Source organism: Hesperophylax consimilis, chromosome 12 (genome assembly GCF_061612785.1).
Source record: "Hesperophylax consimilis isolate HC1 chromosome 12, BYU_Hcon_1.0, whole genome shotgun sequence".
Taxonomy (NCBI): domain Eukaryota; kingdom Metazoa; phylum Arthropoda; class Insecta; order Trichoptera; family Limnephilidae; genus Hesperophylax; species Hesperophylax consimilis.
In genome coordinates, this window is record NC_142847.1 from 348959 (window position 1) to 451797 (window position 102839).

The 102839-nt window shown below is 36.2% G+C and overlaps 6 protein-coding genes across 9 annotated transcripts; 2 read left to right on the top strand and 4 right to left on the bottom strand.

The window, feature by feature from the left end:
* Positions 1–350: 350 nt before the first annotated feature.
* On the bottom strand, positions 351–34571 carry GATAd (GATA zinc finger-domain containing protein GATAd). 2 transcript variants are annotated; one of them, XM_089637981.1, is made up of 10 exons: positions 34280–34571; positions 26572–26724; positions 13435–14214; positions 11176–11278; positions 10664–10782; positions 8370–8516; positions 4211–4364; positions 3953–4081; positions 2829–2989; positions 351–2497 (listed from the first exon to the last, which is right to left on the bottom strand). In XM_089637981.1, exons 1-10 carry the CDS (start codon positions 34430–34432, stop codon positions 2402–2404), a joined length of 1995 nt encoding a protein of 664 aa, XP_089494107.1. In that variant the 5' UTR covers positions 34433–34571; the 3' UTR covers positions 351–2401. The 2 variants fall into 2 exon arrangements, with proteins under 2 accessions (XP_089494107.1, XP_089494106.1); XM_089637980.1 differs by having other exon boundaries at positions 10664–10791.
* Positions 15872–24747, top strand: LOC149418952 (podocan-like). Its single transcript, XM_089637982.1, has 8 exons — positions 15872–15888; positions 16384–16588; positions 18255–18437; positions 18969–19192; positions 20097–20295; positions 22857–23035; positions 23800–23969; positions 24214–24747. Exons 1-8 carry the CDS (start codon positions 15880–15882, stop codon positions 24491–24493), a joined length of 1449 nt encoding a protein of 482 aa, XP_089494108.1. The 5' UTR covers positions 15872–15879; the 3' UTR covers positions 24494–24747.
* Positions 34572–36877: 2306 nt separating the features above from the next.
* Positions 36878–72158, bottom strand: ClC-b (chloride channel protein 7). Of its 2 annotated transcripts, none has more exons than XM_089637615.1 (16): positions 72104–72158; positions 70520–70751; positions 68567–68680; positions 68019–68217; positions 66896–67005; positions 65186–65329; positions 56890–57067; positions 56649–56798; positions 56326–56467; positions 54839–54977; positions 53686–53949; positions 50359–50538; positions 49960–50169; positions 41379–41549; positions 39421–39582; positions 36878–38244 (listed from the first exon to the last, which is right to left on the bottom strand). In XM_089637615.1, exons 2-16 carry the CDS (start codon positions 70649–70651, stop codon positions 38143–38145), a joined length of 2397 nt encoding a protein of 798 aa, XP_089493741.1. In that variant the 5' UTR covers positions 70652–70751; positions 72104–72158; the 3' UTR covers positions 36878–38142. The 2 variants fall into 2 exon arrangements, with proteins under 2 accessions (XP_089493741.1, XP_089493740.1); XM_089637614.1 differs by lacking the exon at positions 72104–72158 and adding an exon at positions 70883–70955.
* On the bottom strand, positions 45855–48125 carry LOC149418954 (uncharacterized). Its single transcript, XM_089637611.1, has 3 exons — positions 47995–48125; positions 47450–47646; positions 45855–46834 (listed from the first exon to the last, which is right to left on the bottom strand). Exons 1-3 carry the CDS (start codon positions 48123–48125, stop codon positions 45855–45857), a joined length of 1308 nt encoding a protein of 435 aa, XP_089493737.1.
* A 6791-nt stretch (positions 72159–78949) lies between the features above and the next one.
* Mys45A (SDA1 domain containing protein Mys45A) lies at positions 78950–81332 on the bottom strand. Its single transcript, XM_089637616.1, has one exon. It carries the CDS (start codon positions 81161–81163, stop codon positions 79019–79021), a length of 2145 nt encoding a protein of 714 aa, XP_089493742.1. The 5' UTR covers positions 81164–81332; the 3' UTR covers positions 78950–79018.
* A 128-nt stretch (positions 81333–81460) lies between these two features.
* On the top strand, positions 81461–102037 carry LOC149418956 (guanine nucleotide-binding protein G(o) subunit alpha-like). 2 transcript variants are annotated; one of them, XM_089637617.1, is made up of 8 exons: positions 81461–81559; positions 87789–87950; positions 88451–88635; positions 89994–90154; positions 91421–91549; positions 96433–96547; positions 98100–98274; positions 98825–102037. In XM_089637617.1, the coding sequence occupies exons 2-8, from the start codon at positions 87818–87820 to the stop codon at positions 99013–99015; spliced, it is 1089 nt and encodes a 362-aa protein (XP_089493743.1). In that variant the 5' UTR covers positions 81461–81559; positions 87789–87817; the 3' UTR covers positions 99016–102037. The 2 variants fall into 2 exon arrangements, with proteins under 2 accessions (XP_089493743.1, XP_089493744.1); XM_089637618.1 differs by lacking the exon at positions 98100–98274.
* Positions 102038–102839: the final 802 nt, after the last annotated feature.

The window sequence follows — 102839 nt, forward strand, 5'->3', positions numbered from 1 at the left end:
ATAGCTTTTCCTCTCATTATTTATATTCAATTAAAAGGTCCCTTTATTACTCCCAAAATATAACAATACTTTGTCATGAATTTATTCCTTTCTATTCTTGTTTATATATGAAATGAATTCTAATTCTGAAATCTTTGGATAAAATAATGCAGCTTTAAATAAATAATATTAACGCTAGGTAGGTACAGAATATTTAGTTAATGTAGTTTTGTATTTGCACTGAGAAGAAAGAAACAGAATAGAATAGAATCAGATCAATGAACGGGTTGCGTTACAGACAAATCCAAACAGATTGTTATAAATCATATTTACTATTATTAAACTGGTACATATTGTTTTACAGCTGAGATTTCTCTACTGATTGGACTTTTTGTTGCATTTTTCCTTATTCTAATACTGAAAATTAATAGCAAAAATGTTTGTGAAACGACCCAGTGTTAGGTTTTTATATATAATAGAGAGAAAAAAATAGTTTTCAAAATATTTTTGGTTTATACTATTAAATACCTATAAAAATACTACTAAGAGTTACAACAAATACGTGGCCTTTGTGAAAAAAAATTGTTAAATAATATTATAAACAAAATACTATGTTATTTAAGCTTATATTTAGCAAACGAAGCACTCACTCCCTTCCGTGCTTACTTTGTAATACACGTTTACTTCAAATTTCCTGTCCGCCACCCGGAACTCACCGTACATGCGTACATGCGTACATACATACATACACACACAATACAATTCAACTTACGCTAATGTTTTATTGCTCTCGAATATTAAGGAAATACTAAATTGCTTTTTGTTCTTGACAGAAATTTCAATGTATAAAGAAAAAAACATGAAACACAACCATAAGGTAACACACTACCTATTATATAATATAACTCTATATTATTATTTCCATTCAGGATTATATAAAGTCTAAAATCTGAATAATGCCTTTTCCAGTCTCTTTTCCACAATATTTCATTAGATTACTGTTCTGTCAAAACATATAACAAAATCACAATAAAAAGCAACAAAACTAATAATTATATTTTAATATCATTGTGTAAAGGCAAGATATAAAACCGTCCGTGTTCATGAATATCTGTTTATTTTTGTCGAGCCCTAAATGCCAAATATTATGCTAATGTGTTTTTTAACACCACAATGCAAAAATGATATTTTCAAATAAATAGGCCACTTATTACAAATTGTAAAACATTATAAAATCTACTTTTAAGTGCCTACAATATTTTTGCATTTAGAACCCAATAGAATGATGCATGGGGCAATAAAAAACATATTGTTAAATACTATGGTTAATAATTGGTGTCAAATTGAATAGTCAATAAATATAATGGTTAAATTATAAAATACAATGATATAATTAGGGGACATATACCTTTACGTATGTAATGCTTATGCTTCTCTATTAAATATAATGTACTGACACAGAAAAGATGGTTATTATTTGATCTTTAATTATCACCACCTAATACTACTCACTTTCTACCGCCTTAAACATAGCCTTTACGGAATAATAATAATGCTTTTATATTTTTTTACTGAATTCTCCTTCAAAAATAATTAGATATATTCGGAACAGAGTAGATTTTACAACCACAAACAAAAAATGCACAAAGATTAAAAAAATTATCAACGAAATCTACAATACTTTTCTCCAATACTTAAAAATTTGCTCACAACAATACACAAATTAGACTCGCATATTAATTTAGTACTTTTTGAAAATACTGTTCATCAACAAAGAGCAACACTTTTTGTATTGGTCCCAAATAGTTATTGCAAGATGTTTCAATCAATTTGCTTACATAATAAATACAACCTCCTTTGTTTTTATGCAAGCCCCGGGGTACTCCGATAACAAACAAACTCAGAACTAACCTCAAAAAAGGAATTACTTGTCTGAATTGTTGCAAACAAATCTTACAAACATTAACAGGTTATTTAGGTTAAAAACGCAAATAATAATCATTAGTGTTGTCATTTTGTAAAAATACTTAAAACATATATTTTATGTTCAATGCTGAATGCGCGTCAACAAATGAAATAATACTTATAATTTAAATACATGGTTCAAAGGTACATGGGGTTTTTCATTAGTGGATAATAAGTAGATCCACCTTAAGTGAAATATATATATAATATCAATAAACGAGGGTGACTCCTAACGTAACGTTAGCACTGGCCGCAGTAGACGCGATAGGGAGCGTGATTAATTAACTGAATGAGTATTGACCAATGAGTATTAACAGAGCTGGTATGACACTGGGAATAAACTTACATAAATAGTGCTTTTGACCAAATACAGTGGAGAATATTATGATGATGATGATGGATGACATCCTGAGTATGAGATTGGTATTGCCGTACAAAAATATATATTGTGGTGGATTCAGCGAGTCTCCTCGGCGGCCGTCAGGTGCGACGCCACCAGGTTCAGAGGCCCGTCCTCGCAATCCACCCCCTCCATCTGTAGGACCGGGGACATCTAAACACAAACAAGCCGGGTCAGACAAATTGCTTCCACCACAAAACAGAACATCAAACTTTTTCTTTAGTACTGTGCTCGCATCTGCGCACAGCGGCGTCTTGCCTTTCTCTTTAGTACTGTGCTCGCATCTGCGCACAGCGGCGTCTTGCCTTTCTCTTTAGTACTGTGCTCGCATCTGCGCACAGCGGCGTCTTGCCCTTTTTTTCTACCTACACACCAAATGCATAACTTTCATTGGCTCTGCCGCTCTGAGTTTACATTCGATCCTCTCAGCATTGATATTGACAGAATTGGTCATGGTGATAATATGTGTTATAAGATGACTTACAGTGAGAGCGTTGGACCTCTGGTGCGCCTGCAGCGCCATGAAGAGGTGCGGCTGGATGGTGCGACGGAGGGCAGCCAGCATGTCCGTGGTGGCCCCCACCGCTCCCCCCACCGCCCCACCTCCTCCCCCACCCTCCTCTCGACAGCGCCCTCCCTTGGATTCTACAAAATTATGGTAATAAGGCGTAAAAAACACTAAATTCAACCCATAGCCCAATTTTGGGAGATATTTCTCCTAGCCTGATAAGGACTCCTAAAATTCATGTTATCTCATTTTATATTACGGTGAGATATATGATTTAAACAGTTTTAGAAAGGGAGAACTCCACGCTTTCAGTTTGCACACAAAAGTTTATATTACGGTGAGATATGTATATGATTTAAACAGTTCTAGAAAGGGAGAACTCCACGCTTTCAGTTTGCACACAAAAGTTTATATTACGGTGAGATATGTATATGATTTAAACAGTTCTAGAAAGGGAGAACTCCACGCTTCCAGTTTGCACACAAAAGTTAATATTACGGTGAGATATGTATATGATTTTAACAGTTCTAGAAAGGGAGAACTCCGCGCTTTCAGTTTGCATACAAAAGTTCATATTACAGTGAGATATATGATTTAAACAGTGTTAGAAAGGGAGAACTCCACGCTTTTAGTTTTCATACAAAAGTTTACCATAGACGATCCTGAAAAAAAATGAAATAATTCTGTGAAACAAAAATATGAAAAGCGTTCTAAAACAGCTTAATTTATCTGGAATCTTTCTTTTTTCTTGTTCTTAAAAAGAAAGACAAACATTCCCAATTTACGATTAATCTCACAATATTTGAAAATTTCTAACTACCATCACAGTAAGCGGAAAATGTTGCTTGTTTTGTGATAGAGGACTTAGCCAGCCAAGGAATTGAACACACTACGCCTGGGTGGGACCAAACGCGATGTCAACTTAGCCACCGACCCGGTCGAACAAATGTGATGTGAAAATTATTTCTGCACAATATGCATCACTGAACACTCTTTATATTGCCAAACCATTTTGTTGCAAGATAATTGTGATGGCTATCAGAATCTCACAATGCCAGTGGTTGTGATAGAAGCCCTGGTAAGCAGCAGACGGTACTTACTTCGGCCAGGTTTAAGGGAGTCGCGGGGCCTCCGCCTGCGCGTGTGAATGGTGTCCCTCCGCATGGCCGTGGGGCGCGCCACTCCATGCAGTTTGAAGTAGAGACCGCAGGCGTTGCACACCATGTCGCCTGCAATCCACACAATCAATTAGAGTACTCTCTATGTAGTAGTATACAATACATAAGAGTTGGTACACCCATTCTTAACAATTTTATACCTTCTCCTGTAACAAATGGACTTTCTAAACAATGTGTTACCGTTAGCATCCCTCCGCCAGATGGTGGTAGTGCGCGTGCCGCAGTTGTTGCAGGCCAGGTCCACGCGCAGCTTGTGGCCGGGGGGCAGCGCTGCGGGCGGCAGAGCACCCGGAGGGGAGGGGGGGCCAGGACCCATCACAGACTCTATGCACTGCTGAAGACCACAAACAAAACATCAGCACATGTTACATTGATGAAAAATTATAATTTTTGCAATTCTAATATCGTCCCTTAGCTAACAACACCGCATAAGTCATTTTTACCAACTTTACAGGAGACGAAAAAAACTGTTTATTTTAAAAAATCGGTGGATTTTTTCTGTTATTACTTAATAAATACCCTAGTTAGAGGTTAAGAAATAATTATTTATACTTACTTTGACAATTTACTTTATTTTAACTTTTATTTTATGACTTGAGCTGTGTTGACTGATATTTTATTAGATTTAGGCGGTGTTGCTTGCGGAAATGTTAGGGAATAAGGTATTAAAAGATGATTTACAAAGAAAAGTTTTTATCAAGAAATATTTCAAAAATAATTAACAATCGTTATAAATAGGTATTTATAACCTAAATCTTAAGAATAACATTGTTGAGATAAGATCAATTGCTCAATTGCAAGTTATTTGGTGACACATGAACGTTTACAGCGTACCTAAGTGCAATTATTATTATTATTTTTTATTTTAACAGGAAAATATTTAAAACATAGTCTTTAATAAACTCCAACTAAACAAGATATAATAGTTATAAAATTATAAAAATAAAAAAAATATACTCGAAATCTCCAGTCTTTAGCGATTGCTGTGCGGAAGGTCATCATAAAAAGAGTGGCAACTAGATGGTAATACAATTTTTAGGTCTTGCAAATCTTTATACTTCCGATTTGTAATTGGTATTCTAGCTGCATACAATTTCCGCAGGTGATTTATTTTTTTAATGCTGTTAATTGGCGTGGGACGATGTGGTAACGGCTGAAGCTCGTCATCAAAACCATTTTTATACTAAATTGTGCCATTTGGTCTGTATTCTAGCATACGTACATCTGTGACGGCTGGGTCACCTGCTTTTTTACCAGGCCGTATAGATTTATAAATTAATTCTTTCGAAAAGTCGGTAAAAAGGTATAGTCCAAATAACGAGCTTCGTAAGGCATAGGATCACTCCTAGCGGTTTTAGTAATAGCCATGTATTGTTGTGGAAGGTAAATTTCTTTACCTTTTAATTTACACTCTATTGCACTGTGTACGGAATCACATTCCATGTGGGTATGGCCTTTTACCAGGTACTTTTGAGTAATTACAATATTTTTTTCAATCGCTAAACGTAATAAAGCATTGCTTAAGGTAACATAGCGATTTTGAGCACAACAGCCATCGGAATATAAAATCACAGGCAATAATTTCTGGCTCATAACTTTCTCTAGATAGTCTACTAAGCATGAAGCAAAAACAAAGGCTTCAAGTGTGCTATTTGATTCATCGAACCAATAACACATTACTTCTTTAGTTGCTAAATTGTATAATTTAAAATTATGGATGCATAATTTAGTTTTATAATAAATTGCATTAGCTTGAAGATACGGAGCCAATTTTACCGATTCAACATCCTGTGTGAATACATGACAAGCTCCGGACTGTGCAATATCTTTGTCAGTATCTTTCTCTCTCCTGGCTCGATCTTTCTTCAAAACATGTTGTGCGTATTCTTAATCCGTAATGTTTCCAGTTTTATGACTGCAACAATCGTTACATTGATCTTTCTTCGGGTAGAATAGGCTCAGATTGAGTTTCAAATAATAAATTGTCAAATAATTTACGACCAAGGCATTCTCTACCCTCTAACTCACAATTCTCTTGATATGTGTGATAGAGCTGTGTCATGTTCGAGAAAATTGGTTCTTAGTATTCTCGTGATGTTTTAGCACGACAGTAATGCGATGGCATCTTTGGAAGACCTGCTAAAAACTTTTCAACATATTTGTGGTCTTCAATTTTCTCTGGATTTCTGCGGTTACTGGTTGAAGTAGACAAATCTGGAGGCATGGCACAGTCTGTTTTTGTCAGCCAATATCTTATAAACGAATCTTTAATGGCAAGAGTGGCCAAGAACATTTTTTTACAGACTTGGTGATGTACATTATCAATCGTGAAAACGTAAGTTCGACTATCAGTTCTTTTGGATGATTTCTGGATTTTTTGTAATTTTCTTTGGTACTTTATTAACATGAGAAGTTATAAATGATCTTTGCTGCTGCCAGTTCATGTTCTTCCAGAAATTTTCAAATAAATATTGCCGCTTTTGTTCGTTATGTTGTCACATGATCTGAGTTTAGATTTCTTGCAAAACACCATCATCACCTGAACTCCATGAATCAATTTCTTCTCCATCCATAGTGTATTTCAATTATTGAGCTTCCTCAAAGAAATAAAATACATTTTGAAACACCGCCCAAGTTAAAAAAGCTGGTTAGTAAACACCGCTTAAGTAAATGAAGATATTAAATAATGATTTCTTTCTATATGAATATTATGTGATAATCAATAAACATTACTGTATTATATAGCTAACCTCTTAATCTTCTATTAAAACATCTTGCAAAGACCTTTCAGCGATAAAACTCACATAAAAATATAATAATCACGGAGCGCGAAGTACTTTTACGAGAAATGTATGACAGACTAACGACTTGAGCGGTGTTGAGAGGCTAACCGACTTGCGCGCTGTTACTACTTTTAGAATTAAGGCTTCTAATTGACTGAAATCTATATCATGTGACCAATGGTTAGACGCGCAATGAGCAGCTCTATCTATCGGCATTAAAATGTGAAAACCGCCAATTTTCGACTTGAGCGGTGTTGTAAGCTAAGGGACGATATGTGTAAGCATAAAACATACTAACTTCCGATGTTGGTGCATGGGTAAGATGGTAAGTAATGTGAAATATTCCTGTGTAACTGCCAATCCATATCAGACAAGCGACAACTAAGGTACCAAAATTATTTTATGGATTCGGTAATATGTATATATCTTTCAAAATGTTTGACAGATTCTTAGATGTATTAATAGAGTGAAGATACGTACTGAGACAGCGAGTGTGGTTTCAGCCACATACTTAATGTATTAATAGAGTGAAGATACGTACTGAGACAGCGAGTGTGGTTTCAGCCACATACTTAATGTATTAATAGAGTGAAGATACATACTGAGACAGCGAGTGTGGTTTCAGCCACACACTTAATGTATTAATAGAGTGAAGATACGTACTGAGACAGCGAGTGTGGTTTCAGCCACATACTTAATGTATTAATAGAGTGAAGATACGTACTGAGACAGCGAGTGTGGTTTCAGCCACATACTTAATGTATTAATAGAGTGAAGATACGTACTGAGACAGCGAGTGTGGTTTCAGCCACACACTTAATGTATTAATAGAGTGAAGATACGTACTGAGACAGCGAGTGTGGTTTCAGCCACACACTTAATGTATTAATAGAGTGAAGATACGTACTGAGACAGCGAGTGTGGTTTCAGCCACATACTTAATGTATTAATAGAGTGAAGATACGTACTGAGACAGCGAGTGTGGTTTCAGCCACATACTTAATGTATTAATAGAGTGAAGATACGTACTGAGACAGCGAGTGTGGTTTCAGCCACATACTTAATGTATTAATAGAGTGAAGATACGTTACTGAGACAACGAGCGTAGTTTCAGCCACATACTTTAGCGGACCGTTCATAGACATTTTTTGAATGGCTATCTTTTCATAAGCGATACTATATTTAACGTGTCTTGTGTTTTTTAAATGTCATTGGACAGATGTTGTAATTTTTCAAGTTTACTAACATTAGAAGGTTAAAATGATAAAATCACGAAGGGTAAAGGATGAAATGATCCTGAGGCAAATATTTGTTTTATAAATACTTTCAGTTTTACAATCCTACAATTATAATATCCCGTGATTTATCATGGGTTTGCGCTAGTTATTAATATTAAATTCAAAGTTCTCATACCTATTGAATTGAACGACGTAATAATATGAGTATCTGGCTTAGTAAAAAACAAATAAATAATACACTTATATAATATGTTATTTAATAATTATCTCTTTGCATAAAGGAGTTATCATCATTTTCCGGTTTATTCAATAACTCACCTGATCAGTGGCAGGATAGCGCTGTCTCCAGGACTGCAGCTCTCGCTCTGATGGGGCCGAGTGGGGCCCGGCAGCGCGCGAGGGGAAGCTCTGCTTCCTGCGCCCCGCCTTGCCCCCCGAGCGCCCCACGCTCTCCACGGAGCCCACCTGCAAATGTAACGAGATATTAAATTAATAGTTGTGGAAAATCGAATACGGCATTGAGTTGAAATAAATTACAAAAGAGATCTTTGTAAAAATACTCGATTGTTTAAATTTATCCTTTTCACCGCGTTCCTATATATCTCGGCACTTTTTGTGATGATAATTATGAAAATGAAAACATGCATGTATGAATGTAGCGGTATATTGGTTAAGATACTAGTGCGGAGTGCAACGTAACAAATGTAAATGAAATCATGCATGTATGAATGTAAATGTCGGTATATTGGTTAAGATACTAGTGCGGAGTGCCACGTAAGAAATGTAAATGAAATCATGCATATATGAATGTAAATGTCGGTATATTGGTTACATTACTAGTGCGGAGTGCAACGTAAGAAATGTAAATGAAATCATGCATGTATGAATGTAAATGTCGGTATATTGGTTACATTACTAGTGCGGAGTGCCACGTAAGAAATGTAAATGAAATCATGCATGTATGAATGTAAATGTCGGTATATTGGTTACATTACTAGTGCGGAGTGCAACGTAAGAAATGTAAATGAAATCATGCATCTATGAATGTAAATGTCGGTATATTGGTTACATTACTAGTGCGGAGTGCCACGTAATAGACATTTACAAGACATTGATACATTGAATCGCATAATAGGCAACTGCCTGTTTCATGGTGGCCAATATGTATTGGTCATGTATAATAATAATATTTGGATGATTTGTATAGCACTGTTTTTGTGCAAAATCACCTCAAGAGCGCTGTACAATTATATAATACATTTCTACAATGATCTATGTTATTACTAACTATAGACTAGTCAAACTGTTATTAATTGTTGTATCCACCGGTTCGTCGATCACTAATACAAAGCTATATGTACAATGCATTTGATTATTATTTTGGCGACATCATTTGTAAAAAGGATGAAGAGAAGTGGACCCAAAACGGATCCCTGAAGAAAGTGTTGCGAAGTTAGACAGCGATTGGATAGATAGGATGCCAGATTTAGTCAGATATAGGATGACGATTTGCGAATAATTTATTTGAATTTAAGTGACTGGTTATTTGTGCAGCAGCAATTTTCTCCAGGATTTTTGAAAAGAAAGATAAGTTTGAAACGGGATGATAATTATCGGCGTCTAGTTGTGACTTTTTCAGTATTGGTGTAACTACAGCTGACTTGAGTGGTTCGGGAAAGTCACCAGTGCTGAGTGATTTATTAAAAATGTGAACTAGGAATGGAGCTAAAACAATTAGCTGCAATCCTTGTCGGCTATTATCGCGACACCCCCGTGATTCACGTGAAAATATTGTTTGACGGTTCCTCCGCACTAGATCGGGCTTCTTCGAACACCACATACCCTAAAGCTCGGATTATCTTAATTGAGTACGAATCACTGTTCTCGTGCCAAGTTTTGGTGACGGTAAGGATGTGGAGTTTTTGGACACATTGTCCACCACCTCTAATTTGAGATCGCGCATTTCAGCAACTAATCGCAAGCTGTGTGTCACGTAAGTGACCAATACATGTGAATGATACATATAAAAGTAATATTAAAGCAAGAGTTATTACAAAAGAAGGGTACAAGAAATTTGAACGCCAGTCTAACCACTAAGCTATCGCAGCAACATTGAAACCTGCAACATTCCAATCAATGTGCCGTTTGCTTCACGTGTACTTTTAGCACTCTTCCATGTGGCTGTTAGATTTAAATAAGGGGAATTATATTCTCACTTGGTTGAAGACTGTCGTTTTGCCTGATTTTCACCTACGACTATCACACCATAATACCTCACAGACCTGGGGCCTGAAGAATGTCCCATTTACTCTACCAAAACCATATCAGGCTTTGACAATATTCTCTGTGTTGTATCTGGGAAGGAAAAAGGAATGAATGGTGGGTAGGAATCTGGGGGTGACGGACCAATGGATCTAGAGAGAGAGAGAGAGTGGGAAGACGCATCCGCCGCCAAAACCACGCCAAGTCACCTAACCTAGCCAACCACTCTGCACTACTCGGACGGTCTGGCAGAGGTTAGGTTGGAGTTATCCGGGCAGCAACACACCTGTACAGTACAGCTGTGCATTACAATTCTAGACCTATCAGTTGGACAAGTCCTGATAACTTACAGGTGAAGAGCACCCATTGACATTGGTCCGGTTGTGTAGGGCTCCCTGCGCCACGGGAGACACTGTCATGCCGAGCCTCTTGCAGTTGATGAGCCGTCGGAGCAGTTGGGTCGCCTCGCCTGCCATGCCTGAAAAAAAGGCTTATCATCAATAATGCTTACTTTCTAGTGTATTTTTTGAGCCACTATACACGGTGTCCAGAAACTCATAGTAAAAGTGGGAAACTGGTGAATCTACATCACATTTGGAGTAGATTATTAACTAGCTGACATGTACCCGGCGTTGTGAAGTAGATTCACCAGTTTCTCATCGACAAAATTATTATTGCAATTGAAATAAACTCTAAGACAGTGTAATTCCGAACAGGCAGAGAGACATTTAGGATAAGCCGTAGTAGTAACTTATATAATATTATTTTCTGCTTAAAATACCTATCCATGTGTATATAATAATTTGTATTGAGGGGTGGGCCCAAAACTTCCCATTTGCCTTTAACTGGAAAATATAATCACCATTTTGTTGATGGAGCGCTTGCCAGATGGAGTCCCTCTCGGCATCTTCTTCCTGAGGAGACGCCGGGGCTGACATGGTGTTCTCATCATTGTCATCCTCCAACTGAAACGTTATTTAATTATATTATCAGTCACATTCAATTATATCTACATGACACAAATGTACCACCCGGCCTCCGCTCGGCTATCCGGGGGCGCTGATTCGTTAGGACTTGGAACAAGTGCTCTGTGGACGAGAACGATAACAGCCGGTATAGTGGCAACTTATATATCATCAGTCGCAATGAGAAAAAATTACATATTAGAAATGGTACTATGGCAATATGGGAAGAAACATTGCAACCCAAAACTAACAAAGTTATTGTCTATTAACAATCATTGTCTTTTATCTAGGTGTTATGGTTATAATAAATAATACTATACTAAAGTGTATAAGTAGTCTCATGTTTGAGCTTAACAAGGAACTACAAGGCAGATAGTGTAGATTCCTATATTCAACCTCGTTCTCACAGGAATGCTCGATTTCAACACCTTAGAAGCACTAATCTAATCACTGGAACTACGAGGGGGCGTAATTAAGTTCGCGTAATGGGTAGGTAGGTGATAAGTGGGGGTGTTGCTGAATTAGGTACTAATTGAGCAACTCATTATTAGTATAAATACCGGGTTTTATCGAAATTAGGTCATTAGTCTTTGAGCTATCGTCGACCAAACAAGTCAATCAAGGGGACAATTGTGAATATGGAGAAAATCGAGTTCTGCGCTGTTATAAAATTCCTTACCAAGCAAGGAAAATCAGTTCAGATCATACTGGAAGAGATGTTATCCGTTTACGGGGACTCTTGTCCAAGTAAAACTATGGTTTACAAGTGGCATACCCTCTTTAAAGAAGGCAGGGAGTCGCTTGAAGACGACCCACGGCTAGGAAGGCCTATCGAGGTGACCACTCCGGAAATTATTCAAAAAGTCGAAATATTAATAATAGAAGATGCCCGACTAAAGAAGAAACAGCTTGCAGAAATGGTTGGAGTATCAGATACAAACCATTTTCAAAATTCTTCACGACCATCTTGGCATGACTAAAGTCAGGGCAAGATGGGTGCTGAGAATGCTTACGCCGCCTCCACAACAGCACGTGGAGTGATCTCGTGCATTTTTAGACCTCTGTAGGGAATACAAAGATGGAGTGTTGGCTCAAATTGTTACTGGTGATGAAACTTGGGTTCATCATTATGAACCTGAGTCTAAACAGAACTCTATGCAGTGGCACAAGAAAGCACCACCACCCAAGAAGTTTAAGGTGTCACAATCGGCTGGAAAAAGCATGGCGACAGTCTTTTGGGACTCAGAAGGAATCCTGTTGATCTATTACAAAGATAAAGGTGTTTTCATAACCGGAGTTTACTACGCTTCAATTCTAGAGCCATTAGGAAGCCATCAAGGAGAAGAGAAGGGGATAATTGACCAAAGGTGTCCTCCTTCTGCACGACAATGCGCCTGTTCACAAGAGCCGCATTGCGATGGCATTCCTGCAGAAGATGGTTGCCACATCCACCCTACAGTCCTGACCTGGCTCCCAGTGATTACCTTTTTCCACCCAGTGATTACCTTTTTCCAAACTTGAAAAGAGAACTTCGTGGGAAAAAGTGATGAAGAAGTGAAGACAAAGTTTTATTTTTTAGACAAAGACAAATCTTTTTTTTTTGAGGGTATACATAAGTTAATTAACAGATCCGAAAAATGTATTAGGGTAGCTGGTGAATATATTGAAAAGGAAAAATAAATTAGGATTTTTATTTCCACTCCTTACCCCCACTCCGCGAACTTAAAAACGTTCCCTGGTATACTTAATCCACTTATATTAAAAGAGGTTAACTTATATGTCCCACGTGATTAGTATACTCGTGCCTATCTGAAGTAGCCAATCAACAGCCACTCAAGTGCTTAACGATTCTGCATTGACCATCCACATCTCTAACGTCACTTACAGACGACAGTTCAGCAACTATCTTTTGGCACAAAATAGTAAAACTTTCCCTTGAAAAGATTGTTGATATAAATTTAATTGAAATTATAATCTATTGCTTGAAGGCCATCACATCTATACTAACTTCTCAGAGATATGATAAATCAGTGATTGGAAAGCAATCCAACTAAAAAGGTGGTCACATGACGTGGACAGAGAAATTGTTGGTAAAAGTGTGTAGAAATTTGGTAAAAGACATGAGATGTTACAATTGATTAGATTAATAAGTATACCTGGGCAATATCCATCTGAAGTCTTTCTGGATCAGAACCACTGCTGCTTTGGCTGACTTCATCGTAAGGTATTGACAAATCTCCGCACTCCGCCATCTTCTGACCGTCTTCCCTCTCGTTGGAGCGCACGGACAGGTCAATCTGCCGGCTGTTCCCGTTGTATCGTTCGCCCTCCGATTCGTCAGCCTCTTCCGCAGAATTGGACTCAAACGCCATGTCCAGTTTGATCTTTTTACTCGTGGATAGATCCATTTCTTTTTCGCTGTTTCTCTCAGCCTCGCTGTGTCTACTTAACAAATAAGTATTTGGTAGCTTGTTGGAATGGTTGGGATCATGTCTCACGGAGAGATCCAACTGTACGTCAGGTCTTACGTTATACTGATTTGTGTTGTAATAGTATTCATCGTTTTGCGATTTGGGCGAGGATTTAATGTGAGATTCTTCGCTGAGACGTTGGGAGACGGCTTTATCGAATAAGATGTCCAACATTGGATTGCGGTGGAGGTTTTCGGTGGCTCTTTCCATTAATACGCCACTGACGCTGTTGAATATGATTTGGGGTTCATTTTCGGATTTTATCACAGTGAATTTGCTGGGGTCGTGGTTCTTGATCTGCAGCAGGGTGGCCGCGGCCTGCCGGCTCTCCATGTTCTTCATTTCCTCGGTGGAGTCGGGCAGGTCGCAGTCTGTCATGGCCTCATACTTAATAATGCTTCTGGAACTGTCTGATATTGATGGGATCAGTTCTTCCAAGGTAGTGGTGGATTGCTGCAGTACATCCTAAAACAAAGCCAAAGAAGATTCTTTACAACTATTAGCAAGTATACATAAGTACAATAATATCTAACGAAATTCTCCATCACTTATAATTATGATACCTAGTAGGAGTTTTTTCTTTTATGATGCAGTCAGCTGCTAAATAACAACACAAGGAATTTGACAGTGTGCTTCAATGTTATTATACATTCCTTTTACAGGACTCAAGTGCCGTTATCTGGATTCGAGAATTCAGTTCAAATAGAATAGGATTATTATTAAAATATTCCGAGGAGAGGGCAATTAGAAGAAGAAAAGATTGACTAGTGCATCACATATATGTACAGGTGTTAAGGAACATACTTGACTTACTTTAACCAGTGATCCCTGACATTACTTGGAGTAAAAAATGTAATTGGAATTTTGGTCTCTAATTGGATGGTTGGGGTCGATGTGGGGGGTTGGGTGGTTATTCGGTTAAGTGACCAGTGTCAACATGTGGAAGAATTTTTTTTTTATTTAAAAAATTTGAAAATTATGAAAAAAACATCAAAAAAGTCACCGGAGATCAAAATTTCGTTTTCATTTTTAACTCAAAAAAATGTCAGGAATCACTGGTTAAATAAAGTAAGTCAAGTTGTGAAATTAAATCTAACTAAATTTACCATAAACCAAGTAGCGCCAGGAGGCGGCGTGAGCGTCCTCTTCTATGATTTGTCAATAAATTAATCTGTCAGTATACAGGCAACTCGCATTCTGCTTACGAATTACTAGTTCTTTTTACGATGGCGCGCAAATTGTAGGCTGCACAGAAAACATAATCCCCCAGGCCTCTGCCATATTCTGTCAGAAGGTGGAAGTGTTTCCGTCTTGCAGTACAATCCAAATAAATGAAATAATTCTGAAGGAATCCGAAAAATAAACTGTTTTGAAAGGTGATAAAATATGCTTTCAAATTTAATTATTAAAAATAAACATAATTTTTGAAATATTCAAATTTTGCATGCAAAAATAAAAAGTTTTTAAAATGGTTTTTCTCACATTTTAAGTAACTAAAACTACAGATAAGGAAGAATAAAAACACATACATACATTTTATCAGACTTTTTATATGTTAGAATTAGGTTATTGCCACCTCGCTTTTTTGTCTTTTCATATAAAAATAATTAATAAACATTTAAAAATTTCATAAATTCGAATAAATCGAAATAATATCAAGATTTCATGTTAAAGCAAATCTATCAATTTTCTACGAAATTTATCAACAAAATGGTTACTATTATATTAAGAAAAATAGGTAGAACTTGCAGACAAGCTGCAATGCGGCAGCTTTACTTATGTATCAATGTTTTATAATAAATAAATGTAATTTTAAAAAATCAATAAAGAAATATTATAAAGTAAAAGTAAAAAATAAATAAGAACTTAGAATTATAAATTTCCTATTTCATTAAAATCTTTAAAGTCACCTCTAATCAAGGGAACGACTTATTGGTAATAAATAATTGATAAACGGTGGATTTGACTGATAAACATGAGTTATCTTCAGCTTATCATACATTTGAGTACGTATCTCATGATAAATCAATATGTTTGTTTTATGCCATGATTCAGCCACTCTCCACAAGGAAGGTGGCTCTGTTAGTGATAATGTTTATTTTGTCTCTAGACTGGAGGTGAAATAGAAACATGGCAAAGGTGATTACAAAATAAGTTTAAATCTATTGTGATGAGTTTTGTGCGGGATAATCAATTCATTGTGATAGGTTTTGTGCGGGATATTTGATTACTGATAAGTTTCATGTAAAGAATTCAATTAGACGTGACAAGTCTCACCAGACAGTTTTAATCACTTTTTTTTATTGTATTTTATGCAGAACGTTTCATAAATTAAAAGCAAGAGATTTGGTCATTTGTGATGAGTTTTACACTTGTGATAAGATTCGTGCAGGAAATTCATAAATTTCCCCGGGGACATTCAATCGGTTGTGCTAAGTATTAAATGGGATATTTAATTATTGGTGATGTGCGAGATTTAATAAATTGTGATAAGTTTTATGGAGGGAAAAGATAAAAGCGTGGGGAAAGATAAACAAAAAAATTTAAAAATGAGACTGTCAATTAACAAAAAAAATTTATTAAAAAGAATTTCCTCAACACAAATTAACTGATGTAATATTTTGTGGATTTCAGTTGATAGAGGTGTTATTGCTGGGTTTGCTGGTAATACCAATAATCGCTGGCCAGGGAGATGAAACCAAAGTGAAGTGGACCAACTGGTGCAGCGAATGTAAATGTGCAAACAATGCGGACTCCATGACCATAGACTGCACTAAAACCTTCCCACCAGCTATACAAACGTGGCCAAAGGAGTTTGTGGAAGATGAACACGCAACAGGTATGGATTGATTTGTTTAACCCCTAACTAGCTGACCAGTACCCGGCTGTGCTGGGGGTTATCTTAGGAAATAAGCCTTTTTAAGATATACAATTCTGTAGTACATTATTTTGATGTATCTCTTAAAGTTTAGCCAGCGTTAGCAATGTAGTGCAAAATATTTTTAAAAAAGAATATGCAAATATTATATATATAAACCTTCCGAAAGACATTCTCTAAATGACAGTGAAAACCCTATCAATATCTGTTGTGTAGTTTAGAAGAACTAAGCGCACAAACAGACAGATGCAGATAGCGACTTTATTTTATATAATTTAGAGATTAAATATATGTTTTTAGTTTTGTGTTAAATGGTAATTACAGTTTACATGATAAAAACCATGGGTAAACGGCTTTAAAAACGGCCCCTAACATAACCCGCCTCTCAACACTTCCCAACCAGGTGGCTATATAGTTCATCTGTCTTTTCACTGTACAGACAGCGGAGCTCTTGTAAGGTCACATTAAAAACAAATAAAACATTTTAAAGTGGGAATATTTGATGACATCATTTTATTTTTTGGAGACCTGAGATTTGTTCCTGAAATGTTTCAGTCTCCTGTAAATATTCAAGCCATCTAAGTATTCTTTCCTTAACAGCTCATATGGTCTTGTGTCTCCTTTACTTTACTGTTGTGGTGAGAAATATGATCTAAACTCTAAACGGTGTTAGAAAGAAATAACCTAACGCTTTATATTCAAATAAAGAAGTTATCCACAGAAGAATTAAAATGTACACCTCCGACAGAGATCTGAAAAAAAATTATTAAACTTTGCGAATTTTGTATTAATTACTAGTTGTACCCCGCCACACATTGCTGTGGCTCAGTCTGTCTGTGCAGATAGAGAAACAATAGTGCTTGTTGCTTTTACCTCCAACTGATGGCGCTATTTTAAAAAAAAGCATGTTTTTACCTGTCACAGGTGACAGCAAATTTATTTGTTGTGTCAAAGTTTAAAAAGTAAACACTTTCGGAGATTTAATGGTACGTATACATTTGCGAACCGAGCCACGAATGACGGGAAAGGAACGAAGCTACCGCAAGCGGCGTTTCGCGCCATTTGCGGTTGCTTTGTTCCTTTCCCATAAATTGAGGTTCAGTTCGGCAGTTTGGCTCGCGTATGTATATGTAGCATAAGATTTTAAATAAACGAACATTTACATTTTTATTTATATAGATTTTCATTTATTACAGAACAACAAAAAAGAGGGTGACAATAATGTTTTGTCTAATAAAATGTGTTTTTCTTCCTTATCAGTAATTTTAATTCATACATTTTGCATTAAAAAATTTATCATTAACAAAATTTGAAAAGAGTATTTCATCGCCTTTCAAAAACAGTGTTTTAGTTTTGGAATACATTCAGAAATATTCTATGTGTTTGGATTTAATTGCGAAGCAACCTAACCCTATACCTTCTGACAGAATATGCCAGACCTGAAGGGGAAACACCTAGCAACCTGCAATCTCCTCTCAAATGGGATCTTATTCTTAATTTACATACACATCGCATTCTGAATAATTAACAAATATAAGAACACTCTCTGCCAGACTGAGAGCTGTTACTGTTCACGGAACCATGAGTTATTGAACGCTAAAACATAAAATGTTTTTTTTTTTCCTAGATAAATCTCTCATGGTTACTATACATTTTACCACCATGAAAAAGTTATTACCATTCCCAGAAATGAAATCCAAAAGGGTGACAATGTCCCTGCAGAATTGCCAGATAGAAGAAATTAGTTCGGCAGCTTTCAAGAACATCAAAAACATTTATTTCCTAAGCCTCGCGTACAACAAGCTCACAGGTAACAATTTACAGTCAAAAATCATCAAAAATCAACAAATGATATATTACCAAAAATGATACACCAAAAAAAATGTATCAAAAAGGATACATCAACAATGATACATCAAAAATGATAGGTACATTTATGCACAGCGCCCTAGGGGTGATTTTTAACAAAAACGGAGCTATACAAGTAATCCAATTATTATTTTTATTTTTATGACGTTATTTCAAAAATGATATAGGTATCGAAAAAGACAAGTAATGGTGATTGATTTTTTAGGTAATAAGTCGTTTTGAAATTTTTACTCCTTGAGTCAACTTTTTGGATGGACTTGGCCTGCGATGTAAAAGTAATAAAGACCTAGTTTGAAACATGCTGTATGCAAGCAATGCATCCGTGCAAATATTGTGTTTTCACCCACTTTGGCTGCGATCCTATACTTAAACTTAATAATCATGTAGAATCACATTTACGAAATAGAAGTAAATAAGATTGACAAGAGTTTGTGTTGTAGAATAATAACCTTTGCCCGTTTCTGTTGACCAGGTGACGCAATGCGTGCTGAGATATTCAAAGGACCGTACGACAATAACTTGTATGAACCAATTGATCTGGAGGTGCTTCATTTGGAATCCAATCTGATACACTCTCTGGACCGAAAATTATTTGAACACACTCCAAAACTGCGAAGATTATATTTGTTTAATAATCCCCTGGGAGTGTTGGATGGTGTCACCGTATTGGCTTTGGCTAGCCTTAAAAACCTTCAGGTAAGTTCTAACCTGTGAACATCACACCTCGAGTCCAAAATGTATGTTTCTAAATTTCACATTTAACAAATTGAAACCAAAATTTCCTCTGAAATCGTAACATTTGTAAGAAGGTCAAATATGATTTAAGATTTTCACGGCCAAGAGTATTTTTGTTATTTGTTTTTGGGGTGTTATGCCGTGTTGCGCTAACTCCTTCTTTAGCCAACGTTTCGGACAGCATTGCAGTGTCCATCATCAGGGCAGATGTGTGGCTGAAGAAGGAGTTAGCGCAACACGGCATAACACCCCAAAAACAAATAACAAAAATTTGTAAGAAGGTACTTAAATATCGACCTATTGAATTATAAACCCTATATTTTATGTCACATTTATTTGTTTCAAATAAGGAACTATACAAATTATCCTAAGAAACATCATGTCTCAAAGAAAATTCTTTTCAAACATTCTTCAGGCAGGTAATTGAAAAAAAATTCGAATAAGTAAAAATAATAATAATGACGATTTCACATTTGAAAAATAATCTTTACTAAAACATGGTCAAAGTCATCCAGTAAGAGTAATCCTCATCTCCTTCCCTTCCTCACCACTTTCAGCCTCACAAAATACCCGTATTGGGGATCCCGCAGATGGGACTCTTCAGAGGAATACACATAAATATATTTAGATTCTAATATGTATTGATATGGTTATATGGAATAATCCTTTAATCGAAGAGAACAACTAAAACAGTCAACGAAAAAAAAAGAAACTCAATGTAAAAACATTCCAATAAAAATTAGAACAAATATTTATACAGGTACCTTTTAAATGCATGAATTTAAGAACTAACTAGTACCTACCTAATTTCAGCTACAAAGTTTTTTTTTTAATTAATAAATTGTTGTGTTTTTTTTTTCCTCAGTTATTGGACCTATCCTACACCGGAATAAGTTATTTGCCCGATGACCTAATGAGGAATACGAAATCACTCCAGGATTTGAGGTTATCTGGGAACAAGTTCAAAACAGTCCCAGAAAGTCTGGGGTCGGTGGGCAGCTCTCTGCGGTGGCTGACCCTAAACAAAAATAACATTGAACAAATTGATGACAACAGTTTTCTGGGTAAGTTTTATACCCATATTGTGGAAGTCGTGAGGCAGTGTGGGAGATCTGAGTCAGATCTGACCACCGTATCCTCCTATTACTCTGAACATAATACATGTTGTAGGATTTAAGAGAATACTTTTAGGGGAAAAGCGTTGAAGTTATTTATGGATCGGAAATACCATATCAGTTATTAAGTACTAGCTAATGTGGGTTCGCCACGACTTCTAGGAAAAACCTTTCTAAACAGAATACCACGAATTTTTAGAGGAACATTACTCACACATACATCCTTGCCTAAAGGTATGATTTTTCTTTGGGTACCAAATAACTCATAATGTATTAACAACTAATAACAATGATTTTTTAATTACAAAAAATGCAGCAAATCTCCAAAAAGAAAATTCATGTTTTTTACAAATTTATCACATTAATTAGAGCATGCTGGGAACATAACTTTGTAAAATACAGAATAGAACCGAAGATATAAGTCATTAAAATGTTGATATTTGCGACAAGTCAAAAAGTTTGCGACATCACGGTACATGCGCGGCAGTACTGCCATTCCAATTGTGAATTGTACTGACGTCACAAGCACCATTGCATAAATAACTAGTTTGCGGGATTGTTATGCTTTTCGGCTGTAAAATTTTACTTGTCACAAACCAGTACTGCACAACCTGCAGCCCAATTCTTGCAGCTAGTCAATTCCATACGGCCCACTTGATCATAGAGAAAAATCAAAATGTTTGGGGTAATTCTTGAAAACCCTGGCAGAGAATTTTTTTAAGCGAGTCTTGGTTAATTTACACTGCATGTCCTAAATGGAACCAAATTTTTCCCGTCCAAGTGCGAAATGCCAACGGAAGTGGCGACATCTTGTGGCGAATCTTGGACGGGCCCAGGCCACAAACAAATAAGCACAAACTCGACAACCAAAATTTACACATCTTCGGATCTACCGGATCTGCCCTGATGATGGACACTGCAACGCTGTCCGAAACGTCGGCTAAAGAAGGAGTTAGCGCAACACGGCATAACACCCCAAAAACAAACAACAAAAATGCTTTTGGCCGTGAGAATCTAAAAACTTACCAGTATATTGTTTCGTACAATATGTATAAAAAAGTATAATAGGATGGGGTGGTGCACCTGATACATTTATTAAGCCCCTACAAATAATTCAAAAAACACATAATTAAAGTCATATATAACAAAAATAAAACATTCTCGACCGACCTATTATACAAAGAATCTAAATTATTTAACATTCGTAAATTATTTATATTACAAACTATGAAATATTTATTTAAAAACAAAAATAATTTCAAAATAAATGAAAACAGAATGAGCAAAAGAACAAATAATATATTTTACACCCCCCAAACAAATAATAAATTAATGCAGACACATAGCAGTTTCATTGGTCCTCATACATTTAACCTTCTACCACTACAAACTCAAATGATAAATAAAACAATAGAATATGTTAAGGAGGTAAAATTATGGATGAATGACGCAGATATTGAAACGATTTTTATATAAATTTATTGATCCTTTCTACAACTCACTTGCTGAAACTTTATAAACTATTGTACATAATGTTTTCTCTTTACTTTTATAATAACTATAAACAAACAAAAAAAACTTTTTCTACTTATATATATTATACTTAGGTACTTGAAATATAGTAATGGTTTTATATTACCCACACTCAGGCAGTGCCTTAGTGGGTTTTCATTTCTTGTGTATACAATTTGGTAATATATATTATGTTATTATTTACTGTCTATTAATATGTATAATATATGTAAAGAAATGAAAATAAATAAAGTAAAAAAAAAAAAAAAAAAAATCCTCTCTGCTGAAAAAGTTGTGCATCACTGTCATAAATTTACCCCGTGCAGGGATTTAAGTACACGTAACTAGGTACCTTCATAAGCATATTTATTGGTTTTTAAAACAAAATTGACGACGAGTTGTAATACAAAAGAAGACATAAAAAGGGAACAAATTTGCAAAGTCAAAATTTTGCATGACTTTTGCAGATTTAATGACAATTTTACATAGTGCCTGATGGATAGGAATTTTTTACATAGCTGACAATCTTACCCAGGTAGTGCCATAAAAATATGAATCCCCACCAACTACCGCTGAGCGCTGGGCAGCTCACCGTCGTGCTATGCAGCCCCTTTGTTACTACTTACTTCGTGATTAATTCCTAGTTATTCCTTTTTTTTCTTACCCAACAACCCATTCATGTATTCAGAAATAATGTTGACAAAATAATTTGCACGGTACATCAGTGAATCGACCTCAACAATTATATGAAGATAAGCCTAACCTAAATTATCGTTTTGTAATTGCTCACTATTGCCGTGATCGTTATAACCAAGTCTGCCTGTTTTATATTATTTGAACTACATGTCTTAAACATATACATATGTCCTCAATGCTAGGAGTTCACCTGTGTTATGGCGGACAAGTATACATGGTATAACACAGTTCAAAGACACAAAACCTACTATGTTTGTAACCACAATTATAGTTTAATATAAATGGTAAAAATAATTGTTTAGGACTTTGGCGGTTGGAACATCTGGAGATGGGTAACATGGATGAATTAAAAAGGGTAAAGGCCGGTACGTTTGCACAATTACGCAGCCTCACAATGCTACACATGGTCCACAACAAGAACTTGAGGGAGATAGATCATGACGCCTTCAGGGAATTGAAGAATAATTGGCCTATTCAGGAAGTAAGTACCTACTAACTCGGGTTACGAATAACCTGACAATATTTGAATTTCTTCTATAACATCATTGGTTGTGCAGCGATGGAGGACTAAGCTAGCATAGGAATTTAACCCACGACACAGAAGTGGTAACCCAACACACTTGTCCACTCAGCCACTAACCGATCATAATTAACATTGTGCTAACTAGTTATTTCCCGCAGGAGTAGGCAGAGAGGATGGGATACCACTCTCTGTCTTGACATAAACTCCTCGCTTCATTTACATTCAATATAATTTTTCATTATTTAGACTCTTGACATGACCCGATTCAGGTATTCAGAATTCATTGTGCCTTGTCTTTCTGGGGCGTCACAGATTTCCCCTTCCATCGGCTTCATCAGAAACATTCTTCTGATACTCATAATAATAATAATGATTGGATTATTTGAACAGCGCCGTTTTTGTGAAAAAATCACCTCAAGGGCGCTTAATAACTTAATTTATACATTTAATCTATTCCTATCACTTACGTTTAACTTTTCACTAGTGGCTTATAACTATGTTTGATATCTAGTGACTCTTAAACTAGTGGTTTATAATTAATTTTTACAACTATGTACATACTACTTTTGACTAGCGACTTAAAACTATACATATTTTTATGACCGAGTGGGTATTTACACAATACCGCTATAATACGACTTACAACTACGGCTTCAACTAGACTGATTGACTTTACAGCTATAGTTAGGGTGTTAGTAAATAAGTGGCTATGATGTTTTCAGCTGTATCTCCAGGACAATAGTCTGGAGACACTACCGGCAGACCTGGCCCCCTGGGACCAGCTGCACAGCGTCAACCTGGAGAACAACAACTGGATATGCGACTGCCGGATGGCCATCAACATCAAGACCAAGGGAATCTGGAGGAAGATCCCGCTTACCTCCAATGCCAGGTAAAAACTTAAATATATACCAACACACCAATGTATGATTTGAAATCAAAAGTAGGTAGCGCAACAGGTAGCGCAACTAGGTAACGCAACACGGCATAATACCCCACTATAGTATACACCAATGTTTATTTCTACTAGTCACACTTTTAGACACTCACATGAATCCCTCTTACCATTACAGGTTCAAGAAAGTGGGGGTGTTGGATAACTTCATGTAGTGATTTTATAAATTTTTAATTTCCAGATGTACAACACCGACTGAAATGGGCGGCGTAAAGCTCGTAGATCTGAATCCCGACACATTGTGTTCCGCTAATGAGAGGAACAATATAACCTTCGGCCCGCCCAGATATCCACTCCGTAGTATAACAAGGCGCTCGGGGAGTATTCTGGTAGCGCTGGGCTTTGTATGCACCGTTGTCGTCCTCGGGCTGACTCTCGGATGCTGCTTGAGCTACCTTCGGAATAAGCTCAAGAGAGTTACCTTTGTGGAGGAAGTTAGGTATTCTCATCTTATAACGTGACCCAATAACCTTGGAAATATATTCTATTCAAATTGTTTTCCATCTTTAACCCACATTTCGCCGCTACCAGTTCCCGTCATCAGATTTTTATGTAATTTTGATATGTGATACTAAAGTAGAATGTTATTAAAAAAATTGAGTGTTGCGTTCAATCAAAAAAATTATTTCATTTTTTAATTGTATTTATTACTTCAGCCATTTCTGTATTAAAAATGACTAAAAGTTATTAACATATTTTGCCGTAACTATGTCAACGATAATAATTATTCAAATACAGCCTCGGGGGTCGTTTGTCCAACTTCGACCCTTTTAGTGAGTACTAGAAGAAATAACGGCGATTCCTTATTAAATTCTTGGAATATGACCCGGCAAGCTGAGCGAGGTGTTTTCAAAGGAAGTAAGCCCAGCAACCCTGACGTATAGCGACGGAATGGAATAGGATGTATTTGGATCTTTTGATACTTGTCAGTTGATTGAATGTGACTGAGTATTGGATCATGATTAAGTATGATAAATTAACACCTTCTGATAAATTACTGTTCAATGAACATTTCCACTAGTTATTATCTTGAACTATGCAGTGAAGAGGAACGGCTGCGCTGATTTTTTCACAAAAAAATTAATTTTGGATTAGAATCCATCATATAGCAATCTAGTACTAATATGAGTTTTGTGTTTCAATTTATTAAATATAGGTTATTAAAGAAGTCGATTTTTCACAATATTAGAGGCAACTTTGGCAATTATTGTGAGCTATATAAAATAAAAATCATTAAAAAAAGCATTTTGAAAGCCTTCAATTTAACTTACAAATGAAAGACTTATGTTGGAACACAAATTTGATAAATAGAAATTTAAAATTTTGACCTAAAAAAATTCCTTTTTTTGAGATGTGTTAATTTTTTATTTTATATTTCATTATATTAACATAGTAAGTTGGTTGGTTAGGATTATTATTAACTCACAAAAAATTGACTCCAAATTCACAAAATATTGAATTCTTTAATGGCCTACATTTCATAATTTAAAACACAAATAAATAACATATCCATACTATATATTAACTAACAAAACCCTCGGCAACTAACAAAAAAACATTGACAAAAGCTCTTAAAAGATATTTCCTTAGCAGTTTCATTAATGACTAACACAATCTTTCTCTGGTACTCCATAATAACATCTGCGTTTATTTATTTTAATGTATTTTATTTATTTGCCTTGTCCTTTCTAATGTTGTCTTTCCCGAAATGAGTTTTATAAACTCATTGGGAATAATACATTATTACTTTGTTATCATTTTGTAATGTATTATCTTGTAATAAAATTAAATAAAATTAAAATATTGTAATACCTATTGATTAAAAAAAGTAATTTTTCAGTTTGGTAAAATATTTTGTCCTAAAATCCAAATTTAAGTATTGTATAAAAAAGGTGTTTGCACACAGCTGTTCCTCTTAAGCTACAGGCACCGCTGGTAGCTCCAGTATAAACCCTCTTTCTGTTACATGCTTTGTTTAGAGTTCAATGGTTTGACGATCATGTAGACTGGTAGTTGGTTGGCTCCAGTTGGCTCCAGTTGGCTCCAGTTGGCCCGGGGTCAAATGAAATAAACAACACCCGAATCAAAGGGGTTTGAATGAGTTCACCTAAATCCGGCCCTCTACAAATTGTTGTGCGCTCGTACTGATGGGCAATCGAGACAGACGGGCCGTAAATTTTTTTTTATTTTCGCATCAATCTGTTGACATTATTATGAAAGAGTGGAATAATGATTCAATACTATTATTTTTGATGCTTTATGAAGCTGTACCCAAAGCATAAACGGCATAAAAAGAAAGTATCCTTACACGATTCTTTGCGAACGAATTGCAGCCTTCATGAACAGGCCAGTAGAATAATTAAGAAAAAAAATAATCCAAATGCACTGATAAGACACACTGCTTCCTCAGCTATTACTTCGATGTCCTGAGTTAGACGATCGTGCTTATCACAATACCTCAGAATTCCACTTTGATCTCCACCATACGAAGAAGAAAAAACTTATCACAATTGCATTTGGCTACTGATGCGTTACAAACCTCGGGAGAGCCAGATATGGAGTTGGTGTAGGCCAAGAACTGCTCCAGCACCTTGGTGGACTTCTGCGACACATCTTTGAAGGTGAAGAAGGCCTCCAGCTTCTCCGCGCAGCTGGCGCACACCACGTGGGGCAGCAGATCCGTCGGTGAAACCTGCAAGTCAATACCATTATTAAAACACTTCAGACAAAGGATAAAGAGATTCATCTGGACCATTGCATGTGTTCCTAGCATTAATAATCTATATTATTTATGCAATGACATTAAAAACTATAGACATGTTGTAGAGATCTCAAAAATGGCACGCTAATTGTATTACTTTCGATTGAGCAGTTTTAGTACTGTAACTCTAACCTAAATTGCATAAAAAGTGCCAAAATGCCCATGTGTGTAAAGAGAAAGTGTAGCTATCGAAGATTTTCAGCGAATGTAGCAACACAAAGTATAAGGACATCCTACTGGCAGTTGGTGATCTCATACAACGTTCCGTATTCGTCTTATTGTAAGCAAGTAAGCGTTTCTTATTATCTCAGTCAGACCCGTGATGAAGAGTGTAGTATTTGCCGCAACTTTTAAGTATGTAAACGCTGCCCAGCTTTTTATCTGTGTTGTTCATACTCACATATTCTTTGAATGACTATCTTTGTCTTACTTGAACAACGTTTGAATTAAGAATTTACCTGAAACATAAGTGTTTCTTAGCGCGTCGTCCCACGGGTCGGTAAGTAATCGACATATACCCAAGTCACAGAGTGAACTGCTCTGCAGACCGTTACCTTATGTTAATTTTCTGCGCAGGGTGTTGCAGCATTCGGTTTATGTGGATTGCTTACCGACCTGTGGGATGACGGGCTTAGTTGCACATTTTGAGTCTGATTGACGCTGTTGAAACTAAAACGCCCGTGACGGCTCAAGGAGCCTTGTGGCGTTACAAGAAGCTTACGTTTTGTTTCAACAGCGTCAATCAGACTCATAATATATTCATTAAGGCTGTGATTTTATGCGATAACTTTACTTGTTCAACCATGTAACATGTAATTACTGAAATATAACTGTTTGTTTCCCCAATAAACTAAAATAAAAATAATATAGTACTTCACTTCTTCAATAGTTGTAAAATTACTTTGTGGCGTCATTCTGACTATATATAAATTTAACACTTTGTTTACACCACTTTTGATCAATAATAATCTACATGTTTCACAGCCAATGGCTTCTTCGTCAGGATAATGAAAATTAAATTAATTAATTAAATTAAACAAATTAAACTTAATTTGTCAGGTTAATGAAAATGTTAAAAATGAACAAATTTAATTTAATTTGTTAATTTTCATTATCCTGAAACATATAGATTATTAGTGATTAAAAATGGCATAAATATAGTATGTTATTTATGTATAATAATATAGTTAATTACAATTACTTTTTTATTTATTTTTAGTGTTAGAAAGAGATAACACCACACTTTGTATTTGCCCTTTGTCTACGATATATAAATCAGCCAAATATTGTTATGTATCTAAAATCTTTCCATTTACTAAATAACCAAATAATTGTAATATATTCTAACAATTCATGGACAGTCAAATTTTACATGTTTGCAAAAGATTCGTCAAAGTTTGTAAATTTTGTAATAAATTATTTTTTATATGAAAAGAAGAAAAGGTAAGTGACAATAACCTTTATAATACGTTTGCATAATTAAATATTTTTTTTTAGTTTCATATAAGGTGGCATTTCTACAGTTCACAAGAAAATATGGTAAGCGATAAAAACAATCATAAGAAAGTTCCTCTACTTTTGAGATCATATATTTTATCTTTTTAATTACATATGTCCATTTGTAAAATTAAAATCTGAAAGAGCCTCTTTAATTGCATGTGTACATTTGTAATCTTAAAATCTGAAAGCGTCTCTTTAATTGCACATGTCCATTTGTAATATTAAAATCTGAAAGAGCCTCTTTAATTGCAATGTCCATTTGTAATCTTAAAATCTGAAAGAGCCTCTTTAATTGCTTATGTCCATTTGTAATCTTAAAATCTGAAAGCGTCTCTTTAATTGCATATTTCCATTTGTAATATTAAAATCTGAAAGAGCCTCTTTAATTGCATATGTCCATTTGTAATCTTAAAATCTGAAAGCGTCTCTTTAATTGCATATGTCCATTTGTAATATTAAAATCTGAAAAAGCCTCTTTAATTGCAATGTCCATTTGTAATCTTAAAATCTGAAAGAGTCTCTTTAACTGCAATGTCCATTTGTAATATTAAAATCTTTGTATGTTGACCTATATGAATATAATTTTTCATCGGAATTCTCTATTGTCCGGAATCACTGGGACTATGGGTACGTACGTACGTATGAAGGGAGTGGAGAAAGAAAGGAAATGGACAAAATGAAGACTGGAAGTTACACAACTCTTCAGATCTGCTCACTTCTGGTCACTAACACGAATATTCTGATTTGATTCTGTGGTTTTTTACCGGGGCGATACTGAGATTATCTACCAGGCTGACAGAACCAAAGCAACATCTTCAGAAAACTGTAACCATAAATAGGCATTAATGAAGTTAAAACCTTTATTGGAGAGTTAGCATGCAGTAAAAAGCTTTTAAAAATTGTTTTACACCTAATGTGTACTGTGTACGGACAGCCTTGTCAATGAATGAGAAATCACAATTTTTTTATGTTTGCATAAACCAAAGTATAAAATGACTTCATTTAATAATATTATATTTAGGGATATTTAATATTATTTTACTGGGATTTTTCAATATTCACCTCCGATTAACTAACTAACCAACTAACCTTTACGCAGTTTCCCTGCCGCACAACACACACACTCCTTGCTTTATTCACATTTACATAGCGTCATTCATATATAAAAATTCTGCGTATGTTTTGACCGATATGACTGAAAATTTCAAATTTTGTACGTGTTTGTGCCAGGAGTGTCCTTCAATGATTAAAAATAATTGTTTCATGAAATGTAAACATTATATTACTATAGTAGGTATATTATATTACTATAAGTAGGTAGGTAGAAAAAAAAAAGATTTACACATGGTATTTATAGACTTGGAAAAAGCATTTGACAGGGTACCCCGAAGCCTGATATGGGCGGCATTGAGATCTCATAACGTACCAGAAGGATATGTGCTCTCCATACAAGATATGTATACAGACGTAGAAACACAAGTAAGATGCACATCAGGGATGTCACCAACATTTCCAATTAAAGTGGGGGTACACCAAGGATCTGTCCTCAGCCCATTGCTATTCATAATGGTCATGAATTACCTAACGAGTCAAGAAATGAACAGTATTCTCAAGACTATGCTTTTTGCAGATGATGTAGTACTGATAGAAGAAAATCATTGTGATCTACAAAATAGCCTGGAAAGGTGGAGAAAGATCCTGGAGGATAATTAGCAGGAAAAAGACGGAATATTTGTATTTACCATTTGAAGACCCAAATGCTGTAACTCCTTCGATGCAATTGGATGGAGTAACATTAGCCAACTGTGACTCATTTAAGTATCTGGGCTCACTCATCCACAGAGACGGAGGATGTGCAGCGGATGTCAACCATAGGATAGGAGTGGGATGGATGAAATTTAGATCCGTAACAGGAATTTTGTGCGACACGAAAATGCCAATAAAACTTAAAGGAAAGACATACCAGACTATTGTTAGACCCGCGATAATGTATGGCTCCGAATGCTGGACTATGTACAACTCCTACTCTAGGCAACTCGAATCAGCAGAAATGCGAATGCTTAGATGGACGGCAGGAGTATCATTAAAAGATAAAATTAAAAAATCACGCATTCGTGGTAGCCTGGGTGTCACTGACATAAACAGTAAGCTAGAGGAACGACAGTTAAGATGGTATGGGCACATAAGACGGAGACCACCAGACCACACAGTGAAGCAGGCAATGTCTATAGAGCTTCAAAGACAGTCATCCAGAGGTAGACCAAAGAACTCCTGGATGACCCAATGCTCCAAAATCCTACAAAGAAACGGCCTAGATGAAAGCGACACTCAGAACCGAAGAAGCTATAACCTGAGAACGAGAAGAGCCGACCCCAACAGCCTACCTAGGCAATGAGTTGGGATAGTGCTAGGAAGAAGAAGATATTACTATAAGTAGGTACTTTATCTTGTTTGGAAAGATTATTTTTATAATTTACTTGCCACATACATAAGAGTGATATTCTATCAGTCAATTTTATCAGTATGCAAAAACTGAATATGAACTTATTATCTTCTAACTTACCAGTAAATTTTTTTTTTTCGGTTTTGTCAGTTAACAGTGAGGTCATTCTTACACAAATCGGTATGAATTCAACAATTCGCAAAATAAATTAAAGAATTTAAAAAAAAACATAAATACTTTTGAAAGAATTTGTATACCGCAGTGGTAGTGATGTAGACCCGGGAATATTCCCCGGGAACAGGAATATTCCCGGGAATATTCCCCGACATGAAATAAATTCCCGAAAACGGGGAATTTATTTTATTTTTAATAAAATGGTTTCTACACTTCTCTTGGATGCTTTGTTGAGTGTTAGCAGTTATCTAAGACGACATCCCCTGATCTAGGGACTTCCCTACCACTTATCCTCTCTACTGTCACATGCCGAAGAGAAGCAAATACTGGAAAAGGCGGCGCTGCGCCAAGAATTTGCTATTGCTCCAAACATCTGGCTGCTACCCTACTAGATCCAGGTTCCCAAGGACATCTGCTAAGCCACGCACAGAAACTTGAAGCACTTGAATTCATTGACCAAGTAGCAAGTCATATGGAGACTGTTGATAGTGCAAATGTTCTTGTTGATTTAGTCAATTATAGGGCTAAAGAAGAATCATGGAGTAAGGCATTCCTATGGAAGTGTGTCGATAAAATCACGCCAGTGACCTGGTGGAAGGGGATGTGCGGATGTTCTGATTTGTCACAGGTTGCCATAAGAATATTGACTGCTCCCATTACTTCAGCAGCCACTGAGAGATCTTTTAGCACGTTTAGTCGCATTCATACAACACGGAGGAATCGTCTCACAACTCAAAGAGCAGGGAAAATAACATTTGTGGCACACAATTGGAAACTTCTTTCCTCTGAAACAGGCTCTCAAGTTGCTCCCAAGAAAACCCTTTCTTCCACAGATGAGCAGATTGCTTCGCATAGTAACGTTTCAAACCTATCTGGTACTCGCAAACGCAAACATCCAATTGACTGCTGAGGAAGAAGAAAACGTAGATAATCCTGAGTCAGCAACAACTTCGTCCGGGTCGGATGAAGAAGAAGAATATGAAGGTGAAAGTGGAAGCGAAGTTGATAGTGTCAGTGTCCAATCGGTATCATCAGATGAACAGTAACGATCTGTGAAGTTGTGTCATTTTTACAGTTTTATGATTGATTTTTTTATATGTACCGTTTACTAGCATAAAGTGTATATAGGCTACTAATACTGTACAGTATACAATTATACAGAGATACTACTTACTTTAAAATAATTTTTATCTATGTTTTTTTGTTATTTTTCTCTTGGATCCTATTCCTATATATATATGGGAATAGTTTTTATGGATCTATCCTGCTCTATATGTACCAAACGTGTGTATATTTTATTTTTTATTTAATAAATATTATTCTTTTTCAGGTATTATGTTGTTAAAATCAAAATTCCCAAAATTCCCTGTCCAGGGGAATATTCCCGGGAATATTCCCAGGAATATTCCCCAGAAATAAATTCCCGGGAATTTATACATCACTACGCAGTGGTGACCATGCGCAAGTAGACGCAGCGCGACATCACACAAAATTGCCTGCATTCTTAATTTTTTTAGGCCATTAATTTCAGTTAGTTTTTACTGGTTATTAATATTTTTTTATAAATTTTTGGTTATCATTTTGATTTGACAGTAAAAAAAATTTTGAAACTGTTCAATTTCAGAAAATCATTCTATTTTAATTTTGGTACATAAAATGTTGAACTTTAGAATAGTAATAGGTTAACTTTTTGAATTACTGTGAACTCAATATGAATATTTTGGAACTTTGACAAAAAATTGAACTTTAACCGGTCAGCAACGTAAGCAGATATACACGATAAAATAACGATAGCAGTCAAGTACAATAAGCGTGTTTACACGTCAACGCGTGTGTTTCCACAAAAATCGTCATAACTCCGTTATTCTTCTAGTGACATCCCTAAAACAAAAAGTAAAATATTTGTATTGAATGAAGCTTCACATCTCTATTCAAAGTTATCCATAGAAACCCGTAAAAAGACCTACTCAGTGGAAGCAAATTTTACCCGCCAAATCGTAAAACGACGCCAAGAAAGCCGTTTGACGTGCCGACCCGCCTCGCAAGTTTAATTATTTTTTTAAAAATATATTTTGTATGAAATGGTCAAAAAGTGAAGTGACAGAATTGTTTATTGTACATTTGTACGATGAAATAAGTGTTTTTTTTTTACATTATCCGTGAAATAGTATCGTTTTTACATAAAACATTACAGGTGAGTCATTTTTACAATTTTTTCATGTTTCCATTCTAAATTTAAATATTTACAAATGTTAATATTTATTTATGATACAACAATTTGAAAGCCTATTTTGTAACCTTTCTAAAACAGTTTTTACTATTCGGCTCCGTTCAGTAATGTTTCATTTATAGAGCTTTGATTGTGAGGCGGTAATAACACAACGTTTTCGTGAAATTGACATTTCGGTAAAGACATCTTAGCTTCAAGTTCGCGAAAAGTCGGAGGGGTTAAAGCAGTATTTTCCCTGACGTAAACAGTTATATTTTATTGTAATTAAGTTGAACACCAGGTCACATTAATTCAATTACTAACAAAATCTGGATGAGGACAATGGCTAAAAAAACTCCTTTCGTGAATATTGCACAGTTTTTCCTGGTATTTCATACGCATTTTAGAACCACCGTGTTGGAAAGTTTAATATTGTGCAAAAGTAAGAAATTGATTCACGGCAGATATTTTAAAGCAGTCTTTTTTTTAATAAATAATAATTCATGTCATAAATATAATATAAAATATATGGAACTCTATTATTTATAACATAGGCATAAACAAGATAAGAACAAAAATAAACAGAAAATGTTTTAAAAATAAGATTGTAAACAATGCAATATTTTCGTCTTTGACGTAAATAGTTTCGTGATATAAACATAAACAGTTTGAGAACTCTTTGTTATCCTTTTATCGAATCGAGAACAACCTTTCGTTCTAAGCCCAATCTTAGATATCATACATATTAGTCATTTTCTCCGCAAAGCTATAATTAAGTCGAAAATTACAATGTTTTGTTTGCTTTGGACAATCCTTTGTCTCAAAGTTCACAGAATGTGACAACTATGAACTAGCCTCTAGTAGTGGTACTGGCGTGATAGTGGGATAAATGTATTTATCACCGAATGACACAGAGTTAACCATAGTAAAAAATACCATTAGTCATCAAGAAGTGAATACGGTGAGGATATTGCGTAGGCCGTAATATGATATCACAAAGCGAAAATACCCAACAGGCGCGAGAAAGTTATAATGGCGCTTATCAGCATCCGTAATCTCAACAAGAATAGACCCCCTGCCAAAAACTTTCACACATGCGAGATTAATCTACTCCAATTCTATAATCTATATCACGTTAATTACAATAAAAACAAACGTACCGCGATAGATAGGCACGTCATTATCTTTTCGGGAAGATGTGATTCGTTCTTATCACCGTCAAAAATAGATAACTTGACATCACTGCATTTATCGCCACAAAATGATAAACAAAGGCGACACACGGAGTAAAACTTTGGTGGCACATTACACATATTTATAAATATTTTACGAAAGGTGGGACGTTTGTGTACAAACTTAAACTATTCATTTATAAAAGAATTAAATAAGCCCGCTGCCTCAAAACAAAAAAGTTTTTCCGAGAAAATGTGTAATGCAAGCAGCAACCATGCAGCGCGATACATCGCGATTGTCAGCTCCAAGCACTTGTAATCAGTGCCATCTGTATTTCATCACAAAAACAAGTTCGGACGCTCACTAATACAAACACTTTCGGCAGCCGTCAGTCACTAATAATTTATTATTTCATATTTTTTTAATTATTAGTATTTTTAACTATTTACAATGTAAAGTAATCTTTCTTCTTTTATAGACTAGCAGTTCTCTTTTTTACATTTGCTTAAGAAAGTATATCTGGTTTATTTATCGACCTGATAAAACAACGTTATACTAAATGTCAGCAATCCCAAATCGATTATAATCCTAGTTCTACGTGGTTTATGATAAACATGTCAATTTTATACGAAACGGCAAAATTAGAAATGATAACTAGTTACTTTTAATTTTGAAAGGAAAATATTTGTTATGCTTCAAAAATTCTCACACAAATGCTTCTTTCCCGATAGTGACCTAAAACAACCCACTGTCTTTAAATTCAATTTTATATACATAATGCAAAAAGATTTTTGCGCAATCTTAAATGAACGGTTACGGTGATGGTGTGTTAACAAGAGACGATCACTTTTATCATTAATTTATCGACTCTGGCGCTTAGGTTGTTGTGCGTTGAGCTAAGTGCTCAACTGTTGTGTATTATTTATATACAATATATTATTGGTTGTTATGATAAATTTTAATATCAAGAGGGGCGCCTCATCCAATACAAAAAAATGTTTAACAGGCTAGTTTTTCCCTTTTCAATTAAACCCATACAAAGAACATAACTTTACAAAAGAGCCTCTAAGTTTGGGAATTTTAAAAATAAAGGAAAAACCTAACATAAAATCCACTTTTCATATGTCGCATCGATAGAAAATGGGCGCAAAGTGAACACGAAGAATTCGTCAAATTTCAATGAAAATGCATTGTTTTGCTTCTTCGTGGACTTCAGTTATTCCTTATTGTTATTAAATTAAGTGTTTTTTTAAATAATTTTTGTATCGAAAGAGGCTTGCTTCTGGATATTTACGGTTATTATATTATAGGCAAATAAACATAAAAAGTCTAAATATCACAGTGTGTTACTCTTACTCCAAATCTCACAAATGACAATCTGATTTCTAAAAGCTAGCAACATTTTTATAAACGTCATTGGCCCGATCTCTCATCTTTGTGATTACTGTGATAAAGAAACTTAATTTTATCTAATAACGAATAAAGACGTAAAGTTTTCTTTATTTTTTCTGTATACATAATAACTTGATAATGACAGATTATTATTTTATTTTTAAAATGCCCAAATGACTAATGTCAATTGAAAAATAATATTATTGGCGGTGATTGGCGACTGAACACTAATAACAATAACTATTTAAAGGTTAATCAGTCTGGAATGGAGGATTTCTTATACTATTTCATGGTACTCTTGGTGGTTTTACCTGTATTCTTGTTCTTCAATTTGTGGGCCGGGTTGGGATGGGGCCTATTCAAAAACAATTGATGTTAGCTGCTAACCTAACCTTCAAATGAGTGATTAATTTGAATTAATAAATACTACATGAAAATGTGCACCTAAAATAATAAAGAAAATTGTGATTTCTTATTCGTTCATTATTTTCCTGTTGCTGTGAGTTACCTAGATCAGTTTTAAGTCTACCAAGCTTTGATTACACATTACACGTTAGAATGCAACATTATACAACAACTGATTGGAGATTCAATATCAAAAAACAACACAATGATATTTATTAAGCCAACAGCTTAACCTAATAAATTCCGTGTAGTTGAGTAGATTTACGAGGGTGGATGTAAAGCTATTAAGAACTCGGTTGAAACTGAAACCACAGGTTAGCCAGTTTACCGTTTGTTGTCAGTACTGCGGCGCTGCTATTCCAATTATGAATTGTGTCTCGTATGACAATTGTATAGATCTTACCCAAGTTCACTCCTAAAGCTTATGACTTCATCATTTTGGAGATATCATATAATATATAACTTTTTCATCAACAACAGAAAACCTCATTCAGAATTTTCATAGTAAAAACATAAATTCCCAAATTTATATTAGGTCGGGGAATATTCCCATTCCTGGATGCACATCCTATCTTCGGTGCCATTTCACGAGGGCCAGTGCAGCTTCCTGTATTTAGCTTACCTGATACATACAAGCTTTTACCTCGGAATTCAATAATATAGTTCTGTAATTTAACAGGTAGTTGTGAAAGTACCAAGTTTAGTACTCATATTTGCAGGGTTGATAATACACAAATAAAAAGAACGATTGGTTTTAAATCTGAAAATGTCTTTATCAAATTGAAGGTAAACAAAATTATCACAGAAATACTTAATTATATTTCTTTAAAATAGGTAACATTAGTAATAATATATATGCACATTACAAATATTCAATACAGTTTAACGATGGCAACGCGGGACGGCTGTCACTCTTAAAGATAAGTATGTATACGTAGCAAAACTACACTTCAAGTTTATAAGTAAACTAACATTTGATAAACTCTCTCACTCCAATCGGGTCGACATTATACGGCTGCCTTTACACACTCATCAGTTAAATTATTATTAATACATATGCATCCAACTTATGGTGGTTTAATTAATGCTCACTTTAGAACTCGGACACCATTACATCTCTAAGTTTATGTGCGGTAAGATGGCTCCTTGTCAACACAATTTGCTGCTTTTGTCAATAAAGGCGAAAGGGCCTAAATAAAGATTTGGAATAGAAGTTGACATGAGAGAAACAATTCTCCACGCGCTTTTGTTCTGTTAACGGTGGAATTCAACGAGTTTTTCATTTTATATGAATGACACCAATCGTGTTGTGCACAACCAACGTTGTGTTCGCAATTACTGTGACATTATCTCCGAAATATTCATGCAATTACATAGTGTAAAAATATACATACTATCTTTGTGAAAATGATATTTTACTTTTTCTATATCTAAACATATAAAAATGCCTTCTCTGTTACAAACATGTTACAATTCAATACTTAACCTATGCTATAAAAATAAGATTACTCACGCCCTGTTCCGATTGGGAATAAAAAGGCTTCCGAATTCATTTTCTATGCAAAGACAATCAATGGCAGAAAATGATTACAAATCGATTAGTATTGCACGCCAATTAATTAAATGTTCCTTGATTTGAGTAAAACAATACTATGCTATAAAAATAGGGTTACTTACTCTAAAGCTCCTTTATTTGAGGAAAACATTTAAATAAATAAAATAAGATAAACAGTGGGGTCGTTCCCAATATGAATGTGAGAGGTTACAGTGGAGCTATCAGTGGTATACTTGGACTTTAATACCTCTAACAATAAAATCACTAAAGCCATTTCAAGCTACGTTTCAATTCTGAATGGTTGTCTTTCATCAGGACAATACTGACTAATACTACCAATATACAACATACAATATACAATACTACCACTCGATATCTGAAACTAACGACATCACTTGCCCACATTATATGGATGTCATCAAATTGGATAATAGCTTTCACATTCATGTTGAGATTAGATACACTTAATTCTGCTAAGTAAATAATATAGTATTTGGTTTATATATCGCTGGATATCATCAGCTCCTCCAGCCCCATTCTGCCAACGTGTCTCCACACTCGGTAGCGGGCCAAGTCCTTACGTGTCACCATTCCAACAACCTTACAAAATAAACATTAACATTTAGATAATGAAGGAAGGTCTTCTTCTATAACAATAAATAAGAGATACGATAGGTACCGTAATATCTGTAATCCTTATTTTTTATTATAAGTAACTTGCAGCTAGTTATTTGAAGCACCACTTTAATTAGTCTCTAACCAATCTGATCACGTTTGGATTCGGCCGCACTTATTCCAAAAATAATACCTCCAAATATTTATATGGAAACATATAAACTGGTTCATGCAGAAGTAAATGAATCCACCTATATTTCACCGTTTTCAGATTTTTCCTGTGTTTTTCGATTTTCATAATTTTTTTAAGGACGGGTTGTTTCGGAGAATTTGAACAATTATTCGAATTTCAAAGTTAATTTTCAAGTTCTGTGTAAGATTTTTTCAAGTTCTGTTATTATTTCAGTTCTGTCAAGCAACTAGCCTATAATGATATAAAAACAGAACTTGAATAGGAATTTCACAGAGACTGAAAATAAACTTTGAAATTTGATGAATTGTTTGAATTCTGCGAAACAACCCAACCTTTTGTAAAATTTATAAAAGTTCGAATTCTGCATGTTAGTTTCGGAAATTGTCCTACCTTGTACTTATTTGAGGCAATTTGAATATTAATATTTCTGTATGTTGTTACTTTGGTCTGCTGGAAACGTCTATAGTAACAGACATCAAAAAGTGTCATTTTAACTCGTAAAAACAAATGTTCAATTTTTATAAAAACAATTTTAAATGGCGTTTTACACGCAGACTTCAAAACATTATTTAGAATACTCCATGAGAGGAACATTATTGACATCTTTCAGTATTCGATAGAAGCAATCAAGCTAGCGACTAAACACATATTAGTTGATTGTGAGATGTTCAAAATAATCTAATCTTAATTCATTCAAACCATCCAAATTTGGGCAGCTATCGATCAACTGCTTACATATATTTGTACGAATTTGGACAGCTATCGCTCGAGTGGTTACTTATATTTGTACAATTTTACAACTAATATCAATCTCAATAAAACTCTTCTCACCATTTTCTTGTTATTATAATTCTTTTAGAACAGTCTTACAATTTAACAGAAGGGGAACAGCGGGAAACAGTAACATTGCTTCTAGAATTACTAAAAAGCCTAATTTATTAAAATGTACAAGTACAACTTTTACAAACCTCATTAACATCGTTGACTATGGGCAAATGGCGCATGCCCAGAGCTCGGAATAGTCGGAACATCCTGGGCAAGGAGGCACTGTGGAGCAGCGTGTAAGGGGCGGGGTTCATGAAGGGGCGCAGGTCTATCGTATATGTCTTTTCCTCTTCAGAAATATGCACCTGAAAATTAATAAGGTATATAGGATTGCTCGAAAACTTGAAAAAGCTACAAATCTGTATGTGAATTGCTTTGTCCAGACTCCGAAAAGCATGCGACGAATGAGCTAGAAAAAATTGTTATGTTTGACTTTCATATCTGACAGGTTGACTGGACGGGTAAAAACACATTTTTAATTATGTATGGTAAGTTTGAGGTTATGGTCTTGGCATATTTGACATTTTCTTTATAATAATACTGATTGTATTTTAGAACTGGTTTCAGCATCGAGGGATTTTAATATGTATACACATTATTACAGTCATTGTTTATAATGCTCAGTGTATTGTAAATACCAGTATTTTGTTTAGACGTACAGATGCATTTTTTCGTAGTAATTGCAGGTTTGGAACACAGATAAATTGTTTAACAGATGTGGTCACGGATGTATTTTTGCACTTTATTACAAAACAATAACAGTAGTGATGAGATGCTGATAATTTCTTTTTACCATATTGGTGTAGCCATTTAAAAGCATAAAATGATTGTAACCGATGATATGTTGATATGTTTGTAATATGATTGTAACCGATGATATTTTTATTATTTTTTTTTAAAAAGAAAGACAAACATTCCCAGGTTACGAATAACCTGACAATATTTGAAAATCTCCTACTACCACCACAGTAAGCTGAAAATGTTGCTTGTGTTGTGGTGAAGGACTTAGCCAGCCGAGGAATTGAACACACTACGCCTGGGTGGGACTCAAACGCGATGTCAACTCGGCCACCGACCGGTCAACATCGCGATTTTTTTATGTTTGTAAAATGATTGTAACCGATGATATGTTGATATGTTTGTAATATGATTGACTGCAGCGCCCTCCTTTTTGTCTACTATTTGTTGACAGACTGTACTCATTTTGACAGTCCCATATTATACACTCGGCATCGCACATCTCCAAAAATAAGTATCAAGCGTAAGTTTCTCCGAGCCCCGAGCCAATACATCTAACACAAACAATATTGATATCCATTGAAAGTACATTAATTTATTTATTGAACGCCCCTAGTGCTTTTACAAACATAATACATACATACAAACTACATTTTGCACATCCACAGTCATTACTCTGCTTGGTTTCTAATGGTTTACATTTCACCAAATGAAACAGTTCTATTTGAAGTCGTAAAATGTATTAAAGCGAACTTATATTTGAATATTGTTGAGCTAAATATATCTACAACATCGGAGTAAATGTTTCCTAAATGTTGGATTCTGAAATGATGACTCTTATCAGACAATAGTTTCATTTCATAAACGTTACAAATTTTCCAAGTACGGGACGTTGCGCATATACTCTTTACAGGTGTCACAACTTGTGCCATCTTCCTGGGAAATAAAAGGAGCAGTTCAAGTCAAATGTAGGTCATTCATTATCCGAACGTTGAAGAGGACACACATGAATAATTAGCGCTAGAAAACAACCCCTTAAAATGGACACCACTGCTGACGAAGCCGCTCAAGTGGTGGCACTACTGCAACCAGGGATGCGACAGTGTGATGTTGCTCGGCAACTAAACTTTATCAGTTTTGCCATTCAACGGGTTTTCCAACGGTTTCAAGAGACTGGTGTCTTCATACGGAGGCGTGGATCAAGGCGACGACGCTGCACATCCCAAAGAGACAATCACTTTATTGTCTCATAAGATTTTGCAATAGGTGCGATTTTTGTGACGCCGAGTGTATTTTAAAGCAGATGCGAGGTATAGTTATGTAATAATATATTAGTGTGTACACAAGGTAGCTAATATTGTACCTGATCAATGGTGGGGAACCTGGGGTATTCGTGTCTAAACATGTCAATGTTGACATTCAAGTAGTCGCCCCAGGAACACGGCGCCTCGTTGAATATCTTCTGCTGCAGCAGCACTATCAGTTGGGATCGCAATATTAATCCTCGGAACCTCTTGTACGTTTTTATTTCCCTCTGAAATAAATAAATAATGTATATTATAAGGCACAATATCTCTAAATGCACAAATGTTGAGAAAATGTTCACATCTTCACACGAATAGAGTCAGATTACACAAAAACAGAAATTGTTTAGAGGAACAGACCTTATGGAAAATGTTCACATCTTAACATAAATAGAATCAGATTACACAAAAACAGAAATTGTTTAAAGCAAGGCTGCCCAACCTTTTTAACAGTTGGGCGAAATTGACGATTTTGAATCACTGGCGGGCCACTGAATACCTGACGGTTCCTATTTCCATGGGGGGGAGGGGTTGTTAGAGAATTTCTATAAAACATAATTCCCCACAAAAAAAATTCAAAATGAGTGCTCCCCACAAAATATTTGAAATCCATGGGGGGGGAGGGGTTGTTACGGAATTTCGCTGAGAAAAAATAGGGTCTTTTCACAGTTTTTTTTTATTCTCTAAAAAAAATAAGTAAAAAATTACGATAATAATGGAATTTTTATTTTATTTTTACGACGATGAATAAATTTTTTATAACACTTTAAAATGTGCTATTTTTAAAATGCCGCCGAAACGATCATTTCGCGCCGAATAGCTCTGTGACGTCAGCGCCGTCGATTCTGGCCCTAAGTGATAGGTGTTAGTTAGTAAATGGTCCGTAAGTTACAATAGGGTCTTTTTACAGTTTTTTTTATTGTCTAAAAAAATTAAGTAAAAAATTACGAAAGTAATGAAATTTTTATTTTATTTTTACGACGATGAATAAAATTTTTATAACACTTTAAAATGTGCTATTTTTAAAAAGCCGCCAAAGCGACGTTTTCGCTCCGAATAGCTCTATAAGGTCAGCTTTGTCGATTCCCGCCAGTGTTACCATGTGCATGGTTTTTACCATGTTTTCATGGTATTTTGGGTCATTTCTAACTCCATGGTTCTTTCAATAAAACAATGTCGAACAAGACACCAAAAACCTGTACTTTCGAATGAGATACGAATTTTCAGCATGGGTCGCGTGGGGAAAATCCCAAACTTTAGGAATGTAGTTCAAACTTCAGTAGGTACCTATGGGTTCACATGATAACAATGTATATTTATCTACTTATTGTCTTTGTCAATAAATAATATGAATACATATTAAAAGAAATATTATATATCATGACTTTATGTAGGTACCAAAACTAACTGGCAGTGGAGTGCAGTGAATTTTCAGTGAGCAGATTGCTAAGATTGAAAAATACGACATTAATGATGTTATTATAGCTGAAATTTTTTTTTAAAATTTTTTTTTTGCATGACGTTTTATTAACAAAGGTAGGCAATTTTTAATTATACTACTATGGCTAAAAAATCTTCACACAATAAATTGACATTTCGAAAACAAAAAAATCATTTTCAGCTACAACAACATCATTAATGTCGTATTTTTCAATCTTAGCACTCTAGCTCACAAAAAAATCACTGCACGCCACTGCTAACTAGGTACTGTAAAATGTAGGAAAAAAATTATTGGAGTTCTGGGAGAATTTTTTCTCCCTCGTCTCATGGACCTGAAAAAGTTATTTAATTTTCATTATCATTTAATAAAGTTCTACAAATTTTACTTGACAACAGCAAAAAATTAAATATAAACTTTTGTTATTGTCCCATTATTGAAAGGAGAAATATAAAATCCGTTACTGTTGTTTTCGTATTTAAATTCTCAATAAAAAAAGCTTTAAAAAAGGCATGTTTTTTTTTCTTCAAAATTTGGTAAAACATGGTTTTTTGTTTTTGGGACATGGTAACACTGATTCCCGCCATAGGTGATATCTGTCAGTTTGTAAATGATTCGTAAGTCACAGTTGGTGTTGTTTGTTGTCTTCCAGTTTGTTTGATTTATATCGTTATATTTTTTCCGATGTCTTCTCACTTGCGATACAAGTATTGTTTGGTTCCTATGTGTGGGAAATACTACAGTAAAAACGCCAAATAAGGTGTTTTTAAGCTTTCCCAAGAACGAGAAAATGAGGAAAAAATGGTGTAATGCAATGAAACGGGATCAAAGAAGAAATCCAAGTATTTCTTTGAAAAGTCATCTTCATTGTTGCGAAGACCATTTTAATGTAAGTTCCTATGGGTTGAAAATATTCTATATTTATTTATCATAATTTAAGATAAATTCAGTATAACAACGATATTCTAATTTTGCGAGCATAAGCATGTTTTTTTTTCAAATCTTACGATTGTTTTGCAAACTGCTGAATATCTCTGCTGTAGTCATTGAGGTTTATATAGGTACTTAATGGCATTTATAATGTACATACATCCATTTAATGTTAATTTATTTATATTTTAGCTTGAAGAAGACATTGAAAATTATATGAGATGCAGATTAATGGGTGGTATCATGCACTTGAAAAAGAATGTTATTCCACATGAATTCGAGTGCCAAAAAAAAAAAATAGCCACTTCTCGGCAGACGGGATTGAAGCGTTTGCACATGGAAGTTATCAAAAGCGCTCTACAAGCAACCAACAACCAACCAGAAGAGCCAGAGCCACAGCCTTCCACCTCGGCACTGCCAGAAGAGCAAGCTGTAGCTGAAGCAGGACCTCTTCATGTTGCTACCCAAACTTGGTCACTTGCAACACAGGACAAGGCTGTTCAAGCTAACGTCAAATGTCATGTTCGTAGTAAAGCAACATCCACATGAAGGCGACAAACCGATATAGCTTGCTCACCAATGAAGTTTGATGTCAGTTTGACGGCGGAGAGGATACGACCTACACGAGCTGGTGCGACACATGTTGAACCCATAAATAAACCACTGGAACCTCAGGAAACAGGCTCATCGGATTCAGATATCATACTGGAGGATATTACGTATCGTCCAACTTCACCAGACTTTGCAGGTGACGACTTTGAGAGTCTCAGATGCGCAAGTCAAGCCTGATGGCCCTTGAACGGTTATGCCTAGGAATCCCAAAAAACATGTACCATCTGATATCCATTTTGGCAAACAAAATACCCACACCGGTAACAAATATTTTAGTAAGTTTAAAGAAAATCCGCTTGGATGACTCATTTGCCATACTGTCTCTGCAGTTTGGAATTTCTATACCATCTGTAAGCCGGATTTTTATGAAAACGGTCTTGTTAATGGACAGATTTTTAAAAAGCCTTATTATATGGCCATCTGCAAGCAAAATAAGGTATAATTTACCCATAAGTTTTAGATCAAGATATTCCAAGGTACAATCTATTATTGACTGTTTGGAAATTCAAATTAACAAACCCAATAATCCAATACACCAATCACTAACCTGGTCAGAATACAAGAGTTGTAACACGCTTAAGTACCTCGTGTCTTGTACTCCGGACGGATTGGTGAATTACATTTCTTGTGGTTATGGTGGACGCGCTTCAGACGCTACCATAGTCGAGGATTGCGGATACCTGGATGCTCTGCGGCCAAGCATGTCCATAATGGCTGACAGGGGATTTAAGAATATAAGTAATCTTCTTCAAATTCGACAGTGCGAGCTAATACGTCCCCCTAGCGTATTTACTAATGTGCTCTGTACTGCGGAAGAAGTAAAGCAAGCAAAGAGGATAGCTGCATTAAGAATCCACGTAGAACGTGTCATCAGCAGGATACGGGAATTCGATATGTGCAAAATGCACGCTTCTACACACCACAATCATATCCCCATCATGGATCAGATCGTAAGAATAGTTTGCGCTCTAATTAATCTACAAGATGTGTTAATTAAAGTGTAGAAAGTATGTGTATTATAAATGTTGACCAGATAACTCAGACAAGTGGCATTTTAGACTCCCTTTTAAAAGTTATTAAAAATTAAAAGTGATGAAAAAAAACTAGCTTATATAGGTTAAGTTAGATTATGGTTTATTTATTTTTATTTTTCATCACTTTCAAAGGGTTTCTGAAATTTCACTTTTCCATGTTGCCATGGAACCATTATAATTATATTTGTGTCATAGTATGATAGGAATAAATGATGATTGTGGTGTTTGAACGCATAATATGCATATACATTATATTTTATAGTAAATAATTACTTTTAATTTATTATGTATCAACATTATGTGTAATAAACCTACGTTACTGTATTAAGTATTAAAATAATGTTTTCTACTGAAATATAGTTTTTCTTTTACTCACCTAAATAAAAGTACTTAGATTATTACTATACATATAGTATATCCACATACTATACGTTGAAAAATGTTCCACTATATTCAATTGAAAGGTTATATCAGTAATGAGAAGGAATCCAAGGAAGGTAATAAAAATACATATGTACATGTCACACATCTACCCATTTATATTTAAGTTTTTTAAATATAGCATTGGACCAAAATTGGGTACATTTAATAATAAGTTCTTTGCATAATGCTTCATCATACATCACATTAGACTGTATGACTTTCTTAGAAGTCTCAAAGTCATAGTTAGCAACACAATAAAGTGCAGCCGGCTTCCGGGCAAAATGCATTTGTAGTTGCATCTGTGCCATGACTTTGGGAGTAGGTTCCATGGAATCGGTTAGGTAGTTTTTCATTGTCGACTCCTTCGCTGGGCATTTCACTTCAACAATGAAATCTTCTCCCAAAGCATCTGGAGAAGCACCAAAAATTGGATACTCCTTACTCAAAATGAGACCACACTTTTTTAATTTTATTTTATTAGTAGCCTCAATTACTTTTAAGACTTGTTCTTCGAGGATTCTACCACGCTGAATAGCTTTAGTCTCAAAGACTTTAGCACCGAGAATGCTTTCAACTAGTGATCCGTCTAGTGTGCAGCAGTGAGCCGCTTCATAAAACTTTGATGCCGTCACCCTACCGTAACGTAAGTTATGCCATAGTATATTGTCAGACTGGCCGATGGTTTTATAGGCTGCCTTCTGACAGGCCTCAACAGTCATTGCCTGTTTACAATATTCAATAAAGTCCCCGGGTGTGGAGCCCATATTATTTCCAAAAAAATTACATTCCATGATGTGGATTGACAGATTTTCAAGAGGTGTTGGGTTTGCATAAAACTTAGTTAACTGTGTATTTATGTGAATGCTAGCATCTATCAGCTCTCTTGCGAAACTCCCATTATCCTCTGGCAAATCCATATGTCCTATGGTCCCCATGTCTTTTGCTTTTATAAACTTCAGGCTTGTACCTATTCCCGCCATCTTGGGGCGTTTCCAATAACATTGGATTGAAGTTTTTGGAGGTTCCTCACTCCGTCTGTGGAGCCATGATAAGAAGGCAAGTGCGTGCTTACAGCCACCTGGAACAATGAGAAGATGCAAAAATTAAGTTAGTTTTATTTTGAATGTATGCTTATTTGGCGCCATTGCAGATTGAGGATCAGACATTTTTAAACATTAACTGCATACTTGGATCCATGTTGTCGGAGGGAGGAAACATAGAAACCGGCAAATCATTCTTCAGCCGAGCTGTTGAACTTAAGAATGAGTTTTAGAAACGACCCCTTCTCTTGTGACAAATGTTAACCGTGTAAAAATGTGGGGCGCCTGTTTGGCATGTTTCTCGACTATGAACCAATGCCGAAGGGATCAGTAACACTAGGTCCATCGGACTATCTTTCATTAAAATAACAGTAGAACAAGGATAGCATTCCCACCTAACACATGTGCTCTAAAGATTGCAATCTAAGTACAGGGTCAGCAGTTGTGTACTATCTGCAGTATCTATGGGTCCTGTACCGTACGCACAGCTTCTGAGAGGCTAACTTGACTCTGTCTTCGATGGCGCCCCAGTACCTGGGCTGGTCACTTAGAGTTACACCGAGCATCAATGAAATAATATCATTGCTTCCATTGAAGGAGACTAGTAGATATTAAAATGAGAGTAGAATAGAATACACAAATTAGGAACTAACCTTGGGATGCAGGACAATCTTCACACTTGCATGAATCTACAACCTCCAGTACTTCATTGCAAATCAGTGTTACTGTGTAAGCCTTTGTTCTGATTTTGTGCTCCGGAGTGACTCGAGCTTTCACAGTGCAAATATTGTCAATTCGTTTCACTTGGACATATCCCACTGCACTGTCTCCATAATTTTCCCGTGCTGATCTGTAATATACATAATATTGTTTATCAAAACATTAATCTACCAAACCATAGCATTATCAGCAGGCAGGAGGGAATGTTTTTTTGCAGATTTGACATTTAACATTACAATGAGAACAAATTTATTAACTATTTATATTCATAATTTAAAGGTGGAAACAATTCTACAACCTTTGTATGCGGTTGTAATGTTCAATATTCTACAGAGCATCTTCTGTCACGGAGGTTAGGAGGCTTGCTGTCTTGTTTCAATTTCATAAAAAGGGGCCAAAATAAACACTATTTGTTAGCATGTTTTTGAAATATTGAAATACATATAGGATTAGTGTGTATACAATATGTTTTTCTTACCTTGTCGCTTTAAAACCTCTAAATTCAGCACTTAAAAAATCACTATTTCCAGCTATAAAAGATGCCATCATTATAGCGTCTATTTTAGGCAAATTGTCCGACTGAGCACGTAAAAAACCGCTGTCAGTCATTATAACTACACAATATTACTAAATTACTATAAGAAAATAACACAAGCGTCTTGAATAAATCAAATATAACCGGTAAAAACTACAAATAATGTTTTGCCTTCTGACAGCGACTCGGCGTTCATAGAAATGAATGATGTTGACAGTCGGCGGGCGTGACGTCATGATTCGGTCAACCAATCATGGTCCGTTCGGATTTGCCCAATTTTAGGCTGCTTTTAAAATCATTAATTATGAATGAAAATATTAAAATTGGACGTTTTTAGTACGATAATCATAATCAGAAAATTAAACTTTAAATCTTCCACATATTTTTAACGGTATCCCTAGTTTGTGAAAATACCCTATTCCGCGCACCCAAAAACATCATATGTGATTCCCCACAACAATTTCAATTCCATTTGAATTCCATGGGGGAGGGGGGTGGCTACAAAATTCCATATTAAAAATATTATATCAAAAAAAACCGGTGTATTTTTGTTTAAAAAGTAAGTTCAACAGGTTAAATTTTTTCGTCGCTGATTCTAGTTCTGAGTAGCCTAAATAGCGATAAATCGCCTTCGTTGGCAACACTGGTGACCGCGCGCAAGCTGCATTGTTTGTTTTACCGCGGGCCCGCCACATTTTTTCAAATTGGCGGGTTTTTTGAAAATGGTTCACGCGGGCCACTTATAATTCGCCACAATGTGGCCCGCGGGCCTGGGGTTGGGCAACCTTGGTTTAAAGGGACAGACCTTATAAAAATACGATCTTTAAAAACAAGTCTACCTATTTACCTGATTTCAAAGAACCATCATTAAAAAAATTTCAACTCAAAATCATACAGTAAAGTGGAAAATATGTGTTTTGCAGACGTAACAACTCTACTGCTAGTGTAAAGCTGTGAACTCTGTGTATAATCTCTAACTCTTTTTCTCGCAACCACTTTTCCATTAATATACAACTGTCAAAACAATATAAGATACATAACATTGTTACTATGTTACGTGTTTTTCTAATAAATTGCTAAATAATTGTAAAATAAATTAATATGGACCCAAGTAACATGAAGGGTACAGGGAGAGAAAGGGAAAAGTACCATCATTTTAATATGGACCTAAGTAACATGAAGGGTACAGGGAGAGAAGGGGAAAAGTCCCATCATTTTAATATGAACCTAAGTAACATGAAGGGTACAGGGAGAGAAGGGTAAAAGTCCCATCATTTTAATATGAACCTAAGTAACATGAAGGGTACAGGGAGAGAAGGGGAAAAGTCCCATCATTTTAATATGAACCTAAGTAACATGAAGGGTACAGGGAGAGAAGGGGAAAAGTCCCATCATTTTAATATGAACCTAAGTAACATGAATGGTACAGGGAGAGAAGGGGAAAAGTCCCATCATTTTAATATGGACCTAAGTAACATGAAGGGTACAGAGAGAGAAGGGGAAAAGTTCCATCATTTTGTCATAACAAACTAAATATGCCATTTTGTTCAGAATCCTGTCTTTTATTTGGTTAAATTTCGATACAGGCTATATATAATAAGAGTGGTTAAAATAAAAAATTAAAAAATTGTACTGGTTAAAAGATGATTAGAAGAAAATATTTACAGGGTCTGTAATTTTAGTCATTGTGTGTGCGGCCCATCACTTATCTGTTCAAGATATTACAGAAAGAAAGAAGAAAGAGGCGAGCGAGATTTGTGCAAATACACACTTTAACCAAGTTATTGCACCGCCAAACAATAAATTGTTTTAAATACTTAGGTCAAAAACCCTCCACAGCATCCCCAAAGATGACGTAGGCCTTTAGGGAAATTATTTTCCTTATTTAATGTATAAAAAAAAAATCACCTCATCAGCCAACGGAGGGTCCACCACAGGGAAGCCGTTGTACGAGACTAGTCTGAGGACCTCCACGATGTGGCCGACATTCTCAACAGTCTTGAAGGAGACGATGGGCTGGTTCATCACTTCCGAGGCGTAGATGTTGTGGGCCAGTGGTGGTGGCTCCCACGGCAGCAGGGGCACGCCAGCTAGTTGGATGTGTATATCGTAAATACCCTGAAATTTACAAATAAATTAGGTATACACTTTTCGATCCACGTATATCGTAAATACACTAAAATTAATAAGTCACTTTGGCGCCGCAGTGATTGTGCATTCGAGCTACATTTTAATTTAGATTATGGCTAAAGTGACCACCATAGATGATAAAAATATATTTAATATAAATAATGTCTGTAAGCTGACCTCGTTAAAGAAATCTCCCGTCCATTTAGCAGCCATGACAGTAACAATGATGGGGAATGCATTAGATATATTCCCGGTGGTTTCCAGTATGATAACTGTCAGCGATATGGTCATTCGGACTACTCCACCCAACTGAGCTGCCGCGCCGATAAGGGCATACTTCCCGGGGTGCATTGTCGGCTAGAATCAAAAATAAATAATATTAGTTATATGTATGCAAAAGAAGGCAATTTAAGGTGGCCTTTTGACGGTCTCCGAGGTCGAGGGGTAAAGCACTCAACTAGCAAGCTGGAGTTCACGGGTTCAAAATAATATGTAGTACATTTGCGGCACGTTCCAGAGTGGAAGATATTCTCAGTATCGCCCTGTTGTAAGACCACCATTCAGAATTGAAACGTTGCTTGAAATGGCTTTGGCCGTGTTTGGTGACAAGATCTGAATAGCCAGGTAATTCCCCATCTCCTTCCCTTCCCCCACAACATTCACAACATTCCCCGATTGGGGATACCATAGTCTCTCTAGCCCCAGACGGTTGGGAGCAGTTGAGACTCTTGTGCGGTTTCCACATAAAAAATATTTAAAATGCATGGTTTTCAAAATGTTAGAGCAAACTATCAATATTAGAGCAAATATAAGCTCAATAGAATGGTCAATAAATTAATATTGACAGATCATTCATCATGCCTGTCGGCTGTCCAGTGATAATCTGTAGACCTGTTTCTTTTCAAACAAAATGTAGATTATGCGCCTGATGGTCGATGTGCGGAAACCAATTTTGGTAGGAGACAGATAGGGGTCAACGGGAAAAAATCATTAATCTCTGGATTCCCAGAATGAGAATATTGCATGCAATTATTTATTTTGCAAACTATGAAATACATCTTTAAAAACAAAAATAAATTCGAAATAAATGAAAACAGAACCAACATTAGAAATAATAATGTATTTTATACCCCCCAAACGAACACGAAACAAATGCAAACACACTGCAGTTTCAATGGACCTCGTACTTTCAATCTTTTACCGAAAAATATTCAAATGATAGCTAAACTTCCTCAATATTTAAAAGAATTAAAATTATGGCTTTTCGATACAGCAGTTGAAACTTTTTTTATTCAATTTGTATCAATTTATGTTTCTCATAAAATATTCACCATATATTACACTAAACACTTATAACTTCACTATACACTATTATAAACACTTTTAATACAAACCGCTTAGACAAAATGTAATCTTGTAAGTTTTTAGATTCTCACGGCCAAAAGCATTTTTGTTGTTTGTTTTTGGGGTGCAAACACATCTTCGGATCTACCGGATCTGCCCTGATGATGGACACTGCAACGCTGTCCGAAACGTCGGCTAAAGAAGGAGTTAGCGCAACACGGCATAACACCCCAAAAACAAACAACAAAAATGTAATCTTGTTTTTATTATAATTATTGTTTATTTCTAGGTACAATAAAATAATAATTTAAATATATTACCCACGCACAGGCTGCGCCTTAGTGGGTTCCCATTATTCGTATTGATTTATATAATATTGTATGTAATTAATGTAAAAATTGGGAAAAATAAAGGAATTAAAAAAAAAAAAATTGAGCTAGCTCTTTTTGATGAGCCGTATTCGTATGACTCCCAGTAAACTGATGACAGCTCAATTGACCTGTTACACTTTTTTACTGGAGATATTTTAGAAAAATAGCACTATTAAAATTATCCAAGTATTAATTGCTAATACGTACTTAGAAATGTGAACAGCATCTGACAGTCCGACATCTGGACTTGGACTTACGTACCTACAGCTACTAACTACCTAGCATCTTATCTGGTACCAAGAGTCGTACGATTATGGGAGAACGCGTTTAATTGAGTCGACTTTTTGAGCCGTACGAAAATATCGAGCTGGTACCCTGGCTCCCGCTCTTAATAAAACGAGTCAAGATCCGTCGCTATTCCGCATAACTTTGGCAAAGATGTGCAGTTCACAAAGGGCCAAAAGCATTCTTTAGTTTGCCAAGCCCTTAGCCCTTCTGGGCGGAAGGAGAGAGGCTCCTCCGATTACCTCTCACCCCAGAAGATAGGTGGAAACTTGAGTGGCAAACGGCCAACGTGAGAAATGCCCACCTTATACAGGACCCCACCGAGAGACAGCCTGTGTTCTCATTGCCTCGCAAAACCTGGTCTGCCATCTATAAGTTAAGGTGCTCCCATAGCCGCTGTGCCCACATGATGCATAGATGGGGCCTTAAAGAGTCGGCGATGTGTGAATGTGGTGCGGTGCAGACCTCCGAACATGTGGTCAACGAATACCCGCTCCATTCATTGCCCGGCGGGATTGATGAGGTCCACATGGCGATGCCTGAGGCCCTAGACCTAGATGTCCCCCTCTGAACCCCCCACCATACGAAAGAAGAAGAAGAAGTTTGCCAAGGTCATAAAAATCTCAAACACTCAATTTCCGATGTTATTTTCCCAGGTACAAGCTACGCACTTATACGTTTGGTTGCAAAAAATAGTGGCCCCGGCTCCACAGGTTGTATTTTATATCGCCAGGGAATACCGCATAATATGGTTTTACATGAACCCTTCAGACCTCTGGCATTTGACCTTTATATTTCTTAAAGAAAGCTGTTTGAGAATTTTATATTTCTGCTTCTCAATATAATCCAAATAAATGAGATGTTTCTAAACGTATCGGAAAACTAAAAACTGTCTTTGAAAGGTGATGATTTCAAATTTTATTATTAAAAATAAACATATTATTATTTAAATATTAAAATTTTGAAATCAAACATAAAAAGATTTAAAAATTGGTCTTCGTCTAAATACTGAACTAAAATTACAAATATCGAAAAAAAAACACATTTTTTTAGTCAAATGTATTATACCACCTCGCTTTACAGTAATGTTAATTATGCCACCTCACTTGTAGGTAGTGTTAATTATACCACCTCACTTGCAGGTAATGTTAGTTATACCACCTCACTTGTAGGTAATGTTAATTATACCACCTCACTTGGCAGTAATGTTTATATAATACATTTGTCTTCCTCACTTTTTAGACATTTCATATAAAAATAATTAATAATAAACTCACTTTCGTTTCATTAGTTTTCTCTAATTGCAGTCGGAACCTAGAGAGAACCTATAGGGGCGTAATCTTATTTGGCAGTAATGTTTATATAATACATTTGTCTTCCTCACTTTTGACTGTAATAGTACAGGTAATAGCAAAATAACTGAGGAGTTAAAAGCAAACAGAAGCATGCACACAAAGAGGCCGACAGAAACTGAACATAAAAGCCCAACTATGTGTGATCTTACCATTGAAGGTAACATGTACTGCATTGCAATTGCGAACAAGCGCCCCCACGCCGCGCCCGTCAGCAAGTTGGGGATGAACAGCCCGCTGGACACGGACAGGCCAAACGTCCAGCATGACAGCATGAAGTAGCAGATCACGAACACGAGCAGCGAGGTCATGGTGTGCGAGCCGGGCGGGTCGTGGAGGAGGGAGCGGACAGAGGCTTCCGGCGTCTGGAACCAGATGGCCGCCACGGCGTTGTATTCGCCGTCTCCGCAGTACATCTGGAATAATATACAAATTAAATTATTGTCTATGATAGATGTTTGTTCTTATATGTATGTATTGTACTTATGGAAAAGAAACTATTTGACGCAAAGCATGGCTTTTATTTAATTGTACTAATTAGAGAAAGTAACTGTTTTGGGGCTGCAATCAAGTGACGGGGAGGTATCTTTAACGGATGTGTCTTTTAAAAGCCCGGCAGTAGATTAAAGAGGACCCTAAAAATGTATCTATACAGCTTAAGTAAAGTTCCCTCAAGGAGATTCTAAAGAGACATAATTCATTAATTTTGCAACATCGTATGTTACTATCTTACTTAGTTTTTATAAATTCTTTAATATTGGTATGGATTCATGAAAATCACAGGATAGTCTGAATCAGTTCCAATTTTGTAAATGACAGCTAAAATAATTTCCTGTTAAAAATATTAAATAATATGCTATCAATTCCAATTCTGAAAATGATACTTAAATTCAGAGCAAATACGAGTTCATTAAACCAGAGTTACGCAGGACACACAGACTGTAGAATTATGAGTATGTAATAAATGAGTATTTTTGACGATAATTTATGGGAGCTAACTAATGATAATATTACTCATTTTACTACTATGAGAAAAAAGCTCAGTAAAGCAACAGGATTGCGGAATGAGTACTTTATGAAAGGCATTTTCCTTTGTGTACACATCTGCCCTGATGATGGACACTATAATGCTGTAACACGGCATAATACCCCAAAAATAAATCACCATAAAAATGAAAATGTCGTGAAAATCTAAAATCATGTCGGATTTAATTATTATTTACACAAAACACATTCGCATACTCAGGGCATATTCGCTTATGTGAAATTTACGTCGGTCACTTCCAATAGATAATATTGAAGTACCTGCAGAGGATACTTGGTGGGATCCTGGCCGAGAGGTCGACAGTCATTGAGGATGTACATCATGAGGAATCCAGTTGTGGCGCTGGCCGCTGCCACCAGGCACGCCTCCAACACCTTCATCCAGCGGACCTGCAGGTGCCTGAAATATTATAACCTTTTCAATGCATCATTTATTTTTTCCAGAAGATTTATGTTTATATGGTGTGCCACTCTACACAAAACTAGATCAATGGGTACAGAGTAACTGGTACAGTACCAGGTACCAGTCGCACAGTATTATGCATGCGGGATAAATAAATCCAGTGTGCAAGCCAACAAGTTCAATTTTAGTTTGCAACTTTGACACAAATATCTTATTTTGTAAGCGAAAAACCACTTTATTTTAATTACATTACTCTACCGGTTTCAGATGTGCCCTTCCTTCACCAGGAGAATATCTATTTATTTATTTATATTATATGACATATATGCAATATATGCTTTTACAAACAAGTGATGTATATATAAATATAACTAAAATTTGTTCAAAAAATTATAAAATAGAACATCAACAATAATACATATTTATTTATTTTAATATCAACGGTATAAAATATACCATATACAGTAAATTATAAACAGTGACATCAGAAAATATACAATTAACAGAAACTCTAGATGGATATAAAAAGTTCGAGATACAAGTACATGCAAAACTTATAGGTAGACTAGGTTAGATTAGTATTGATTGAAATATGTGATAGTATAGATACATGATATAATATATTACAATAGCTAAAATGTATGCATTTATTTTCAGGTTTTGGTTAAAAGTAGGTAAGTGCCAATCAAGCTGTTGGTTCACCGTATTGACTATTACATATTATTAACCCAAGTTTCCTCAGTTGCCCCAGGTAGTTAATTTTATATACATATTTATTTGACTTTTTACGTACGTATGAGTAGACTTACATTTTATTGGTCATGATTTAAAAGATATGATATTAAAGCCTTTTTGTACCTAGCTTCTGTGCAGTTTAACAGATCTGCTACATCTGCGTACCTATTACTAATTGCATGTAATCTAGGTACAAGCGAGTGTTTGAAATGTTCAGTCTTAGAATTGTTACAATTAAAGAGGGTTTTAAAACGAGTAGCTCTTATGGGTACATGAAATTCAATGAGGTTAATTAAATCAAGGCTTATTTATTAGTTATGTTATTATAGCCTTCTTGTAACTAAATTCCGCGCAGTCTTTCTGAGAAAGTAATACCATCTGCATGCAATCTATTTATTAAATTACAAGCGAGTATATAAATGGCTCGATTAAATGAAATGATTGTCGATCAATTAAAAAGAATTTTAATTTGTAGAGCAATGTTTTAAAATAAAGTGGTTTCAAATCAAGTAAACATTTTCAAAATTGTAAATCAAGAATGTTTAATATTGTTTTATACATATATGATCCAGAGTTATTAAGCTTATACAAAATTAAATAATAATCTTACCTTATTCTAAAAACTGATAATTTGTAGTTAATATGATTCCACAGCGCCCCCATCAGGCCGCCAAATGCTCCAAAAGCAGCAAACAGTGGAATTTCATATATCTCATAAGGAAAGGATTCCATCTTACCCAAATTTAGGAGACCTGTAAATACATACAAATGTCAATCATAACTGAAAGTGTAAATGGTAGGAATGAACAGGAGGAAGACATGAATCAAATACATACTTGAGTCGGATCATTTCAAGAGTCTGAATAACAAAAGATTATGTATGAATGTGAATGAAGCACATGGCGTGATTGTCAGATAAATAACTGAAATTACCAGGATTGCTTAAGTCTCCAGGATGGCCATGGTAAGCGGACAGAATTAGGTTGAGAGTAAATGTTGAAATAACAGAAGCAAAAAATATCCTCCACGTCAGCGCTTGATTCCAAAAACTTGCACCTTCTTCTAATGAAAACAAAACCCCGCCTGAAAATACAACAAACATTCATTATTACGTGTTTATTTGTTATTATAGAACTGTTATGGTAGGAGTATTTGCGTGAATTGTATACGTTACCAACAGGTGCACCAAAAGCAGCGGAAACACCGGAAGCTGCTCCGCCCGATACGAAGTCTCTCTTTTCATGGTCCTCCCTGAAGTACTGGAACACCCCGCAGTCCTTCTTCAGGGTGGTGCTCTTCCCCTGAGATATCCCGGCTGCCACCACCGCACCACTGTGTATCATGGGTCCTTCCTGAAACATCATTAGTACACTTTAGCAGAGGGCAGAATAGAGAATATATAATGTTTCAAAGACCCAATCCTGTCTGATTACGTCTAAAAGGGATTCAAATGATAATCTAGTCTCCTTCAACGGAAGCAATCTTCCGAACAGGCCTTCCATTGATATGCTTGGTATAACTATAAGTGACCAGCTTAGGTACGGGGGCTCCATCGAAGCCAGAGTAAAGTTGGCCTCTCAGAAGCTGGGTGTACTGTACAGGGCCCGCAGATACTTTAATAATACACAACTGCTGACCCTGTACAAATCGCAAGTGCGCCCTACTGTCGAATTTGGCAGCCATCTATGGTCCGGAGCCCCTAAATACCTGAAAAACACCCTTGACTCTGTGCAAAAACGGGCGGTCCGTTTGATAGATTCCCCAATCTCAACAGACGGACTGCAATCTTTAGAGCACAGGCGTCAGGTAGGTATGCTGTCCTTGTTCTATCGGTATTACAATGGAAGATGCTCTGAGGAACTAGCGTCATTGATCCCTTCGGCACCGGTGCGTAGTCGGGATACACGCCAAACGCGCGCCCAACATTTGTACACGGTTGACATTTGTCACATGAGAACGGGTCGCTTCTACGATTCGTTCTTAAACTTCTTAAGAACTGCCGGCCTCTGTGTTTCCTCCCTCCTACAACATGGGACTCTTCAAGACCCATGTTCACTCCTTCCTCTCCACAAAAAGACCCTCCACACAGCATCCCCAAAGATGACATAGGCCCTGAGGGAAATTATTTTCTTCAGGGCCTCCTGTGTGGAGTTAATATAAAAAATAAAAATACAGAGGAAGTGCCCTGAGATATCCCGGCTGCCACCACCGAACCACTGTGGATCATGGGCCCTTTCTGAAACATCATTAGTCAACTTTAGCAGAGGGCAGAATAGAGAATATACAGAGGAAGTGCCCTGAGATATCCCGGCTGCCACCACCGCACCACTGTGGATCATGGGCCCTTTCTGAAACATCATTAGTCAACTTTAGCAGAGGGCAGAATAGAGAATATACAGAGGAAGTGCCCTGAGATATCCCGGCTGCCACCACCGCACCACTGTGGATCATGGGCCCTTTCTGAAACATCATTAGTCAACTTTAGCAGAGGGCAGAATAGAGAATATACAGAGGAAGTGCCCTGAGATATCCCGGCTGCCACCACCGCACCACTGTGGATCATGGGCCCTTTCTGAAACATCATTAGTCAACTTTAGCAGAGGGCAGAATAGAGAATATACAGAGGAAGTGCCCTGAGATATCCCGGCTGCCACCACCGCACCACTGTGGATCATGGGCCCTTTCTGAAACATCATTAGTCAACTTTAGCAGAGGGCAGAATAGAGAATATACAGAGGAAGTGCCCTGAGATATCCCGGCTGCCACCACCGCACCACTGTGGATCATGGGCCCTTTCTGAAACATCATTAGTCAACTTTAGCAGAGGGCAGAATAGAGAATATACAGAGGAAGTGCCCTGAGATATCCCGGCTGCCACCACCGCACCACTGTGGATCATGGGCCCTTTCTGAAACATCATTAGTCAACTTTAGCAGAGGTCAGAATAGAGAATATACAGAGGAAGTGCCCGTTATATGTCGGTATGATTGGTGTTTATTAGGTTACAAAGTAAAAAATAAAACATGTTCGGAAAATTTATTATTATTTCCTTGATATTTTGTTATGTTTGCACAAAGCTTGCTAGAGCTAACTGCAAAGTTATGTATGTCCACACGATTGCAGGAAACGAACCACGCACTGATGGCGTGTTAGAACACCAATACATACAAGTACATCCGCGATATCTCTGCTTGTCACGATCACGCGGGTTAACAGCCAATCATGTACTTCGTGTCCTTATAAGGGCATGGGGCACGCGCCAAAAAGTGGAAGGGACAAGCTTCCGCCCGCAAGCCGGCCCACGAGGCTTCAGTTCCCCGACAGACGCGTAGCAACCAACATGTTCGAGACGAGTTCGTAATTAGCATTTTACCGCCAAAAGGCGCCCGTAATAATGGATCGGCGTGCATTCGTTTTATAATGCGCCGCGTCTATAGACTCAGTTTATCATGGCAGGACAGTCTTCAGCCGACCACACCATCATGGATATGATTGTGTCCTATCCCTGGGCCGCAGCCGTGCGCCCGCCGCCGCCCACGGGGTTCATACGACAGGCTTTGGCCGCCTGCCGCCCAAGCTCGCGCCCATTGCTTGGGTGCCGCCTCTGTGCCGCCTTCGCCCTGAGAGATAGCTGCCGCCCAACAATGGCCCAGGCCGCTCCAGGCTGCTTCTGTGCCGCCCTCGCCCGGAGCGATAGCTGCAGCCCTTTCGCCGTCAGCCGCCCACGCCGCTTATGCGCCGCCCTGTAGGAGTCGTATTCCTGCTCTTCATCAGCCTAGGCATTCCGCCTATGGCATCAGCATCATCGTTCACCGCATCCGCCGTAATCTACACGTGAGCTAATATTATACCTTTGCCCATCAGAGCCCTTAGAGTCATTAGATTGCCTAAGTATCACGTCAGGCCTTAAACCGCCATGTAACTTTGTAGAACTGTTTGATAACTGTATTACCTGTTTTACCTGTACAATAAACATACTGTATCACAGACACATGTTTCATTGGGAGACTGACTATATAATCCACACCCTGATTGGAGTATCAAGCTCTGCCGCCTGCCTTGTGCGGCGATGGCTATTGGTGTAACTCACCTATAGTATATTACATGGCTGGAATGCTAATGTAACAACTTATAACTATAAGTTACGTTAACAGCTTTAATGTAACACTGGCGCCACAACTGGATAGTCAATTACCCGATGGAATGTGTCTTTTCTTGTAATGTGTTACTGTAATATTCTTGTCTATTAATGTTTTTATCCACAGCTGTGTGTTATAATTCATTCTGATTCGGGAGTGTTTGTTCCGTCGACCGGTACACATACGTAGTATTACGCGCTTTTGTCCGCCGGGTTACGCATGTACGTAATGCGCAGTTCCAATTTCTAAATACGCAATAAACAAATACGAGAAATTACGGCGTAATAAACATTAAATGTGGTTGTTTCCAAAAGATAGGGGTGTTATTTCAATTTTGAAATGCAATTTAATTGTTTCATATAGAAATGATTCTTTTTGTCAGGTTAAGCTTTGCTTATCTGTTTCATTATAATAAGTTGAAATAATTCAAATACTATAAAGAACTTCCAAGTGTCAATTTGCGATAGGATTAAATACAGTTATTGTTTATTTCACATTCTTTAATAAATATCGTATTGGTTGTTTTTAAATTAAGATCCATAGACTTTACCGGTCGTTCCCATTATTAAATCATGGATCCTCCCAATAGTGGTAGAATTTTAAATTTTGAAAAGGCAACGGCGGTCATTACAATTACAATCACTTTGCTCATCCGGTCTGAGAATAAATATCGTTAACAATTTCACTGGTAATAATATGCCGACAAGGGAATTATTATTATTTAACTTGCCGCAAAAGTAATATTACAGAAAATAAATCATGGATCAGAATAAAAACTCGCAACAGAAAAATATTACACAGAAAATAAATGTTTGGTCAAAAATAAAACACGCTACGAACAGTAACTTGATATATCATAATAATTCACGTCTAAAATACCGACAAAAGAATTATTATTCCCGCGTCGCAACAGACAATATTTACGCATAATAATAATAACAAAGATTTGTCAAAGCTCGCCGCGAAGCAGTTGTATGATATGTTTTTTTTTGTATTTAAAATACGTAATAATTATTGAATACTATTTCGTTCGCATTTTTTTTAATAGAATCAGCTGAATAATAGAGGTTGGTGTCATTCGTTTTGTATAAACTCAAGGGCGTCATGAACCTTTGAGTGAATCTTGTGCCGATTGACACAATAACCACGCTGTTTTTCTTTGATGTTTGTTATCTATTAAGTTGGCTGTCAAGGACGCTTGCAGACCTTCTAGTAGGAATACATAGTAATTTTTTTTTTTTAACTGGATTTGCAATAGCGTATAGCAAAAATCAAATTCATTCATAACAATAGTAATTATTGAAATAAAAGTTAACACATTGTAGTTATGAAATAACTACATAAGTAATATAAAATTATATTTAAAAATATACATTTTTGTATATATTTCGTTACGAAACACGACACGTTACATTGATTGAGGGTTAAATTCAAGAACCTTAAGTTTTAGTGGAATTTTTTATTTTAGTAAGAAAAACCGCCTTAAGCATTCAATATCCTGCCCGGGACCGAAAAAAAAAACTTAATTTATATTTCGTGGAATTATTGTACTAAGAATATATACCAATTTTTAGTACAAATTAAGATTATTTGTATTTATAATCTTCTTTTCGTTGACAGGAAACGGCGTAAGAAATGTCCTGTACTTTTGAAGAGATGATTTCGTTCTTCATCACTTAAAGTTATCAGTGGTAGATTAGGAACCAATTTTGTAAATATAACTCAAATATCTTGTGTTATAAATTGTATAGTTCAAATGAGAAACCCCGTATGTGGTTTTTGTTCAGACATTTTCTTGTATAGAAAATTATGTCAAATGTTTTTGTATTTAATTGGTTACATACCAATTATTTGTTTTTTTTTCTGGAATTTTTTTTCTTTTCTCCTTCTTGCGTAGTGAATACGTGTCGTTATTTTAAAGGAAGTCAAACTCTATAAACCGGATTATGTAGTTCTCGGTTATCAAATTAAAAAGACTCGAATAAGTCTTATATAACAGAAATTGAATTATCACACACAGTAGTTGTTGAGGTGGTATGTAATATGTTTGTAAATTATAATTGTGTAAATTGTTCCCTAACTAATTATTAATTGGTTATGGGTTGTGTATTGTAATTTCTTGTAAACACGTAATTGATTGCCTCGGTATCAATATGGTAAAAAACCAGCGTGTAAAGTCCTTCATAAAGTTGAGACGAAATAAAATTGTGTAATTGTATTATATGTCATGCCATGTCAATTATGGTGTGAATTTTTTTTGTTGTAAACACGTATTTGATTGCCTCGGTATCAATAAAAAGATATAACGTGTAAAGTCCTTCATAAAGTCGAGACGAAATAAAATTGTGTAATTGTAATATGTGTTACGCCATGACAAGTGTGGTGTGTATGTTCTCATAGGAAGATGAATTATAATATATACCCGGTAAGAAGAAATAGTTTTTGTAAAGATAACGTAATTATGTCTTAGATTTGGAAATCTAAAATTGTTGGTCATTAAGGACAAATGGTGGTTGCATATTTATGTCATTTTGGGACATTATTGAATCTTAACCAATGAATTGGGTTAATAATTGCACTTAAGGTCATTTTGGGTTTTGTCTGGTCATTTGGTGAGAACACTTTATGAGTGTTCTGAAAATTTTGTCGAACGTTTTCGTTACGACGTGCTGGTGTTTCTTGTTAACACCTGGTACAGCGCTGTACGGTTTATAGGAAATAAATCGTTAAATGTCATAGGATAATATTAGCCTTATAATTAATTACATGGTAGGTCTTGGTAGCGTTGACCTGTATAATCAATATGCGATACGAGAGGATTGGTCTATATGCCTAAGAATTATTAGCAACCAGACAAACCATGACTAAATGAGAATATATTGTTAAAATCTTGAGTAGAATTTTTTGTTGTTTTCCGTTTTTCAAAATTATCAATGGATAATAAGAAATAACATAACATGTGTATTGATACTTGTGTTGTATAGTGTCAAGAATTTCATTGTTAAAGACGCAAATATGGGTTGATTTCGATCAATCGCATGATATAATCAGCGTACACATTCCATAACAGGAATTTTGTGTATAAAAAAAACATGTCTAGTTTAAGAATTTCATTGTAAAAAACGCGAAATATGGGTTGATTTTGGTCAATCGCATAAGCGTATAATATTCTCTAACCAGAATATCATTATGTATAACTTTGTACAATTGTGAACATTGTTAATTGTTCTTCTTGTGTGGTTTGATGGAAAGTGTAGGCCTGGTGGTAAATTGTGTACATCCATTCGGTAATACCACATTGTATGCTACATTTGTTGTTTTGGTATTGTCTTTTTTTTTAAGAAAAAAAAAAGGAAGCCAAGTATATTCTTTTTGTTTGGAAAGAAGGTGATGAGTATTCTTTTCTGTTGGGAAGAAGGCCATGTGTATTCTTTTGTTTGGAAAAAAGTTGTGTATGTAAATCATAGCGTGTTTTGTATCGCGCCTTGGAGATCATTTCTGCAATTATTTTTGAAAGAGGTTTGGCAACCCTTGTTCAGTGTATTTGTTAGGGATTGTTCAACTTGGCTCTCAGGTAGTTAAATTTTTGTTTTGGCTCGTTAGGGAGTGTTTAAATCTTTGTGAAATGAGGTAGCTCTGTACCTCTCGTACGGCAAACAAGAGGACGTTGCCCTGCTTCAGCCACGTTGCCTGGGATCTTCTTTCATCGACAAGGAGGGTAGTGTTATGTTTGCACAAAGCTTGCTAGAGCTAACTGCAAAGTTATGTATGTCCACACGATTGCAGGAAACGAACCACGCACTGATGGCGTGTTAGAACACCAATACATACAAGTACATCCGCGATATCTCTGCTTGTCACGATCACGCGGGTTAACAGCCAATCATGTACTTCGTGTCCTTATAAGGGCATGGGGCACGCGCCAAAAAGTGGAAGGGACAAGCTTCCGCCCGCAAGCCGGCCCACGAGGCTTCAGTTCCCCGACAGACGCGTAGCAACCAACATGTTCGAGACGAGTTCGTAATTAGCATTTTACCGCCAAAAGGCGCCCGTAATAATGGATCGGCGTGCATTCGTTTTATAATGCGCCGCGTCTATAGACTCAGTTTATCATGGCAGGACAGTCTTCAGCCGACCACACCATCATGGATATGATTGTGTCCTATCCCTGGGCCGCAGCCGTGCGCCCGCCGCCGCCCACGGGGTTCATACGACAGGCTTTGGCCGCCTGCCGCCCAAGCTCGCGCCCATTGCTTGGGTGCCGCCTCTGTGCCGCCTTCGCCCTGAGAGATAGCTGCCGCCCAACAATGGCCCAGGCCGCTCCAGGCTGCTTCTGTGCCGCCCTCGCCCGGAGCGATAGCTGCAGCCCTTTCGCCGTCAGCCGCCCACGCCGCTTATGCGCCGCCCTGTAGGAGTCGTATTCCTGCTCTTCATCAGCCTAGGCATTCCGCCTATGGCATCAGCATCATCGTTCACCGCATCCGCCGTAATCTACACGTGAGCTAATATTATACCTTTGCCCATCAGAGCCCTTAGAGTCATTAGATTGCCTAAGTATCACGTCAGGCCTTAAACCGCCATGTAACTTTGTAGAACTGTTTGATAACTGTATTACCTGTTTTACCTGTACAATAAACATACTGTATCACAGACACATGTTTCATTGGGAGACTGACTATATAATCCACACCCTGATTGGAGTATCAAGCTCTGCCGCCTGCCTTGTGCGGCGATGGCTATTGGTGTAACTCACCTATAGTATATTACATGGCTGGAATGCTAATGTAACAACTTATAACTATAAGTTACGTTAACAGCTTTAATGTAACAATTTACTACAAAGTCATAGGCTTGTCAGAAAAATGATTTGACGTAAATACAGTATGCAAATGTACTAGGTTACGATAAGTGCACAAATTTTGCACACAAATGTCGATAAAATGTCAAACCAGAAATAATAACCCTATTTGGCGTTGCCACCATCTTGGCAGCCATTTTATTAACTTAAATACAGTATGTAAAAGTAATAGGTTACGATAAGTAAGAAATAATTGTGGTTGCCCGCAAATGTCGATAAAATGTCAAGCCAGAAATAATATTCCTATTTGGCCCATTTAATTGGTATGCCAAGTTCTCTCTTAGGTATTTTATTTAGTCATTATTTATTCATACAAGAAACTTCTATCTTGTTCCTATCATATTTTTGAATGGCTCTTCTAACCTAGCAGGGGGTGTCTGGCGCGGTCCATCGATGAAACCTCTCCTTAACTCCGATATTGAGTAAATCCTACTCAATGCACTACAATATACAGTATACTACAATAATATTACCTTTCCTCCTGCCAGGCCTCCGACCACGGAAGTGATGACGCCGATGCACTTAACCAGTAATGTTTTAATGCGAACCACTCTGGGCATTTTGACTCCATTCAAGTAGCATTTCACTTGAGGTATTCCACTCCCTGCTGCTATGGGCTATAAAATAAATAAATATATCACTATTATAAAGGTATATATACTTAGTAATGTTTCAAAAAAATTTCTGGAAAAATTGAGTATTCTCATTTTTGAAACTATAAATTTGAAAAGAGTCTGGAGCTAGTGCAACTATGGCACCCCGATCGGGGTATGTTGTGAGGCTGAAGGTAATGGGAAGGGTAACAATATGAGGAAAAGGAAGGTGGGGAAGTACCTGGCTAATCAGATCTGGTCACCAAACACAACTCTGAATGGTGGTCTTTTACCAGGAGTGTCTTCCACTTCAGTTAGAAGAAGCCCAAAGCAGGGATAAACCTTCCCGGTCCTAGATAAATATTTGTCCGTTTTTAATCATGTTCAAATAGTTAAAGTTAACCTTTTTATAGAATAATGAATTGAACAGAATGTAATGCATCTTTTACGATAGCAACCAGGAATAAACATTTACATTTTTCAAACAATCTTATTTTTTTGGCTTGCCACAAACAAATAACAATTTAAATTTAAAAAAAAATTAAAAATTAATGTGTTTTAAAACACATAAATAATAATAATATTTGGCTAATTTATATAGCGCCATTTTCGTGAGAAATCACCTCAAGGGCGCTGTACAAATATATTTCTTAAATAGTTAATACTAGAACTACTGACTTATCTCTAAGGCTTATATCTAGTGACTTACGACTAAGGCCTATAACTACTTTCTTAACGACATATATACGAGTATTTACATATTTAGCAACTTACAACTAAAATTAATATTAACAATCTAATCTTACTAACGCCAGAAGAAGAAGGAAGTTCTATTATATTAGGGTGTTTTATTGTTAGCTGGATATATATGTTAAATGAATATGATGAAATCAATGAATAAAATCAATCGTCAATCTTAAACGCATTTAGATGATTCATCTGCCAACAATTAAACCGATTGACTTGTTATGTTTGTGTTTATATTAGAAATATTTACTGTCAGATTGTGGATAAATGCCGTTTTGCAGCTATTAAAACTAGTTTTAACCAAAATAAGTATATTGTATTTTTTTGGGATGGAATCTTTAAAAGTGGGAACTTTAGATCACATATTTTTTGGTTGTCCCTCTCTAAACAAATATCCTCTCTTCTATCAAGCCTTATCTAAAACTGCCTCACCTCCATTCAACATCTCATCTCTTCTAAGTCTGAACTCGACTCCATTTTTCATTATAATTTTGAAATTTGCCTATTTAAATAAATTAATATTTAAATTCACCTTTCATTTCTCCATAATTTTAAATGATGGCCAAGAACACCCTTGAAGGGTGAAAGCCAGAAATAATAGAAAAAATATATATATATACCTATATAAGATTTTTCATGGCAATATAATTTAATAATAGTAAAAAAATAAATTTCCTAATCCAATATTGAAACATTGTGTATGGAGTTGGTGAAAGACCAAGAATGGTAATTAAGAGCTAAAACAGTGCCTCACAACATTGCCCAATTGTGGTCGCCATAGATCTACTGGGCCCGGGAACTGCAACTATTGTCTAATATAATAACCATTCAATAAAAACAAACCTCAACATATGCAACGAGTGCGGATCCAATAAAAACGGGAATAACATTTGATAACACCCACATGAAGTACGGGATGTACAGTTTTTCTTGCGTAATATATTTATCAACATCTGAAAACGGTGGTTAAGGAAAGTTTCTAAACATAATTAGGTACTTGATTTAGTATGACACACAGTTTATCTGCAGAACAGAATTTTATTAAATTGATGTGGTATTGGCCCTTTGAATGCAGTATATATTGATATTTGATGACATATGAGTCATATTCTACTAGCCCAGATAACGGCTGACTAATACAACTAAGTTCAGGCTGACACAATCACACAAATATTTGGCCAAGGATTACCAATGCAATTTACGGCCTGATTAACAATGAAAAATGAATTATTGTAAAATATCTAGGGCATATCATAGACGGCAACTCATCGCCGTGTAAATAGTATTTGGTCAATTATCGAGATCGATTTTTGAGTTATTCCTCCTTTTTTAGCCAGCGTTTTGAACAGCTTTACATTATCCATCATCAGGGTGGGCAGATGTCAGGGATGTAAGGCTGTTTAGGTTTGTTCGGAATGCAGGGCATCACATTGGTTCTGATGATGGACTCATGGACAGTAGACACTCATACTCATACATTTATTTATTTATTAAAGCAGAGACGCACTCAGTGCTTTGGGCTACATGTCTCCCATTCCACTTTATTCTTTGAGGTTGTTGCCATTCCTTTGGTTCCTGAAGACCCCAAGAGGCATCCACCGAGTTTTGGGGTAATGACTATACTACGAGATGTACCTGGGAGGCACCGTTGGTAACACTGTTTCCCGGAGCATGGTAGCTCACACCTTGGGATGGCAATTGTGTTTCCACTTCCTGAGCGATGGGTTCGCCACACTCCCTGCGCTACAATACTCATACTTAACCCTTTCGCCGTTGTGTCGGCTAAAGAAGAAGGTAGCGTAACACGGCATAATATCCTAAAAATCAATCACTATAATACTTTTGGTTGAGAAAATCTCAAAACATATCCAAATTTGCTCACTTGTTAGAGACGAAACCCCGCAGTGATTTTATGGAAATATATGCATATACGTACATGCCTGCCGAAGTTAAATAAAAAGGATACATTTCTTCAAGCCTTGATACTTGATGCTGGATAATTCTTCTATTGAGATGTCTATAACGCAAGCTATTACAGCCGTTATGACGCCAATCATAAAGAATATTATCCATCTTGCTAGATTCTTTCTCACGATGAACTTGTAACCTCGAGTCCTCTCTTCGTCTAGCAGTAGGTGATTTTCGCAAGTGTCGTAATCCAAACTCTAAAATAAATTAACATGAATATACTTAAATCAGATATAGACAGTAATTTTCCTTTTATTTTATTATTACATCTATTTAAATGGCATGTATTTAATTATTGTATTGTGGTTTTGAGAAAGGAGAATTTTCCTCAAGTTGATAAGTTCTAACAAAGGCAAAATATCATATACATAGATATATAAACAGTTGTGCGTGGTTTCAGGCAGAGAGGCGCACACTATGTCCATGCAGCCACTCATATATACTAAAAGTAGTAGAGTTGAGCCACAGGTAATATCCATAGTCCCTCAACATTCATCCACCCTGCTCTAGTTTCATAGCCACTGAAATAATGATCTGAGAACTCACCTCAAATTTAGATGAAATAATATTCAAGGATCCGGCTTCTTCGGAGTTGACCAGTCTTCTTCGAATTGAAGATTTAAAGTCCTGATTTGTCCTTTGCGAAGAGGACATGTTGTTCTGTAAAGAAAGAGAAGATACCATTGAATATCCAAATTTTTAAAATCTTTACTAGTGTAATGTTTTTTTTTTTTTCGATTTTATGTCCGGGTTAAATCTTCCCCATAGGAAAAACTAAACCCTTCCACAAACCTTTCCACAAATGATCATCTAGTCAATCCACATTATGCAAGTGCATTATATAAGCAAAATAAATACAAAACAATACAAAAACAACACGTCAACTCACCAGCGATCAAATGGGAAAATAATTCACCGACTCCAGATATTTTCATATCAGAGGGTTCGGCTCGGTAGAACTTCTAATTGGACCTATAAATCCTACTGATCCCTCAATATAAATATTTAAATAAATCTTTTGTAATCCTACATGTATTTAAAGGGACTGATTTTTGTATTTTTATTAATAAATGCTTTGATAGGTCTAATACGCCTAAATTTTTAATGAGAGAGCTAGGTATAATGCCAGTACCCGAAATAACAAATGGTAATATTTTTATAGTCTGAGAATGCCAAATTCTTTTAATTTCATTTCCTAAATTTGTGTATTTTCTTATTTTTTCAGAAACATATTTTTGAATATTACAGGAATTTGGAAAAGCGACATCAATGATATAAGTTATTTTTTTAATTTTGTCATGTAAAACAATATCGGGTCTATTATGACTTATCGTTCGGTCTGTTCGTATAGTTTTATCATAATATATTTCGTAAAATTCATTTGGTTCGTATTCATAATATGGTACATTACGGCAGTCAATCAAGTTATGTTTAATTACCAAACTTTGGTGAATTATTTTTAAAACTTGATTATGCCTAAATATATACTCGGACGGCACTAATATAGAACATCCCGATATAATATGTTCCATAGTTTCCGGAAAAGCCAAACATTTTGTACATAAATCATCAATTTGATTTGTATCTTTGATTATACGCCTATAATTTTTAGTATTAATGACTCTATCCTGAATGGCAAGCATAAATCCTTCTATTTCTGCGCTTAACTCTCCAATACTCAACCATTTGTTTGATGAAAATTTGTCAACATACGTTTGGTTGAGATAATTGAAGTGTTTTGCGTGTAAAATGTTATTAGTTTTTATTTTAAAAATGTTGGCATTCTCATTGTATAAATTTAAAGGTGTAATGTTTCTATCTGCCTTGCAAATTATATTGTGCATTTCTGAGCTATTAGCTTTCCTATGGAAAAAAGTTCTTAGCATTTCTACCTGATTATGTTTCAAAGAAGTTATTTTTTATTAAAACAATATCATTATTATCCAGAGGAAATTATGTGTAAAATTAATTTGTTATTAGTATTTAATCAAATATAGAAGAAACAATAACCTAGGTGTATATTAACTACTACTATTCTAGTTTTGCTTAACAAAACCTTAGAAGAACAACCCCCCTTACTAATAAACGTGTTTTAAACTTCAAGTGATAAACAACCGTATCAGTTGTGTAAAAGGTAAATATTTACCTACGACTACCGTTTTTACTACTACAAAAAATTGCCCCTTTAATAACGCCTGCTCGCGTCCCCTTTAGAGTTATATCCCAGTTTTCAAGTAGTTTGTGGGCTACGCTAGGTTTGTATAGACTGGTTTGTGATTTAATTCTACCTAATCCAACCTAACCTAACATGTACGGAATATTTTCTCAAACGGTAGTCGTAGGTAAATAATTACCGTGTAAAATTTAAAACACATTTATTAGTAAGGCCATTAATATTTTCAAAGCAACATTAGTTGACCTCAGCCTTAGATAATAATATGCACATGCACGTATGAACCAACCCAATGAACAATTGAAAATACTTACAAACATACTTACGTTGTTTGTTGAATTACTTCTGATAATTCCACCGCTCCGTGAGCCATTTCCGATAGGAATCAGCAAATCTTCGTCACAATCGTTAACAGAACCAGCGACGCTAACCGCTTCATTAACAGGTTGTTCACTCATTTTGGATTTAACTTGCAACTAATGACTAAACATAATCATTGGCTTTTCTCGAAAACAACCACCTAATTTTTAAGTCGCATCAAGGTAACTGCCACCAAAGCTAAAATCACCAATATTACACTATGACAGTCATAACAAACTAGACTTGTACTCATAAATAACATATACTAATGATTTGAACCATATTTCAACTGACAAACAAAGAATGACTATAACAATATCTTTAGAAACCTTATTGGCAACAATGCAACAATCATCTGTCCATAAATATACCACTCCATCTGTCATTTGACTTAACTTGAACGTCAAATGACGAATAATAATATCATAGATAAAGTATTTCCTGAAGTTGCAATTACTTCGTGAATCAAAAATAATCGATATCCCACTCGACAGCACGGTGGAATAGCTCGATATTTTTTAAACTTTCAATGTTATGTCTTGTCTTATTTTTATTTCATTACATGATATATTGTTGCATAAAATCTTCTATTACCTCCAAAATCACCACAAAATAATTTTTTTTCTTACTTTTCATAAACGATTTTTTTATTTTCAAAGTTAAAAGAGGAAATGCACATTTGATTTATTTTGGTTATGTGCTCCACATGTACAAAGTTACAAGAGGAAATGCATATTTGATTTATTTTGTTTATGTGCTCCACATGTACAAACTGAAAAATCTTTCCAAAAATGATAGAGCCCTCTCATAGCTTAAGATGGCCCTTTTCATTCCAGGTCAGATTGTGTGTAAATATTTTTAGTTTATTCTGACTACTTACTTGTTCAATCACTTAATGCTCTATTAAAAAAAAAATAGGCTGCCTAAAAGCAGCCAATCTGAAAAAACAGCAAAACTCATTTATCATATTAATCTGTTAAAAGTACCTATATGTAGATAGGAAATCAATCTAAAACAGGTTGCGGCTATAAACAAACAAAGTGTTCCCCTTTTCCCATTACTTTTGACAACTCTTTGACACTCCAACCACCATGCTTTTAAATCTTTAGCCCTTCAGGCCAATTTTTCGCTTTTGAGAACAACTCATATAGTTTCATAAAAATCGTTGTATCTCCCTTACTTTCATGGTTAGAAATATAACCTACGCCGTGTTAGCAAGAGAAAACACCACGCTTCATATTCAATTGTAGAAGTTAACCACGTAATAATTAAAATGTTCACCTTTATGAAACCAAAGATTCCAAATGCAATTTTAAAAAATATTATGAAACTTCGTCAATTTTTTATTTATTATTTTTATATAAACGACAAAAAAGTGAGGTTACAGTAACGTTTCTCATAGTGTCTTATAAAATACGTGTGTTTTTTCGTTATCAGTAATTTGCGTTACAAAAAACATAAGTTGAGCCATTTTTTTCGCTTTAAAATTATAACATATAAAAATTGTATTTTTATTTGTAATAATAACATTTTTAAGCGTATTTTATCACCCTTTTTAACAGTTTTTCGGTTCAGAAATATTATGTTTATTTGGATTTTATTGAAAAGCGGAAATACTCCGACCTTCTGTCAAAATAATAACTTAACCCATATTTCGCTGACGGTTCAAAAACGCACCATCCTGGTTGCTTGGTCATATTTTGATAACTTGATAAGGATTCACCGTTATTCTTTCAGGTATTTATAGAAAAGTTTTGACTTTACCGTTACAACTAAACAGGGAGAAATATATTTGCTTCAGTCGCATTGTAGACGCCCCCAAAGTCGGACAAAATACGACACTCAGGTAAGCAATTTTTAAATAATTATTATATTTAACATACGACTAAAATTCTTAATATATTCTAGCATTTTTTAATACAGAATTGACTCGTATTTAATAATTTGAGCACTTAAAAAAAAATAAAAATTTCAAAAGTACTCATTTTACATAGTTTATTTAAGTGGTGCATTAACGCACCGTCAGCGAAATACGGGGGTAAAAACCTTGGCATTATTTTATTCATAATTACCGGCATCAATCGCTAATACTGTGTTTTTTCTTCTGAATAGGATGAATCCAAATGACTTTTTTTACCGCACAAGAGGCTGCTGACTTTATCACAGAGAATTGGAATGTCAACGATGAAGACGGCGAAGAAGATATTCCAGATGTGGTCGTTTTACCACCTGAAGTCGCCGAAGTTACTGATGAAGAGGATTTTGATGACAATGATTTACATGAAGACGCTGCATTTAGCCATACTTTCGGAGATACGGCAGGAACTTTGGAAGTCCACTCCAAGAGGCTGATGAGTGAACCTTCAACAACTCCATCCCAACCCCAACCATCAACATCTTCGTCATCAATGCCAAGGGAAACGCGTTGGAAGAAATCGAAACCTAGTTATTCGCGAGTGCCAAACAACGTTGAGAATAGAAGCGTCGAAGATGTGAAAAGAAAATTAGTGGGTAAATCTTGTACCGAGTTCTTTGAACTATTTTTTAATGATGATCTTATTAACTTAATTGTAGAACAATCAAATGGTTACGCTCTATTAAAAAACAAAGTAGCCACATTGTTGACGATCAATAATATAAAAACATTTATAGGATTTTTATTATATACTGGGTATCATAGGTTACCTCGTGAAGAAATGTATTGGTCTCTAGATGAGGACATTACAAATCCTTTTGTAAGGTCATGCATGACCAGACAAACCTATCGTGACGTCAAGAGTAATTAACATTTGGCTGACAATTTAAATATCAATACGACTGACAAACTTTATAAAGTTAGACCATATTTATCCTAGTTGAATAAAAATTTTAAACAGTTCGGAATTGTAAGGCATGCGCTGTCAATAGACGAACAAATGATCCCTTATAGAGGAAAACATTTGTGTAAAATGTATATTCATGGCAAGCCAATCAAATTTGGATATAAGTCGTGGACATTGGCTTCTGCATATGGATATATTTATGCATTTGATATATATACGGGAAAAAACAAAGTGTCGTCAAATACTAATAATTTGGGTATGGGAGGCAACGTTGTGAAGGATCTAACTGGTCGTTAGATGGAAAGATAGTGCTGTAGTTACAGTGGCATCTAATTTTGATAACGTAGAGCCCATTAAAAACGTATCGAGGTATTCAAATATTAAAAAAAGATATATAAATGTCACTCAACCCAGCGCTCTTACCCAGTATAATCGTTTTATGGGAGGTGTTGATTTAGCGGATAATTTCGTTTCAAACTATAGAATAAGCGTTCGTGGTAAAAAGTGGTGGTGGGCAATATTCTCCAACTTCTGTGATGTGGAACTTTGTGATGCATGGAAACTATACCAAATGGTTCATCCAGAAGAAAATATGAGCCTTTTGAATTTTAGAAGAAGTGTGGCCACCGCTCTCATGAAGTCGTCAAAAGTAAATTCTTCTTCTATTGGCAGACCCAGTAGATTTGCGACAACATCGAGGTCAAGTATAACAGGGAGTAGTCATTTTTTAAATAAGGGGGAAAATAGAAAAAGATGTCGCATATGTCATTCACACACATATTTTATGTGTCCAGAGTGTAATGTGGCATTGCACCATAAATGTAACGAATTATACCATACCGGAAAATAGTGTTTATTATAATATTTGTGTATGCTAATTTCTTATTATGTCTTTTAGAAAGGTGCACTTTCCTACCTATATATACAATATCTTTAATTTTAGTTAATATTAGTAATATGATTAATAAATGAAGAGAAATAAATCCACTTTCAAATAAACTTGTTTGGTTTCATACATTTACTTTTTACCCCCCTATTTCGCTGACGGTGCGAAAACGCACCACCTCATATTTTTGTAAGTATAAGTTTTTTAATTTTTTTAAATTTTTTATTTTCTTAATTGTGTGTTTATATACCACATATCCAAATTTCATCAAAATCTGACCACGGGAACTGATAGCGGCGAAATATGGGTTAAACAATAACTTGTTAACCGTACTGAAATATCTTGCAAATGATATCCAACCACACCAGCACTATCTACTTCGAGCTTTCCAGATTACCTACCATGAAATACCGATTTTTCTATACATACTTGAAAAGACGATCATTTCGAAATGGATATCTTGACAATAGTGATGGTCAGGATCGAAACATTCACATGATCGAAATATTTTGATCGAAACGTCAAAAGAATCGAGTGAATCGATTTAATCGCTCAGAGTTCAGCGGGAGCAGAAGCTGTGGAAAGAGGCTGCTTTTTTGTTCTCGAGTTGGAGGGGGTGTATAAATATGGTACAATCGTACGGCAACACAGGTAAGTACTTCATTAATTTACAAACTAACTAAGTAACCATCACGCCGTTTCTCCGCCAAACAACTCGGTCTTGGCACACACTTTTTGCCTCATTCACATAACCTCATTCGCAAAACCAATGTTTATTGTTTACTCTCATGTAATTTTCTTTGACTACGAATTTGAATGCTTAAACTTCCGTGGAGATATTCTTCGATAGAAGAAATAATACAATATTTAGCGACATAAACAATAGGTACACATTTTTTATAAAATAAACTAGACACGTGTCCTAGCAAGCCACGTATGCATTTGTATTTGCTTACATACATGCATTTTGGCGACTGCTTTCTAAAATACCACACGTTCAAAAATTAAAACGATTTGATTTTGCAATTTTTTCATTGAGTGTAAAGGGTTAAAATGCATGTCGACCCTAGATTATTCATAATTTTTTTTAGGTTTTTCAAAAAACGGCGCCATACAAAAAAAATATATAGATATATTAATAACCTTCCCAACTTATCATAAGTCAGAATGCCATTTTTACACACAGTAAATGTACGGGCGTTGTAAATCCCAACCTAAAGACGAATGAATTAGAAGTGAGTCGTTCGCGAACGAGTCGGCTCAGTGAACCGGATCTTTACACCGATCCGTAAGATCCGGTTCCCAAATCATCCGCTCACTCGTTCGCGGATCGGTAGTGACTCACCCGTTCGGGAACGGTGAGCCGGTGACCCGGTGACCCGGTGATCCGCTTCACTCGTTCGCGAACGAAGAGCCGGTGAGCCGGTGACCCGGTGACCCGCTTCAGTCGTTCGCGAACGGTGAGCCGGTGAGCAGGTGACCCGCCAGACCCGAAGAGCCGACTCACCCGTTCGCGAACGAAGATCCGCATACATCGTTCAACGGATCTCACGGCTCGCGGGTCACTACTGACGTACTGACCGGATTGATCATATATATGACATATTAATACTGGTATTCCCGCTTGCATAACATTTTAGTTGTTGTGTCGGCACTTATTTAGTTTATTATAACAGGAACAAGGAAGAGTTATATTATGTTCATGGTTTATTTTCAGTTAATCATTGATATCGAAATAATCGTAAAAAAGTAATGTTGGCATTGAGTGTTGAGTGGTCTCACACCGAAGTATTTTGTTTTACAACACAATTTTTATATTATTATTGCACTTATTTGGGACAGAATTAATTTAAAATAGATTTAAGTTTATTTTCATTGTTCTATATTTTGATTCCATTCACCAATTGATTTTTTTAAACTTAATTTGAAGAAATTTTTTCAATATTATTGATATAGATTATAGATTTTAATTTAAAAATAACACATCTGACAATTTTTGTGGCCGCAGAAAAATGATTCCAAATTTCACTCTTTTTTCTTGTGGAAATCATGGTAAATTTAAATTAAAGCTATTAAAAAGTTCGTAATTATGTTTTCCGGGTAAAAAAAAACTAAAAAGCGATAAGAAACGTGATTCAACGATTACCGTACGATTGAAGTTTGACGTTTTGTACCAAAAACCTAACGAAACAAAAGATTTCTCGATTTCATTTTTTCATTCTAATAAAAGGGTATTCCAATAAAATTGGGAATCCCCTTTGAATGTAATCATAAATATACGATATATTGATCGATTTTTCTGGGCAAAAATTTTGTCTTCGAAATATATAATATTCCCAAAGAAGCAAAAATGTCGGAATGTTTCCTCACGATAGCAAGGTCCCATCTGACGAAGCGCAGTCCTGAGAAATGACCTTTAAAGCATTTATCTTTTCAGCTCATTCTTCCGGAGGGAGCTTTGTCAGACGCAACCTGTTATGAAACATCATAAAACCCTAAAAATATTTTAAGTGCAACTTTTATAAAAGAAAAATGAAATCTCATGGTTTCATGTTTAAATACTTTTATTTTATAAGCAATAATTATTAGCCTAAAACACTCATCCACATTGAAAAATCTCCTGATAAAAGATACATGACACATCTCTTATCCGCGAAATAATTCAATATATACTAGTGTTTCAGGCTAATAATTATTGCTTATAAAATAATTGTTACCCTTTGTGCTATGCATAAAAAATCTTGTCTTAAATATTAGTTTACCAAAAAAAAATAATAAATACTTTTAATTTCACCAAAACATAAAAATAGCACATTGTATAATAAACGATCCAATTTGATTTCGGTCACAATGTACAATTAAAATAAATTTCACTAGCGAATCTTAAACATCTTAGGACACTGTAGAGTGTAGAACACATGTCGATTTCAATATCTGTACCATTGTATAATATCGACGACTACACGTATGTATTCTTTTATCGCGAAGAACTTTGTTTTTATTTTATTTATGGAGGGGGGAGGGGGGGGGGTTCAATCGAGCCGGTTCACTGAAGCGGATCTTTCAGGTGAACGGGACCCAGTGAACCGGCTCCCTCAACTGAGCCGCTTCGCCCATCTCTAGAATGAATTATCCACATACTCTTAGTTTCTTCAATTGCTAGATAGTATCATAATTAAACAGCTAATATATAATACCTAACATTACCAACATAACACAATTACTAAACAATAATTGCGTAATACCAAATGCAAATATTAGATAATACGTAACACAATGTAACAAATCGATTCTTTGTTCGAAGACGTTTAAAAACAATTGTCTCTGACTGTGTGATGATTTTTGACAGAATCGATTCTTTGTTCGATGACGTTTCAAAATGATTGTCTCGGACTCTGTGATGATTTTGGACCATAAAAATGAATCGAAATATTTCGATAGTCAAAAGATCGAGTAAATTATCGATGATTCATCGATTGTGCCATTGCTACACGATAATGACCAACACTAATTTTTATCTCTGTGTTCTTAAAAATTGATCGATTACAAATCTTTTATATAACAAATAATATCTATGCTCAATCTGTCACGAAGTAAATGTCAGATCGGTTTTTTGGTTATGATATAGTTTTTTATTTGAATTTCGTACGACATTATTATCATCCTTGGTACAAAAACGTATTTTTATTGGGAAACACCATAAAACGCTCAAAGTAAGGCAAACGTAAATAATACGCAAATACATAAAATAACATAATTTTTTAAGATTTAATGTAAAACGCACAAACATTAAAATCGTACAAAAATCCTAAAAAAACATTCTTATGTTCAATGTTATTTATTTATGGCTATGTTATTTTATATTGACGTGAGTGTTCTATCTATGCTATCAACATATAGGTATTTGTATTACAGATGTTGAAAAAAAATGCTGCCACAAATGTTTTCCTGGACAAACTTCACAGAGGCGGTGTATGGTTTTGCATTGGAATAACTGCGATATCTGGAGTGGTGCTAGGTAAACGACTGTATGACTACTTCGCACACGATAAACCAGAACTCCTGCGTCAGAGGGAATTACTCGAAAAGGATCTTCTAATGGAGGGATCCCCAGATAAAGCACTACTCAAGGATAATGCTCCCCAGTTAAATATTTAAATTCTATATTCAATAATTCTCACTAATTTACAAGTCTTCTTTATTTTGATCAACCGTTTCATTAGCCCTTTATAAAATTAAATAGGAAGTTAAATGTATAACAGAGTCTGGGCTGACTAAGGGAATGAACTATTATTCATTTTCACAATATTAGCATCTATAAATCTTTTCTTATGTTTGTAGTCATTATTATATTTTATAAGTGTTAAGGAACTTATATATTCCAATAAAAAATGTTGAAAACTTATTTAGCAGATTTTACTAACCTTACCCCCCCTCTATTTCAGGGAGCTATAATTTCAGACTGGACTGCAAAAAAAAACGGAAAAATAATGTACGCCATAATGATGTAGAAGATAAATTTTTACTTTGTTAAAATAATGTGTAAAAACAAAAATCAAATCTTGCAGGCCGAGCCCGCAATGAATTGTAACATGACCAATAAGTGAATATGTTTGAAGAGCAGGAATAAGACGGACATTATTGTGCGGAAAAGAATTGGCATTTTTTCAAATAAAAGCAACAAAACATTCCATTAAATAAATACTTTTATTCAATAAGATAACAAAGAAAAATATTTCACAGCGTGAATATCTCATTTAACGCATTTTCTTTTGTTTGATCAAATAATTTTTCAGCGCTGATTGCTTGTCTTTAAAAGATCTCTTCACTTTGCCTTTGGCTTTATGTATAATCATCTGGTAATTCTTTGTCTTCTTTTTTTCCCTGTTGGTCTTGGAACAATTGGCGTTTTGCCGGCCGTCTTTGTAACCAAACTTATCTCTGTCCTTTCTACCGGCCTTTATGCTTTCCATTCTCGCCTTTTTGTCGTGCTTTTTCTTTTTGAAAATATTTTCAATGTCTCCAAGTTGGACCAATTCTGTTTTAGGAGCGTCCAGTTCGGCAAATTTACGTTTAAGGCTCTTGGCTGCCCGCACTTGCTTTTTAATATTCTCTTTGTCGATCCGTTTAAAGTCTTCATCGGTAAATATACGCTCCAGGGCCATTTGTGTCGCCCCCTCAACTTTAGAAGGTCCTTCTTCCACTTCTTTTGGAATGGTCCTTTTAGCTTTTAGTATTTTACGCTCATCCGCAGTCTTTTTTTGATTTCCCTTTCCTTTTGTGGGTTTTGTAGGAGTTTTTTCTTCCTCCTCTTCCTCAGAATCAGAATCTGTGGTGATATCTATATCTGAGCCAGCATCCGAGTCGACATCTACCCAACTTCCGCTATCACCGGAATCATCATCTGAATTGTTTTCAACTGGTGCAGGAGCAGCGGGCTTACCGGATGCTTGTAATAATACTTCTGAACCGGGAATGTAATTCTGCACATCTACTTCTCCATAGGCTTTATTTCTTAACTGGATGGTAGCTTCTGTGGGTCGTCCCCTGTCTCGCTTATGTAAGAGTTCAGGAATGGAGTTCCTGAAGAGTACAATCAGGGATTTTGAGGCCATCATGACGGAGCGATCTTTGTAGTTTTTATACTGCGCCAAATCTCTCAACAAATCTTCAGTCATAGCGAGGGGGCATCGGGAACATATTTCTCGAACTGCATTTAATCCAATAGCCATTACATCTGAAGAATTTCTCTCAGTTACAAAATTATTAACGAGACCCTTAATGACAGGTTCTATTACATCTGGCGGGACGAGCTCGTGAGAAGCTTGCGCTGCAAACTGAAGGATCCTAGTCACCTCCCTCTGATGCGGCTGAATTAGTCTTGTAATAAATGGATAGTAGTTGAACAAGAAGAGATCGTGCAAACCGATCAGTCGAGAAATAACATCAAGCGTCATCAGCTTCACTTCGAACCTTTCGTTGGATGATTCCAGTTGTTTGAATAGTTTTTCTGCCAATCCTTGAGGGTTGTTGACTAAATGTAGAGCGGAGAAACTGAATGACGGTGCGTTTGACTTCTTTTTCTTAGATTTCTTCACAAGCTTTTTCACTTTTTCTAAATTCTTCTCTCTCTTCCTGGTTTTTTTATTGAATTTGTTGGACATGATGGAACCTCTGGCTGAAGGTTCCTCCTCGTCACTCGAATCATCTGAGTCCTTTTCTTCTGGATCCTTACCGAGGAAGAACTTAAGTGAAGCCACCATCACTTTGGTGAATTTAGAAAAACAGCCTATGCTGGCGATCACATTGACAGTTTTGGAATCATTCCAAACATTCTTATTGTAAAGGTCGATCATAATATCTACGGACATCTTTGCAGCCTTCGGATTGGTATCCTTTAACATAGAATACATGAAGTTCTGTAAAGTTGAATTCAACTTTGCATCCTTATGTTTAGAATTTATATTCTTGATATCAGTAATGATGTGAGTTTCCAGGAAATCCCTTAGAGATTTATCTTGACATTTCAACAACTGGAAGAACACTTCCAGGAGATCATAAGGTGGGAGCAGATTCTTATTTCTCAGAAGTATAAGCGCCTTACAAAATGTCATCCTCATACTATTATCCAAAATAGTATTGTGGGTCTTGAGGATATCTACCAATTGCTGCGGAAATAGTTTCAACTCCTCAGTATAGCATTGTGCTACTTGGGCCAAGAACATTACCTGTTCATCCAATGATTTAGAGTTTTGGGAAGGAGACAACCGGAAAATATCCAATGTACTCTCATAATGACGAAGCTGTTGTGTAAATTCTTCTTTATAAGATTCTGGATCCCTTTTTATAAGATTTTGCAGCTGTGGTAGATTATCGGGAAGTTGATTGTTGTGTCTCACCATTTTGATTGCGCGCTACCCAGTGCTAGGTAAAAGTTTACTAAACACGTACCTCCAAAAACGCAGAGTTTTGGCTCACAAAACACTTTTTAGTTTTATGTTTTGATCGCACGTTATTTGACACGCGAGTAACATCCCTAATTTTTTAAGGTTAAGTGAATGTTGCCATCGCTCAACATTCGAATAGTAAATGCGGCGTAGGATACTCTATGGCTCTATAGTTCCTGCCTATGTTTATTTTTTTCTTCTATAAATATCTGTCAAATCGAGAATTTCTTTATGATGCTTTACAAACCACAGAAAGATGACAGAAAGCAACAGAAAGCATAGAAAATAAAATAAAGCAATTTGTGGCGTTCGTTTGTGTTTACTTGTTTATATAAAAAAATGTCAGGAAAAGTAAGTTAAATTTTGTTTAAACTAATGAAAAAGTATTCGAACGTACGAACGTAAACGTTTTCTTTTATCTTATACACTTCCCAATGTCCTTAAGTTTATTTTCAAGTTATTAAGGTATGTTGGCCTGTCACAGGATTGCACATTTAGTTCATATTGCTAAAGAAAGTAAATCGTTTGAAACTTCAGTTTCTTTGTTGTTTTATTCAATTGTTAATGTTCTTCGTGTATTATTATAGTGATATTAATTTTATAGTGAATCACATTTTTTACGTTGAGTGGTTCAGTATTTACTTTGAAATTCACCACAATATGCACATGAAACTTATTATTATTATTGGTAAATAGAATGCGATTTCATAATATTATTATACCATTTTAATATTTTTATGATCTATTGTGCTTTGGAATAGTTTGAACAGTTTACGTGCCCAGTGAGGGAGTGCTTTATAACATCCGTAGTTGGATGAAGATGGTTGGTTGAAAGATATTATACTATTTTTTCTAAATAAGTCAACCTCAAAGACAATCTGTAGGTAATAGCTCTAATAGGGTTTCATGATAACTCATCAAAATGACTATTAAACACACCATTAAAAAGTGATATAAAGTTAAAAGCGATGAAAATAAAACTAACATTAAACCTTACCTATTTAACCTAGTTTTTGTTTCATCACTTTTCATGACTTTATATCATTAAAGGTGTGTTGAATTGTTATTTTGATGAGTTATCCGGCACCCTCTAATAGTTTAATATATTTATCATCTCAAACAATATATTATTCACCTTTATCTTCAATGTTTCATATTTATAAAGATTACTCCAAATACAGTTATTTTATTAACTTAGTTAGGTAGTTATCCGGTCACCCACTAATAGCTTTATGCATCATATTTATAAATATTACTCCAAATACAGTTATTTTATTAACTTAGTTAGGTACCTACTACAAATACGTGAAATGTGATTTACACGAGACTATTAAAATGTGGTAACCAGACAAATCAGAACTGAAAGAAAGTGTTCTGATTTTGTACGAATGTGACTGAAGCAAGTAGTGTGTGTCAAATCCAAGTTTGACGGTCTGTCCTCTCTGCCTACCCCTGCGGGACAAACATAAACTGCCTCTTGTTTTATATTATATGTCAATGTCATTATTTTGTCCTGTGTATTCCGGAAAATACCAATTCACGTAAGTCAATCCTTAGGTCAGCAGCGTCATCGGCTACAGGAAGTTTGAAGGAGGCAAAGCGCACTCCAGACACTAAGTTGGGTGAGCGTGCTTTCGGAGTGTTAGGACCTAAAGCCTCGAATGGATTGCCACATGATTTAATAATGATCACAGACTGGAAATAATTCAGAGCTAAAATTAAAACTCACATTTTTAAACAGTCACATCCATCAAGTCAGAAACCTTTCACTTCACAGTTCGCCACATTGTAAATAACCAAGAATTTGTAAACTTTTTAAGATCATTTCATAAAAAATCTCTTTCAAAATAAATATCAACTCTACCTTTGCCACTAATCTTGTAATAAACGTAATATCAATTGTAATGGAGGGTAAAATAGCAAATGAAAAATCAATGTCCGGTGTTTCTACTACACTCGGTGTGTCCCCTGTCCGCAGTCTCAAACTTTTGGCGCTATACAAATTATTATTGTTATTATTAATAGTACTGTTATTGTTAATTTGTTCTCTTATTATTGCTTTGACTGTATAGTAACTATGTAATACCAATATGGTAAGGAACACTGTAGGAGTAATTTGAAGAATATGACCACTGAACACTAACTAACTAACCATCACGCTGTTTGTTCGCTGAGAACCGCCAAACAACTCGGTCTTGGCACACTCGTAGTGATCTTCCGTGCCGATCACCCAGATTACTTATTAATAAAATGCATGCGGGTACTCCGTACTATTTGGTTTTATTCAGGTAGCTATAAGTATTGATACAATGGACAGTATAAGAGTTTGTTATTGAAAAGAGGACAAGTTACAACAGACACGCCTTTTTTTACGTCTCGGTCATGCTGTCTCACTCAAATATGCCTTTTTTTTTTTTTTTTTAATATTTACTCCACACAGGAGGCCCTGAAGAAAATAATTTCCCTCGGGGCCTATGTCATCTTTGGGGATGCTGTGTGGGGGGTCTTTTTTTGGAGAGGAAGGAGTGAACATGGGTCTTGAAGAGTCCCATGTTGTAGGAGGGAGGAAACACAGAGGCCGGCAGTTCGTTCCACAGCCGAGCTGTTGAACTTAAGAACGAATCGTAGAAGCGACTCGTTCTCATGTGACAAGTGTCAACTGTGTACAAATGTTGGGCGCGCGTTTGGCGTGTATCCCGACTACGCACCGGTGCCGAAGGGATCAATGACGCTAGTTCCTCAGAGCATCTTCCATTGTAATACCGATAGAACAAGGACAGCATACCTACTTGACGCCTGTGCTCTAAAGATTGCAGTCCGTTTGTTAAGATTGGGGAATCTATCAAACGGACCGCCCGTTTCTGCACAGAGTCAAGGGTTTTTTTCAGGTATTTTGGGGCTCCAGACCAGAGATGGCTGCCAAATTCGACAGTAGGGCGCACTTGCGATTTGTACAGGGTGAGCAGTTGTGTACTATTAAAGTATCTGCGGGCCCTGTACAGTACGCCCAGCTTCTGAGAGGCCAACTTTACTCTGGCTTCGATGGAGCCCCCGTACCTGAGCTGGTCACTTATAGTTACACCAAGCATATCAATGGAAGGCCTGTTCGGAAGATTGCTTCCGTTGAAGGAGACTAGATTATCATTTGGATCCCTTTTAGACGTAATCAGACAGGATTGGGTCTTTGAAACATTAAATTCGACGAGATTATTTTTACCCCAGGAGGAAATACTCTCGAGATAACCGTCCATTCTCTGCTTCAAAGCCCTCCGAGCCGTTGGAGTTTGTGTGCCCTTTGGGGGCTTGTCAAACAAAAAGCTATCATGAACTGTACTGTCATCCGCGTAACAATGAATCGGTGCACATGTCAAAAGGTCATTGATGTGCAACAAAAACAAAGTCGGAGACAGAACCGATCCCTGTGGGACGCCAGCATTTATGGAGTGCGAGGAAGAGGTGAAACCGTCAGCAACCGCCTGAATCGACCTATCCCTTAAAAAGTCAGCAATCCACGTACACAGGGATGCGGGAAGTCCGTAAGAATGCAATTTGTTGACAAGTCCTCGGTGCCAGACCCGGTCAAAGGCCTTGGATATGTCTAGTGCGACCGTTTGGGTCTCACCGTGACGTTCCAGGCACCGCCCCCAAACATGCGTCACATACGCGAGAAGATCACCGCACGAGCGGTTCCGCCGGAATCCGTATTGACGGTCGTTGATAATTTTGTTCTTCTCGAGGTATGTGAGCAGTTTGTCGTTTATCACACGTTCCATCACTTTGGACAGAACTGATGTGATCGCTATGGGGCGGTAGTTGGCCGGGTTGGAGCGGTCACCTTTCTTGGGAATAGGGTGAATGACCGCTTTTTTCCAACCAGAGGGCACAGTGCCACACTTCAGGGACATTTTGAAGAGCTTTGTCAAAACTGGAACTATTTCCGCAGCACACCTCTGCAATACCAGGGCAGGTATTCCATCAGGTCCACTAGCTTTGTTAACATCGAGCCCCCGTATGACGTGGAGTACATCCCGATGCCGGATCCTCAGCTTTTTCATATAGAAGCCGCAGTGAGGAACCGACGGCGGAACAGCACCCCCGTCGTCGAGGGTCGAGTTTTCCGCAAACATTTTCCCTAATAAGTTAGCCTTTTCGGTGGCAGTGTTTGCTAGTGAGCCGTCAGGTCTGGTAAGAGGTGGCAAACTGGGTTTGCAAAAATTTCGACCTATTGAGCCCGCAAGCGACCAGAATGCTCTGCTGCCATGCGGGCAGGCAGCCAGCTTTTTGCTGATCTGCAGGTCGTGTTCGAATTTTGACCTATTGATGATTCTCTTGCATTCCTTTGCCGATTTGTTGTATGCTGATCTGCTTTCGGGCGTTCGAGATGTGTTGTAGGCTCGGTAAGCCGCGTTTTTTCGTCGGACTGCTTCGGAGCATTGTCGACTGAACCACGGCTTTGAGCCCACACCAGTTTCTTTAGTAGTCGATTGTATGAAGCCATCCATCGCCGATTTGATGACTTCACCAATCTCCTGGGCACATCTTGAAGGGTCCGAAGTCCGAAAACAAACAGCTGACCACGGAAAAGCGTTGAAATGGGCCCGCATACCGAACCAATCTGCTGACCTATAGTGCCACACTTTTCTCCTCAGCCTCTCATTGGTTGGTCTGAGGCTAACGGGGATTGATGTCGTCACTAGGCAGTGGTCAGATGATCCCAGAGGCGCTGTGACGTCAATCTTATAACCGTGTGGCACAGTAGTTAAGAATAGGTCTAACAGATTGGAGCGGTGAGTCTGGACATCAGGAACCCTTGTAGGCTCCTGAACCAATTGCTCTAATCCGTAGCAAATGGCAAAGGATTCCGCCTGTCGGCCAGCCGAGTCCGTTGGGCCTGAGAACTTCAACCATGGTTCGTTATGAACGTTGAAGTCCCCCAGAACAATAAACTCGGCCGAAGGGTAGCGGGGCAAGAGATCATCAATAGTATCGCTCAAATGTTCGAAGAGCTCGGAAGTGTCTGATTCGCTATGGTTCGGTGAGCGGTATAGACATGCGTAGAATCTTGCCGTACTGGCAAGATTGACGCGCACCCACATTACGTCGAATCTGGAGTTTTCCAGACTCAATAGTCGCACACAGTTGACGTCAGCTCGACTATAGAGGCAGACTCCTCCTTTCAGTCGGAATTTGCTTGCGAGGGTAAAGCCCGGGCAGTCCAGATAGGAGGAGTCTGGCGGCTCGGCTATCTGAGTTTCGGATAGGAAAAGAAGGTTGGGACGTTGGGACAAAAGATGGTGATGGACGGAATTTAAATTTGTGTGCAGGCCGCGAATGTTGGCAAAATTTACCAACAGTTTTGGCCCGCACCGGGGACGCCTGCTACTCGCCGCTGTAACGATGTTAAAATTGTTGTGTTGTATGTTCATGAATTTTTTTTTTTTTTTTTTATAAGGGTAGGAGGTGAAAGGAAAGGTCTGGAAAGGAAAGGTATGAGGGGTGGGTAGGAATCTGGGGTTCAGGCTGTCCAGGAGTGATGAGCGTTTGGTTCCAGCCCACCCACTGCGGTGCTAGGCGATAGGCTGGGAGAGTCCGGCTGGAGAGGGCATCCAATGCGCCCCAAACGCTGCTGCTGGGTCCCCTCCGGTCACGAACCGGCACAACAGCAGTGGCGGGGTTTTTTCACTCGCTGATGGGGCAGCCCACCCTTAGTCGTGAGCCTGAGGGTCGGGCCCCTGTACTATCGAGCGGCCCGGACAGCGGTAACCGGTTGTAAAGGGTCTCCCTCAACCAGCATCTCCCAACCGGCCCGCCACGCAGAAGGTGGGCCGACGCACCCGCCACCAAGACCCGGGCAAACCTTAACCCATGAACCCGGGCACCCCTGCTAAGTCACCAAACGTAGCGAACCACTTGGGGTGACCTGTGGCAGAGGTGTTGGTAATCCAATAAATGGTTCCCAGGGCGGCGGTACCCATTCCCGCCTACCAAATTGCCTGTCTCTTTCATACCGACAGACATACGTTCACCACACTTCTTTCCTCATTCACATTCATACATCGTCTCATACATACTCTTCTATTATTCTGACTCTTGACATGGCCTGACTCAAGTATCTGATTCACTCGATCGTGCCATGTCTTCCTCAAGCTTCCCCGACTTCTGCTACTACTACTGCTGAACACTAAATCATTATTTTAAAGTTTATTATAGTAAAGTACGCTTCAAGTGAAATAGCACAAAATTGTGTACAGACAAATGTAATTGATTTAATTATCAAGAACACTGTCAGCCATTGTTTTCCTAAGTTACTAACACAAAGACAATATTTTGGAAAGCGACCGATAGGACAGTACAGGCTTGCCTAGATTCTTGACAGTTCGACAATAGGCAATGGTAGGCAAATTATCTTACTCGTTTAGAAGCAACTTTAACTTAACCTATCTGCAGTCCATAATACTTGTTTATCTGGAGTTTCCTTGCTTAGGGTGTTTTGTTTTTTTCAAATAATAAAATTTGAATTCAGAATCAAACAACTTTAATTGTTTATGGCTTTATCTTTAATTGCTTATGTCTGTTGCAGATGCATTGTCGTGACCACAAAGCAGCGGGATGGGAGCGTGCCTGACTCTGCACCGGGAGAGCATGGAGTTGGAGGCGGCGAGGCGACACTCAAATGACATCGACCAGCAGCTCGGGGCGTTTGCCAAGGAACAGAGCAAAGTCATCAAGATTCTTCTGCTTGGTAAACTTTACACTTAACCCCTGTCACTTAACTTAAGATGCTGTCACTTAGCAATAAAATCCAAATAAATGAAATATTTCTGAAGGTACCCAAAAACTAAAAACTGTTTTTGAAAGGTGATGAAACACATTTTCAATTTTATTAATAGAAATACATATAATTTTATTAATACTTTATTAAACTGGTCACAAACATAATTAATATTCCAATAGAATAATACAGAGGCAGGGTGAAAGTAGAATAAATGCTGTAGAAATGAGATTGCTGAGGCACGTGTGCTGTTGTGATGCAAGCATAATGAATTAGAGTTAGATCTGCGGAATGAAGAAAGGAATGTAAGGGGAATATATGAAAGGAAAGTTAATGGTACAAGAAGTCGGGGACAGAGTGCGTATGAGACAATGCACGAATGTGAATAAAGCAAGACATGTTGGCAGTTGTGTGGCGGACCATCCTCACTGCCATAGATAGACAGATTTTAATGTTTAGGTGCATTGCAGGCGCCGGGGAGAGCGGCAAGAGCACCCTGGTGAAGCAGATGAAGATCATCCACAGCAGCGGGTTCAGCCGCGCGGAGCGGAGCGCCTTCCGCCCCACCATGCTGGACAACCTGCTCGCCTCCATGAAGTACGTGCTGGCGGGCATGGGGCGGCTGCGGATCAATCTGCAGGACCCTGCCAATAAGGTCACATACATTCCGCATCTGCTGGAGAGCGATAATAACTGATTTTATTTATTTTACATTCTACAAAGCAAAACAGTGGACTTGACTCCCATGAATGATGTCTCAGGGCCTTGACAGCATGGAATGTGAGGGCCTTGGCAGCGTGCCAGGCACATTGATATATATTATATAAAGATGAGGGTCTGTGACAGGCGGGTGGCCTGGCTTTGTTTTATATACATATACACTTTGAATACCTTCAAAACAAAAGGAAGGTGATGAAAAATTGCCTCCACGCTATTTTCCCACCCTAGCAGAATGTTGATGAAATTAGGCACGTTCCGGAGGGGAAGATACTCTCAGTATCACCCTGGTGTAAGACCACCATTCAGATTTGAAACGTTGCTTGAAATGGCTTTAGCCGTGTTTGGTGATCAGATCTGAATAGTCAGGTACTCCCCCACCTTCATCTACCCCATCTCCTTCTCCTCCTCCACTACGTTAAGCCTCAAAACATACCCCAATTGGGGGTTCCATAGTCTAACTGGCTCCAGACGGTTGGGAGCAGTTGGGGAAGTTGAGGAATCACTGGTTAAAATCTTTCAGATGCATCTTGTTACAGTATATGAGGTTTACCAGTCCTTCAAGAGTTGAAGATACTCTACTCAATCTAAGCTCTGTCATTCAGAATCCCCAACGTTGGACTTTCCAACTGCATTGTGTTACAATATAATTCATAAAGATAATCAACCAACAACCAAGCAACCAACATTCTCATCATTGTTCAAAATTTTCGAAGTACCAAAAATTGAAGACCTATATAAAAAAGATGCAACATTACAAATATATAAAGAAACAGTAATAAAAAAACTTAAATTTAACTCATCCTTGAGGCATAATTTTAACATCCAAATTCCTCTATTTTCAACTCAACAAATGCACAATAATTATATTTACAAAGGCATAAGATATTTTAATAGTCTTCCCGAAGAAGTGAAAAAAATACCAGATTTTATTTTATTAAAAAAAAAGGACAAATTTATCTTTAAAAAAAATTAATATCACCTTTCAAATGTTATAACTTTAATTCATGTTACAACCAAAATTAACGTCACAATCCTCTTTTAAGTTTATATTTATTGTACTGTATTTATGTTAATTACTGATATAAACATGAAATAATTTTGAAATAACTCCTACGCCAAGCTCAAGAGCTAGCACTCTTCATTGGAGTAGAAATTCAATAACATATGTTTTTCACTATTACCTATTATTACCTAATTTTATGTACAATGTAACAATGTTATAAGTTAAACAATAAAAAAATTAAAAAAATAAAATAAAAATCAGCTTACTAAATATGAACACAATATTTGCAGAGCCACGCTCAGCAAGTGTTGCTGAACCGCAGCGTGTTTGATCTGAGGTTCCGAGTTCTGCCGTCGGTAGCGGCGGCACTGCATGCCCTGTGGCGGGACCGCGGGGTGCGGCTGGCTGTGGCACGAGGGTACGAGTACGAACTCAACGACTCTGCGCTCTAGTAAGTTTATTTCTATGATCAAACACAAACTCCAGTCAAAAATATTATAGCTTTATAAAATATATTCACGGCAAAAAAGACAAACAAACGCTGATTCTGAATATATCAGTTTTATTATTTGTCGAATTTATAGTCATTTAAAAATGAATACAACACCATCACATTAAAACTGGCCCCGTTTGGTTGGCGAGACTGAATCTGTTGATTATGACGTCACGAATCACAATGTATAATGGTTTTGTATTATAAATTTATATGTATTTAAAAGATTTCAGTGTTGATGAAATTGAAAAGTTTTTTAGGCTTCTATTATAATTAATATTTTAGAAAATTATTGACATTTATAGGTGTATTATTTTATAAAGGCAATTTTGAGGTTAGATAATATTTATCTGGTAATCTGCTTAGATATTATGTATGTGTATGATTTTTTTTTATTTTTTTTATATTAACTCCACACAGGAGGCCCTGAAGAAAATAATTTCCCTCAGGGCCTATGTCATCTTTGGGGATGCTGTATGGAGGGTCTTTTTGTGGAGAGGAAGGAGTGAACATGGGTCTTGAAGAGTCCCATGTTGTAGGAGGGAGGAAACACAGAGGCCGGCAGTTCGTTCCACAGCCGAGCTGTTGAACTTAAGAACGAATCGTAGAAGCGACCCGTTCTCATGTGACAAATGTCAACCGTGTACAAATGTTGGGCGCGCGTTTGGCGTGTATCCCGACTACGCACCGGTGCCGAAGGGATCAATGACGCTAGTTCCTCAGAGCATCTTCCATTGCAATACCGATAGAACAAGGACAGCATACCTACCTGACGCCTGTGCTCTAAAGATTGCAGTCCGTTTGTTAAGATTGGGGAATCTATCAAAAGGACCGCCCGTTTTTGCACAGAGTCAAGGGTTTTTTTCAGGTATTTAGAGGCTCCGGACCAGAGATGGCTGCCAAATTCGACAGTAGGATATTATCGTTGTTGATGATAATAATTGTAACATAAAGAAATTAAAAACTCTTCCCAATTCTTATTTTTACCCCCTTATTAATGGGCGTGTTTTTATTTTTTATTTTATGCAGCTGAGAAACAGCCATTTACTCCATATTAAGGGTTAGTTATCAGTTGTGTAGGGTTCGAAGAACGTTTATTAGTAACGCCTAAATTCTTACTTTATATTGTTTACCTATTATTCAAAATAAGTATAATGTATGTGTGAGATGATGTATGAATTTACTGGATTTAGATGCTGATATAATAGAATGTTTTGTCTGCAGTTTATTTGACAACATGGACCGGCTGTTGGATGAGAAGTACGTGCCTACTCCGACTGACGTACTGAGAGCCCGAGTCCGTACTACGGGAATTCTTGAAACACATTTCAACATTGACGACGTCATTATAAGGTCGGTAGAATTATTTAACCCTCGACATTCCCGTTACAAAACAACGATTAAACCCCTTACAAACATACTTTAAATTTTATGCAAATGATAAAAACCATTTACTCTACATTAACCCATTGGCCTCAAACCCTTCAGCTCGAGCAGAGCCCGGCAAGGTGAGGGTCCTGGGTTCAATTCCCAGATGCGACCATATCTTTTCGCTTATATTGTCTTTAACGGTTAATTTTTTTTTTTATGTTACATTTAAACATATGGTTTAAAAGTTATATTAGATTAACCCTATCCCTGCGGGAGACGCACGCCTGCGACGCACTGTACATGCCCTGTACGCGGGAGGCAAATCTGTGCGACGCAAAGTTTCTTCGGCGTTATGGGTATGAAACATGCTTGAGCACGGTAATACTTATACTCCTAAAAAATCTCACATCTTTACACTACTGACATCTTACGATATTTATCCATAATACGTATCCTAATCATCGATACAAAGATTTGAAGGGATCTTCCAACTCAGAGCGAAAAAAGAATCAGTTTGAATTCTTCCCGCGTCTTTACACACGTTATTGCGCAGGCGCATTTTATAAGATTCTCAAACAGAGACGCTCGTCGTGTAGATTACATTGTTTTATCGAATTATTGTTTGCTTTTTCGTGGATATGAACTATTTTAATTACAGTGTACATTCATCTGATTTATCATATTTTAAAATAAGTTCAGTTACATACATTCATTCAAACTATTGAAGAAATATAAAATTTCGTCAGTGTTAGATTATTTTCAAATAAAGATACGTGGTTAAAACTTTTTTTTAGTGAAAAATCAAGTGTAAAGTTGTACAAGTTTGACTTTTTATCAATTTTTGAAAGTATTTTTATTGCCAAAATACAAAATGTCGGGTCGTGGTCTTAATGACGAAGAAATATTTGGTGCTACTTTAGAAATAGATTTTGAAATTAGTGACAGTGACGTCGATAATAATTGCGAAGCTGCTGAAATACATGAAAGCCATGATTCTGAACCCGAAATGAACATTGAAGAAGGAGAAGAAGTGGTTGAAAATCTGTGGACTGCCGGCCCTTTCGTACCCATTATTTATGAATTCGACGATTTCGCATCAGGTATCAATCCAGATACCAGGTTAACTGAAGACACGCCCCAACTTATGTTTTTTGATCATTTTTTGAATACAGAAATTATGACAAAAATTGTTGATGAAACAAATCAATTTTATCAATATAAAATTAGGACGATGGATTTTACAGCAAAATCGAGAGTTACAAAATGGGTTGATACAACAGTCTCAGAAATGTACTGTGTTGTGTATTGCGTTAACATTTGCCATGACTAGGAACAAACACTTAACTATCGAGGAACATTGGAGTACGAACCCCATAATCTTTTCACCAATATTTGGAAAGACAATGCCCGTTATCAGATAATATTACAGATGCTCCACTTTAGTGATAGTAATATTCAAACGCCTACTGATAGACTGCATAAAATACGTGTTCTTGTTGACCACACACGAAAGATTTTTAAATCAACTATGATGCCCCATGAAAATCTATGTATTGACGAAAGCATCATCGTTTTCAAAGGCCGTCTATTATTCAAGCAATACATTCCATCTAAACGTCACCGATTTGGAATAAAAAATTTTGTGATGTGTGACGTCATGACGGGTTTCATTCTCGATTTTATAATTTATGTTGGTTCTGATACAGAAAAAAATGATACTCAAGGTATTGGTATTTCGGGAGGCGTTGTAACCACCCTTTTGTCAGATTATTTCGGAAAGGGTCATAATTTGTGGTGCGACAACTGGTACACTAGTCCAAATTTATTTAAATATTTACACGAAAAAAAAACTAATGCTTGTGGCACTGTTGGGAAAAACAGGAAAGGCATGGCACCTTTTGTTAAATTGAAGAAAGGGGAAATCCAATAAAAGCACCAATCACCGTTGTTAGCTTTGAAATGGCACGATAGGCGTGAAATCCACATGCTGACCACTCTTCACGATGGTTCTGTTGGACCATCGGGAAAAATAAATAGATCGACAGGAGAGCCCATTTTAAAACCACAATGTGTTCTAGACTATAACAAGAACATGGGTCTAGTAGACAAAGCTGATATGATGCTAAGCAACTTAAGTTGTATGAGGAAGTCACTCAAATGGTACAGGAAAGTAGCATTTCATATAATTGATTTGTATTTATTAAATGCTCACATAATATACCAAACTGTAACATCAAAAAAAGTCAGTTTGGCTGATTTCCAAATGGCTGTGATTGATCAATTACTAGAGAAATATCACAAAACTTTGCCGAGTATTTTACGTCCCACAACATCAAGAGATTACCCGATGCGTTTATCATCAAAAATTGTTTCCAAACACATGCCCATTAAAGTTCCCCCTTCAGCAAAAAACACAAACCCTCGTCGAAGGTGTCGTGTCTGTGCCACTTCAACACTGAAGCCCAAAGTCAGAAAACTTACTAAATTTATGTGCTTAGAGTGTAATGTGCCGTTATGCGTTGAGAACTGTTTCAAAATTTATCACGATAAAAAAATATATTAAGTTATACATATTTACGGTGACATAATAACAGAAAAATTATTTCATTATTTTTGTAAATTTAAGTGTAGTTATTTTTTATTATATGAACCTTTTTAAGTGTGTCAATATTTCATGTATCCAGTCAAACGCGACATCGCACCCATAAATCAACCACTTACATCGCACCACAGTTGAAGAGCTCTACTCCGGTATGTTTATAAGCATGTGTATCGTTATCCTTGAAATATTAACATGGCCGCCCGGGTATACCGTATCAGTTACATTACGAATATATACTTCGAATTTTTATCAAGTCCCATTGATGTTCGGATTGTTTATTTATACTTGAAAAGATAATTCAAGACATAAGCGACGTATTTTTTAAAACAAATTTTAAAATCCATGCGTGATTATTGTTTAAAGTCATAAATTAGATTGATGATAAATAGCCCCGCGTGTGAACGAAGTGATACAAATTTATGACGCATAGAAAAGGTTAAGGGCGGCTTGCACCAACTATCGCAAATTTTATTTAACTAAACGCATTTAAGACCCTAAATACATTTAACTTAAATGTGTTTAGTTGCGTCCTGCACCACGCAGTTGGGTGGCGATTTTAGTTAAACGTCATTAACGCGTCGGTAAAACAGTTACCGCCATTAACGCGTAAATAAAACAGCTACGATGTTTCATTTTACTTGAAGTGTCAAAATATTTTGTGATTGTGTGTGTGGTTTAACCCCTCCGACTTTTCGCGAACTTGAAGCTAAAATGTCTTTATCAAAATGTCAATTTCACGAAAACGTTGTGTTATTACCGCCTCACAATCAAAGCTCTATAAATGAAACATTACTGAACGGAGCCGAATAGTAAAAACTGTTTTAGAAAGGTTACAAAATAGGCTTTCAAATTGTTGTATCATAAATAAATATTAACATTTGTAAATATTTAAATTTAGAATGGAAACATGAAAAAATTGTAAAAATGACTCACCTGTAATGTTTTATGTAAAAACGATACTAAAATCACGGATAATGTAAAAAAAAAACACTTATTTCATCGTACAAATGTACAATAAACAATTCTGTCACTTCACTTTTTGACCATTTCATACAAAATATATTTTTAAAAAAATAATTAAACTTGCGAGGCGGGTCGGCACGTCAAACGGCTTTCTTGGCGTCGTTTTACGATTTGGCGGGTAAAATTTGCTTCCACTGAGTAGGTCTTTTTACGGGTTTCTATGGATAACTTTGAATAGAGATGTGAAGCTTCATTCAATACGAATATTCTACTTTTTGTTTTAGGGATGTCACTAGAAGAATAACGGAGTTATGACGATTTTTGTGGAAACACACGCGTTGACGTGTAAACACGCTTATTGTACTTGACTGCTATCGTTATTTTATCGTGTATATCTGCTTACGTTGCTGACCGGTTAATAGTGTTTTCATTTATTTTATGAAGAAAAAGTTAAAGCAAATAGACATAATGATGATATAAGACAAAAAGAGCTTCTGTTGTTGGAATTAAAAATAAAACAATTATCCGAGTAATTTTGTTTTTTTTGTTTTTTTTTTTATTTCTTTTACATATTATATTGTTTTAAAGTATTATAAGAATGCTGTAGGTATGATTAGAAGTTTACAACCTTGCAAAGTACTCCTCGATAAGGAGTGTTAGCTCCAGGTGACGAGCACCTCGCTGATTTTTTTATTGGTGTTGAATTTTAACTGAGGTTCAATTTCTTGCACTAATAATGATGTCATTTCTTTTCTGAGACGAAATCTTCTTTGAAACTTCTTGGCACTGAGTGTTTCAAATAAATTTGTTCTTGTGTTTACTTCTCTGACTATATTATAATTTATTTAAGTTATTTATAATTTCTTTATGATTGTCAGAATACAAATCCCAAATGTTCATTGTGAATACAAATTAAAATGAGATAGATTTTAACCACAATCAGAAATCGAAGAGATAACCTAAAAAAATTTTGACAGTACTGCATTATGAGTAGGGCTAAACACGTTTAACTCGGTTAAACAGCCGCTTTTGGGTATTTAACTTTGACAGTTCTTTAAACGCATTTAACGACTTAAATTTTGTGGTGCAAGACGCCAAGTCGACTTAAATCAAATAATGTGTTTAAAATTATATTTAGTACAAATTTAACTTATGGTGCTAGCCGCCCTTAGTACACCACTGCGGATTAAAAAAAAAAATAGTACTAAATTAATTTGGGGGTAAGAACCCATTTTTTAGTTAAACAATTGGGGGGTTAGTGAATTAATAATGGTTGTAAATGTTTTTCTGTTTGTTTCAGTGTTTACGATGTGGGGGGTCAAAGATCTCAGAGGAGGAAATGGATATATTGTTTCGATGATGTTAAAGCTGTGCTATTTGTGGTGTCCCTCAGTGCTTATGATATGACTCTTGTTGTAAGTTGCTTTTTTTTAGGCTTTAACGTGATGTTCTGTTTTTTGCTCCGAAAGCGAGAACTTCTACTTAACCCCTAAAACCTCTGACATTTTGCAATGTACTTCTTTCAGGTGAACTATCTTAGTGCAGATTATTTGCTGTTTTTGAAAGCAAATGAAAGGCTCTTAGATTTTACTTTTACAAGTCCACATATGTATTATGAAATTAAAAATTTCATATTACCACTTCACACTAAACTAAAATACATATTTAATTAGACAAAGGTAATATAATAATAAAATTTTACATGAAGTAGATATAGATGTCAGTAATGCAGTTGTGTTAACTAGGTATTTGTTATACATTGTAACAATGGTAAAACAAGTACATGATACATACACTTATGTTGGATGTTAACAGGTGAAAAATTATAATAAGCAGTAATTGTTGATTGAAGTACTAGTTCATATTGAATTATTTGGCTGGTTGGGAATAAGCTGACGTAGCTCAGTGGTCCAGAGCACCTGACCGGATATCAGAAGGTGCAGGCTTCCGCCGGCGGCATTTATTTTTACTCGGGAGATATTTTTAAGTTTTTGGGTTATTATGCCATGTTGCGCTGCCTCCTTCTTTAGCCAACGTTTCGGGCAGCATTGCGGTGTCCATCATCAGGGCAGACGTGTAATCAGATTGATAATTATGGACGCCTCTTTAAAATGACAATGTATTGTTATATACGTACGAAATACACATATGATTTAAAATTTTCACAGCCAAAAGTATTTTTGCTATTTGTTTTTGGGGTGTTTGCCCTGTTGCGTTACCTTCTTCTTTAGCCAACGTTTCGGACAACGTTACAGTGTTCATCATCAGGGCAGATCTGTCTATCACCAGTGTGGACAGATCTGCCCTAATCATGGACACCGTAACGTTGTCCGAAACATTGGCTAAAGAAGGAGTTAGCACAACACGGCATAACACCCCAAAAACAAATAACAAAAAAGTACGAAATACACCATTGTCAAATCGAAACCAAACTAAACGGTTTCTAAAAGCATTGTAATATAAACATATTGCATACTGCAATATATAGAGTTCGTTAAATGTTCGTAATGTACGGACGGTTTATTGAAATTGGAATGTACGTACGATACACGCGGTTTCCAAAAAGGTGGCAATATGAAAAGGAGTCCGAAAGACTCTAAAATATCTGTACCTTGCAAAAAAATTTATTTCTATCAAATTCTTTTACTATCACTTAATTCTATAAATAAACATGGGTGGTTGTCAAAAGGATGCCAAATCTGTAGCAGGATTTATATATACATATTTTAATATAAGTTCTACTACTTGTGATTGCTACTATGTACATATACTAATTATTTATGTATTTTTACTTGCCTTGTACCTTTTTTGTACATTTGTAATATCAATAATATTTTGAAAAATAACAGTTTTATTGAGTCTATGAAAAACAAATAAATAATAAGACATACAAGTGCGTACTTTGTAGGAATAAAATATATTTAAATGTGAATTATATTACAATTATCTAATATTTGTGTTCTGCAGGAGGAGCCCACAGTCAACAGAATGCAAGAGAGCCTCAATTTATTTTCTCAAATAATCAATAACCGTTTCTTCCGTGAAGCATCTTTTGTGCTCTTTTTCAACAAACTGGATTTGTTTAGAGACAAGATCCTTCACTCTGGACGACACCTTATTAATTATTTTCCACATTACAAAGGTATGCATATGTCTGTTATGTTCAAGTATTTCAGGGTGTTAGTATTTTCTTTCATTTCTTTTTCGTTGAGATTCTATTTTCGTAATTACTTACTCGTTTTTTTGCAAATTATGTTTTTGTAAATTGTTCCTTCTTACCAGATAATGTGTTCACATATTTATAATAATAGTATATAATCCATCATAAGTAGTTTCCCCAGAATAACTTTATTATATTCAGAGAAATGATTTTTGAATAGAACAAATATTCAGATCCTGCGTAGAAAAGTCCCACATGGACTGCGCTGCCAACCATTGCCTTACTATAGCGTTTACTTTTCTGCGCAGGGTCTGGTTATTTTGATGTGCGCTCTTCGGCGTTCAACGTACGACTGATGTCGTAGATTATTCAAAGAATTCTCGAACCCTCCTAGTGCCAAAAACATGGTCACTTAATTTGTCCTCAGCTCGTCGAAATGATGCCCGTATTTCATGTTAGGACAAGTCTACCTCTTCTGAAGTCATTGGTTTCACTGAAAATAATCTATCGCTGTGTAATTTGAACATTCCAGGTCCAGACCGAGATGTGGACAGCGCGGCGCTGTTCATCCAGGCCGAGTTCTCCCTGCGCAACAAGAACGAGAACAAGCTGGTGTTCCCCCACTTCACCACGGCCACCGACACCTCCAACATCCAGGGTGTCTTTCAAGTTGTCATGGATATGGTCATGGCCGACAACATGGGACAAGTCACACTCTTGTAAATACCCTATATGTATATTGTATACCCTTCATTCTATGTTTACATTCATTGAAACAGTTTATGGTGGAATTTCATGCGTAGTATTGTGATTAAATATGTTTACAACTTTGTTCCACTCGTACCTTTTTAGATGGGACCGGTTTCAGCCTGTCAGCTTCTTGAAACCACTGATTGTCTGGTCTAAAATAAATAACTGCTCCCAACCGTCTTTAGGTAGTCGACCATGGAGGCTGTCAATGTTGGAAAATGTTTCATAAAGCTCTACGGCATTGCGGTGTGACCTTGAACTTCCCTTCTACCTCGGCTCTAGTGCTAGTTGCTCTCAGTATCGGGTGAGAGACCACCGTTCTTCCCCAATTTAGGATGCCATAGTCCCTAGACTTTATTAACCCACTTTATAGTGCGGCTGACTACATCTGTAGTCCAGTTAAATGGTGACTACCTCGAGATGTACTACTGTGGCGGGTTGAGCTGAGGTTTTACAAATTTTTAATGCATTCCGTCACTGTTAATGAAAATTCCAAATGAATTGGTTTTGTAGAATTGTGCCTATTATTTCAAATCCAATTTGTAATATTAAATTTAGCTATGAGATATTTACAAGAATAAACCCGTCATCAAACTTGAAACAAGAAATTTCTCCCTTACAATTGAAAATATTAAAATCTTTCCAGAACTTGGTGACTACAAAAGTGGAGATTTAAGTTAATATTACATTATGCAATATAATAGAGTTCTACAAATTACATACAAAGCCATAAATAATATTTACATGTAAATGTAAGGTACACGGGTTGCCCTAAAAATATTTTGTTTCTCCAACTAATGTTTCTCAAAATTGTGACTTGTGAAAGTGGTGCTATTTAAGCATGACGCATCTGGCTTTGGAGCTGGAATGGGGCTTATGTGAATTTTAGGTTCAATGATATTATTTAAAGTATGTATTCCGATCCACCAAGCCAATGCGCCCGTAACTATAATATATAATACTGCACACATTCTCAGTGCCGTCGTATGTACAGCGACCATTATTAGATTGGGCGAACAACAAAAACCGCCTGCAGGGCATAGCAGAAAAAACCCTATTTTTACCTGCTAGTTAAAGTATTATTATTATGTATACATATTACAGTTGAACCTCATTAATTCAAAATCCACGAGACATCAAAATTCATATTTCGAATTGACAAATTCCCATGAAATTCGAAATTTTTTATGAAGAAAAAAAAAAAGAGGTGAAAAATGAAATGGAATGCAAAAAATCGAGTTCTGCCCTTTAAATTCAGATATTTGATGAAATTACGACATGTTTCACGTAAAACGGATTTTACTCAACCATTCCAACTCTTATATTCTAATCTAAATTCGAATTTACATCTAGATGTAAATTACAAAATAATAATACTAATTAAGATGTTTTATAACCACGTAAAAATACATTTTTCGGCATTTTACCGCCACGGCCATCTTTCTATTTATTTGAATACATTCCTTACATACATTACAATCGTTCGCGGACAAAAATAAATTTCGATTTAAAAAATCATTTTGTATGAAAATTTTTTCTTGAGATATCTTTTTGACTTCAATTATCGGGGTTCTACTGTATACATACATTTCATCTCTCAAAAGGCAGACTGGGTGTATAGCAGCAGAAATGTTACAAATCTCTACTATTATTAAATACACGACAGTACTCTCTCAGTAATCTTCCGTTCTATTATCCGACAACTAGCAGATTCTACTGTTACTTTTACTAGATAGTCTAAAGCACAAAAGCAAGGTCTATTGTTCACCGGTATTAGCAGTTGTGCTCCGACGCAACGGGTTGGGTTATCTTACTCTAACACACTCGGCGACCATATCGAATTGCTTTGCTTTTGACCATTGCTTTTGAACGTCTGTAACTAATGTTGATAACTACACAACTGCAATTTGTCAAAAATAATGGGATACGCCAGTCTGTTTTTCCTGGGGATGATTTTATTAGTGGTCTACGCTTAAAACCTATAATATGAACTTGTTAGGTATGTTTATTTTGCTTGTGAGGAAAGCTTTTTAAAAGCATATTTTAGCTAAATCATTCCTTCTTATTGATACATGGTAAGTTTCTTTATTTAGGTGTTAATATATTTTATATTCTTACAAATTAGTATATTGTGTATTTTATGTATATTTTATATTCTTACAAATTAGTATATTGTGTATTTTATGTATATTTTATATTCTTACAAATTAGTATATTGTGTATTTTATGTATATTTTATATTCTTACAAATTAGTATATTGTGTATTTTATGATGTTTTTCCAACATTTGGTATTCTTTTTGCTTTGTTATCTCAATTAAGTACAAATTTGCATAATTATTATGTTTAATTTTAGTATAAATCTTATTTTATAGAAATATTACTAAAACAGATTTAGCTACATTGATTGATAAAAAATATATCTTATCCCACCTGAGCTTAATTTAATATTAAAATTTTAATTCTTCCTTGTGTCAAAACTATTTGTTCAGTACAAAATGTGTAAGGTGATTTTTAAAATATGTTTATATGAATACGAGTGCTTCCTTCGTAACAATCTTCCAAACAATATTTAACTTGATAAAATAGTATTTTATAAAATGTTTTATATAATACATTTCTTTATATTTTTATTATTCAGAGTATTTTATGACGTAATACATATAATATGCAGATCTCTAATGCAAAGAAGTTTTTGGTCTTTTAAATAATTATAAGACGGGGACTGATATCAGTGAGAAATAATAAATATTGTTAATTTGGTTGCAATTGTCCACAGATACTATAATATATGATCTCAATTATTGTTCATAGGGCAGTACCAAATATTTTATGATTGTATTTGAAAATTGATTCTACGATCTGTTTAGAAATATAAAGAGTATTCTGTTTTAAGGACAAATACAAACTTAACTTGAAATACCTGTGATAAAGAGGTCTTATATTAAATTTAGATTTGAAAATATGTTGTAATTGTTCCAATATATGTAATAAAGATTGATCACAAATATTTGATTTTTAATTATAAATACTTGAAAATCACGGATGTAACCAGTGGCGGCTGGTCCTCGAAAATGGGTGGTGCGCTAAAAATGTTGTCACTCTGTTCGCAACGTCAGGCACCGGGTAAAGATTTTGTCTGTCTGCCCGCAATGCCAGGCACCGGGTAAATTGGCACATTGCGGTCGCCTAAACAGGGCCGGCTGGTTCTTGACAAGGAAAGCACCAGAAGGTTCCAAGCAGAGGCGGGGCAAAGAGAGGCGGCTGATGATCAGAAGTCACTTTGTAGGTAAGTAAAAAAATTGTTGAATGGCAAAGCTGAACTGATTTTCACACAATCGTGGGTTATATTCATTATGGTTGACGCGATAGCGACATTTGCATTCCACCGAAAGAGGGTGGGGGAATCTACCCACGCTAGGAAACACTTTATAAACAGCACCGAAATGTTTGTCATTCTGTCTGAGTGCTCCGCGAAAGCGGTCATTTAAAAATGCTTTACAAAAATAATTATACAGGTTCACTTGCATAATATACGCAGTGTTTTATTACATTATATGAGCTTCGAAGTATGACTTGATAAGTAGATTTTTAAATTTGTAAAAATAATATGGAATTTCATCCTCAGGCGATCAAACTTACGAAATCTGTGCAAGTGTTATTTTTCCGAGGTTCCCTGTGGGGTAGTGCTCTGAAATATTTTTATTTCACTACACTACGAGATTCCTGGATTTTTGTAGAGGCAAAAATGTAAAACATGTATTTTATTTAAATTAAACAATTTACTTTCTCCCCATT

Excerpts from the sequence above, each read along its gene's own strand:
- ClC-b (XM_089637615.1), bottom strand. The coding sequence starts at position 70,651 with ATGAGTGAACAACCTGTTAATGAAGCGGTTAGCGTCGCTGGTTCTGTT. Across the intron at positions 56,799-56,889 it reads TGCTTTTGGTGCACCTGTTG|GCGGGGTTTTGTTTTCATTA; the intron begins GTAACGTATACA and ends TTGTATTTTCAG. Across the intron at positions 41,550-49,959 it reads ACCCTCCGTTGGCTGATGAG|AGGGAAATAAAAACGTACAA; the intron begins GTGATTTTTTTT and ends TATTTATTTCAG.
- LOC149418952 (XM_089637982.1), top strand. Across the intron at positions 16,589-18,254 it reads GGAAGATGAACACGCAACAG|ATAAATCTCTCATGGTTACT; the intron begins GTATGGATTGAT and ends TTTTTTTCCTAG. Across the intron at positions 23,036-23,799 it reads ATAATTGGCCTATTCAGGAA|CTGTATCTCCAGGACAATAG; the intron begins GTAAGTACCTAC and ends TGATGTTTTCAG.
- Mys45A (XM_089637616.1), bottom strand. The coding sequence starts at position 81,163 with ATGGTGAGACACAACAATCAACTTCCCGATAATCTACCACAGCTGCAA.
- LOC149418954 (XM_089637611.1), bottom strand. The coding sequence starts at position 48,125 with ATGACTGACAGCGGTTTTTTACGTGCTCAGTCGGACAATTTGCCTAAA. Across the intron at positions 47,647-47,994 it reads AGAGGTTTTAAAGCGACAAG|ATCAGCACGGGAAAATTATG; the intron begins GTAAGAAAAACA and ends TGTATATTACAG. Across the intron at positions 46,835-47,449 it reads AGATTGTCCTGCATCCCAAG|GTGGCTGTAAGCACGCACTT; the intron begins GTTAGTTCCTAA and ends TCATTGTTCCAG.
- LOC149418956 (XM_089637617.1), top strand. The coding sequence starts at position 87,818 with ATGGGAGCGTGCCTGACTCTGCACCGGGAGAGCATGGAGTTGGAGGCG. Across the intron at positions 88,636-89,993 it reads TGCAGGACCCTGCCAATAAG|AGCCACGCTCAGCAAGTGTT; the intron begins GTCACATACATT and ends CAATATTTGCAG. Across the intron at positions 90,155-91,420 it reads CTCAACGACTCTGCGCTCTA|TTTATTTGACAACATGGACC; the intron begins GTAAGTTTATTT and ends TTTTGTCTGCAG.
- GATAd (XM_089637980.1), bottom strand. The coding sequence starts at position 34,432 with ATGTGTAATGTGCCACCAAAGTTTTACTCCGTGTGTCGCCTTTGTTTA. Across the intron at positions 11,279-13,434 it reads TTCAGATGGATATTGCCCAG|TTGGAGGATGACAATGATGA; the intron begins GTATACTTATTA and ends ATAACGTTTCAG. Across the intron at positions 2,498-2,828 it reads AGAGGTCCAACGCTCTCACT|ATGTCCCCGGTCCTACAGAT; the intron begins GTAAGTCATCTT and ends GTTTGTGTTTAG.